The sequence below is a fragment of the Talpa europaea genome (genome assembly GCF_964194135.1).
Source record: "Talpa europaea genome assembly, chromosome: 10".
Lineage (NCBI taxonomy): Eukaryota > Metazoa > Chordata > Mammalia > Eulipotyphla > Talpidae > Talpa > Talpa europaea.
The window spans coordinates 67,320,363-67,464,541 of record NC_140077.1 but is presented as its reverse complement, the minus strand read 5'-3'; the positions used below and the strand labels follow the sequence as shown (position 1 = coordinate 67,464,541).

At 43.4% G+C, this 144,179-nt stretch overlaps 1 protein-coding gene and 1 pseudogene across 2 annotated transcripts; both read left to right on the top strand.

Annotated features, from left to right (window-relative positions):
* Positions 1 to 51,823: 51,823 nt before the first annotated feature.
* On the top strand, positions 51,824 to 135,786 carry KCNK2 (potassium two pore domain channel subfamily K member 2; the record flags this gene model as incomplete). Its single annotated transcript, XM_084245983.1, is given in 7 exon segments — positions 51,824 to 51,985; positions 51,989 to 51,994; positions 51,998 to 52,007; positions 96,757 to 96,917; positions 99,791 to 99,977; positions 111,885 to 112,024; positions 135,469 to 135,786. Coding segments are annotated over 7 exon segments (984 nt in total).
* On the top strand, positions 68,308 to 68,777 carry LOC311179089 (acyl carrier protein, mitochondrial-like; annotated as a pseudogene). Its single transcript has one exon. The product of its transcript is annotated as an acyl carrier protein, mitochondrial-like (transcript).
* Positions 135,787 to 144,179: the final 8,393 nt, after the last annotated feature.

Below are 144,179 nucleotides of genomic sequence, written 5' to 3'. Positions count from 1 at the left end.
TAGCTCAACATATGCAGATAACCTTGCTTAATTTGATAGACAGCATCTGAAATTCTGTCCTTGAGTTATTATGTGAAAGTCCTGGTCTTCAATCTTCATGTGGTTTGGTCCTTGAATAATTAAAATGTCATTGAACAGTTGTCCCTGGTGGTCTGTGTTTTCCCAGTAGATTTTTCTGGGATCTCACCTACAAATAAAGTTTTACCTTTTGCTGTCCCTCATCTTGCCACGTTAATAGACGTGAGGCTTTTGCAGAAGTGTTGGCCCCATGAGGTGGTCCCTGATGCTGTATCAGTCGATTTGAACGGATTACCCTGTTGAAAGACTCACCATTGGCAAAACACAGATATTCATTCTATTGTAAAAACAGCTTCACAACATAACAAGTGGAATTCTACAGCTTGTTGTGTAATGGATTACACATATTCATAGTTTACATAATCATAAACAAATATGGTATAGCAAGAACTGGTTACAATACAATAGAGTACTTAGCTCTTACGCTGTACTGATATTTCTCAATTCTAGGTCATAGTCAGGAAAAGAGAACCCAGCCTAATGGAATTATCCCCTGGGGTGACTAGAAATCTCTCTTAGCAAATGGTTTCGATTTGGGAAGTACAGTTTGCGAAATATAATAGCTCTACGTTTTATAGAGATGGCCCTTGGCATTAAAAGGAAAAAGCAGAATATATCTAAGAAAAATCCTTAAAGGATTAAGTATATACATATTCATGCATCTTAATTTTCAATGCTCTATCAGTTTAATGTTTTCCAGGTGTTGTGGATTTAAGGTCAAATTTGATCTTGGTGTATAAGAATATGAAACTTGGGGATACGGTGTTTTCTGAGGTAGCAATTGTTTTTGATGCTCATGTGTTCAACTTTAAAAGATCCTAGACAAATAATTGCAGACAGCACAGTTAGAAGAAAGCCAACTTCTGAATAAACAGATGGAGGTTTTGCTGAATTATTCCCATATTCATAGTCTCAGATCAGGTTTCACATCTTCTTAAATGTGCATTCTTTGAATACACAAAATGTTATGTCCTTTTGCACCTGCATCCCTATGTTTATAGCAGCACTATTTACAAAAGCTAAGCTATGGAAACAACCCAAATGCCCAAAAATAAATGACTGGATCAAGAAGATGTGGTACATATACACAATGGAATATTACTCAGCAATCAAAAAAAGATAAACACATGCAGTTTGCAGCAACATGGATGAAGCTAGAAGGGATCATGCTCAGCGAAATAAGTCAGAAAGAAAAAGAAAAATACCAGATGGTCTCACTCATAGCAGGAATTTAGAAAACCTAAATGAGGGACGAGGAAAAAGACTAATTAATACAAAATCAAAATCAAAATCAACAAGAAACTATAAACCAGAGACACACTGGGGGGAGAGAGGGGCAGGGAGAGGAAGGACTAGGGTCAAAATAAGAGGGGGGTGCAATTGTGGATGGAGCAATTGGACGGAGCTAGAAGGTATCATGCTCAGTGAAATAAGTCAGAAAGAAAAAGAAAAATATGGACGGAGCTAGAAGGGATCATGCTCAGCGAAATAAGTCAGAAAGAAAAAGAAAAATACCAGATGGTCTCACTTATAGCAGAAATTTAGAGAACCTAAATAAGGGACGAGGAAAAAGACTAATTAATACAAAGTAAAAATCAAAATCAACAAGCAACTATAAACCAGAGACACACTGGGGGGAGGGAGAGGTGGGGAGAGGAAGGACTAGGGTCAAAATAAGAGGGGGGTGCAATTGTATGGGGAATATAACCAAAATGAAAATGCATACATTGTGCAAAAATGAAAAATGATGTAAGAATTATATAAAATAAAATATTAATTAAAAATGTTATGTCCTTTTATGTTATGCAAAATTAAAAAAAATCAATAATGTAACAATTCTATATCTAAAGATGTTCTTGCTGCTACGGGTGATAAAATAAACTTGAGTCTTGACTTGCTTTTCTATCCAGGGGAAGATGAAAATTTGAGCAGAGAATAGGTCAATTTCAGTGGTAAGCTTGTGGCAAAAGAGAAAATAATATTTATATCTATAGTAATTTTTAGCAATTAGCTAATGTGATCGAGCCAAACTTGATTATAAAAAAGTCCCTTAGGGAGAGACTGGAAAAGTTTGAAAATCATTACGAACACAGTTTCTTGTTAGATTCGAGATGGAAAATTTTGGCTTCATCACAGGAAAATGCTGCTGAGTTCAACTTTCAGAAAAATTAATTATGATTCAGTGATCCCTTTGAAAAGGCTTTTCACAGAATATAGAACATTAGCACCAAGTCTCAGAGTTATAGTGAGTTTTGGATGATGCCAATAAAAATATGTCTCTTGGACACTTGTCATGTGACACTCGGCACTGTATTTTGCATTAATTTTGAAAAAATGCAGACATTTGACTGATGTGGATTTTCTAATTTAATTCTCAGAACAACTAAATGAAGCACTGTTGTCTTGAATGGAGAGATAAGATGTAGGCATAGCTTAGGAACGGAGGCCGACCCAGATCAAATCGCTTGCCCAGGAGGAACAAATCCAGCCAATGAGAGACCAAGTATTAAACCAGGAGCTGCTGCATTCAAAGCTTTCTGGTCCTGATCAGAATGTCACAGTTCAGTACCACGAAGCAATGATATGGTGGTTATTCCTTCTATTAAAGCATTAAAATGTATGTCCCTGGGAAATTTGCCAGACTCTTCTGAAAATTACTTTTTACACTTTGCAGTGGTAAAGCTTTTCCCCTGGCTTTCACCAAGGAATGCCACTGCCTGTACCTCGAAAACCTGACCTGGTCTCTGTGCAAGAATTAAACATCTTACTATAGATTTATTCTTTATCTGCATTGACAGGCCAGTATTCTCAAATAAAAATTGAGAGAATCCTCTACATTAAGTTTCTTCATTGAATTTTCCCAAGAATATTGATCATAAAGCCTGAATTTCTGGTGTAGTGTCAGTGAATATTCCAATCATTTTTCCCCACTTTATTCACTTGAAATAATTTTGACAAAGCTTCAGATATGCTATGGGACTTTGACAGCATCCTCCAAGACTGCAGAAATCTGTATGTATTTTTCCTTTCTGATAATGAAAAAAATGTGGAGTATAATCTTACTTCAATAGACTCATCACCACTAGTTGCATAAAGGATGATATTTTTTCTTTGTAAATTGTAAATTTAGTGTTGACGCTGTCATCATTTTAGCATTTAACCTGGAATCAAACAACAGATATTCTGAAGACTTTTCATTCAGACTCAGCCTTATTGAGAAGCTCCAGTTGTGGCATTTCATTCTTTTTTTTTTTTTTTTTTCTAACAAGCTCAGTGGTTAAAGGAGGGGCTTCATAAGAAATTTCCATAGACTTTGTAGTTTCTTGCCTATATTTCTAACACCAGCTGATCTTTCACAGTGCAAGCTCTGCTTTGCAACAAAGCATGGAATTACAACAGATCAAACAAAAATTCCTGCATAATCTTGGTTGTGAAAAAGGCTTGTTTGAGTTTTCATTAGAATTTTGTTACACCAAGTGGGTCACCAGTGTTTCAGACTCAGTGTCCACTGCATCTGCTTCTTTGCTGGTTGTGACTGACCACTGATGGCCTGAGCAATGGGCAGGCAGATTGCAATCCAGTGTCTCTGGTTCACACATCCCGAGCTTGGCCAAGCTGTTAGCCTGGAAGATGTCCCCCAAGTCTTGAGCACCCGTTTTTTATCAATAATTTGTATCAATAATTCATTCCTTTTTTATTGCCTTACAGTGACCCAGGGCATGGCATGACTATGTGTGTTTACCTTGAACTCATGCAGAGTCTGTGGTTGTTCCACAGTTTGGATAGTGTGACTAAAGTCACTATGACCCTAAGTCATAAGACAGATGACATAGTCTATGGACATAGAAGTCTATAGACACTATAGATTTTTGGCTCCTATCTGCTGCCAGAAAACACAGTTGCTGGGGTCCTCACTGGTGGCCTAGGGGTTAAATCTCAGTGCTATCATTCCTATAAACTGAGTCTATCCCCAACCAGGGAGCTGACCCACATGGTGTAGCAGACCTCTCCTATCTCCCCTCTGCTCCCCTCAGCAGTGTATTTCTGTGGATCTACCTGTTCTGCTCCCCACTCTGTCTCTGATGAATCCTCTCACCTCCTGCACTTCTGGCCTACACCCCAGTTTTGTTACACACACACACAGGAAAACAACTGCTGGGTCATAGGGTAGTGGCACATTTTGTTTTATAAGAAATGACCAGTCTTCCAGAGTACCTGTCATATTGTACACTCCCCCCACAATCTAGAAGTTTCCCCACATCCTTCCCAGTGCTTGATGTCAATAAGTTTGATTTTAGCTGCTAAGGCAGGTCTATAGCAATATGTCATTTTGTTAGTGTGTTTTTAATTTGCATTTTCCTACTTAGTTGACTCATGGGGGTTAATCAAATTTCCATGTGCTTATTTGCCATCTGTCCACTCTCTTCAGTGAAATGGCTTTTTTGTGTCTAATACCCATTTTCTTTATTTTAAAAAAAGATTTATTTATTTATGCATACAAGAGCTGGGATATGGGCCAGAGGTGTGGGGGGTGAGAGGATTCACCAGAGACAGAGCGGGGAGCAGAACAGACAGAGGGACCAAAAATACTGCTGAGGGGAGCAGTGGGCGAGACAGGAGAGGTCTGCTGCTCCATGTGGGTAGCTCCCTGGCCAGGGATTGAACTCATGCTGCGGACAGCTTCATATTTTGCATCTTTACCCCTTGCACCACCAGGGAGGCCCTAACCAGATTTTCTTTAATCGTAGCTTTGAAAAATCTTTATATATCTTGATAATGGCCATGAGTCCATGGCTGGATTTGTGGCTTACAAGTATTTTCTTCCACTCTGCAACTTGCCATTTCATCCTCTTACCTGGATCTTTCACAGAAAGATTAAATATTTTTAATTTTGATAGGGTCTCATTTATCAGTTTATTGACTGTACGTTTGAGGTCAAGTTGAAGGACCCTTTGTCCAAACTCTAATTCCAATGATTTTCTTTTAATTTTTCTTCTGAAAGTCATACAGTTTCACATTGAGATTCCTATTTTATTTTGAATTAATTTTGGAATAAAGTGTGAGATTGAGGTTCAATTTTTGGGCTCTGGGAGGTCCAATTGCTCTAGTAAAATTTAATTGCTTTTCTCCTCCTTCCATTAACTTGCTTTTGCACCTTTGTGAAAAATCAGTTGGGTTTATGTGTGTGAGTTTTTTCTGGGTCCCTGGTTCTGTTTGAGGCAATCTGTGTGTTGTCTCTCCATCAATACCACCCTCACTTAATTACCATGACTTCATAGTAGCCTTGATATCAGATAACAGAGTGATTCCTTGTACTGTATAGGCTTGTCCTTGGAGACAGTCTAAGCTGTGCTAGAACTTCACACATAAGCTTTAGAATAAGCTAGTATAGTCTGGAAACTTGCTGATGGTTTGGTAGAAATTGCATGAAGCCTGTAGCTCAATCTGAGAAGAACTGACATCTTTACTGGAATTGCCTCTTCCAATTCATGAACTTTCATTTTTAAGTTTTTTTAAATTTCTTTCACTAGTACTTTCAATTTCAATATACAGATATATACATAATTTACATGTAAATCTAATTTTTAAACTTTATTTGGAGCAAGTATACATGATAATATTGTAACTTCAGTTGAATTGACTTTCGTGCGTTTAGATGATTTTTTTAAAGATTTATTTATTTACACATATAAGAATTGGGGTGTAAGCCAGAGGTGTTGGGGTGAGAGTATGCACCTGAGGGAGTGGGGAGAAGAACAGGCAGATAAAGGGAGCAGCGGGAGAGGCAGGAGAGGTCTGCCTTGCCATGTGGGTTGCTCCCTGGCTGGCCGGGATCGAATTTGTGCTGCAGTGGCTGGCAAAAGCTTGATAGCACTGTCTGTAACTCCTGCACCACCAGGGAGGCCCGAGATTATTTAAAAAAAATTGTTCCTTGTTTAAACATGTCTTGTGGTATTATAACTATTCTTTAGTTGCTTTGTTCAACACATGTGTCTAGGAAACTTCATGTGTCTAGAACTTTCTCAGTGATGGGCATAGAACAATAAGAAGAGCAGATGATGTTCTTGGCACTTGTACTTACATTCCAGCATGGGGACAGGATGGGAAAGGGAGAGGGAAAGGGAGAGGGAAAGAAACATAAAATGAATGTATAATGTACCAAGTGGTGATAAGTGCCATTCTGAAAAATACTGCAGGTTAAAGGCAAAATCACTACTATATAACTTGTCTCTCAAACTGGGACACTTTCAAGGGTGAAAGATGACTCTGGCCAAATGGCCGTGATGCCAGGGCTGTGAACTGGGGCTTCCTCCACAGATAGGCTGTGCATTTGTCTTGAAATCATGGACCATGCTCACTGGGTCGGTGGCTGCTGCTGACGCCTCCTGGCAGTCCACAGGGAACACATCTGTAGTTGACCATTTCAGTTTGTGAGCTCGTCATGAGGGAGACAAGTGAGAAGCACATCACAGAGAAGTGTGGGCTGTCTCGGCAAAAGGGAGTTATGAGGGGGCTCATTATCAAATGTGAGCTTGAGTGAGGTGCTTTGGGGGAGTTTCAAGGAATTATGGTTCTGCTTTGGATTGGGTCCTATCAGAAGGTTCACACAATGCTATGATTGCCTTAGTAATCTTAATTTTCTTTTTTTAAAAAAAGATTTATTTATTTATGCATACAAGAACTGGGGCACAGGTCAGAGGTGCAGGACAGGGGGTGAGAGGATCCACCAGAGACAGAGTGGGGAACAGAATAGGCAGACTGACTGAAACACACTGCTGAGGGGAACAGGGATGAGACAAGAGAGGTCTGCTGTGCCATGTGGCTTGCTCTGTGGTAGGCCGGGGATTGAACTCATGCTGCAGAGGCTGCGGATAGCTTCAGAGTGCTGTGCTTAACCACTTATTCTACCAGGGAGGCCCAGTAATCTTAATTTTCTATGTAAATTGGAGGGAACAAAGTGGCATAAGGCCAAAGTGGACATGGGTAGAATCACCTTTCAATATTTATTTATTTATACAAGCACTGGGATACAGTCAGAAGCACGGAAGGATGAGAGAATTCACCAGAGCCAGAGCGGAGAGCTGAACAGGCAGACTGACAAAGTGCACTGCTGAGGGAAGCAGCAGGCAGCAGGAGAGGTCTGCGTGCCATATGGGCCCCTTGCCTGGTGTCTGGGGATCAAACCGCTGCTGCAGAGACTATGGACAGCTTTGCAACCCAGCGCTCAACCGCTGTGCCACTGGGGAGGCCCAGAATCACCTTTTAAGGTAGCAGGAGCAAAGACAGTGCTTGAGAGAGAACCTTGCTCTGTCTCTCTCATCTGCTAACACAGAGTGGTCTAGCTTTGTGTACAGCAGACTTGTCTAATGTTGGTGTTCCAGAAACTTTATATTCAAAAGAGAGTGCCTTTGCCTGCCAGTTTCAGCCAGCACAGCTCCGAGCCCACGGCAGACAAGGGTTGCTTTTTCCTTCCAGCATTTCATGTAAATTTGTCAAGACTTCTCACAGGAGAATAGTTGACCAGAAGCCTGAAGGATGTGATAATGAGCCCCGGGATGCACTAGGGGCACAGCGTTTCTGCATGGGGAACAGCAGGTGCTGGGACTCTGAAATGGACATGTGCCTGGTACGTTCGAGAACATGAGGGAGATTGTGTGTGGCTGGAGAGCTGAGATCCAGTGTTAGGAAATCAGGTTGGGGGCTGGTTGTGGTCCAGATCACCAGGGGCAGGGGGGAGGTGGTGGTTTGCAGGCATTTGGAGGGGATTTACCTATTGTTGAGATAGGAAATCTTAGGATTATTTTGGGTAGACTTAGTAAAAATGAAATCAAATCCTATTTCAAACTAAAGAATATGCTCACCTTCAAATAGAAAACACATGATTAGTTATGACATCCACTGATTTATTCACTCAACAAAAATTTTGTCAGTACCTGCTGAGGTCCAGATGTCCTAGGTGTGGGTGATTTGAACTGGCAACGGCACTGCGGGCAGTTTCTGGACAATTTCAACAGGCTTGTGTGGAGACATTTTGCACTGACAGGCAATTCACAGACACCAGCAGGTGTCAGAGAATTCAAGTCCATCTGACACCATCTACACCAGAGAGTGTGTCAGGTTTCACGGGGGAAGGGAGCCCCCCCACCATCCCCCACTGCAGCTGCCCACAAGCAAGCCCAGGGAGCCCCCACGGCTACTTGGGCTTCTGACCAGCTGGCTACGGGTGGGAGGTTCCCACATCCCTTCTCAGATTCCTGGTGCTAATGGTTAAACCCAGATTATTATCTGTGCTTCTGGCCAACTGGCTGTCGATCAGAGGTGCTCAGTCACTCACCTCAGGTTCAGTTAATTTGCTAGAGAGACTCACAGAACATGGGGACCCTGTTTACTCACTAGATCACTGATTTATCACGGATACAAATCAACAGCCAGATGGAGGGGATGCACAGGGCAGTTGGGGAGTGGACACTCCCCAAATTTCCATGTATTTGTGAACCCAGAAGCTCTCACCTCCTGGGCTTGTATGGAGGCTACATTGCACATGCACAATTGCTATTTGATTAAATCCTTGGCTATTGGCAATGGAACTCAAACTTCAGGCTTTCTCCCACCACCTGAAGTCAAAGGGCAGATTGAATATTCCCCCCACTCTTCAGGTTGGTTCCCTGGCAAACTTCTGCTTCTCAGGTGTCTTTCAGAAGTTACCTCATTAACATAACAAGACACACCTTTATCACTCACCACACTTAGAAATTCCTAGGAACTTTTTTTGGAAGCTGTAAGCTAGGAACTGTGGGTGAAGGCCAAATATATATGAGAGCTCTATTTTGGCACCAGAATGATCAAATATAGATATTTTCTATAAATCACAATATCACAAAGGACAAGGTGCTTCCTGTTACGGAGTTTATATTACAGTAGGTGAAACAAGCAAAAAAGAAGAGTAATGTGGATGTAACCCTGGGGCTGAAGCCAAAGGCTATTTTTTTTTTAAATTATTTTAAAAAGATTTATTTATTTATTTATACAAGCACTGGGTGCAGTCAGAATTGCAGGAGGGTGAGAGAATTCACGAGACAGAGCGGGGAGCAGAACAGGCAGATGGACGGACGTAGTACACTGCTGAGGGGAGCAGCGGGCGCGGCAGGAGAGGTCTGCGTGCCATGTGGGGCCCTCACCTGCAGCTGGGGATCGAACCGGTGCTGCAGAGGCTGTGGGCAGCTTTGCAGCCCAGCACTCAACCACTGCGCCACCAGGGGAGGCCCTGAAGCCAAAGGCTATTACAGGTGGCATCTCCTAGAAGGGGGACGCAGGTGAGGATGAATAACCCCAGGCAGAATATGGACAAAGGATGCTGGGGGTGAAGACTCTGACAGGGAAGAGAAGGGACTGCAGGGGCAGCCCCCCAGATGCAGTGTCTTGGGATTTTAGCATCTTGGGATTTCAGCATTTTGAATCTTCAACAATTGCAGGGCCATCCATTCCTGCTGTTGTAGGCCTCCGAAGAACATGGAGATGCTCCAGCAGCCAACCTCAGAGGAGAAAAGTTCAGAGGCTTTGCAGGTAGCTGAAAGACTGAAACTATTCCCATCGTTGCTGCGGGTACAGCCTGGCAGGGACGGAGAAGACCCGGAGCTGGGGCTTCGCTGAACTGCGTGTGAGTGAGGCTATTTGTTGGGTCACTTAGCCGCTGCAGCTGCTGTTTTGAGTGTTCTTGTCTGGTGTTGCGCTGGGGCATCTTGGTAGCTCTGGGAGCATCTTTTGTTGTGTCTTCTGCTGTCTCATGGGTTGGACCCTGGCCTACTGTCTGACTGCCGTGTGCCCCAGACCCCAGTGGTGGGAAGACGCCATTTTGGGAGCCTTTTGTTTAGAACTTCAAACACTGGACTCGGCTTCAGGTGAGGTAAACAGTCATTTGTGGCCTCAGTGACTCTTTGTTTTCCCTGCTTTGTTTTATAAATCCCATTATTGTTGTTCTCTGAGCCTGAGTAGTCTTGCAATTGTGCACAAAGGTGAAGAACTCAGTGGCCCATAAAATGTTTGGGCATGTCCTTGGCCAATTTTAGTGCCCCTTGCTGTCCTGTATCATAATTTCATATAGAGGTGGTAGATCTCAGTACAATGAAAATAATGTGGGGTGATGGCGTACAGTATTTGAGTGGGAGCGTGAAGAATTACTCATGTAGGATTGTCCAGGAAGAATTTGCTAAGAAATGATATTTGGGCAAAACCTTTGAATATTGCAAAAGAGTCAACATTTTAGGGAGAGTATGTGTAAAGGTCCTGAGATAGGAAAACCTCAGGCATTTTTGAGCTGATATAAAAGCCAGAGAAGTGTGAGAACCATGAATAAGTGGGGAGCATTGGGAGGTGACAATAGATCCCAGTGAAGAGAGAAGCCACTGGAAGTTTTTAAGAAATGATATAAAGCTTTCAAAAAGAGAAGTGATATTGAAACTGGAGAGTTGCCTTGGGCAGTGCAAGCAGCAGCAGTGCTGGGCATTTTACTGCCCACAACAGTGGCCCCACTGGGGGTCTGTCAGAGACTCCTGTGCACTCTGTCACTTACCTCTGCCAGCAGTGATGGTGGACAGCTCTGGTTCTCTGGATAGCACCCCAGGGCAGGCAGCCCCTGGCTCAGGGCTGCAGCGGGAAGCACGGGGTCCTCTGGGGCCAGCCACAGCACTGTGGTTCCTCCAGCTGCAGGCAGTGGAGAGGCCCATGGCTTTGGTGCCTGGAGCGTGGAGTGGACTGTCAGGTATGAGTTGTGAGCTGATTGGTAAATGGTCCAGTCAGACTGGTAGGCGAGGGGTTCTGGGAGAGGAGACAGGGCAGGGCAGGCATCAGCATGGGAAGGAGCTCGCTCACTGGACTCTCACAATTGCTGGATGAACTGACTCCTGTGCTCTGAGACTTGCTCGCTTGCTCAGACTCCCTGGACTCAATCTGTTAGGCTGGACACTTGCTCTCATACTGGATGCTCTCACACTCGTCCAGCAGCTGAGCTCTGAAGGAAGAGAAGTTGAAAAGCTTTGCAGAGACTCTAAAGAGCTTTGCAGAGGCCAGGGGCTGTGGCCTGCATCCAGCCTGCCTCTGAAATTGTCTGAAAGGAGCACCCAGCCCCAGGCCTGTTACCTCAAAGAGCTGTTGTTGTTGGTGTGGCCAACGACCCACAGAGAGCTGTAATGCAGGTGATTGGCAGTGTCCAGGCCAGCTCCAAGAGCTGTTCATTGTCCATGCACCTCCCGGTGCTCTGTTGTTTCTGGTCCAGTGTCCAGTGCTGTCCATCCCAACATTTAGATGGTGGCTTCTGCAGCATCATCTCAGTGGCCCCACCTGGGGAACCTCCAGCTGTGGTGAGTTGGACCTTGGCCTGCTGCTTGCCACGAGAGCTCCAGGCCCTCGTGGGCAGTACAGCACCATCTCAGATGAGCGGCCTTTTGTTTAGGACTTCTGGACACTGTGGACACTATGCAGAGTGAGACGGCCAGTTGCTTGTGGCCTTGAGAACTCCTTGTTTTACCTGTTCATTAAATAAACCCTATTGTTGTTTCCTGAACCTGTGTGGTCTCACAATTGTGCGCGCGGGTGAAGAGCCCGCAGTGACCGCCCTCTGCTGGGCACTGTCCTTGGGCACTGGAGCCCCATCGTCCTGTTTCAATATCATCTGAGTTTTTGAAAAGATCGCACTGACTATGGAGCACAGAATGGATGGTGGGAAGCTAAAGTAGTTGTGCAGGTAGGAGACGGAGATGTATATCTGGAGTGGCTGGTGGGTTTGTGGGAGATATGTAGATGCAGGGTAAATTTTCGAATGTTAGCTCTCAGGACTTGCTGTTGATTCCATCTTCTCTGCTGGGAGGGGTTTCCTCACTGTAGTGGCAGGAAGGGCACAGAGCAGGATCTCTGTGATCTGAGCAGACAGGGAAAGGAGAGTCCTGGAGCCCTCGGTGGCTTTTTCAGGCTTTCTTTTTTTTTTTTTTTTTCTCGACTGATAGTTTTTATTGATCTGACAATTCTTTTTTTTTTTTGACATTCTTAACTGCAGCTTTATTTTTTTTTAAATAATAAATTTTATTTTTATATTCCCCCATACAATTGCAAACGTCCCATTCTGACCCCAATCCTTCCCCTACGCCCCCCCCCCAAAAAAGTGTCTCTGGTTCATAGTTTTTTGTTGATTTTGATTTTCACTTTCTTATATTCATTTTCCTGGTCCCTTATTTAAGTTTTCTAGATTCCTGCTATGAGTGAGACCATCCGATATTTTTCTTTTTCTTTTTGGCTTATTTCGCTGAGCATGATCCCTTCCAGCGCCATCCATGTTGCTGCAAATTGCATGTGTTTATCTTTTTTGAATGCTGAGTAATATTCCATGGTATATATGTACCACATCTTCTTGATCCAGTCATCTATTTTTGGGCATTTGGGTTGTTTCCAAAGCTTCGCTATTGTAAACAGTGCTGCTATAAACACAGGGGTGCAGGTGCTCTTTGGAATTGATGTTTCTGTGTCCTTTGGGTAAATACGTAGGAGTGGAATTGCTGGATCATATGGAAGCTCTATGTTTAGTAGGTCCAGAAATCTCCACACAGCTCTCCATAGTGGTTGGACCAGTTTGCACTCCCACCAACAGTGCAGAAGAGTTCCTTTTTCTCCACACCCTCGCCAACATTTGTTGTTGCTAGTTTTTTTAATATGTGCCATTCTCACTGGTGTGAGATGGTATCTCATGGTAGTTTTGATTTGCATTTCCCTGATTACAAGTGATGTTGAACATTTTTTCATATGCCTGTTGGCCATTTGCATTTCCTCTTCAGAGAAGTTTCTTTTTAGCTCTTCTGCCCATTTTTTGACTGGATTATTTTCTTTGTTGTTGCTGAGTCTCATCAGCTCTTTGCAGATTTTTGTGATCAGTCCTTTATCATTAGTGTTGGGTGCAAAAATGTTCTCCCAGTTGGTGGGGTTTCTCTTTGTTTTTGTTATTGTCTCTTTTGCTGTGCAGAAGCTCTTTAATTTGATGTAGTCCCAGCTGTTTATCTTTGCCTTCACTATCACTGCTTTGGGTGATGTGTCTGTAAAGATGTCTTTGATGTGCAAATCCCGTAGTGTTTCGCCTATATTTCCTTCTATGTATTTTATGGTTTCAGGTCTTATGTCTAGTTCTTTAATCCATTTTGAGTTGATTTTTGTGTATGGTGTGAGGTAGTGGTCAAGCTTCATTCTTTTGCATGTAGCGACCCAGTTTTCCCAGCACCACTTATTGAACAAACTTTCTTTGCTCCAATGCATAGTCTTTGCTCCTTTGTCAAAGATTAGTTGACCATAAATCTGTGGGTTTATTTCTGGATTTTCTATTTGATTCCATTGGTCTGTATGTCTGTTCTTGTTCCAATATCATGCAGTTTTGATGATTATGGCTTTGTAGTATAGTTTGAAGTCTGGGAGTGTGATGCCTCCATTCCCTTCTTTGTTTTTCAGTAGAGCTTAGGCTATTCGGGGTTTTTGGTGATTCCATATGAATTTCATCAATAATTGTTCTATTTCTTTGAAGAATGCCATTGAGATTTTGATTGGAATAGCATTGAATCTGTATATTGCTTTTGGTAGGATGGCCATTTTAATAATGTTTATTCTTCCAATCCATGAGCAGGGGATGTCTTTCCATTTCTTTGTGTTTTCTTCTATTTCTTTTATAGTTTTCTTTGTATAGGTCCTTTACCTCTTTTGTTAGATTTATTCCCAAATATTTGATTTTTTTTTGTTTCAATAATAAAAGGGATGGTTTTTTTGATTTCTTCTTCTTCAGATTTATTGTGTATAGGAAGGCTACTGACTTTTGCGTGTTGATTTTGTATCCTGCCACTTTACTGAACTGATTGATGAGTTGAATTAGTTTTTCTGTGGAGATTTTGGGGTTCTCTATGTATATTATCATATCATCTGCAAATAGTGATAGTTTGACTTCTTCTTTTCCTATTTGAATTCCTTGGATGTCTTTCTCTTGTCTTATTGCTCTGGCTAGGACTTCCAGTATTATATTGAAAAGCAGTGGTGAGAGTGGACATCCTTGTCTTGTTCCAGATCTTAATGGAATTGCTTTCAGCTTTTCACCATTGAGAATGATACTGGCTGTTGGCTTGTCATAGATGGCCTTTATGATGTTGAGGTATGTTCCTTGTATCCCAAGAATTTCAAGGGCTTTTATCATGAATGGTTGTTGCACTTTGTCGAAAGCTTTCTCAGCATCTATTGATATTATCATATGGTTTTTATATTTCTTTTTGTTGATGTGTTGGATAACGTTGATTGATTTTCGGATGTTAAACCATCCTTGTGCCCCTGGAATGAATCCAACTTGGTCGTGGTGAATTATCTTATGGATACATTGTTGGATTCTGATAGCTAAAATTTTATTGAGGATTTTTGCATCAGTGTTCATTAGGGAGATTGGCCTATAGTTTTCCTTTTTTGTGTTGTCCTTATTCGGTTTTGGTATTAGTGTAATATTGGCTTCATAGAACGTGTTTGGTATTGTCCCTTCCTTCTCAATTTTTTGGAAGAGTTTGTGAAGGATAGGCACTAATTCGTCTCTGAATGTTTGGTAGAATTCATTTGTAAATCCATCAGGTCCTGGGCTTTTGTTTTTGGGGAGGTTTTTGATTACCATTTCAATTTCGCTAATTGTAATTGGTCTGTTTAGGTGTTCTATTTCTTCTTTATCTAGCTTTGGGTGATTGTAGAGTTGTAGGAATTTGTCCATCTCCTCTAGATTGTTGAACTTGTTTCCATATAACTGTTCATAGTAGTTACTGATTATTCTTTTGATTTCTGCTGTGTCCATTGTGATTTCTCCTCTTTCATTTATGATCCTGTGTATTTGTGCTTTCTCCCTTTTTTCCTTTGTGAGCCTGGCTAGGGGTTTGTCTATTTTATTTATTTTTTCAAAGAACCAGCTCTTGGTTTCATTGATCTTTTGGATTGTTTTTTCAGTTTCAATTTCATTTATTTCTGCTTTGGTTTTTATTATTTCTTTTCTTCTACTGGTTTTGGGTTTTTTTTGTTGTTCTTTTTCTAGATCTTTGAGCTTCGAGATTAGGTTGTTTCTTTGAGTTCTTTCTTGTTTTTTGATGTGAGCTTCTATTGCTATATATTTTCCTCTTATTACTGCTTTTGCTGCATCCCATACATTTAGGATATTGGTGTCCTCCTTGTCATTCAATTCAAAGAATTTTTTAATTTCTTCTTTGATCTCCTTGTTAGTCCAGTGGTCTTCCAGTAGTGTGGCTTTTAATCTCCATGAGGTAGGATAGTTCCTTGCCTTCTTTTTATGATTTATTTCTAGTTTGATGCCTTCATGGTCAGAAAAGATGGTTGGTATGATTTCAATCTTGGTGTATCTATTGATGTTTGTCTTGTGCCCCAGTATGTGATCGATCCTGGAGAATGATCCGTGTGTGCTTGAGAAAAATGTGTACTCCGTTTTTTTGGGTTTAGTGTTCTATAGATGTCTGTTAAGCCCAAATGCTCTAGGTCCTTATTTAGAGCTTTAGTTTCTTTACTTATTTTTTGTCTTGTTGATCTATCCATTGTTGATAGTGGTGTGTTGAAGTCTCCCACTACGTATGTGTTTTCTCTGATGTCTGTTTTCAGAGAGGACAACAGTTGTCTGATATATTTTGGTGCTCTTTCGTTTGGTGAGTATATGTTAATGAGTGCTATTTCTTCTTGAAGTATTGTCCCCTTAATCATAATGTAGTGACCATTGGGGTCTCTTTTTATTTTTTTGAGTTTGAAGTCTGTTTTATCTGATATAAGTATAGCTGTTCCTGCTTTCTTTTTTGGCCCATTTGCTTGTAGGATTGTTTTCCATCCTTTGACTTTGAGCCTATTTTTATCTTTTGTAGCTAAATGTGTTTCCTGGAGACAGCAAAAGGTTGGGTTTTGTTTCTTAATCCAGGCTGCAACTCTGTGTCTTTTTATTGAAGAGTTTAGTCTATGTACATTTAGAGTTAATATTGATATGTTAGCATCTGTATTTGCCATTATGTTTGTCTTTCCTTTGATTTTATTTATTTATTCTTTTAATAACTTTTTTTTTTTTTTTGGTCTTCTTTCGTTGTTATTCGTCCCTCTGAGGTTCTGGCTTTAGGATTCCTTGTAGTATTTTTTGGAGTGGGGGTTTAGTCGTAATGAAATTCCGGAGTTTCTCTTTGTCTGGGAAGGTCCATATTCTTTCTTCATGGAGGAAAGAGAGCTTTGCGGGATAGAGTATTCTTGGTTGGCATCTGTTTTCTTGGAGTCTGTTGACTATGTCCCTCCACTCTCTCCTTGCCCGTAGTGTTTCTTCAGAGAAGTCTGATGTCAGCCTGATTGGTTTTCCTTTGAATGTTATCTGTTCCTTCCCTCTTGTCAGCTTCATTATTTTTTCCTTGTCCTGGATTCTTGGGAGCTTTACTATTATGTGTCTTGCTGTGTTTTTCCTTTCATCGTGGAAGTTTGGTGTTCTTCTTTCTTCTTGTATATCAATTTTCAGCTCCTTCTTCGCATTTGGGAAGTTCTCTTCAATTATATCCATGAATATTTTCTCTGTTCCTACATCTCTCTCCTCTCCTTCTGGAATTCCTATAACTCATATATTTCCTTTCCTCATGGAGTCAGATAGTTCCCGAAGTCTTTCTTCATTCTTTTTCCTTCGTACTTCTCTTTCCTTTTCTGTTTTGGTTCTTTTTATTTCTGTGTCTTCAAGAGTACTTATTCGCTCTTCCATTTCACCTATTCTGCTTTCATTGCTTTTCCCAGAGTTCTTTAGTTCCTCCATTAATTCTTTGATCTCCTGCATTTCTTTTACTTCCCTCTTTAGGGACTCAATTTCCTTCTTCTGATCTATCACTTTTTTAATCATGGCAATTTTAAATTCTCTTTCTGGAAGGCTCAGAAGTTCTTCCAAGTTGCTGTCGTTGCAATCTGGGGAGTGGTTTTCTTTTTGTGGTGTGCTTCTTTCCCGAGGAGTGTTAGGTTGTGTGTGGTTCTTCTACTCCCTACTGTCTGTTTTCTAATTTGTCGTATGCGTTGGGACACTGTGTTGCTTGGACTGACTGGCATCTTGGGTGAACTTCTCTGCTCCCCTCTGGCTCTTCCAGGAGCCATCTCTGTCTTCTGGGGGAGCTTTCTCCTGGTTTTAGGCAGTTTTTACTGAAGAAATGTCCCTGTTCTAAAATGGCGAAGTGGGATGCAGTCCCTGCGCCTCCTGTTTCAGGCACACTCTTCTGCGCACCCGGTCTGCCCCGGACGTGGGTGCCTGCTCCCTCTGTGGGCTCAGACTGCTGGTCGGAAGGGGCCTGGCGTCGGCTAACTTCCCGGCTGGCCACTGGGTCCTCCAGAAGCCTTCTGCCCTTTTCAAGCAGTCTTAAGAAATTTCCTGTTCTATGGGGTGTTAGTGACTTTTTTTTCCTGGTCGCTAGGTGGCGCCAGAGATCTCTCCTATTGTCCTTGGGGGGCTGTTTTTCGCCTCCCCCCACCCCGTGGGACAGGGAACAGAGCGGGAATGGTAGGGTACACCTCAACAGCTTTGGGGTGCTGTGTCTGCCTTGTGCCCCACCGTCGTGGAGAACCCACGCCCCGAATTTTCGTGCCCCGGGTCTCAGTTCAAAGCCCTCAGTTCCAGGACACGGGCTGTAGCCCAGTTCAGTGGCGCGGGAATGGCGCCTTTTGCACCGCTCCCGTGCCTGGGCGCCTGGTTCCTGCTTACTCAGGGAGGGACCTTCACCTCAGTGAGGACCTCCGCGCGTCTCCCCGCAAGCCTAGGTCGCAGGCGCAGGGACCTGGGCAGCCACGATCCCGGTCTGCACTTGCTTTTCAAGTGCGCCCAGTGCGCCACTTTTCCGCGCAAGCTTACCGGCAGCCCGGGCTGTGTGCGCATCTCCCGGGGTCTTTGTTCTTCTCTAATGGCGCCCGGAGCCATTTGCTCACCCCCGCAGCGAATCCTGCAGGAAATCAGCTGACAATGTTTGAGGCTCTAGTGCGCGGGAGAACATGAGACTAGACTTTGCAAAATGGGTTGATGGAACAGTGAATGAACAAACAGACATGTTGGTGAGGTAATGTTAGTGAGAAGAATGTCTGCTCTAAATGGGTTCTGCAATCTGCCACATAAAGATAATACATATTCTTAATGCATAAGTATGTCAATAGAAAATAACTTTAATATAATTAGTATACAAAGGAGAAAATATAATTAAAACAGTTTCCAATTAAACACCCAAATTTACACATCTCCAGTCAAACAGGGTTGGCCCAAAGTAGGGCCACTGAGGCCTGAAAATTTGCCACAAGTCTAAGGCGCCTTCTGACCCATGGGAAAGGGGCAGAAGGGACTGGGCAATTCTGAAAGGGAAGTAGCAAAATCAAAATACAAGTCAACGTAACAGCTGCCCTGTCAGTTTCCCATGGGTCTCTCACCCTCCACTCTTTCAAGTGTCTCCTTCTGTGTCCCCCACATCCCTGGTGCAAATCCAAGGCCGAGAAGCAACTGTGGCTGCTTCTTCACAGGTCTCTCTGCTCCACATGCCTCCTCCAAGCCTTCTTCCTCCAGTCTTTTCTAGCTTCTCACAGCTCAGGTCCACCCTTCCTTGGGAGGGCCAGGGAGGCTGGAACCTCCCCTTTCTATGGAGGTTACAGAAAGAGAAAGTAGACAAGGCAAATAACAAGAGCCCGTAGGAGATGTTCCAATTACAAGGTGCTGGAAGTTTTTTGAGCAAAAAATTCACCTGACAGTGACATTTCCTTCCTGGAATGTAAATAATAAGTCTAAGTGGGAAATTCTAGAAAATGGGAAAATAAATGTTTTTCTCTCCCTCTTCTCCATTCTGTTTTGAGCTTATGAAGGTGGAATGAAAAGATTAGATATTTGTGCTCTAAGTATCTGAATGATGTATTTTGACTTCATGTCTTGTGACTTTTTGTTTTTATTATTTTTTAAAAGATTATGCATATAAGAACTGGGGTATGGCAAAACCGAACAAGGACAACACAAAAAAGGAAAACTACAGGCCAATCTCCCTAATGAACACTGATGCAAAAATCCTCAATAAAATTTTAGCTATCAGAATCCAACAATGTATCCATAAGATAATTCACCACGACCAAGTAGGATTCATTCCAGGGACACAAGGATGGTTTAACATCAGAAAATCAATCAACGTTATCCAACACATCAACAAAAAGAAATATAAAAACCATATGATAATATCAATAGATGCTGAGAAAGCTTTCGACAAAGTGCAACACCCATTCATGATAAAAGCCCTTGAAATTCTTGGGATACAAGGAACATACCTCAACATCATAAAGGCCATCTATGACAAGCCAACAGCCAGTATCATTCTCAATGGTGAAAAAGCTGAAAGCATTTCCATTAAGATCTGGAACAAGCCAAGGATGTCCACTCTCACCACTGCTTTTCAATATAATACTGGAAGTCCTAGCCAGAGCAATAAGACAAGAGAAAGACATCCAAGGAATCCAAATAGGAAAAGAAGAAGTCAAGCTATCACTATTTGCAGATGATATGATAATATACATAGAGAACCCCAAAAAACTCCACAGAAAAACTAATTCGACTCATCAATCAGTTCAGTAAAGTGGCAGGATACAAAATCAACACGCAAAAGTCAGTAGCCTTCCTATACACAAACAATAAATCTGAAGAAGAAGAAATCAAAAAAACCATCCCTTTTATTATTGAAACAAAAAAAATCAAATATTTGGGAATAAATCTAACAAAAGAGGTAAAGGACCTATACAAAGAAAACTATAAAACACTGTTAAAAGAAATAGAAGAAGACACAAAGAAATGGAAAGACATCCCCTGCTCATGGATTGGGAGTATAAACATTATTAAAATGGCCATCCTTCCAAAAGCAATATACAGATTCAATGCTATTCCAATCAAAATTTCAATGTCATTCTTCAAAGAAATAGAACAATTTTTGATGAAATTCATAGGGATTCACAAAAAAACCCGAATAGCCAAAGCTCTCCTGAAAAAAAAAAAGAAGGGAATGGAGGCATCACACTCCCAGACTTCAAACTATACTACAAAGCCATAATCATCAAATCTGCATGGTACTGGAACAAGAACAGACATACAGACCAATGGAATCGAATAGAAAATCCAGAAATAAACCCACAGATTTATGGTCAACTAATCTTTGACAAAGGAGCAAAGACTATGCATTGGAGCAAAGAAAGTTTGTTCAATAAGTGGTGCTGGGAAAACTGGGTCGCTACATGCAAAAGAATGAAGCTTGACCACTACCTCACACCATACACAAAAATCAACTCAAAATGGATTAAAGAACTAGACATAAGACCTGAAACCATAAAATACATAGAAGGAAATATAGGCGAAACACTACGGGATTTGCACATCAAAGACATCTTTACAGACACATCACCCAAAGCAGTGATAGTGAAGGCAAAGATAAACAGCTGGGACTACATCAAATTAAAGAGCTTCTGCACAGCAAAAGAGACAATAACAAAAACAAAGAGAAACCCCACCAACTGGGAGAACATTTTTGCACCCAACACTAATGATAAAGGACTGATCACAAAAATCTGCAAAGAGCTGATGAGACTCAGCAACAACAAAGAAAATAATCCAGTCAAAAAATGGGCAGAAGAGCTAAAAAGAAACTTCTCTGAAGAGGAAATGCAAATGGCCAACAGGCATATGAAAAAATGTTCAACATCACTTGTAATCAGGGAAATGCAAATCAAAACTACCATGAGATACCATCTTACACCAGTGAGAATGGCACATATTAAAAAAACTAGCAACAACAAATGTTGGCGAGGGTGTGGAGAAAAAGGAACTCTTCTGCACTGTTGGTGGGAGTGCAAACTGGTCCAACCACTGTGGAGAGCTGTGTGGAGATTTCTTGACCTACTAAACATAGAGCTTCCATATGATCCAGCAATTCCACTCCTAGGTATTTACCCAAAGGACACAGAAACATCAATTCCAAAGAGCACCTGCACCCCTATGTTTATAGCAGCACTGTTTACAATAGCTAAGCTTTGGAAACAACCCAAATGCCCAAAAATAGATGACTGGATCAAGAAGATGTGGTACATATATACCATGGAATATTACTCAGCATTCAAAAAAGATAAACACATGCAATTTGCAGCAACATGGATGGCGCTGGAAGGGATCATGCTTAGCGAAATAAGCCAGAAAGAAAAAGAAAAATACTGGATGGTCTCACTCATAGCAGGAATCTAGAAAACTTAAATAAGGGACCAGGAAAATGAATAACTATAAGAAAGTGAAAATCAAAATCAACAAAAAACTATGAACCAGAGACACTTTTAGGGGGGCGGGGGCGGGAGGGGAGGGATTGGGGTCAGAATGGGGGGGGGCTGCAATTGTATGGGGAATATAAAAATAAAATTTATTATTTAAAAAAACAGTATAAAAAAATAAACTTACTTAAACTTAAAAAAAAAAAAAAAAGAACTGGGGTATGGGCCAGAGGTATGGGGAGGGGGTGAGAGCATTCACCAGAAGCAGAGTGGGGAGCAGAACAGGCAGATCCACTGAAATCCAATGCTGTGGGGAGCAGCGGGGATATAGGTGAGATCTGCTGCACCATGTGGGTCAGCTCCCTGGTTGGGGATTGGACTTGTGCTGCAGTGGCTGTAGATTGATTTATAGTGCTGTGTCTTAACCTCTTGTGCCACTAGGGAGACCCATGTCTTGTGACCTTTGAAAGCTGACTTTTTGCAGTAAATAAACATGACCCTCCCCCTTAAATAAAGAATACGTAGATACCATAAGCTAAAGTCTGTGACTTTTGAGCTGCAATGAGAATTTTGGAGCTTTTGATATTTCTGTGAGTATGAATTAGATGATTGAGAAATCAATAGTGGCTGAGATTTCCCTTCATTCTGTTGTCTATGTCATGTGCCCTGCTGGAGAGGATACTAGATTGTTTGGAGATTGTTAAAGGGAGTTTTGAATCTTTCTCCAAGTTTAGAAAGGCTTATTATACACAGTTCCTTTTAAATGTTAGCTCAGACTGCTGAACACCCCAGGCCATTCTGGAAAAGTTCTGAGAGGTCTCAAAGGCGGCTTTGTTTCGGCCATCTCCACCTCAGGAACACGTAATTCATCACGAGGGTATCAAAGGTGGTATATTCTGTCCCTGTAACTTAGCTTCCCCCAGCAGGCACCAAATGCACATTGGAAATGACTGATTCTCTCATAGGTTGAATTGTGTGCACAGATACACACTCACACCCTCACACTCACACACCCTCACAATGTGTTCTGAGATTTGCTGCAGAGAAGTCTTGAGTTCTGTGTCAAGATTGCTGGTGAGTCTTTCTGTAAATGGCAAGAGATAATGCAAACAACAAAAAGACAGAGACAAGGAAACTATTACCTGATGGGGTCCATTTTTTGAATTCTACGAAAGGGCTTTCTGGCTGTTTTCCACACAAACTAATCAAGGCTTGTTGAGAAAGACTATTCTCAGAGCACATGTCCCTTAAACCATTTGACATTTTTCCCAGTATGTTCTTTCCATTAGGTTTGCTTTTACTTGTCTTTATCAAATACAATGACTCTTCTTGAAACTGCATCTTTAAATCACTGATGTAAATAGTGTATATAGAATTAAAACCCCATGGAAATTGGAGCAAACTGCTTATTTAAGCATATTATATGCATATCAAAACTTATCATGAAATCCAAACTACGAGTGTCCCGAAAGTTGACCATGTGTTAAGAAATATCTATGGTGCCTCATTTCTTTCTTTCTTTTTTAATTTAAAGATTTATTTATGTATACAAGAACTGGGGTGTAAACCAGAGGTGTAGGGTCAGGGGTGGGGTGAGAGGATTGATTTACCAGAGAGAGCGAAGAGCAGAACAGGCAGATACACTAAAATACACTGCTGATTGGGGGGCAATGGACGAGGCAGGAGAGGTCTGCTGTGTCATGTGGGTTTCTCCCTGGCCAGCGGGGGATTGAACTTGTGCTGCAGTGGCTGGTGATATCTTGACAGCGCTGTCCTTAACCCCTGTGCTACCAGGGAGTCCCCTGGTGCCTCATTTCTTAAAGCTCATGACTATTATCCTGAGTGCACAGCAGCAGAAGACTCAGGTTTTAGTAGCGTCTGGTGTCTCTGTACCTCCCCAGACACTACGTGTTCCGGATGCCTGCCCATTCCAGAGAGAATAAGATATATTGGTTCTGCAGTAAGATACCAGAAGCTCTGAAAAAGGACTCATATGTATGTTGCACGTCTCATTGGTTTTAAAAAAGACCCACTGTTCTCCAGAGCTTGGGCGGGGCAGCAGAGGAAGGGCCTGCTGGTCCAGTTACTGTTAGATTAGATTAGATTTGATTTGATTTGATTATGAGGAAGTAAAATAGGTCCCAGAATATCCTTCGGGGTTTCCTGTCTTTCTGTGAACCTCACTGTTTCCCCACTTGAGCAAAGAAAGGCAGGATTTCTAGCTTTTCTTTTCCCCAGACTCCCCTCTTCTCCACCCTCTGGTTGCATTTCTGTGCCCATGGGATGCAGGGTGACTGTCACTGCTTCCTTAGCCCATCTCAGGCACTCTTGTCACCTGGTCCACCATGGACATGTCTACCACCAGTTAATGTGTGTAGGGTAAATGGATTAATCAGGCTTTTTATGTCACTGGCCTCTATAGCTATCCCTTGCGGCCTTGAGCATGTTGTTGCAGAAAGCACTTGGGAGTGTGAGCTTGGGGCACATATGCCTGATTGTGGACACCTGGAGCATGGGTATGCACATGTGTAAGTGTGCATACCTGATCCTAGAGGCCAGGGCAGTAAGGGCAGCTTCTGGAGGACGGCTACGAGAGGACGAGTAACTACAGAAGAGGCAAGACCATGAGAGAGCCTAGAGAGAGGCCAGAGAGACCCTAGAGAAAGAGTAAAGATATGTGGGGGGCTGGGAGGCTCCTGCCTGCCTGCCTCCCAGCCCCCCTGCCCTGTCCGGGCCTGCCTCCTTGCATACCAGCCTCCTTGCATACTGCCCGGTGCACCTGTGTGCCTGGTTCCCGGAGAGCATTAAGGCCTGAAAAATCCACCGAGGCCTCCTGGACTCTCCTTATCCATCTTCCTGAATCCATAGTGAACCTGCCCTGTGCCTGCTTGCACAACAGTGCGGATCTAAATTTATTGTGCTAGAACATTCTGTAAGTTTCAGGTATGCATTAGACATCAATGCCTATATGGACCAATGCTAAGTGCATGTCTTCCAAAGAACAAAGCCTTTGCTTGGAATACTCTTCAACTTGATACTTATTGTGATAATATTGTGTGTGTGTTTGTGTGTGTGTATATAATCATTGTATTTTCATGTTAAATTTACACAGTGTTATCAATCACAGATCAATCTTGGGAAAAATAAATTCAGTAAGCTGACACAGTACAGTCCTTGAAGGATCTGTCTCTTGGTGGTATAGAAATTTACTGGATATTTCTCTTTCACAGACCCTGGCTTACAGTTGCAAATTATAAAACGTATACCTGAAGCCTGCAATCTTTTAAAAGTTAACTCATTGTGTTCACTTTCTTGATGTGTCATATTACCTGAAAGAGTGCTCATAAAAATACTGAAAAAAAAAAAACAAAAAACCAAACAACTCCACAGAAAGTTCAGAGTATAAGCATTATCTAGACTAGCTCGTTTCATAGCAACTATATTTATTACTAGTGTTTATCCAGTATTGACTGAACATGAAGCTCCAATATGTAACTTTCTGAAAGTTTCTTTAGAAAAAGAGAAACAGCTGGAGATGATAAATCCATAGTTATCTAAATGTTTTAACATAGAAGTCACTTGTGGAAAAGTAGGATGTCTTAAAAGTTCCTCTAACCTTGGACACTTGTTCACTATTTCAGAAACCATCAGAAGAACAGGAATGGCTAGTAATTATTTAAAATGATAAATTCAATGTTAGGTGTTGGCTGGTTTAATACTCACTAATAATGGTGATGACAATGATGAAAATGGTGGTGATTTGATAACGTGATGATAAAGGACACTGTTAACAGTTTAAGAACTATGAAAAATACACTCTACTAATGTTCCCATGAAAACAATGTTTTAATTTTAAAATAGTAAAAATAGATCTATCATATAGCCAACGATCGTCCTCTGATCTGTCCAAGAACAAACTCTCATTTTAGTGCGTTTCTACAGCCCTATGTCCATTGCAGCACTATTTACAATAGCCAATTTATGGGAACTACCTAAGTGCCCAAGGACATATGAAAGAAAGGATAAAGAAGATGTGGTGTAGAGACACAAATGAATACTACTCAGCTATAAAAAAGACGAAATCTTGTTATTTTCGACAATGCAATAGAACTAGAAGGGATTACTCTAAGCAAAATAATTCAGAAGGAGAAAGACACGTTTCCAGGATTATGTGGAGTATAGAGAAACACAGATACACTCTGGGTTCCAGTCAAAGCCATCTCTTCCCACTCCTTCTGTTGCCTCACACAGAGGTCTAGTAATTAAGCCGATGTGAGGAATCCAGATTCCACAGGAACCTGCTGGCCGGAGAGGCCCAAGGAGTTCTAAGCTCTCGGAGTGAGACTGGGAGCTGTGGGATTGCTGTGCCTCTTCACCAGTGATGCCTGTTTCCCTGTGATACTGAGCTTTAGATTGAGAAATCTGTCTTTTTGTTATGAGATCAATAGCCTTGTTTTCCTCGATTGCTCAGTTTTAGAATGGTGTTTTGGTTGGAGTCCCCCTTTGTCTGGGCTAGCAGTAAGAACACATGTGAGTAGGTGTGAGTAGGGGAGCAGCCTGTTTACAGCTCTTGAATCCTGAGCAAATCTGTATCCCCTTGGGTATCTGAACAGGAGACAGGAGTGTTACCTGGGGAAGGACAGGTGTCCATGGATCAAGGCTGGTTTGGCTCCTTTCAGGTTGTCGCTAGAGGACTCTGGGGTGTAAATGAAAATACACGAGAGTCTCTTAATTTCCACCAGGATAATGAACTTGCTTATTGCACAGTGGCCTCTGGACTCCAACACTGCAGGGTCTTTCAAAAGAAGAGGGACGTGAGTTTCCATGAAGTTGGGGTCTCTCTCCAGAGTTTCTTGGGAGTCCAGGAATCTGGACTCTAATTTGGAAGACCATGTCCCTTCCTTCAAGGGGTGAGAAAAGTTAAGAACGAGATTTCCAACTGAAGGCAGGGGAGGCTGCGTTGCTCAGTCTCCCATCAACTCCCCCAATAGAACTTCTGGTGTTAGAAAATGGACCCAGTGGTTTAATTAAAACCCAGTAAGTGGTAACTTATCTGGGACGAGTTGAGGGACTGAGTGCCACTTGGAGAGTTGCCGAGATTTTTATGATGATCTGGGCTCCTGCTTTTGCCTTCTTCAATCTTGGTACAAAGATAAAATCTTGCCCTGCCTCCCCCCATTAAAAGCAACCAGGCTTCCCTTTCTCCAAAGCCCTGCAGACACCCCCCCCCCCCGCCCCTTTACAATTTCATTCTCCTGTTCTAGCCGTTTGCCCTGGAGCCACACTGAAGATGGCCATTTCTTTCTGTTTCTCCAATGTGCCAAGTTTGTTGTTTTCCCACTTTAGGACCTCTTAAGTGGCTATTTCTTTTCTTTCTTATCTTCACCTGCCAGACTCTATCTTGTCACTCTGACTTTAGCCCCCAAGTCCCTCTCTGAGCAGCTTCAGATGGCTGTCAGGCAGGAGCCTTCCAATCTCCTAGATCCTGTTCAGTGGTTTTATTTCACATACATTACACTATTTTATATACTTTTCACTTTCTGGCTTCTGTTTTCCTGGTGTGTGTGTGTGTGTGTGTGTGTGTGTGTGTGTGTGTGTGTAGACACATGTGGATGTCTCCTGGGCCCCTTCAATTTCCACTTCAGGATAGCAGAGGCCTGTCCTGTTCACAACCTTCCCCCAGTGGCAGAGGCCTGTCCTCTTCACAACCTTCCTCTAGTGCCGAGCGCTGTGTCCCACATATAGTAGAAACTCAGTAATTCATTTATTAAATTAACTGACTGCATATAGACTGTGCCAGTATTTGGAATTCTTTACAAGTTATCAGCATTCCATTCAAGCCTTTCATTCAGAAAGCCTCCATCCCTCTCCTAATCTGATAAACTAATAATGAATAAAACTTTTTTTTTTGAACACCAGAAATTAAATTTTATTAAAGAGCTATAATACTTTATTTTTTTTAAATAATAAATTTTATTTTTATATTCCCCCATACAATTGCAAACGCCCCATTCTGACCCCAATCCTTCCCCTCCCGCCCCCCACCCCCCAAAAAGTGTCTCTGGTTCATAGTTTTTTGTTGATTTTGATTTTCACTTTCTTATATTCATTTTCCTGGTCCCTTATTTAAGTTTTCTAGATTCCTGCTATAAGTGAGACCATCCGGTATTTTTCTTTTTCTTTTTGGCTTATTTCGCTGAGCATGATCCCTTCCAGCGCCATCCATGTTGCTGCATATTGCATGTGTTTATCTTTTTTGAATGCTGAGTAATATTCCATGGTATATATGTACCACATCTTCTTGATCCAGTCATCTATTTTTGGGCATTTGGGTTGTTTCCAAAGCTTCGCTATTGTAAACAGTGCTGCTATAAACATAGGGGTGCAGGTGCTCTTTGGAATTGATGTTTCTGTGTCCTTTGGGTAAATACCTAGGAGTGGAATTGCTGGATCATATGGAAGCTCTATGTTTAGTAGGTCCAGAAATCTCCACACAGCTCTCCATAGTGGTTGGACCAGTTTGCACTCCCACCAACAGTGCAGAAGAGTTCCTTTTTCTCCACACCCTCGCCAACATTTGTTGTTGCTAGTTTTTTTTAATATGTGCCATTCTCACTGGTGTAAGATGGTATCTCATGGTAGTTTTGATTTGCATTTCCCTGATTACAAGTGATGTTGAACATTTTTTCATATGTCTGTTGGCCATTTGCATTTCCTCTTCAGAGAAGTTTCTTTTTAGCTCTTCTGCCCATTTTTTGACTGGATTATTTTCTTTGTTGTTGCTGAGTCTCATCAGCTCTTTGCAGATTTTGTGATCAGTCCTTTATCATTAGTGTTGGGTGCAAAAATGTTCTCCCAGTTGGTGGGGTTTCTCTTTGTTTTTGTTATTGTCTCTTTTGCTGTGCAGAAGCTCTTTAATTTGATGTAGTCCCAGCTGTTTATCTTTGCCTTCACTATCACTGCTTTGGGTGATGTGTCTGTAAAGATGTCTTTGATGTGCAAATCCCGTAGTGTTTCGCCTATATTTCCTTCTATGTATTTTATGGTTTCAGGTCTTATGTCTAGTTCTTTAATCCAATAATGAATAAAACTTGCTGAAGCACTAAAGTATCCTGAAAAACATTAGTATGGCTATATTTTTTTCTCACATACAAACACAAACATTTCCTCTAAGACAGCTCCAAGCTTCTACCTGCTTTGGGATGAAGTGGGGATTAGGTCTTTAGGGAAAGAAAAGAAAATCATTTACATTATGACTTTCAAATAGAATCTTGCAGCAAACCAGTGGATTTAAAAGCCAGAGACTGATGAAAGAGGAAGGATTTTCTAGGTACCCACAGCTCCCATTTAACAGTGAACCCAGATCACAGAAGCTTATACGTGGGCACTGACTGTGAGGGACAAGGAGGGTGGTAAATGAAGCTCACAGACTGCCAAGGGAAGGTGAGGCCAGGCCAGGCCAGGCCTTCTTTTCTGAACACGGCTTTGGTCTGAACATGGCTGCAGAGCGCACATCACCCCAGCACAGGGCACGCTGGGCTGCTCTTTTTTTTTGTGCTTAGCCTCTGTGTGTGGGGTGTGGGGTCTCCCACACACAGACAGAATGAAACCGGTGGCAGGCTCAAGGGGGTCCCGGCTCCAGCATAACCCGGCTCCAGCATAAACCTGCTCTAGCTCAGTCCCCGGGACACAGGATCTCAGGGGGCAGGAACTGGCAGAGACAGGGCAGGTGTGCAGGGCTAGCCCAAGGGCGCTTCGAGGAGGCAGCACGAGCAGGCAGAGCTGGGCTCCAGCTGAGTGGAGGAAAACACTCCAGGTGTGTGAACCAGATGTCAACCAGAGTTGATGCCTGCAGAAGGTTCTGGAAAAGACCGGTTTGTGATGCTTCAGGGGATCCAAGAAGTGGCACAACCTCCTTCCTTCCCAACCAAGAGATTATGTGAATCTTCCTGTGCCCTAAGTGCCATCTCTGTAAGGGGCGAGGAGTCTGAGGCAGCACATCTGTGTCTGTGACACCCAGGGCCTGGACTAAATTATGGGCTGGGGGGTCTTACACTGACTTGGGCTCAATATCTCCCTTTCCTGGCCCCTCTCTTCACCTCTGCTGCCCTCCCTCCTTTCCCCTCTCCTCCTTCCTTCCTTTTCTTTCACGCCATGTTGTAGGCAAGAGATTTGAGGAAGGTCAGTTTAGTTTTAGACAATAGTTTTAGACTTAAATATCAATCTACATTTTTCTCTGAGCATAGAGTAAGTTAATTGTGTAACCTATTTAATAATGTTGAGCTGAAAGTCATTCTTCGTTTTGATGCCTTCATGCTCACTGAACACAAAATACCTTCTCTGGAAAATATGAGACTAATAATACCAGCATAGAATCTGATTTCTTAAGTTTATCAGTATTTTGGTGAATATAAACATGTGGAATAAATTCAGAAAGACATTTAGCTATTGAAGCAAAATATTCAGCTTAAGAATTCAAGGTTATGCAACTGGAAGACTATGTATATGCATGTATGTATTTATGAAATAGATTTTCTGATTATAGAAGGCATGGAAATTAGGGTGATTTGGATCATGGACCAGATCTTAAAAGAAACAGACTTAGTACCAATTGTTAGCATTTTGTATATGCTGTTCTTTGTAATCGGGCATTATTACATGTTTGATGTCCAATACACTTCAAATATTCATTTAATTGTACTGAGAACATTTTCCATTGCATTAAAATATCTTCTAGAATAGTTTTTCCTGTGTGTGTGATATGTAATAATGTATACATTTTCTGATATTCGACCAAATTTCTAATGATGGGTAATAAACTTACCAAAACATTTTTTTTCTGCTACAAATCTGTTTACACCTAAAATTTTTTTTAACATAATAAATTTTATTTTTATATTCCCCCATACAATTGCAACCCCCCATTCTGACCCCAGTCCCTCCCCTCCCACCCCCCACCCCCAAAAAGTGTCTCTGGTTCACAGTTTTTTGTTGATTTTGATTTTCACTTTCATATAGTTATTCATTTTCCTGGTCCCTTATTTAAGTTTTCTAGATTCCTGCTATGAGTGAGACCATCTGGTATTTTTCTTTTTCTTTTTGGCTTATTTCGCTGAGCATGATCCCTTCCAGCGCCATCCATGTTGCTGCAAATTGCATGTGTTTATCTTTTTTTGAATGCTGAGTAATATTCCATGGTATATATGTACCACATCTTCTTGATCCAGTCATCTATTTTTGGGCATTTGGGTTGTTTCCAAAGCTTAGCTATTGTAAACAGTGCTGCTATAAACATAGGGGTGCAGGTGTTCTTTGGAATTGATGTTTCTGTGTCCTTTGGGTAAATACGTAGGAGTGGAATTGCTGGATCATATGGAAGCTCTATGTTTAGTAGGTCAAGAAATCTCCACACAGCTCTCCATAGTGGTTGGACCAGTTTGCACTCCCACCAACAGTGTAGAAGAGTTCCTTTTTCTCCACACCCTCGCCAACATTTGTTGTTGCTAGTTTTTTTAATATGTGCCATTCTCACTGGTGTGAGATGGTATCTCATGGTAGTTTTGATTTGCATTTCCCTGATTACAAGTGATGTTGAACATTTTTTCATATGTCTGTTGGCCATTTGCATTTCCTCTTCAGAGAAGTTTCTTTTTAGCTCTTCTGCCCATTTTTTGACTGGATTATTTTCTTTGTTGTTGCTGAGTCTCATCAGCTCTTTGCAGATTTTGTGATCAGTCCTTTATCATTAGTGTTGGGTGCAAAAATGTTCTCCCAGTTGGTGGGGTTTCTCTTTGTTTTTGTTATTGTCTCTTTTGCTGTGCAGAAGCTCTTTAATTTGATGTAGTCCCAGCTGTTTATCTTTGCCTTCACTATCACTGCTTTGGGTGATGTGTCTGTAAAGATGTCTTTGATGTGCAAATCCCGTAGTGTTTCGCCTATATTTCCTTCTATGTATTTTATGGTTTCAGGTCTTATGTCTAGTTCTTTAATCCATTTTGAGTTGATTTTTGTGTATGGTGTGAGGTAGTGGTCAAGCTTCATTCTTTTGCATGTAGCGACCCAGTTTTCCCAGCACCACTTATTGAACAAACTTTCTTTGCTCCAATGCATAGTCTTTGCTCCTTTGTCAAAGATTAGTTGACCATAAATCTGTGGGTTTATTTCTGGATTTTCTATTCGATTCCATTGGTCTGTATGTCTGTTCTTGTTCCAATATCATGCAGTTTTGATGATTATGGCTTTGTAGTATAGTTTGAAGTCTGGGAGTGTGATGCCTCCATTTCCTTCTTTTTTTTTCATACACCTAAAATTTTTAAATCAGTCAGTCAAAAGATGGTAACAGGTGAACTAGCTTACATGAGACTGAAATTTATACTATTTGTTTTTTGCATAGAAGAGCAGGGGTGTAGGCCAGAGGTGTGGGTGGGTGAGGGGATTCACAAGAGACAGAGTGGGGAGCAGAACAGGCGGATTCACTGAAATCCACTGCTTAGGGGAGCAGGGGGGAGACAGGAGAGGTCTGCTGTGCCCTGTGGGTTGCTCCCTGGTCGGGGGTGGAACTCAAGCCATAGCACTGATAGCCTGAAACTTACCCCCTAGGCCATCAGGGAAGCCCCTGAAATTTATAGTATTAATGGATTGACCTGCAAACAACATGCATTTTCTCAAAATGTTTAGAAGCATCTGCTTTAAGCTTCCATATAAAAACAATGAGATTTTACATACTTTAAATTATTTTGAAATTAGTCATAAATATGAGTCTCTCCAGTATTTATATAATTTGTTTTTCAAATCAAACTTCAATATGCCTTGTTAAAATCTTGGTTTTATTTTTGTTTTTAAATTCAGAAATATGACATCACATTTCCAATTTTAAAAATTAAGTGAAAAAATCTGCAAAAGCCACGTTTTTCATTGTATTATTGGTAGGGGATTTTTGTGATTCAAAAATCATTCATACAATTTAAAATAACCTTTATGAGAGTCTGGCAATCAAACAGTCTTATGGGTTGATAGTCAATTCAGCAGCGCTAACTCTTGGCCCTTCCTTCATATGATGTATTTTAAGAGTTAGTTTGGATAACTGAGTGGATTTAAACAGGAAGTGAGTTTCTTTTAACGTATTCCAGAAGTACTATTTTTCTCTAATAAAAAATAGCTATCTTTGTAATTAGCTTTAGCTACTGAAATCAAACCCAGAAGCCAGAGGCTCAGGCTGCTGCTGTGGGAACAGGTTAGTTAGGGAAAAGTCATGTGCTGGGTAAGGGTAAAAAAGGAGATTTGTGGTTTGTTTTTTTAAAAAACAGGAAATAATATTGAAGTTATAGGCTCTTTAATTAACCACTGACTTTGCACTCTAGAAATTATTAATACATTTAAGACAGTTTGCAGTACTTTTACAGTATTATAATAATACTAACAATCTTCAACTCAATATTGTGATTTTAATGGTAACATCTCCCTGTCTGCTCCAGCCAATGCCTGTGTCTCATTAACTACTGCACAGATCTCCGACAGAGTTAATTGTCTCAGCCTGTTCAAAGGCCAGAAATTACTTGCAGGGAATTAAAACACTGTGTTAGAAACCAAAAACACAGATAAGGGCGTAACTACAATTTCAAGGGAAGAGACAAGACCTGGGCAATAAACAGAGTAAGTACAGGTGGAGAAACACAGCCGTTGTTTTTTCAAGTGCCGCTTCAGGTCAGTGTAAACCTTTTGAGATATAAACCGAAAGTGGGATTAGCTCAGGAGCCATGAATCCAGTGCCCGGACTCAGCTAGCCACTATCGGGTATTTAGATGTTGGTGGCTACACTGGAAAGTGAATATGCTGGCAGAAAAAGGGACCCCCAGGACAAAGTACGACTAACAGAATCTACAGGAGCCCTAGGGCTGGATACACACGCTCTTTCTCCCAGTATTCCTGGTAACGGGCTGTGGAAGTGGGCCATGCTGAAGTTTAATAGACCGCTTGTGCAAACAGGATTGGAGAAGTGTTGCTTAAACTCTAGGCCTGCTTCTTAAAACCTATGGCCAATTTATTTTTATTTTTATTGTTATTATTTTTTTTAAAGATTTATTTATGCATACAAGAACCTGGGTACAGGCCAGAGGTGCAGGGGGTGAGAGGATTCACCAGAGACAGACTGGGGAGCAGAACAGGCAGATTGACTGAAATACACTGCTGAGGAGAGCAGCAGAGAGACAGGAGGGTCTGTTGCACCTTGTGGGTCAGCTCCCTGGCCAGCTGGGGATTGAACTCGTGCTGCAGATGCTGCAGATAGCTTCATAGTACTGTGCTTCACCCCTTGCGCCACCAGGGAGGCCCAACTTTGGCCAATTTAAAGCAAGTTTAGCTGACCCTAAATTCATGTGCTTGGCACTGCTCAAAATGTTAGGATACATAGAACCTGGCTTCAAAGGAGAGTAACACCCCAGAAAACCAAGGACTATAACAGTGGAAGAATTATAAAGGGATGAACTTGGTGCTGGAAGGAGGAGGCCGGTGAGGTTCCTGTGAGGGAAGCAGGGAACTTAGGTGGGGTTCTGAAGGATGAATGGAAGGGAATCAGATGAATCAGATGTCCTTTATGCAAAGGGACAGCAGCATTGAGGGGCTTGACCTGCTTGGGGGAACACAGAAGACAATGAAGGAGGCTGAGGAGACAGGCCATTGTAGAACCTCCTGTTTCTTGCCAGGAGCTGGAGTTCTATCCTGAAGGCTGTGGGGCACTGGAAGACATCTGATGGGGAGAAGAGACTATGCAGTGGAGATGAGACACTCATCCAGAAGAAGGACAGTGGGGAGACGGGTATGTCTCATTGCACCAGCCCAGTGCACCGTCCATGTGGCTGGTGCTGTGGGTTTTCGAGGCAACAGGCTCCAGCCCTTGACAGTTCTCTCCCCGCCTCTTCAAAGCCCGCTGCGCTGCTCATAACAATAAGGAATTTCCATTGAGCTCTTACCACATGGCAGACAATTCTTAGATTATGTAATTCTCTTAACAGCCCTCTGAGAAAAGCACTTTGTTACCTCCATTTTCCAGGGAAAAAGAGGACTAAGAGGGCATTACACAGTTAAGGGACAGAAACTCAATTCAGAGTCTATTTTTGTCAGACGTCTCTGCTCTCACCACTGTCTTCAAGAACACGACTTGTTGGGTAATTTCTCTCCTTTGCCCTGATTACTCTCCCCAGTTTTTAGTGTTTCCGAATTTCTGTGCTGGGCCTTCCTGGTGGCACAAGGGGTTAAGACGCAACCTATGAAGCTATCCACAGCCACTGCAGCATGAGTTCAATCCCTGGCCAGGGAGCAACCCACACGTTGCAGCAGAACTCTCCTGACTCACCCGCTGCTCTCCTCAGCAGTATATTTCTGTTGATCTGCTTGTTCTGTTCCCCACTCTGTCTCTGGTGAATCCTCTCACCCCCCACACTTCTGGCCTATACCCCAGTTCTTATATGCATAAATAAATCAATCTTTAAAAAAATAAAATTTCTGTGCTTATCTATTTCTTACAATTTGTATTTTGTTCTAACTTTGGGGTTACATTTTACCCCTCATGTTCCACTCACCTCCTTCCAGACCCCCATGCTGATACCCCATTTACTTCCCTTTCCCACCCCACTTCCTTGTCCCATTCCCACTGGTAACCAGTAAATATTTTCACCAAGTCCAAGATTTGTTCTTGCTTTATTTTGTCAGTGTGTGTTTTTTGGCTATTTGTGTCCCACAGATGAATGAAACCATCATTGATATCTTTCACTTTCTGACTTGTTTCATTTAACATAATCACCAAGGTCCATCCATTTTGTCCCAGAAGTCACTATTTCACCTTTGGAACAGGATGTGGTATTCCATTGAATGTCTATTCCTTGTTGCTGGCTTGTGAGGAATGGGAGCATTTCTCTAAACTACCTTAAAAACCAGGCAGACTCTTCTTTAATTTTATATTCATTTCTTCCCAATATGTTGGGGTTGGTGACTTTGTTGTGAATAGCTGCTAGACATTTGAACGAGTCTAACAAAATATGAGGGTCACCATAAACTTAACACACATGTTAACCAGGTGACAGGCCTCAGACTCAGATGCTCTGAAACAATGACATGAAAAATAGGTTGCTTTGGGAGGACAATGGAGGAGACACATGTGTGGGGCTCTGTCTGGTGGTCAGTTCCCTCATGGGGGGTCTTGGGGTGCAAGAGCAACCTGGGGGCAGGATGCAAAGTGGAAAAGAACACAAAGAAACAGTCACTAGGAAAAGTCTCTTTTTGCAATATTTAAAAAAAAAATTTTTAAAGATTTATTTATTTATTTATGCATACAAGAGCTGGGATGTAGGCCAGAGCTCGGCTATGGGGGGTGAGAGGATTCTCCAGAGACAGAGCAGGGAGCAGAACAGGCAGACTGACTGCTCTACTGCTGAGGGAGGAGTGGGGAGACAGGAGAGGTCTGCTGGGCCATATGGGTAGCTCCCTGGCCTGGGATCCAGCTCGTTCTGCAGTAGCTACCCATAGCTTCACAGTGCTGCATCTTAAACCCTTGTGCCACCAGTGACGCACCTCTTCGCAATATTTTCAAAGGATGAAAAGTGACATGTGGTGGGTGACATGACAGACAAAAACAGTTGTCCAACCCTCCCTCCCTCCTTCCTTCCTTCCTTTGTCTGTTTATCTACCTGGCTTATTATCTGGTGGTTGTTGATATTGTTTTATTGCTGCCATCTAAACTCTTTAGAGGCACATGTGCTCATGCAAAGAAAATTACAGAAATGAGACTCTACATTACCTTTTTTTTTTTTTAAAGATTTATTTTTATTTATTTATACAAGCACTGGGTACAGTCAGAAGTGCGGGAGGGTGAGAGAATTCCCCAGAGCCAAAGTGGGGAGCAGAGCAGGCAGAAGGACCTAAGTACACTGCTGAGGGGAGCAGCGGGTGGCAGGAGAGGTCTACACGCCATGTGGGACCCTCCTCCGGTGACCGGGGAGCAGCCGGGGATCGAACCGGTGCTACAGAGGCTGCGGGCAGCTTCGCAACCCAGCGCTCAACCGCTGCGCCACCGGGGAGGCCCTACATTACCTTTTCTACAAGAAAAGGTAAAATACTACCTTTTCTTGAAACAGATGAAATATCTTAATAATTAAGACATAAGGATATCAACTTTGTATTTTTAAAAGCTTTTGTGTTTGGGATCCCTGCCTCAGTTTTGTGTTTATAATATCAATCCAACCTAAGGCAAAAAATTAACAGTATTTCACATCATTCAGAAAACTTCAGGACTTGCCCCAGTCCCAGACACAGAGATTTTGGTGGCCTTGCCTTGATGAGGCTGCAGAATCCAGTGTCTAGAATGGAGTTTGCTGCCCTGGTGATTCCAGCAGGCCCAGACTTGCTCAGTTCCCGGGAGCTCCCTGCGCACACCGTGTGGCTCCACCGAGGGACACCAGGTGACACAGAGCCAAGGTCTCTGCAGGTGGCTGGACCCTGGGCCAGGGAAGAAGCAGACAGAACTGCTCAGGAGTCTGATTTTCCTCAACAACGAGGCCAAGCATCGTTGAGGCTGGGTTGTGCAGTAGTCAAGTGTCCAGCCTGAAATCCATCTCTGGTAATTATGTTGTTTTTACTTAAATTCCTTTGTGTGTTCAAATAGAGAAAGTCTGTCTCCCTCTCCCTGTCAGTGTCACCCCTGCCCACATATTTCTTGTGTTGTGGGTCATGCAGTGTTTTAAGTTCAGCTGTGTCCCATCAGACAGGTCAGATTATTTGATTTGGGGAATCTTTGCAAATGAAAGGTGATAAAGAATAACAAGCTGTAGATACTGCGACATACCACTTATTTCACATAGTTTGGAAAGCAGGGCGAGGCATTATATTATCAAAGTTTTGCTTTATCACACATTGAGATTTAGCTAAATACTTGTGAGTATTTTAAAAAATTAAATAAGCAGAACTTTGAAAATGGAGTAAGATTTTTAGAAGCGCTCCTAGTTGGAAAAGCCCTGAGATTAATCCTCTCCCAAAGCTTGGGGCTACCATCTCTGTGATGTTTCTGAAGTTTGGATTTTCATACCTGGGTATCTTTGTCTACACATCCCTGTGACCCAGAATTCACAGAGAAACTGGGTGCTCTTTCCAGTTTGAGCATCAACTGGATCTCAATGGATTGAGATATATGAAATATGTTTATTGGAACATTTATCATCTCAAAACCAAAGTTCTTTCCTTAGCAGTAATCAGCTGGCTGCTGATTGCAGGTAAATTATGACTCCTTAATGTTCAGTTTTCGCCTTAAATGGTTTAGGTGACCAGCAGCCACCTGATGAAGGGACTTTGTGTGCAAATACTTTCTGGAGATTGTGCATGCATGAAACAAATCTCTTTCTAAGCCCATGCTGACTTCATAAATAGCACACATCCTCCTCACTTGATTGCAAAATGCGAACTTGCGTTAACAAGTTGTGTCCTGAGTCGGACTGGCTGCTAACAAGTTGTATGTCTTTGAAAGTTAATGTACATGTCAGAGGCAAGGAAGGAAAGACATCTGTTCTGAAAGTTCATAAGAGAAATTTCCATCCCCTTTCCTTGTTGGGTCTATCAGCTGGGTGTGGACTCGGCGAGCACTGGGCTGCTTCTGGTAGATCTTTGTTATTTCCAACAGCTGGCTCTTAATTTCGGTTTTTGCTTTGAGGCATCAGGGACAGGGCTGGCCCCATTAAGTCTGCCAGGATGGGAAGGCAGAGATTTGGGAAAAGGTGTCATCCTGAGAAAGCCCTGCTTGTTTCAACACGGATGAATCATGACGACATACATTCTAAATGGGAAAAAAACAGTGGTAAGGAATTCACATAATCTGATATCATTTATGTACATTTTGAAGGTATATTATATTTTTATGGTTATCTATATACTTTGCAAAAACACACATTCATTGGTAAAAGGATGAACAACTCAAGCAGAGTGGTTATTTGGGGGAAGGAGAAAGCAGACAGAACTGCTCAGGAGTCTGACCCAATGGGGTGGGTCAGGGTGAAGTGAACTGTGGATGTATCTAGATTTTTTTCAAAAAGGAGAAGATAAATCTGAAGCAAATATAGCAAAATGTGGGTGCCTTTACACTCCAGGTGTATGTGCTCTGTTCTGTTCTTTGGGGATGCTTAATAATTAAAATTTACAAAATTTTAATAAGAGAGAAGTCACAGGAGGCTGATGATATACTTGAGTTCATTTCAGAAAGTCTTCATTGAGAATGAAAGGATGTAGGGAAACTGAGCAAGGGGTTGGGAGGGAAAAAAAAGACAAAAGTAGCAGGTGAACTATAGATCTGAGGCCTACCTGGGGGTGGGGGTGGGGAAAGAGGGGTCAAAAAAGGGGAGGGAAGAGCACAGGGGACCATGATGATGGTTCACGGGTGATGTGGTGAGAGTTTTATGGGGACTACACCTGGGGGGAGAAACAGACATTGTACAAAAATGAACAATGATGTAAATAATATATATATATATATAATAAAATAAAACATATAGAAGAGAGAACCTACTATGTATTAGGCAAAAAAGAGGTGATAGGGTCCAGAGCCTCGGATTCCACCAAGAGGAAAGAGAGTGTCATAAACGCCCCCTGAGTATGGGGCTCTTGACGGGGCGGGAGGTAAACGTTGCTAAGTAGAGTGATTGATCTGTGACAAGACTCCACCGGCAAAATGTTGAGGAAATCTAGTTCAGATGAGTGACAGAAATCATTGTGCCTTGAATTAAAAATAATTTACTTTCCTATTTAATACTTCACTGAATTGCTAAAGTCTCAGAACAGGTCCTCAAAATATAACCGACAAATGGAATGTATTGAAATAAATATTTATTATTTACTATATTTACAGACGGTTCCCTTCTCATCCCTTCCAAGCCTGCCTTTGCTTTAAATACTTTTATTGCGGTAACATGGGGTTATGGCATCATCTAAGCGGGGGGACTGTGTACTAACCTGGTTCTGTGCATAGCTCCGTGACCTCTGCCTGGAGCTCGGCTTCCTCCATCATCACACAGGCCACCTGCCCGGCCCCATCCCCTGTGGTCACTGACAAGCTGTTCTCTGTATCTTAGAGTTTATTTTTGTTTTGTTTTCTCTCTTTACAGTCCATACATTCGTGTGAAATCATGGGATACTTGTCTTTCTTCTGACTTATTTCACTTAGCACCATCCCCTCCCAGTTCCATCACGGGGTTGCAAACGGCAACATTTCTTGTAGGGCTGAGTAGTTTCCATTGCATCAAGGCACCAATCCTCCATTGTTGGGCTGTTCCTATACCTCGGCTATTGTAAATAATGCTGCCATGAATACAAGGGGCATAGATCTTTTGAGTTAGTGTTTTTCTTTTCTTCCTTCCAAGTCTGTCTTATGATTTTTTTTTTTCATGGAAACGTTGTCTCCTTACTAGATAATCAAATCTTAACAGAGATTGGATTTTCATAACCCAATCTGTAGAGCTTTTGGTCTAGTCCTATGTGAACAATAATGATGTTTCAATTTTTATTGAATGCTTGCCATATTTTATAATAAAATGGTACACTTAACCCCAAACTCCGTGTTGGGGCCGGACACAGCGGGAAGACAGCTAAAACCTACACTGCCTGAGACATGCAGATGCGGTGCATGAAGGGTTAGGGTCAGGTGGGCCGCAGATAAGCCTGTGACCTTAGTCCCTGCAGGTCGCATTGCTCACTGCCCCGAGGCTGGCAGGGTACCCTGGAATCTGAACCAAGCCCCATTGCTTCTCCTTCTTGAGAAAACATTAATGAAAAACATGACAGTTTTTTTCCACCTAACTATCATCCAAGGAGAAACCGGCACCAAAGTGTGAATTCCACTGTTGGGGCAGATAGAAAACCAGGAAAAGATAGTTTAATCTATTCACAGCCGTACTTGGTGGCGAAGATATTTTCATCAACAGTTGTTAAAAATAGAACAGTAAATATTTGACATCTCAGTTTTAATTAAAACAAGCACCATGTAGTACCAGGGTGACAGTGACAAGCTGGGACCCTGACACAACAGTAAAGAGGGGCCCCAAGAGTCACAACAGGAGATGCCCCATAGGAAGCCCCTTCCTGGCGCCCTCATGCTGTCACATGTCATTTGCCGGCATCCGTGGCCTTAGCTACCCACAGTCTGGGACGCAAAACTCAGACCCTAACCACAAACTTGTTGTGGAAGTTTTACCTGTACCTGAAACAACACTGATGGTGATAGAGGAAAGAAAATCAGTCCCCAGAAGCACGTGCAGCCACTATGGTTGCTATTTGCTAAGGTGACGGAAAGTGAAGTCTCGTTTCCAGATGGCAGCTGTCCACTGTAGGCCACGGGCAAAGGGGAAGCAGAGTGTGTGCCAGGCACAGAGTGTGGCAAGGTCACTCTGTGATGGCCCTGCAACAGCTTCCAGCAGAGCCTTGCAACCCCACCTGCTATGTCCAGTTGGGGCAGCACCAGTGTGTGTGGGAGAAGCTAGTATGTTCAGAAACTGGAACAAGCCAGTGGCTAAACCAGAGGAAACGGTGAGTCTTGGGAGGGGGAAGGGTTGGGGGTGTCCCTGGAGAGAAAGGAGGAGTATGCACTTGTGATGGGCCTTTGGGGAAGGGGCTTCTCCAGGGACCGTAGCTGCACCTGTCATGGCTGCTATGAGGACAGCATGAGAGTAACTGAAGTGATCTTGAGAGAGTGGGTGGCACGTGTCTCCATGAGTGTCACCTACTGTGGCTCCTGCTGGTCTGACAGTTATTACTTTCAGAACAAGGACATGAGGGCCCTGGGTGGCCCTTGGCATATAGGTCTCGATATGCAACGGATAAATGTATGTTATTTTATTTATTATTTTATTTTATTATTTTTCTTTTGTTTTGAAGAGAATTTTTTATTACTTTTAAAATTATTTTTTCTTACATTATTGTAGTCCCCATAGTTCTCCCCCCCAGTTCTCACCCATGAAACATTATCAGATTCCCATGTGTTCTTCCCTCCTGTTTTGCCTCTCCTGCTGCACCCTTCTTTGCTGTATGTCTCAGTCCTGTGATTGGCTTGTTAGTTTTGACTTTTTCTTGACCTTTTGTTTGGTTTCTCTATAATCCACATATAAGTGAGACCATCTGGTATTTATCTTTTTCCTTCTGACTAATTTCGGATAGCATGATCCCTTCCAGCTCTATCCCCATGTTGCCACAAATGGCATGAGTTTGTCTTTTTTGATTGCTGAGTAATATTCCATTGTGTACACCACAACTCTTTGGTCCATTAATCTATTTTGGGACATTTGGGTTGTTTCCATATCTTGGCTCTTCGATAAACATAGGAAAGCAGGTTTCCTTTTGAATTAGTGTTTTTGTGTTCTTGGGGTAGGTTCCTAGGAGTGGAATTACTGGGTCATATGGTAGATCCATTTTTAGTGTTCTGAGGAATCTCCACACAGCTTTCCACAGTGGCTGGACCACCTAACTGAATTTTATTTGTAAAGGATCCATCTCTATCCTGAGACCAGTGGGGAAGATTTGGCCCCGGGGACCAGTGATAGGGGTGTCTCGATTTGTAAAGTGTCCTGATCACTTTCTAGAATTTGGAGAAATCACACATCATCTTACATTTTGAAATTCCACAGAAAGCTGCTTCCTTCCATATTTTAGGGCTTGTCTTTTTTCTAGAATGAACATGCCCTGGGTGGGCATGGATTTTTAATCTTCTTTCTTCCTTAAATATAGCAGGCAGTCTGGGGCAAGCTCATCTATTCTTATTTAATCATAAACACAAAAAGGTAGAAGGAGAGCTAGATTCTATGTATGATGCAATTAAGATCTTCGGTCTTTGAACATATTAAAAATATCTTTAGGATATTCCAGTTATATTGCCATTTGCCTTTTTTATTGCCTTTAAGTCTTGTGACTGTGTTAGGAGAGATATTGAATTGATTTACTTTTCACACATGAAAAATTGATTTGTTCTTCACTGCTTTCAGAATATGTGGTCACAGGTGAAGGGAAAATGCTGGATGGGCAAATGTTCACAACAAACTTAAGGTTTAGATAAATACCGGATGTTATGAAAATTCATTAGGGTGATGAAAGCCATCAAGAAAAAATTAAAAATATACTAGTTCTCTCTGAATTCATGATTGATTTTAAATAAAAAGCATCCTATTTGATAAAATACTTTGCCTTATATTGGCAGACTTAAAAAAATTATCAAATGAATTCATTGTCAGTGGAGGATTTACCTGTGAGGCCAGTGACGGGCAATGCTGAGTCTGGACCCATAGCAGCTAAATGTTCATTTCCTGTTGATGGCTGATCTCCCCAGCTTTGAGAGGGGAAAGCGAATCAGAGCAGATTTCCTCTCTATAAACTAAGAAAATGCTAAAAATTCTGAACGTGTTCTATTGTAACAGAATACCTTTTTACAAGGATTTCTTTCCTTTACAATGCTCTTACTCGATAGCTTTTTCCCTGCTGGGCAAAAGCATATATGAATTTTAGTTTATTTTTAATAATTAACACACTTGTGCATACACTAAGGTATTTTGATATGCAAAATATGGGTGCTTTGACTTAGATGAAATTTCAAAGCTAAAAAGAGACCCCACGGGTCTGAGAACTACCATTAGGAAAATGAGATTCTTGTTTACATGAAGAAATTTCTCTTTTTTCTTTTTTTGTGTGCATATGCATTTACATAAAGTAAGCAAATATATAATGCCATTAAAAAAGATACTGCTGAGTGTGCTATATTTTAAGGTGACTTTTATGTGGATGAATTTTGCAAAACTTTACAGCAAAATGAATTGGAAATCCTCTTGGTAACTTGATGACTTACTGAACAGTCAGGGACATAGTTTTTCTAGCCTCTTACTTTTTTCATATTAACTCCATGATTACAAAGATTTGGTATATCTCCTTTGCTACCATTTTGCCCTAAGTGCTAGAAAAAAATGCCTTTCTGGTACACAGGAGTGGTTCCTTACTAAGCCTGCTCCTAGTTGAATATGTAAATGAATATATTGATGTCACTTACTTCATTTATAAATGAAAATCCTAAATTATTCATAAATAATAATTGCCTTTATTTATTTATTTTTTCTGCTTGCCACTCTGTCTGGTGAATTCTCTCACCCCCCACACTCTGGCCTGCACCCCAGCTCTTACATGCATAAATGAATAAAATAAATTTTTTAAAAATAGAATAGGTATGCTTCTATAGTCCCAAGCTATACAGTATTGTAAACCAAATGTTACCTTGATTAAAAAAAAAATCAATTTTTTAATCTATTCCTGGCTGAATAAACTCTACAATGCAGCCCATTTCTACTGGGCTCGTTTATTTTTTTATTTTATTTTTTTTAATAATTGCCTTTAATAAAACTAAATACTAGTTGAATGAGTGACTAATTTTAGTTATAAATAAAAATGCCCAATTATTGATAATCTTCCATTTATAAAAAATGAACTGCATACGAGTTGAAAAGTGACTGGATTTCATTTATGAGTAAAAAATTCAATTTATAAATGACAACTTATAAAGAATGAACTACATACTAGTGTGAATGAGTGAATATATTTCATTTATAAATAAAAATTTCAAAGTATGTATAAATAATACCATTAATAAGAAATAAACTAAGTACTAGTTGAATGGTGAATAACTATATTTATTTAGAGCAGGAGGGCAGGCAGGTGTGCTGCAAATGAACATAGCTACTGCACCGTTTGCTTTGAGGTTGAAAGTGGGCTGGGTGGGCTGTGACAGCCAGCCTCGCAGGCTGGGACCTTAGTCCTGTCTCCCCAGACTTTTCAATCGCAGACAGGGCCTCAGGACTGTGAGCGATGGCGCAGAATGGGCCCTACTCCTGCTTCTCACCCAGGTTCTCCCAGGGTGCTCGGTCCACTAGCCACACCAGCCCACCTGGCCCCCTTGTCCTGGCTGCTTGCAGGCCCCATCACGGGAACTCTGGGCTGCCCTGGCTCTCTGCGCCCCCAAGGCACTGCAGGCGACTCTGAGGCAGCGGCTCCAGCTTGAGGCCAAAGGTCTGGTCTGCGCTCAGTCCCTCTCATCCTTCAGCTCCCCTCAAGTCTCCAAGCTTCTTCCTGCCTGCGACTTTCTGCATGCCCTTCCTTCCTGCAAGGAAACCCTTCCCTCCCATCATGCTGCTGTCTCCACCTTTGCTTGGCTCCAGGGCTGGGTTTGAGAGTTGCTCCCCGGAAGGGCTTCCCTGACCAGCCTCAGCCTCTCACACTTCCCTGACTGTTTCTTTCGTCATGCACTTGCCAGAACTTAAATGTTATGTTTGTGGAGCACCTTCTTCGCTAGACAGCATCTTCATAAACACAGCTCCCGCTGTAGGGAGCGAGCTCTTCTTGGGCACCCAGTGTTTTTCGGCTACATATTTGAGGAATGTAACTTGGCCTTCCTCATCTGTGCAATTGTATTAGCTAAAAAATCAAATCAATACCAAGAGTCATTATGAGATGGAATTCGTTGGTGGCCTTGAGTGGTGAGGATGTTCCTGCTTCATGACATTAGGTCAGAACAGTAAAGGCCCTACAGAGATGGCCACCTATGTTGTCTCACTTTAATTCTTACCACATTGCTCATGAATTCAGCTCTGTTTTCTGGATGAGGAAAGTGATGGCCAGAGACAGAGTCCCTCAAACTCAGGCAGTTCAGAAGTGGCAGCACTAGGAGACCCACAGATGTCACTCTGGCCTCCGCAATTCCAAGCCTGATCCGAGTTCTGGGGAAAGCAGTGGCTGGCCTTTTAATTTTCAATGACATTTTGAGTATGCCAAGGTCAAAAGCAAAATAAACATGAAAGCCAAGTCCTTAGATTGATTGTGAGCTGCTAGTTGAACAGATGAAAGAAAGAAAGTCTACTTTGCCTTTCAACTCCCTTGCATGGGTTTGTGTCCCGAGTAATGCGGCATCACCTTGGACAGCATAAACAGCCATTTCCTCGTTTCTCTGGTTGTAATGATGTACAAATTGGGCTATTTCCTTTTTTCCCTTCCTTCAAACAAGATAAGTAGGTATGTGTTTGACATAAAAAGCCTCTTAAAGGCAAAGGAGTATTTAGTTGAGCAATTTGTGGGGGAGTCCCCTCGTTTGTGGGGGAGACCCATCCACTCCACTGCACAGGGAGAACTATGCAGTGCAGAGCAGGATAGAGTCATGGAGGGGACTGGCTTCCAGGTTCTTCCTAATCATCTGGAAGGCCGAGGCTGGGTTGTTGGAATGACTCCTTATAACGTTATGGTTTGAAATTTTTAAAAGTTATATTAAATATAAATGGCATATATGTGTACAAATGGGAGAATAATGCAGTGGGGAAGGTGGAGGATAACTACTACATGTGATGGACAGAAAACATCAAGAAATGGCCACCCAGCATTTGGGACTGACGGTGAATCTGGGATAGGGGGTGCCCGGCACTGGCATATTTCCACTGTGAGTCAATCACCATGTTACTGCAGGGTGTAGTTACTGCACCACACCGGGATAAGCACTGGCCAGTTTGACAGAGTGCTCACAAGGTGTGGTTAACTCTCCAAAGACCCAGAAGGAGCAAAAGGGAATCAACAAGTCCTTGAACAGAAGGAGAAAAGGTCAAAACCAAAATAGAATACTCAAGATATTGGGATCATTTCATCTGGAGAACAGAGACTCTGAGAGTGGTGGAAAAGCTACAGGTGAGAATTCCTCCCATTTCTTATAATGTGGAGTTTCTCTGGGAGCAAATGCCTGGAGGGAGAACAGGTGCAGGATGCCAGCAATGGTGCATGCTCAGTGTCACTCTGTGGGGATACTTTGGGGAGCTAAGAGGGATGCTTGTGTCCTCTCTGAGCTTACAGTCCAGTTTAAAGAAACACAGCACAAGGTGACAAGTGCAAAGACAGAAGCCCCAGTTTTTCTGGGAAGCAAACAGGCACATACCTGACTAGCTGAGATTCAAAAGAAACTTGTGGATATCTGAGAGATCTGCAGGATACAGGGCAGGATTTTATGTGTAGCTGGGCTAGGCTCTGGTGCCCAGTTCATTCATCAAATGCTGTCTAGAGTTGCTGTGAGGTGTACAGGTTTGTCAATGACAGCTTTTAAGGTAAGCTTATCCTGGATGTGATGGATCTCTTATAATCAACTGAAGGTCTTACTGAGGTTTCCCAGAAAAGAAAATTCAAAACAGAAGCATCAATTCTTGCCTGAGCTTCTAGCCTGCCAGAGCTCTCCTGGGGATTTCAGATGGACTTGCCAGTCCCCAAAATTGTGTGCACCAGTACTTTAAGATAAATTTGTTATATACTTCTGTCAGTCTGTCTCCTGTTGGTTCTGACCCTCTGGAAAGCCCCACTAAGACAGTGCCTTAGTCATGTAAAGTTGGGCAAGGACTGGGGAAGGTGGGTGTATGTGGAAGGTAACAGTCCCAGGAAGAGCCTGGAGTGAAGTGAGTAGCCAGATCAGGAAGCGTATAATAATGTGACCTAGAGTTTGGAAAGGTTTGAGGGGACTGAGAGGATCTGATTCACATTTTAAAAAGGACATCCGATTATATTATTATTGAGAGCAGAAGTCGAGAAAAACATGTTTCAATTCCAGCAGGAAGGAATTCCTAATAAGGAAGACTTTTTTTTTTTTTAAAGTAGAGGTGCGTGTGCTGAATCTATTCTGGAATTTTAAACATCATTTGGCATCTTTTCATCTCTGCTGGCCACAGTCTTGCCAAAGGTTTACAGGGTCATTTTTAAAATAAGGACCCTACCTCCTCGGGTCCCCAACTGTCCTGGGGAAGTTTTGTAATGGGAAAACACTCTATCAGGCAGAGTAACCTTTCTGGAAGATAAACTCTCAGGCATCAGTGGAGGTGAGGGTGGGAGGTCAGTGGTGATTCTGGCTGCTAAAATGGGAAGGAAGAGAAAGTTTACAAAGGGGCTGAAGTTCCCCTACAGCAAGTGCATGGGGTGAAGACTCACCTAAAGCAGCTGCGCCCCCACACTACTTGCATTCATTCCCTGCTCCACCAGTTCTGAACCTACCCTGGTGGCCATCTTAGCAGCCCTCACTGCAGTAGAGTCCAGGTGGGGTCTGGTACCTGCCCACCAGGATCTTGATGGGGAGCAGTAGGGGAGCGCCCAGTGCTTATGGAGGTCAAAGATCTCTCACCCCACTGACTGTACTTTGATCTTTCACCACCTCTGTCCCCAGCAAGGGGCCTCACCCTGAGAACATAACCACTGTGCCCTCTGCATCCTAGATGCCCTCACCCAGGCCATCCTATCTGGTCGAGAACATTCTTTGGATCAGAGCTCCCTGTCCAGGTTCAGCACCCTTGGAGATGGGGTGTGTGTGTGTGTGTGTGTGTGTGCACGCACGCGCTTGAGGCCACATGCCTTCCCCAGGCTCACACTGCAAACAGGTAGCCTCCTTATCACCACTCCCCACCTCCCCCCGCCCACCGCCCCCGCAGTGCCCGCGCCCATGGGGGCATTTGGCCTTGCCATGCTGAAGGGTGGGCAAGGAGGGCAGGATGTCCTCTTGCCGGAGTCCCATGCCCCAGAGCTGAGTCTCACACAGGCAGGAGATGGGGTGGAGCCCCGGGGGCCTGGCCCTGAGCACCAGGCACTGGGGAGGGGGCCGCATTAGTGGAAGGGTTGGTGGGCGCCTGAGGCGGCAGGTGAGCCAGGGCTGTACCCACAGGCAGGAGAGGGGCTTGGGAGCCCGCGGCACCCGCGCCGCCGCTGAGGGCTGGGTTATAAGGGGATGGGGGCAGAGAGGCGAGCCCCGGCGGGGGAGGGGGCGGTGGGGAGGGGCGGGCGTCGGAGGGAGGAGCGGGCAAGGGGCGAGAGGCTCGCCCCCGGCCAGGAGCGCGGGGCGGGGGGCGCGGGGCGCCCCTCCCCTCGGGGCGCGGAGGCCGGGCCGGGGACGTCGCACAAAGACATGCGGCGCGGGGCCGCGCGAGGCTCGCTCACGGCGACCGGGGCGCACGGCCGCCCCGCCGCCCCCGCCACCCCGCGCCGGGGCCGGGCCAGCGACGAGCCCGGGGCGGGGCGCGCGGCGGCTGCGGCGGCCGGCGCGGGAGCCGGGGGGCCCGCGCGCTCCGGGGGACCCGGGCCCGGCAGCGGGGCAGGCGCGCGCGGGGGCGGCGGCGCCTGAGCCCGACTTGGCCTCGCCTCGCCCTCGGCCCGGCCCGCCGGCGTCCCCTCCTTCCCGGCTCCGCGGCTCCTCGCGCTCCCACCCCCTCCCGCGGCCACCCGCTCGCGCTCCCCACCTGGTAAAACAAAGCCGGGGACGATGCCTGCCCGAGCCGCGCGCCGCGCGCAGCCCGGCTCCGAATGAGAAGTGAGTACAATGGCGCGGGGGTAGCCGCTCCCGCCGGCTTCTCCCAAACCCGCTTTGAATGCCGCGTGCCCCATGCTGCCGGCGCCGCGCGGGAGGTGAGCCGGGCCCGACCCGGCCCGGCCGGGCGGAGGCGCCCCTCGTGCCCCGCCGAGGGGCGGCGGCGGAACCCGGGCCCGAGGCAGCCCCCTCGGCTGCGCCCCCTGCCGCTCCCCGCCCGCTCCGCGGCGGCCTGGGGCCCTGGCCTCGGCCGGGCCGGGTGCTGGCCCCGGGGGAGTCCCGAGCGGGAAGGAGGGTGCGCCTGGGGGGTAGCCGCCCGGCGGGGCGTCCGGTGACCCCGGTCACACTTGTTGCCCGGTGCGCGGTGGGACAGGCGGTGGTGCTGAAAAGAGCTGCCCTCTCCTACCGCGAGGCGCCTTGGAGGCCGGGAGCGGAGCACACAGCCCTGGGGAGCCGGGCCCTATCCGAGGGATCGCGCGGGGCCGGGGGCCTCGAAGCGCGGTGGTACCGGTGCCCGGCGTGCATGGAAGGGGCGTTTTTGATTCCTCTTCCAAGGAGCCCCCCTTCCGGATCGGAGCCTTCGGCCAGTGCCAACGACGTGGAGCTGGAAGCCAGGGGTTCCCTTGTCAGGAGAGGGAAGGCAGTTGTTTTTATTTTGGTGTTTCCTCAGTTTCTGTCCATGCACTCTGCCAAATATTCAATACATGGAGATTTCTGATGATGAAAAAATAGGGCGATGACTGAAAGGAATGAAGCTCCATAGGAGCTGTTATATAGCTCTCTATTTCTGTGTGTCTATCGATCTGTCATCTGTGATCTGTCAATCTAGATGCAGATCTCTCTACCTGTGAATTCTCTCCAAAAATTTGTCTCCCTACTCCCAGAACACATAATGTCAGTGTCTTAATTTGGCATTGGGATTTGGGAGCTTCAAGATCAACAGTCTTGGGATTTCTCAGTCCTGCAGACCAGAATCCACTGATGGGAAAAATCAGAAATCTGAGAGCACAGGGAACTGGAGAGGAAAGGCTTGGCAAGCTCCCTTCAGAGAGATAATGTGGAGTGTCTATGTGAACTTTCTGTTATTTTTATTCCAAAGATGGAAAGATGACTTAATTGTCGCTTTTGTGACTTTTATTTTACACCCAGACTCATTAAGCAGCTTGGGGGGGGGGGGGTTGGCTAGACAGCAGATGATGGTGATTTTAGCTGTTATCAGCATTTTTATTTAAAAAAAAGGTCTTTTTAAAAAATAAAACATTAAACACTTGCCCAGTGCTAATGTTGAGTACAGTTGCCTTTATAAACAGGCACGTTAAAGTTGTGTACAGTCTGTGGCTGTTTGGAGCAGGTGGCTGCCTCAGGAGGGAAACATACCTCTGTGTAGCAGGTTGAACCCCAGAAAGTTGCTGGAACAGCTTCAGGGATATGGACTGTCTAGTTGGAGCCATTAGACCTCTGACTTCATGTCTTCAAAGTCAGAATCATCTAGAACTTTGCTGGGTGAGGAGCCCTCTGTGATCTGCCATCATTGGAAACATTTAGATCTGGAGCTTCAAACAGCTTGGTTGCAAAACTTTTTTAATGGGCAACTGATGATTTCTGTTGTGAGCTCAAGCTGTGGTCGTCTTGCATGGACTTGCAGCACGGTGCTGCTGCAGAGCATGTGAAAAATTAGCCACTACTCTTCATTCTCCTTTTATCCTCAATCCATTTCAGGTGCCTGTAGGCTACTGGGGTGGAAGTCCTTACAGATTCCATATAGAATTACCTACAGGTGTCTTTTGGATTATTACTTTGTGGCTTCCGCAAACCTGTATTACGCCCCCTAGTGTTATTGTGCTTATAGCTATGATAGTTGGAGAAGTAAATGGATAGTTCTAGTTGAGGGGCTGATGTTTTAGTCCCTTATTCAGTCCCCTTCTGTTAACCCTTTTGGCACCAGGATGCCACTGCAATCCAGAATTCTGTACTAGATGCCTCTTTTCCCTTCTGCAAGCAGAACTTCAGTATCTAGATTTCTTTTTAGGAATCCATTAATGATGTTTTTGAACCACTGAAATGAATAATGAATGGTTTGGGGTCACTTCAGAGTACATGGGATTCATAGGAGAACAAGTATATCCCCTCTTATGGAGTAATTACCTCAAGACGGTGCTTGCAGGGGCTAAGGTGTGAGAGAGGTTTTAATTTTTTTTTCTTGATAATGTTCACTGTTGAAATGGAAAACATGCTATTTCTTAGCAGCAATTAGGATGGCGCGAAAATGGGTTGCTATACTTTGTTTTTTTAAAATATGTCAGTACTTGAACAACAAGATAGACACCAGACTGAGTCATGAGTCCCCTCTGAAGTTGAGGGAGAGACGTGCTGGGGTTTCGGGTATTTCTTATTCACCTACCAGGGACTTGTAGTATCTTACTTTGAAAAACAATGCTGGGGTCCCCAGTGGACTTAGAATCACTTCCTTTATTATAATGAATTTTAAAGTAAAAAGAGACTGTTTGCTTGATCGCTTTAAGTTCTCGAGAACCATAGAATCCATGTGCTGTCTTCCTATTTAAATACCTGGTTTGGAGCTGGCACCTCCTACAGAGCTCACTGCATCTTGGTTGATCGGCCTAGTGGGCAGATGGATGCCTAGAACTGAGGTCATTGGGAAGAAGACCCCAGGCATTCTTTTTTTTTTTTTTTTTTTGTAAGTTTTTTGGCCGCCTCCTTGTTTCTTCCTCCCGTCTGGAAGCCTGATAGTGGCCGAGAGCTCAGACCCAGCCCCTTTTCTTGCACCTGTACATAATGAGGTTCTGGACGCCTGTGGTCGGAGCCCTCTCGCTTGGGTACCAGAGCTTCCTCCAGGAGGACAAGCAGACTCGCCTCCGCTGCTGCTGAGCAGCTGTCGCCTCACCCCCCTCACCTCCAGCCTCTTTCTCTGTCCTTGCCAGTGGCGGCACCTGATCTGCTGGATCCTAAATCTGCTGCTCAGAACTCCAAACCCAGGCTCTCTTTTTCCACGAAACCCACCGTGCTTGCTGCCCGAGTGGAGAGCGACACAGCCATTAATGTTATGAAATGGAAGACGGTCTCCACGATTTTCCTGGTGGTCGTGCTCTACCTGATCATTGGGGCCACTGTGTTCAAAGCCTTGGAGCAGCCGCACGAGATTTCCCAGAGGAGCACCATTGTGATCCAGAAGCAGACCTTTGTGGCCCAGCACGCCTGCGTCAACTCCACTGAGCTGGATGAGCTCATCCAGGTAAGGGATGCTTCCCTGCTTCCCCTCGGGAAAGAGTCAGCGTCAGGGCACAGCCGCTGGCACGATGTTGGGGGTGCCTACGGGGCCCTATTCCACTTTCCTTCTCTCCAGGGACTTCTGTCCAGAGTGTCGTTGCCTCCTGACCATGCGCCTCCCTCCTCCCTACATCTTCTTTCTCCTTTCCCTCCCCTCTTCCTTTGCTTCCTCTGCTTCTCTGCCTTTCTACAGTATTCTCTCTGCTTTTCTGCCCTTGTAGAGTTCTGTATTCTCTCTGCTTTCTTTGCCTTTGCTCTGTGTCAGAACTGCCACGGGACATGGGGCTCCTTGCCAGATCTTGGGGGGGCAGATGCCTGTGGGTGACTGAGACACTTTTCTGCGTCCAGCAATGCAGGAGGCAGGGGTCCTGGGGCCCCAGCGGGGCCCCTTCCAGGCTGGTGGCCTGCACGGCTGACTACTTAGTCCTGCCGGGGAGGCCGTGATAACTGCCTTTGTAGTTAAGGAGAAGTGATTAATCATTGCTTCTCTAAACCCCAACTAAAAGCAATTTGCTACGACACAGGAAAATGGAGTTTTTGAATAAGAACTAATTTAGTTTTAATTTACTCTGTCATAGCCAAACAATATCCTGTGGAAAAAGATCATTTTGTTTTAAAAGTCCCACCCCACAAGGACTGCAAAGTTTCAGTTTGACTCCTTGGAAAAGGCTGTATTTTTGTGGTAGATTTCATTGGCCTGAAACAATTTGTTGGTCAAACTAAGATTCTTGGTCAAGAAGAAGCCCTAGAATTTTCTCTCAAGGAGAGGTCTGGCTGGTGGTTGAAGACAGCTCAATTGTACACATTCATTTTCTTCTAGAGCCTGCCTTTCTTATCTGGTTTAGGTAAAATTGGATTGAAAATTGAGTCAGCCTCTGAGTGGGATTTCCTCATCTTATATTCACTTTTGCATCATTGAAATGAGGTGCAGTCGATTGAGGGAAGAAATTGTTATTGGTTTGAAGCCAGTTTCCTGTGCCCAGACCATTCCTCTCTTTCTCCTTGCCACGGATCCCCTCATTCTCCTCTGCCTTCTGGAGCCTTCTTTCTGTGCCATCTATACCCAGATTTCAGTCCAGTCTGAAGAACATCAGGCTAGCCTGGCACACTCACTTAGCTCCTCCCACACTGAGTCACTGCTGCACCTCACCTGTCTGGCTTGCTGTGGCAAGTCTCCTCATGTAGGAGCGCAGGCACCGGGGTGATGTCCAGGTCTGGCCCGGACCAGCAGACAAAGGCAAACAGCGCAATTGTGAATCGCCACAGTGCAGCTCAGGGAACGCTTATTCTGTGCTATAGTCTGCTGAGGGTGCAGTGCATCAAATAAATGAACTTTGCTTCATTAAAAAATACTTTACGCTTGAAGGTTCTGACTGGTCTCTGGACTCTCGGACCACAGACCTTGGTTTGTGTAAAGGCAGCATCTGCCAGCATCACCAGCACCATCAGCGGTGGGGGGCGTGCCCTGCCTGGCACATGCTGTTCTAGGCGATATTGATATTTTCAGTATTTTTTAAAAGATTTATTATTTATGCATACAAGAACTGGGGTACAGGCTGGAGGTGCAGGGTGAGAGGATTCATCAGAGACATAGTGGGGAACAGAACAGGAAGTCCACTGAAATCCACTGCTGAGGGGAGCAGCGGGGAGACAGGAAAGATCTACTGCGCCCTGTGGGTAGCCCTCTGGCTGGGTTGAACTCCTGCTGCAGAGGTTGTGGATAGCTTCACAGTGCTGTGCTGAACCCCTTGCAACACCATGGAGGCCTGATATTTTCAGTATTGACCATAAACGTGCTGATTTCTTTGTCCTCAGCGCCGCGCTGCCTGGTCCTTCATCCAATCTGTTCTTTAGCATTCTCTTTGCGCCACATCATCCTGAGAGGTGCTGGAATTCTTGGATGAGCCCCCACTTTCCTTGGGGTTTAGAAGGAGAGCTCAGGGAGTCTTGGAGGTAGCATGAGTAGGGATCACAACTGAACTTCGGGATCAGGTGGGGTGTGTTTTAGACTGTGGTTGGGCAGTTGTACTGGCATCGTTTGAACGAGTGGTCCAAGCCTCCAAGTCTTCCATGGTGCATCTGGAGCAAAGGACACCTATGAACTGGGCCACTGTGGAGAGGGATGGGGTGACCCCCCTCCTCCTTTTATTGGGCTGAGGCATCTGATTGAGGTGACTTTGCATTCGTGTCACCTGAAGTGAGGTGGTTGGTCTTGGGCCGGGAACATTGTAGAACAATGTGGGAGAAACCTGTGTGATTTGAAAATGCTCCAGCACTTCAGAGCCACCCAGACTGCTTCAGAACTGTGACAGTGATGTGGAGGTCATGCAGGTGCAGACATACTGTTGTGGCAGAGCCTTGATTTTGATACATTATTTTTGGCAAACACAGAGCTCAAGACATGCCCCAGTTTTCTTTTTTCTGTCCTGCATGGGCAAGCACTGTACTTTTATTGATATTCAGTACTGAGTGTGTATTTTGCTACTTATAAATCTCATGTATTTTGTGTTTTTCAGTACAGAAGTTGCCCATTATATCTCTTCCCTTTGTTATCCTGTAGTTTTTTTTTTTTAAAGATTTATTTATTTATGCATACAAGAGCTGGGATACAGGCCAGAGATGCGGGGAATGAGAGGATCCACCAGAGACAGGATGGGGAACAGAACAGGGAGACTGACTGAAATATACTGCTGAGGGGAGCAGCGGGGAAGACAGGAGAGGTCTGCCTCGCCATGTGGGTTTCTCCCTGGCCGGCCGGGGATCGAACTCTTGCTGCAGAGGCTGTGGATTGCTTCATAGTGCGGTGCTTAACTCGTTGCATCACCAGGGAGGCCCCATGTTACCCTGTAGTTTTAATCATTTTTTTTTCTCTTTGAATATAATTTCTTTTGATAAAAGAAGCCTTGATGATGGCATGGCTTCAGAGATTCAAGCAGAGCTGAAGCAGGAGGTGGGCAAATCAGCCAGTGACCACTTGCTAGAATCCTTCATCAGTCTCACAGAGAAGGATCGTCTGTGATTCTCCTAGATTTCTCCTAGATTCCCAAGTGTTTTGAGCATCTTGACTTCCAGCTCTCATGGAATCTTAGCGGGTGTGATGTCAGAGTGGAGAAATAGATGGAAACACTTCGCAGGCTCATGAACACCACTGACAGGAGCCAGAGTTTAACAGGCACCTACTATGGGCAAGGGCATCTTCTGACCCCTTGCACGTATTCTCTCATTTAATTCTCTTCAACACTCCCATAGGCAAGTGCCTTCTTACCCGCATTCATGTAGAAACTGAGGCAGAGGGAGTAACTTTCCAGAGGGCACAGGGTTGCTCCTGTTCCAGCCAGAGGACAGATGTCAGAGCTCTTGCTTTTGGCTCTGCAGTTCCTGCCTCTACAACTTAGTAGACCCCAGAGTCCCCAGTGAGCTCCCGGTCCTCGTGTGCATGGTGGATGGCATGGTGTCACCCACTCTGTTCTTGGTGCCTGTCATAGAGCTCAGCCTTCCATCTGTGTAGCCAGATGAGGGGCTGTGTCTCTGTGCCCCCTCCACAGTGCTTCTTCTCTGGGGGACCCACCTGGCGGTGTCTCTGGCAGCCTATGGTGACCCAGCAGAGGCAGGCTCGGCTCTGGTGTTCCTGGTCTTCACCCCATGCATTCCCATGTTTGCTGAATCAAATCTGGGATTAAAAAGATGGGGCACAATCTAGGATATCCACATCGATAACAGAGACCTCTTGGGAGATTTGATTTTAGTCTTCTCGTTTGAGCACCTCCCAACATGTAGGGAGAGGAGGTGTCCTGTCTGTTTTAGGGTGAAGAAGTGGTCACCTCTGCCCAGGGTCAGCTGGCAGCCTCGGGTCTGGGTCTTTGTGGCCTTCCTGCTGGGTTGGCTCCTCCATGCATGAATCTTGCTCTGCAGTATGGTTTTCCCTGCTTCTCTCACTGGTACGTGTGGAGCACCTGCAATGTGGTGTCCTTGGCACCAGGTCTGGAGCCAAACAAAACTATGGAAAAACACAGGCCAGGTATGAGGCCGCTGGTCCTCAGAGTCAGAGGAGGTTGTGCGGGAGCTGCGAGGGGGAGGGAGCTAACCACTGGGCGAGGGCTGGGAGGAAGTTGGGTTCCAAGATGGAGGGAAGGAGCCACAGACAGGACAGACAAAGGGGCATGGTGACCCCTGGGCCTGTGCCCCCCTAAGTGGGAAGAAGCGCCCTTGAAGTGCTGGATGCTAGGGACGCCGGAGCTGCATGCCTACCTGGAAGGCCAATGAAGCAGCTATTTAAAAGAACGTTATTTTATGCTCACTCTGGCATCATTTGTTCATTCCCAAGTGTTTCTCCAACTCCTACTGTGTGCGTTGTCCCCGATGCTGAAATTCAGTGGAGAGTAAAACATGAAAATTCTTGGCCTTGGTGAGCTTCCTTTTTTTTTTTTTTTTTTCTTTAGGATGGATTGTATGTGAGATATCGTCAGTCTCACCCGGGGAAATGAGCAGTGTTGGGGGACAACAGGAAATGCAGTTTGGTGTGGGTGATTCCCTACATGGACTCACTGGGGACAGATGAGCCATGAGGTCAATTTTATGTAAAGTGGCTTCCTAGGGAATAACTCCAGGGTAGGGACCGGCCCTCCAGGAGGCTAGTGATCCCACAGGTAGAGGCTGCAGTGAGCCACTGGGGAGGGGCTGGAGCCTTTTGAGTGGGGCAAGTTGAATGGAGGCGGTTGGTGCTCCCTGTGGCTCCCCAGGATAACTGGCAGCTGCGGTGAGAACAGACTGTGGCGCGGGGACAGTAGCAGAGGGACAGCCCTGCTGTGGCTGTTACAGTCCAGGTGCTGGCTGGCAGTGGGACACGGAGGGTTTGGGCTGGACAGAAGGAGGTGGCAGCGGGAATCGTGAGATATGGTTAGATTCTGAGTATGTTCTGGGGAGTCTCCCTGACACATGACAGTGCTGACAAGCAGGCACTGGGCTCCCCGGGCCCTCAGGCTGGGCTGACAGCAGCTCCTCCTCTGTGTGTCTCTTGCCTGTCCCCTCTGCTGGGCAGGCTGATTGGCCGAACAGCTCAGGCCAGTTCCAGGCCAGCAGCCTGTTTAGGTTGAGGTGCTAACAGCGGAGTTGCTGAGTAGGATGCCGGAAGGTGGGGTGGGAGGGCGCTGGAAGTAGGAGGTGGGGTCCGGTGGGGGCTGCAGTTGAGGATACACATTTAAACCCACATTAAAGAGAAAGAGGCATTTAAAGTCATGTTGTCAGATGATGTCGCCTGGGGAAAGACTCCATTAGGACCAGCAGAGATTCTAGTGCGATCCCAGGAGCCTTGTGCTGTATAGAGGTTGCTCAGGAATAGAAACCAGAATTCACCTGAATAAAGGATTTGTGAAGCAGATTTCAAGGCTGTTTCCCTTGTTTTAGAAATTGGACTCCCTAGGTTTTATTATTCTTTTCCTTAGGGGACCCTATACATGAACCATTGAAGAAATGTGTCTGCAAGCATGGGGGTGTGGGGTTTTGAGTAGGGGAGCCTATGTGGCTGTGGCTAAGCTGTGGCTGTCTCGATGGCCAGTGGGGTGGTGACAAGATGGGGAGCAGGTTTAGCACTGAGCATGAGAAAATGCACATATGATCCAGGCCCACTAGTCTGCTCCTTATGGTTGGGGGAGCCCCCAGGTTACAGTATGTATTTGGCCTCAGGTTAGTTTTAGAAGGGTGTAAAGGCAGGCCTCAGAGATAGTGCAGGTGATTCCAGACCACTGCAGTAGAGCAGCTGGAGCTTTGGTTCCCTGTGCGTATAAACGCTGTGCCTACGTTGTATGTAGTTTTTAAGTGTGCAAACAGTTCATGTCCCGAAAACCAGTGGACGGACCTCAGGTGTGACACAGGGACAGGAAGTGAGCATGGCCTTCTGTAAACGGCGTCCACTCCGCTGCTATTTCATTGAAATTGGCCAAGAATTTTGTAGGATTCTTTAAAGTAAAACAGATTTACCTGTCCTGGGAATCCTTCTCTTATTGGGTGTGGAGGAAACCCAGGTGTTGACCGCAAAGTGAGTAGAATGCATAGAACAAGAGTGAGGAAGGATGGGAAGCGACCTCTGAGAGTAGAGGGGCTGGCCATGTGCCATCTTTTTGGTCATTCTGCCCGCCCACTCCACAGCTCTGAACTCAAGTGTGTTGCTTATGGTCCTCCACCCCTCCCCTTATCATTGGTAAGATGTCCCCATGGATTCGGTGACATCCTGATCCTTGGTGAGGGGCGAGGTGCTGTCCTCTGTCTCTGTCAGCTGTTTCTCTGCCTTTCTCTTCATGAGCATTCATCCTGGGCTGGGTCAGAATTAATCTGGCCATCAAGACAGCCACAGCTTAACACACACATGGGCTCCCCTACTCAAAGCCCCACAACCCCATGCCTGGAGACACATTTCTTCAATGGTTCATGTTTCTGCCTTTGCCTCAGTGGAGGGACCCAGAGCTGCCAGCGTGCCCTCAGACCAGCCCCTGTGGGCGGCAGATCCTGCCTCAGGACATGACAGGAAACCGTGTGTGGCTCTAATTTACCTGAATGACTTGAATTGAACTACATTTCATCTTGTACCTGCTCTTGAGATGAATGTCTTATCTTCTACTCAGTATGATTTTTTTTTTCATTTGTTCTTTTAAAAAATTATATCCCTTCAGTTTGAAGCCGTTTGCCTAGTGAATTTGGCAAATGTGATTCCCTTGTGAAGAGGGGATGTTGTGTCTCTCACCCAAATCCCTTCCCACATTGAGAATTCATGCTCACTGAGCTCTTCGGGTTTCTGGAACCACTGGGGCTTTACTTTTCTGATCGTTTTTCAGCCTCTTCCTGAGCCCTGGCAGTGGCCCTCGATTGTCTGAGCTTTCCCTTTAGGGCCTGTTTTTTGCTCGGTTAAAACTTTGTTCAGAGAGCATGGCTGCCCTTCAGCCTGAGACCCGCTTTCTGGTTAATCAGCTCTTCTCTGTTCCTCTCACCATCTCTAGCCATGGCCCGTGTAAAGGTGCCCGCTGACCCTCCTGGCTCTCCCAGGCAGGCAAAACACTAAGTTGGAAAGGGGAGTCCCAGTTACTTCTCCCCAATCCACTGGTTTTCACTGGATGAGGAGGAGCCTCTACCTTCCTGGCTGTGTCTTCATCCAGGCTTGTGCGATTTTAAACATTGAATTGGTCATTTCGTAGTCAGACTGCAGAGTGGTACCCCACACCGGGATCTTCCCTTTTAGTCTTAAATGAAAACATTGCAGAATAAGACACCTAGACCTACACCTCTCCATTCAAATATGGATTCATTGTATTTTCGCTTAGAATGCATGTTTCATTATTTTATTGACTTTCTCCCACTTGTCCCATCCCCCACCACCCCTTAGCCTCAGGGCACCGGATCGTCCTGTATTTGTTTTTATCATTCTGCCTTGCTTTGTGACACCCCATTCTCTCAAACATCCTCATTTTGTTGAAGACAGCTGCATCCGTCTCGTGGCTGAAGGGTGCCCGAGAGTGTGGACAGACCATGTCTCCTCGGGCCGGTGGTCTCTTGATGGCATTTAGGCTGCTTCATGTTTCGCCTGTGCTGCTGGCAACTCTATGAACATTTGGGTTTTGCATCCATGTTTCATGCTTTTTGCATAGATGCCTGAGAGGGGGATTGATGAGTCATATGGGTGTTTCTATTCTTAGTGTTTTAAGTAGACCTAGATCACTTTCTGTAATGGCTGCACCCCTGTCCGGCTCCTCTTTCTCCACAGCCTCTCCAGCACTTGTTGTTGGGGTATTTTTCAGTAGGTGCGTTGTCTAGCTACATTTTTTAAAGCGTTAAGACCTTTGTTTTCAGGTTTCTAACCAACACACCCGTGTTTACCAACATACCCATGTTACAAGGAATCCATGTTTATCAATCTTCAGTAGATAACCTTCTTCCAATTATCTTCATCTTGTGAGTTATCTTTCTCGTGTCCCCTCTAATAGCCATTTGGTGAAATGAGCTTGCTTTATGGAGACCTGCTTGCTTTTCTTCTATGATTAGCTAGACTTGCATATATATATATATATATACCTCTCTTTAGAAATATTCTTTATGTGAATTCACTCTGTTTCACTGTTAGTTTTTCTTAGAAAACCCCAGTTTGTTTAGAACTGATTGTTCCATGTAAATGGGAGAGCTCTAACTAGTGTATCCTCAGTGTATAATAATGTTGAGTAAAAGTGCCCATTTTGGCAGACTGCTGGTAAGCTTCTAGAAGGTTACCAAAGCTTCTAGAAGGATGGTGTGCTGTCTGGTGATGAGACAGTGCGTTGGGAGATGAGATAGCAGGGAAGGTTGGGCTGTGAGAAGGGAGAATGTCACATGCCGTCACCCAGCCCCTTGACACTTGACCAACCAAAGAGCATAGTTATTGAATTTTCCATTTCTAGGGTCTCAGCACCACTTCTTAGATATTGTAAAGTTCCCTTTCTGAAGTTATGCATCCATTTTTCTTTTGTGAAAACTCACTTGGGGTCTCATCAGAAACTCCTAATTGCCAAAAAGGATGTGTTCCTTTGGGAAGTAAAGACTTCTTCTTTCCTATCACAGCTGTTCATGGACCATAAAGGGTGTCTGAAGACACTCGATTTCGTGACAGACGCAGTAATACCGATGCTCTTCTCTTTGGACTTGAGCTTGCAGCCCAGTGTGGCGGGGACTGGAGAGGAGTACCTGAGATTCTGGGGTGAACAGGCTGCCTGTGTTTGTTTAGACATTTTGGTGTTAAACCAGTGGTAGGGAATCTCACTTCCCCACATTTGTGGAGGTGCTCAGGGTGGCTCTGTGGTTACCTAGAGTCCTGTGCCCTGGCTCGGATGCTGGGTGGGTCAGGATTTGCTAATGGAGTCCAAGCAAGGCAGGTCCAAATGGTCTAGAAGGATCCACCAGTAGGTGGATGCAGAGTAGCTTGTGTTTTGTCTGGCAATAAAGGGCAGGTTTTATTTTCATTAGGATAGCCCTGGGGGTGCTCAGAAGTCACATTCTCTAATGGATGGTATTTCACTCATGCAGCCTTATCTTAGGTTCTCAGGACTTAGTGTTTCTGGAGCCAGGGAGCCCCTGTGGATATGGAGGGGGCTTGCTAGCCTTGGCATTAAAGCTTGCTTTGATGATTCTGCTTCTTTTGATAAAATGAGCAATTGCAGAGCTGGCTATGAGGAAGTTAAAGGTTGGGGGTGTGATTTTGCTGTTGCTGATGCTCTGGGGTGCTGTTTCCCAGCCCCTGTCAGGTGAGGCAGGTGCTGCTTTTTCTAACCCATAGACACGTCATCAAATGTCCAAGAACAGTGAACAAAGTCACATTTAATCATGGGTCAAAATAACTGATCCTGGGGAGAAAACTGACTCACAAAAATGATTTTGTGAGTCTGAATTTTTTGAACCTTTGCACTCACACTTACTGTCCTGTAATCTCTTTCTGAATCCTCATCCAGAGACACTTTGCATTTGTCCTGATCGAGTATTAGCTTTTGTGGAGAAGGCAAGACAGTTGGTATCAAGATCTGCTCATCTCCGGCAAGAAGTAGTGACAGTGCTCGCCATCGACTTATTCATTCTGTCCGCATGTTACATTATGGAAAGATTTTCTAAGCATGGAGAAATCAACACAAACAGCTCAACCAATGATTCGATTCCTGCTCTCAGGCAGCTCCTACTCCAGTGGGATGGGAGGGACTTTAAACAAAAACGAATGCCTGAACAGGATAATTTCAGGAAGTTAGATGTCTGAGGACTGCCCAGGGCCTAATGAGCTGGAATGATGGGGCGGGGCTGGTTAGAAGGGTGTTTGCGCAGACAGTTTTCCTTGAGAAGTGAGGCAAGAGTTTGAGAGATGACGGTTGAATGAGCGAGAGTCAGTCCTGGAAAGTCCTTGGGGGCAGCGTCCTGGGAAGAGAAGGCCGCAAATGCAGGGGAGAGCGTCCTCCGAGTGTTTTGAAACCCACGCAGACATCAGTGTGCTGGGCCCTCTCTGTGAGGAGAGGGAAACAGCCTGGAGCCTGAGAGGCCTTGAAGAGTGGTCTAGACTTTGCATACAATGGGAAGAGAACAGTTCTAGAGAGAATTTATTAGAAAATTATTGAAACAGACAATTACATCACAGTTGTCCTAGGCAAATAATATGGTGATTTGTTAGGAGGAGTAGATGGGACAAAATTGGGAAGGTTACAGGGAGAAATTTTACGTGGATGTTGCAGTGGGGATGGTGATGGGCTGGGCTGGCAGGAGGGGGGACAGTCTTTCAGGAAAGGGTGCTGAAAGGATGCAGGTAGTGTGTGTGCTTCTGGGAGGGACGGGGAGCGGGGAGGGGCTGGTGAGGATTCTGAAGTTGGTATCATGTGTTCAAGTCAGTGTGTCTGAGATTCTTGGAGAAGAAGGCAGTGCTAGTGCGCGTGGATGAGCACTGGGGGAATCCTGTTGCCTGGGCTCTGTGCAGGGCAAGCCCTGTACTTCATTTTTATCTTCTCAAAATAAATCCTAATATCTGTTTTAGGATAAATGAGATATATTTCACCCACTTAAAAATCATTTTTTATTTAAAACCTTCCTTGTGATTGGTCCTTCCAGCTCATGTGCTACCATAAATAATGGTGTGATTACTCATTCCTTAATAAATGTGGGTTTTCTTTTTCTCTGTCTGGTTAACAGGTTCTGAAGTTTCACATCAATTTTCACACTTGATTTGCACATGCCTAAAACTTGATTTCATGAAGGCAGTTTTAAATAATTTAGTTTAATTAAAATTGTAAATAATGCCATTTTGCAATAATGGCATTATTCCTGAGGCTTATTTTTCTTGGATAGTTATACTGTGCTATTATGCAAAAAGTGTTTTTTGAGAGGACAGGAACTCCTGCTTAATTCTCCATTACTCACTACCTCCCAGCCTTATTATTCCTTGATTCATAACACGCTTGTGTGTTTGTGCCCTTGTATTACACTCTGTGATTATTTCCTGATGCATGATTAAATTACCAGATGCCATTCTTGATAGAGAACTAATAAGATTCCCTACTTGTGGGAGAAGAAAAATAAAATAAGTTATTCTTATATATAAACCAAACTGTGTTGTGTCTTTGTACCTAAAAGACAATTCAAAAAACGAGCAAAAGGGAAATTATCAGAAAGGCAGGTGATAAAAAGAAAAGGTCAGCAAAAACTTGGTCATAATGTATCTTGATTAATTGCATATAACATTGTGAGGCATGAACGCTGACTTTGGAACTTGGAATTTGTAGCAGAGATTGCCTCACTAAACTCTCATTTCAGAACTAGAAGAAACAGTTCAAATCATTTACCTAAGAATAATCCACTAGTTAGTAATGGAACAGTGGACTTACCACAGCCTCCCCAACTCTACCCTCTGAAAACTAAGCCCTAAATTTTCCCATTTCCCTTATTTTTCTGTCTTCTGAATATCGGCATCTTTCTAGGATCAGATCTAGCTATGCTAACGCTTCTTATTTTGTTGCAGTAAGTGATCCAGATGTTTCATTCTTGCTGAGGGAGCTGCAGTATGCATCCTTTCTCTGCCCTATATAGATGTGACTCTGTTTCACGAGTGTCATCTCAGTTTTCTTGCTGCCTCCTATGCTGGATGAATGAACAGAAACCTCAGAATTTTAGGATTAGGGGGGATCTTCAGAATCTGTAGGAAAACATAAGTGTGTGGTGTCTCTTTGAAGTCTCTTACCACGAAAATTGTCAGATGAAATTACAAATGGATTTCTAAAAAGGAGTCCACAAGTTCAAGTGTCATATGATTCTAAATGCATTCATAAAGGGACATGAGGCTTTAAAATGTTACAAATGATTTATCTAGTGGATGAGCAAAAATTTGATGAATACTTACCCATTAAGTGACTCTTGGGTGCCTACTATGACACCCAATAGTAGTATCTACTACTGGCAATGCTCGAGCCCCCCCGAAAGAGCCAGAATGTTGGATGCAAGCCCCACTTTTCTCTTTTCCTCTAGGGTGGAATCACTGTGCTGCCTCCTCGGCTCTGTCCTCTGGAGCAGAAGCAGGCTGCCCAGCTCTCTCTGTACTTAATGACCCCAGGCATCAGGAGTATGCTGGACTCTGTTAATGTTCAGAGGCAGGCGAGATGGAAACCAATTCCAAATCCAGAGCATTAGATGCCCACACCATCTTTTTCTCCCCCCAAGGAAAGGCTGGGCTTTTTTTCCTGATCAGGCCATACAGAACTGAGGGGAGGCCCACAGAAGATGAGTGTCATGGATCCTCCTAACAGCCTCGCTGGTTTTCTTCTCACTTGGGGCAAATATTACTGGTTCCTAGATTTCCAACTGAGGGTCAGTCCGTTGTTGAATCAGCAACATCTTCCACTGTTTTGCTGATGTCGTTCTGTTTAAGACGTCAGGTTTTAAAACTATGAGCAACTCAAGGCTCTGATAGTTACAGAAATGAGAAAAAAGTTAATAGATATATAAGGTAATTCTTAGTGTTTTGCAAAAAATAATATAGGTTGCCTGGGCTAATTAAATGTGCAGATCAGGGAATTCAGATAATTCAGCAGAGATCGGAAAGATAATACATAGTGAGCTGTGTGCAGACATGTAAATAACCAGGGCAGGCATTCCAGGTGGAGAGAAGGTGAGAATAAAGGTTCAGAGGCAGGCACATTCCTGGCAGAGAGGCCAATGCCTGGAAGGGGTGATGAAGAGGGTAATTTGTGTTGAAGAAAAAGGCAAGAGAGGCAACAGGGACCGGATCCCACAGGGTCTCGTAGATGGGTGCATGGACCCTAGGCACCCCTTAGACCAGCAAGTGGGACCTTGGATTTCACTGGGAGTGAGTTGCAGGACCATGGATGGACTTTGAGCAGTCCAAGGACACAATCCACCTTAGAGCTTGGAGGGGTGTGGCGGTCCCCAAGGAGAAACAGATGTAATTGAGTGAAGTGGGGAGTCCATCGGGAGATGGTGGTGGTCTGGTTGGGGAGAGAGCAGAGGAGTGATAGCATGTGGTCAGGTTGGGGTATGTTGAAGGCAAGGCCAATGTGACTTGATGGGAGGTGGATGAAAAAGAAGTGAAGAGGCCTCCCTGGTAGTGCAAGGAGTTAAGTCACAGCACTATGAAGCTATCCGCAGCCACTGCAGCACGAGTTTGATCCCCGGCCAAGGTGGAAATCCACATGGTGCAGCAGACCTCTCCCGTCTCCTTCCTGCTCCCCTCAGCAGTGGATTTCAGTGGACCTGCCTGTTCTGTTCCCGACTCTGTCTCTTGTGAATCCTCTCACTTCCCCACACCTCTGGCCTGCACCTCAGTTCTTGTATGCATAAATAAATAAATCTTTAAAAAAAAAGAAGTTAAGGATGGTTCATGGGCTTTAGGCCTGAAAAGCTGTAAAAACAAGGTTGCCAGCTACTGAGCTAGGACAGACAGGTGGAGCAGGTGTCAGGAAGGAGCTCTGGGGGATGATATTGGAATTGCCTTCCAGACAGACAGGGTTGGACTCAAGTGAAGACTGTGTTGGGAAGTTAACGGCCTGTCAGTGATGTTTAAAGTCTTCAGTATAAATGAAATGGCCTGTGCATGTGGATGAGTGAAGAGAGGAGTGAAGAAGGGATGAGAAGGCAGTCAGGGAGACTGGGGGCACACTAAAGTGTGGTGTTCTGGGAACTGAGCGGAGCCCCCTTGCAGCTGGAGAGGAGCCACCATCGGCCACCAAGTCCTGCTCTGTGATCTGGAGCAGGCAGCCTGTGCTCTGTTCTGTCAGCTCACGGCCAGGCTTTATAGGTACTCGGAATCAGTGAGCTCAGAGTGTGGCTCCAGTAGTTCTTGGTGGTGAGCACTATGGCTGACACCGAGGCTATGCTGGACACAGACATGCAAGACCAGGCAGAAGATTCTTTGGGATACATTTTACACATATGGGTAAGATAAACAAGATGTTGCCCCAACTTCAAACTCAGGAATTTTTTTTTTCAATATACTTTTCATGTAGAAGAACTGGGGTGTAGGCCAGAGGTGCGGGGAGTGAGAGGATTCACCAGAGATAGAGTTGGGAGCAGAACAGGCAGATCCACTGAAATACACTGCTGAGGGGAGCAGCAGTGGGCAAGACAGGAAAGGTCTGCTGCACCATGTGGATCACCTCCCTGGCTGGGGATCAAACTCAGGCCAGAGCATTGGTAGCTTGAGATTGAATCCCTAGGCCACTGGGGAGGCCCACAGGAATTGATTCTTGAATAAAACGTGTTATTAGATATTTTTATTGTTTGGAACTTCCAAAGTGTTTTCATACAGAGGTAGCATTACAAAGGTTAACTGTGAAATGCTAGGCAAACAAAGATAATGCAGCCAAGCTATAACCAAGACACTGGTTTGCCAGGTTATTTTATTATTGTTTTTACTTATTTTGAAGGTGTGACCCACGTAGCCTCTTCGTGCCCCAGCTTTTGTCGAAGGTAAATAATAATAAGCCTCTGACTCCTCGGGGATGCCCTGAGGATAGTGGTCAAGGGTTGGTTTATGAGATGCTGAGGCACCGTGCAGCTGTTTTGAAAGAGTTACCTCGGGGGAGAGAGCTGTGTGGGGGACATGGATGCAGAGCAGGTGATGAAATAGGAACAGTGAGTGAGGCTCAAGTAGGTCGTTGCTCCCTGCTGCCTGTGTCGGTGCTCCCTGCTGCCTGCATCGGTGCTCCCTGCTGCCTGCATCAGTGCTCCCTGCTGTCCACACTCCCCTCTGCAGCGCTGGAGAGGTCCCCATGGCTTCCTGAGACTTGCCTATCTGCGACTCTGCCCGGCTTGGCATCCCTGCATCTTCCACCAGCACAAGCACAGTCTTGGTTTGAGTGGATTTTGGGGCAGATGTGAAGACCATCATGGGGTTTCACCCAGCTCGGTACCTCACCAGCCTTTAGACCCTCCTCCACTAATGGGGGACTGTGGGCTCATGTCCTGGGTCTCTAGGTGGCAAAGACCCTCCTGTCTCTTGCTTGTCCCGCGACTTTGGGGGCATCTTCCCTTTCGCAGGCCGCTGTGTTCTGTGCCACTTGCACCTGGGATGGGTGTTCTTGCATAAATGAGGATGAGCAATAGAACAATGTGAGTGACTAATGTCAGAGGCATGAGGAGAGGTGTCAGCTTTGCTTTCAGAGTCTCTGGCATGGAGTGGCACTCTCAAGTCAGCCAGAGAGGTGTTGAATGACAGCTACTGGACAGGTATCAAAGGTAGTGAGGTTGTTTCAGTTGGCTTGAAAAGGTTTAAGAAATTCTGTCCTATTCCAGATTATTTGTATTTGGGCAAAAATAAATTTGAACATGTTAATAATTGATTCATGATTATATTTGTGCAAGAAAAAAAAAGTTCCTTTTTTCAACAAAATGAATTTCAACCAACCCAGTGTCTGTGCTGACTGGCGAGTGTGTGAAAGGGAGTGTCCCTGGGGGTGGGGAGTGGGGCGGGGTGGAGGAGCGCCAGGGAGCAGAGGCAGGATTAGTGTGAATCATTACATTTGGAGAAGTTATTCATATATTATTTATGCTGTCTTGATTTTGTGACTTTGAGCCAAGACTATAAACATGTTAAGCAGTTTTGCAAGACTTCCTGTTCTCTGTTACCAAGTCCCACTGAACTGACTCTACAGTGTATTAAGAACTTATACCTGCAGCCTGAGAGCACAGGAGTTCCTTGTGGGCTTATCAATGGTCATTAGTCAAGTTTGTTGAAGGGAGAAATACCTAGAATTTCCCAGGGCATGAAACAGCTGTCCATCAGAATGTTATTGGAATGTTTTAATGTCGTGATATTTCCCCTTTATTGGGGACTAATTTGGTTTGTGACCAGTTTGGTTTAGTCAAATACAAATTGGGTTAACCGGCCACTTTGCTGGCTGTTTGTGTGTGTCCAGAACCTGAGATGATATATTCAGAAAGGACTGGGAAAAAATTCATTTGCTTTAAAAACCTATAATAAAAAATAAAGCCTTTCTGTTGAGACTTGAATAATTTCAATAACTCTTTCCCCTGTGATTACTTTTACATAGGTATAAAATACTTTTTTTTTTGTTTAAACTTGTACTTGTTATGGAAATATAGGCTTAACTGTACTGGGAAATCAAATGAAAGAGATCAGTGACATTTTTTTAGGCAAAGTCAATAGAATCTCCAAATTTGAGAGTCTATGGCTATATATATTAACAGAGTAAAACTTTCTTTGTTCCATTTTGGGTTATTTTTTTCTCATCAATTTAGAACTCTGGGTAGCCATGGCGGCTCGTGTCCTTTGCGCCTGTGTCCGCCAACTGCCTGCGGCCTTCGTGCCGCTGCCTCGTGTCCCCACGCTGGCCGCTGCCCTGCCCCTCAGCACCACCTGTGCCCTGTCAGGGCCCGGACGAGGCCTGGGGCTCTGCAGCCCACTTCGGTGCTCATGCAGGTTGTGAGCAGAGCTACACAGCTGTGCCGCCAGTACAGCAACGCCCCTCCTCTGACGTTAGAGGGAATCAAGGACCGTGTTCTGTATGTCTTGAAGCTCTACGACAAAATTGACCCAGAAAAGCTCTCGGTAAATTCCCATTTTATGAAAGACCTGGGCTTAGACAGTTTGGACCACGTGGAAATTATCATGGCGATGGAGAACGAATTTGGGTTTGAAATTACTGATATAGATGCCGAAAAGTTAATGTGTCCACAAGAAATCGTAGATTACATTGCAGATAAAAAGGATGTATATGAATAAGATAGCAGACCCCCTTTCTCCACTGAGAGAAGATTCAGAAGATGCTGGCAAGTGTCTGCAAGTGAGAACACATTTGGCATCATCGCTGACTTTGACAGAGTAATTCTGTTTTGACTTGTATTTAAATTGTCTAAGTGTTTTTTCCCTTTGAAAATAAATCTATAAAACCAAAAAAAAAAAAAAAATTTAGAACTCTGGGCCTTAAAAATTGCATGAATTTGTGTGGGTGAGAGTGGTAACCCTGAAGCAAAATGGTATAAAAATACTGCCTTTGAAGCTGTCTCTCCTTCATCCCGCTCTCCTGCCTACTCAAGTCTTCTTTAAGGACAACCTCTTTTAAAAGAACTTCCTAGGTAGAGTGACTGTTAATTGTATTAAGTTCCAGTCTTGTTCTTCTAGAACTCTCTTTGCTATCTAAACACCCTTTGTCTTTTTCCTGCCACTTGAGCTCTTGTTTCTTTCTGACTTCTCATTCTGTTTCTCTCCCCATACTTTTATTAATCTATGGTCCCCCACTTAAGCTGAGATGAGTTGGGAGGGGGCAAAAGCTAGGTTAATAATAGACTATGAATACATCACACCGTGATGTAGAATTTAGAAAAACTCAGAGGAGAACCCACAGGTGGGGACGCTTGGGTTTGTAGATTGACTTCACGGGGGCTTTTTCTGACTCCTTCAGGGTCCCAGAGACTTGAAGGGTTGACTGTGACTCTCCCTTCCACATCACCCCGTCATTTCACACCAGGTTCAAAAAATTACAGAACTCTGTTGTTTCAGGTTCGGTTGTTACCTAACATACAATCTCCATAACAACTTTGTAAATGCACACTTGAACTTGGGTACTGTGAAACAAATCCCTTCAGTGATAGAGGCGTAGTTATGTTCTCTGGGGCTCCTCTGAGACGTTGATGACTAAGAGGTGAGATAGTGATGGGGTGAGAGATTGAGACAAAGCATTGATGACTTGAAAATAGCTCAGGACATGCTTATGCTCTTTGAAAACATATTTCATGACTATAACTATTAACGAAACCAAAAATTGAATACACACATGTTGAAAAAAAAAGAAACAAAAAACAACTTTAGGGTCTGTAACTGATTAAAAATTTTTAAAATTCTTATATTTCAAAATGTCCAATAATACGTGTATTACTTTTGTAATTACAAAATGTTCCAAGTGGACAGAATGGGTGGCAGTGACCCCAGTAGGCAGCCGAGTGCCTTTGGCTCCCATCCCAGGGATGGAGACACCTGCATTCACGGTTGTTTCCTCCTTTGAATACTCAGCTTTTGTTTCTACTAATAGGAAATAAATCCACACTTTGAAAGGAGCAAGAAAAAGCTGTATACTTTGTTAGTCTGTGCAGAAATAACTTTGACTGTGATGGCATAACCCCTAAATAGAAGGGAAGACTGGGGGGAGGGGTTTTTATCAGAGGAGCTCTCGAAGGTCTCCTGTGGGGAGGTGACCCCCCGCAAGAACCCCAGCTCTTCCACATTACAAAAACTAAGTTTCTTGCCTTTATAAAGGATGCTTCTTTATAAGAAGTTTCTAATTAATGTGTGGTTCAACTTAGGTCATGCATTACTTAGAAACGCATTCAAGGACTTTGAAAGACTTTTTATGAAGCAGTGAAAGATATTTTCATTCAAGTTGTTTCCAACAAAAAACATCAGATTAAAAATATTACTTTTGCTCAATTAAAAGATAGATTCTGGGGAAACCTAAAATGATTTAGTCATTTGTGTTCTGCATAAAATATGCAAATGTACTACTTTTTCTTTGTCCTCCATGTGAAATCAGAAATATATTTTTTAAAAAAGAAAAAAATTATTGATGCTAGATTTAGAAAATATAAGCTTTATCAATATTTTTAACAGTTAATTTAATTGTGTAAAGCAATTTGGGGATTTCTTTTTCTCTTTTGATTCATGTAGATGCCCCTATATTTTTAATAAAGAAACACGAAACAAGTGTCATTTCCATGTAACTTATCGATTCTGAAAAATCATTATTATAGTGTGTCAAAGTTCATTTATAAAACTGGAGGTTAGAATGTATATTACTGTTGAAAACTTGATATCTGAATATACAAATTTACTGTACAAAATGTAATCATCTTAAATGTTAGATAGTATCCCTTGATTTCTCAGATATTTGCAAAAGTTGGAGGCAGCTTGCAACTTCCAATAAGGATTCACCGGTCAATCTGTGTTTCCTTAGAATCTCCTTCTCAACCTTATAGGATTTAACTAGACCAGCAAGTACACATCCTTCATGGTAGAGCTGTAAGCAAGACCATTCAAGATTCACTATTAACACTTTCCTACTTATGGGAATTAGCTTTAATGCTGCAGTCATAAATATCAAACTGCAGTGCAGTTTAGCTTGTTATTACACACTGTTTATGAAATTTAAGTGCCATTCTTTTGAATGTTGATGATAACATTGCCATTTGGTAGTTAAAAAGTGTTTGGATATTGGCAATATTATATGATTCAGTCCAGTAATATCGTTAGCTGAGAGCTACTCTTATAGAGCAATCTGCTAATACGGTTTCCTTTTCTAGATGTTGTTTGCTCCTTGGCAGACTGTTACCAGTCCCAGGTGGTGCTCCATCAGGGAACTGCCCCACACGAAGCCATGGTTTGCTTTAGCTACCAGAAAACCATGTAAAGATGAGTGGAGAAGATGAATGGTACAAAGGATGAGCCATGCAAGTTGACAATGAGTCCTGATAATGCTACCTCATTTGATAAGCATTATGGCCCAAGAAATAGCCCCAGTGATTAAGACTGGCTGTAGAGGGGAAGCTTCTTGAGCAGATGGAGTCTGTAAATAGCATTCCAGACAAAGGTGGCTAATAAAGGGTTAAAAAAACACACTTAGGGGCCCTCCACGCTTCTGACTGTACCCTGTGCTTGTATAAATAAAATAAAATAAATCTTTAAAAAAAAACACACTTAGGAAATTGATAATCAAATGTGGCTCCCTGGCTCAACATGCTAGGTGAGGTGACTGGGCTCCCCTGTGCCGTGTGACTCCCCAGCTTACAGGAGCAGGGGCCATTTTGGATGCTCTCTGGATTCGTTAGCAGGACTTGCAAAGCTGTTCACATCATCGGCGTTGGGTCATCCTTGTGTTGCCCTGGAGCTGGAGTGTTGAGAATGATGTCCTGCCTCCTTTGACAACAGCTCTCAACTATGACTTCACACTGCTGGTGGATGGAGACGATGGCACACAAGCCCTAATGATGCCCAACACTGAAGCTTTTCACTACGTTCTTTGGAAATGAAAGCGTCATTTGTTACTTTGTTTTCCTTGTTATGCATTTTTCAAATCTTTCAGAATAACCTTGCTTACATGGTTGAAGTGGTCATGGCAGTGCTGATTCCTTCCCTAAAGATGGGCCTCCTTTCAGGATGAAGCCCCATCAGGAAATACTGGACATTAAGGCATAAAATTGTATCATATAGAATCTGGCAAATGAATATTTAGGTTACTTTTTGAGGAACTGTGTAACAATTCATATATCTGTATAGATAACACTGGATTTAGCCATTGCACCAATTTAGTGGAAATCATGTCCCTTTTCAAAGGAGAAAAAGATGAGAGCAATCTGGAATATCTGATTAAAAGAAGTTCTCACTGACCCACTTATGCACACATCACTGTGTAACCAGCAAGGCCAATGTCTTGTGCCTGCTATTAGGATTCTTGTATAGTGTAGTTTTCAAATTATTTATGTGACTCTGCTTGTAGGACTATAGGTATGAAAGATAGTTTAATGAAGTCCCGAATATGACATTAACAGAGGAGGAATTTGGGGAAAGCATTCAGGACATTATGTTTTATTTTGATGAACATGAGCATCTGAGTAGAGGAAAAAAGAGAGAAATGAAAACTGGTGTCACTGTATTTTGAGATATGCAGTACAACCTACTTTGAAAACAAGACACTCTTCAGGCCTTCCTGGAGGCTACTTCATTTGCAATATCTTCCCTTCAATGTAAAAATAGCTCATCCAGTACCTTATGGAAAAGTTATTCCTAGTCATGGGACTTGACTCCCAGGAACATTTTCATGGCTGTTAGTGATTGCCGTGGGTTCCAAGGCCGTGAAGTCTTGTGGGATTACAAGTGAGTGTGTCTTATCAGTGTTTGGTGTTAAAGCTGAATATAGTTCCAGAACACCAGATGACATTGAGACATCTACTTCTTACAATTCACGAATTAACAAATTCACAGTAGGACTGTGTGACCTTTCATTCTAAAGCCATCGTTGTCATGGAAACTAAGATTTTTCATACTTACTTTCCTGAGTAATTAGTTTTATCATCTCTAAGAGTATAAGCCTCTGAGAGCTCTGTTTCTTAAGTTTAAGCCCATTCTCTGGACTTGCAGCCTGTACTTAGCATCCTTTCCTTAATGCCTGTTCTGTATTTGTCTATAAACTGAAGAGCAAAATTGAGTGTGAACCAAACCAATGGAGTCTTTTACTAGTTCTCTTGTAGATTTTATATTTGGAAGGCCTTCATTAATCAACACTTTATTAGGATGAAATTATATATTAGGATGACATGCGTAGGAATGTCATATTTCCTTTACCTTAACCTAAGCAGTTCAATATGTTCATAGGTTTTCAACGTGACTTTATTGTCCACAATAAAGGAGGCCTTGGGGGCCTCTCTTGTGGCCAAGGGGTTAAGTCTTAGCGCTATCACCTCTAGGGTCTGAGTTTGATCCCATCTAGGGAGCTGACCCACATGGTGCAGCAGACCTCTCCTGTCTTCCCAGTGCTCCCCTCAGCAGTGTATTTCAGTCGCTCTGCCTGTTCTGCTCCCCACTCTGTCTCTGTTGAATCCTCTAAGTCCCCACACCTCTGGCCTACACCCCAGTTTTTCTACACATAAATAAATGAATAAATAATTTTTAAAAATTGCCTTGAGTTGAAAGTGAACTTTAATTATTGATGAAGAAATAGCTACCGTTGTCACAGAACATGGCATGTACAAAAGAGATTTCATCAGGATTTTGTTAAGTGTTCTGATGGCCTGAATTGATGTTGAAATTGCTGGTCTATATCAGTGCACTGGCAAGGGCATCCAATTTCCTGTGGATGTTGAGCAAGAGACCTTGTACAAAAATACAAAATACATTTATAAGGCTATTCCAGAAAAAGAACCTCATGGTAGACTCATTCTTAAAGTGATTTGACATAAACATAGTCCCATCTCAGGCCTCTGTTGCAATAATCACAGCTCTGTGATAACTATTTACAACCCACACATTGCCAGACATTACCGTTTCTGATTATAAGTCTGCGTTTGCTTCTTTTGCATTTAAATAATTTGTGGACCTTATCCAAGTGTTAGGGTAGCATCATACCTTATCATTGGAAAGGAAAAGAAGAGTCTAAAATGTTGGTGCTGGCCATGGAGGCTATAATAAGTCAGTTTTGGGAAAAATTAGCTTACCTGTAGTCAATGAAATAATATTATTGAATGGGGTGCAGTGTAATCACATGCCGTATCTTTTCTCATCTGTAGCTATACCCCTTGTATTTTCAGTTATCTTGTTTCCCCATTGCCTAGGGCCATAAACACTTGATAAATATGTTTTTGAATGAATGTGTTGCAGAAATATCTGTGAAATATAAAAAAAAAATTGATGTCCCTCCCAACCCCCAATCCCTTGATCTTTACTGAAGTGTTAGTTTTTCTTGGGCGCTAGAAAGCTAGAAATCACCAAGCCCATACTCACAACACTCATGTATACATACCTGATATGTTTATTATTTTCTTAAAATATTATTGAAAGATATTTTTAGCTGCTTTTTTTGTTTTCATCTGTTCTTTCCATTAGCTTGCTCTCAAAATTATTTAATCAAATCACACTTTCTTGCCAGCTGTCTATATATTTAATCATCAAACACTGAAGCCTTAAGGATTTTATGTGACAAAACCCAAAGATATCTTTTCTCATAATTTTTATTTAAAATTGCTCTAGAAATACTGGCCAATGCAATAAAAGATGAAAAGTAATAAAATGTAGCTATTGAAAATTGCAGAGATAAAATGCCATTACTTGTCAGCTATAAGCTTGCTTACTATGATTTTCCAGACAGAGAACAAAGTGAAGCAAAACAACAGAAATAATTAGGGCTCCGGACAGAGCAATGGTCATCAAGATGTGGTTCCAGAGCTTTTAATGGCCACTTTCCCAGTCCATCCTGAGATGTTCTTGCCTTTTCATTCTCATTTCCTCACGAGTCTGCAGTGGGGCTTTCTAGAGTTCATGAGATGCACTAGCTCACCCTGCAAATTGAATGCAGAAGCTTATGTTTGGATCTGTTTTCTATTGAGTCAGACATTGAAGAAATTTATAAAATTATAACATGGTGCCTCTCTTTTCATGAAGCAATTGTTTTGGAAAACATTGATATTTCATAAAAGTGGGTTACTTATATTGCTATATAATAGGCTTATTGTTATTGTTGCATAAGTTAATTAAAACATTTGAAAATTAGATGTTCAAACTGATACAGTAAATATTAGTCATTATAACTCACATACACTAAAACTCTTGATGTCTTCAATAATTTTGAGACTGTAAAATGGTTTTGTGATGAAAACATTTTAGAATTGCTATTGCAGAGAAGATCACACAATACAGCAGCTGCAACCAGGTGTAATTTAAGAAGGAAATAGGTAAAATACCTAAGAATAGCGTTATAGACCTATGGGAAGTATGTAGAAATTCTCTATCTCAGGCTATTTAAAGAGAGTCAATAAGTGAAACTTCATTCTATGTTCTATGATGAGAAACTCACTATTATAATAGTGATCTTTTTTCTTAATTTTGAGATTTCACATATTCCAAACAACTGGAAGTATGTTAAACCTGTACAATTTCAATAAAATTTAACTAAATGGTTCTAATATTTATGAAAACATAGTTGGTTAGTAGCTGCAGGAAACATGCTTTTTTAGATTTATTTTATTTATTTATGCATACAAGAACTGGGGTGCAGGCCAGAGGTGCAGGGGGTAAAAGGATTCACCAGAGACAGAGTGGGGAACAGAACAGGCAGACTTGCTCCCCCTGCTGAGGGGAGCAGTGGGGAGACAGGAGAGGTCTGCTGTGCCATGTGGGTTTCTCCCTGGCCCTGGATCTAACTCGTGCTGCAGTGGCTGCAGATAGCTTTGTAATGCTGAGACTTAATTCCTTGCACCACCAGGGAGACCCCTGCAGAGAACATGTTTTAAATGTCTTTCCTGATATTAAAAATATATATATATATTAAAAAAAATAAAGATAAATAGAATCAGTTATCTCAAAACCAACTTCGCTGTGTACTGTGCAGATATGTGTATTTATGTGCATTTACTATATGGTAAAGGAAGCATCAGTGTTAAACCTCACTCACACAAAATGGACACATAAATAAGTATCAATTCAATCAAGATAATATGTCATTAATATCAGAGGTAAAAATATTGCTGGACATTTGTAAATTGTTGGGTGGGGGAGTTGTAAATTCTAATAGTCGACTTGGATAACTATTAGCTGCTATAAATCAAGTGTCTTAAAAATGTTCATAATCTTTAAATGTGGCATATTTATTTCTGGCAATCTCTCCTAAAGAAACATCCAGAAAAAAAATAGTTTTACACAACCACGCTCTCAACAGCACTTTTCAGAATAGACACATTTTGGAATAGTGTATATATGTCTATATATTCAGCAATAATTAAGTGACTGTGATCTTGACAAGGGAAGTCTGCATCTGGAATAATACTAAGAAAAATTAGAGAATACATGTTATATATTTCATAAATCCAACTATGTGAAAAGTACCAGGTATATCTTAATACCCCAATGGTGGTATCGCTGATTTCTGAAATTAGGAATAATTTTTGTTGTCCTCTATGCTTTCTTTATTTTCCTAATGTGTCTTAAATGTTTATAAAATGGTTATAATTCAACAGACTTACACACCAGTCTTCAATTTTAATTTATAGTTTAAGACAGAGCAAGTGGATGAGATTTTGTCTTGTATTTCAGCTCCTGACTACCTGCTAGTTTCTAGTTCTTTGGCAACTGCTACATTTTCACAGTTATCATCCATTTGCCAGTAAACTACATCACCTTAAACACATCAGGTTACCTGTCCTGATTTTAACTCCTTGCCTAACAAATGAGTTCTTTCCAAGTTTAAAACCTGGAAACTAAGCAATAAATATTTCTTTTTTAAAAGATTTATTTATTCATACATACAAGAACCGGGTTACAGGCCAGATGTGCGGGCGGGGGGGGGGGGGTTGAGAGGATTCACCAGAGACAGAGCGGGAAACAGAACGGGCAGACTGGCTGAAATACACTGTTGAGGGGAGCAGCGGGCGAGACAGGAGAGGTCTGCTGCACCATGTGGGTAGCTCTCTGGCTGGCCCCATCAAACCTGCACCACAGAGGCTGCGGACAGCTTCACAGCACTGTTCTCAACCGCCTGTGTCACCAGGGAGGCTCACGATAAATATTCTAAAACTTTACAACAGAAGCATCTACAATCTGCATGTCTCTCCTTTACTGTACAGTTTCTCCCAACATATTCTCTTCTGTTTTGTGCTCCTGGCTCTCCCCTCCCCAACATCTGGTGATTGCTGGAGGGATGACACTGTCACGTGTCTGCCACTTACCTCCAACCAAGGTAGCACCCATACTAGTGTCCCTGTGGGAATTTGTCAGGTGATGGTCATCTACAGGCCTCTGCTGATCTCACTGTTAGAAGATGTATGAGAATCTGTCGGGATCCTGAGTATCTAGAGATACGTGGACAGACTTAAGCTTGTGAATTGCTGTCATGTCCTCACCCAATCTACTTTGTGGGATGTTCCTGATATGTGTGCCCTGGCGTGGATGCATGTGCTTATGCTTGTTTTTTTGATAAAGCTATTATGTATTATTATATGGATTGTAGTTTGCAGTCTGATAGTTTAACTCTTGTGATACTAAAGAATATTGCATGTTTCATTATTAATTCAGATAAGTTTTAAAATAATGTGATGAGTGATATATGAGCATGTTGGTACAAGCTTCATGTAGAGCCAGTCACGATATAAAATATAATTATCTTATAATTTAACTGTCATTAAATTTTTTAGTATAAAGTTTTAAGCTATGTTACATATTTTAAATGGAATTTAAATGATTCTCTTTGTCTAACTAGTCATCTGGGGTGGGATATGTGCTGTTTGATGCATCTATGTGATTCATGTTAACTGATAAATTTCTTTTTAAACTTGCAGCAAATAGTGGCAGCAATAAATGCAGGGATTATACCTTTAGGAAACACCTCCAATCAAATCAGTCACTGGGATTTGGGAAGTTCCTTCTTCTTTGCTGGCACTGTTATTACAACTATAGGTAGGAGACAACTTATTTTGTTTTTTATTTTGGTACAGTTTGTAAGCTAAAAATCATTTGTCTGAGTTTTTTGCAGTTGGTCAAAATGTTCTACATAAGGTAGAGAAGTAGATTTTAGTAAATTGATTTGAAAAGAGTATGTAAAGATTTGAGCAAAGAAATGATGGAAATGAAGAGTTACTGCTTTAGAATCTGAGTTAAGTTTAAAACACACATGAGGGTGGAAAGCAGTGCAGGCCAATCAGCTGATATTGGGTAGAAATGTCAAGAAATGGCTTGAAATGATGATGGGGGGACAGAAAGTCTTAAATTTTCCTGCATCTTTGATTCGCTCATGTAGGAAGAAAGGGTTGAAGTAAGTAAGTAAGGGTTTGATATTCTTTTTTGAAGTTCTTATGTGACATCACCTTTTTCAGTTTGTGAATTTTAACTGCACGCATCTGGGTCGCTCCCGTGCCCCTGTGCTTGCCTGTTACAATGGCTGCAGGGCATGCTTTGTTTACATTATGTTTTCTAAGCCCAAATGTATAAAACAAAAGCAGCACTGGGCCTCCCCTGGTGGCGCAGCGGTTGAGCACTGGGCTGCGAAGCTGCCCTCAGCCTCTGCAGTGCCAGTTCGATCCCCGGCCGCTGGCAAGGGTTTCACATGGCGCACAGACCTCTCCTGCTGTGCCCTCTGCTCCCCTGAGCAGTGTATTTCGTCGGTCTGCCTGTTCTGTTCCCTGCTCTGGCTCTGGTGAATTCTCTCACCCTCCTGTGCTTCTGACTGTACCCAGTGCTTGCATACATAAATAAATAAATAAATAAATAAATCTTTTTAAAAAAATTAAAAAAAAAAGCAGCACTGAAATAAGAGGATTACACAAACGACAAACACGCAGGCCGCACGGCTTTGCCTTTGAATTGTGGTGCTTGTCATGTCACCAGGGATTCCCCAGGCATGTCCTGGCTTGGCTCCAGCGTGACTGCAGAGGCATGATGGGTGTGTGAAGATGTGTGCTCTGCCCCATGAAATCCAGAGAATGTGCACACAGACCACGGAGTGGACACTGTGGGGTGGGGAGGGGATTCCAAGTGGGAGGAGACAGGGATGCATGAGGGAATGTCCCCTTCACATCTGCTCATGATGTGATGGCTTCTCATGGGCCTGCTGGTTAGGGTGTGGCTGAGGGGCGCCCAGGGACCCCCAAACTCGCACATTCGAAAAGGGTTCGGTCATCTGTGCACAAAAAGACAAAGCAGGCTCTCGGTGCGAAAGAGCCGTGATAGGATGAGTCTGCACGGAGGGAGAAGAAAAGGAAGGAGGATGGTTTCCCCATAGGACATTTGAAGTCACCTGTCCCCTCCAGGGCAAATGCCCAAACAGGGTCGACCCAAGGTGGGCCACTGAGGCCCAAAAGCCTGCCACAAGTTGAAGACACCTTCTGGTGGAGAACCATCAGAAAGGGGTTCTGAAGCAGGTCTCTGAAAGGTGGTACAAAAGGAGCAGCCACATGAGCTGACAGCCCCGTCTCACCCTGTGACTCTGCCAAGTGTCTCTGCATGTCTCTCCTCTATGGCCTCCGCCAGTTCCCCACCGCAGCAGGCCCAGGTTGCAAGTTGGCCATGGGCCTTCTCTGTGCTCCCCCAGAGCCCACTTGCCCTCCAGGTCCCACAGCTTCCCCTGGCCGCGCCGCTCTGCCCCAGTTCTCAGAAGCTGCCGTCCTCGGGGCCAGGACCATGGCACCCACCCTACCAATGGAGATGTCTCTGTGACGTGCTCTCTGGTTTTTGGGTGTGAATCAAGACACTGAAAGTTTTAATTCTGTTCTTTAATGTCCTTGATAAATTATGACACTGTATAAAGTCTTCAAATCAGTCCTGTTTTCCAAAGCCCTGAATGGAGAGCGTGGACAATTTATGGGTGAACTCTCACTTCAGATTTTCCTTTGAAAAGAATTTATAGGCCTGTCTTGGTGTGAGTCCACCCTTAGGCGTCTTTGTGCCTAATCACTGGCCGTGTTGGCTCCTGCTTTTGTGAGGAGGTCAAAGCGCAGTTCTGCTCTGACATTTCTACCAGCTGGGTCAGCAGTTGTGTCACTGTGGAAATCTGGAAGAAGGGTGACCTTGATTTCTAACCATAATAACAGGTTAAAAATGGTGCTTAGCCCTCTTGGCCATTTCTACTATGGAAATAACTGCTTTTTGTGTAAACTACTTAGAGCCTGGAAGGGGAAAAAGGCTCATAAGTGGAGTGAGGAATGGTTTGTTCCTGCCCAATAAAAACTCAGAAGCCCAAGCTCTAGCCATTATGACCACCACAGAATTATTCTGCAAGAGACATGGTCATTATGCAGAATTACTGTTGCATCATGTGTTTATAAACAGTCTCATTTTTTGAATCCCCAAATTCAGTAACTTTTGCAGACATATACTTCAATGCATGAAAAAATAAACTATTATTACCAGCCTTACCCCAAATGACAGCCATGAAGCCCAGAAGCTGATGATTCAGGCTGCTAAGGTGTTGCCTGATGGTCACATCTCCCGCTGCTCTGTCTCCAGCTTTCCTCTCAATTGGAGCAGGTGACTCTAGATCACATTTATTCCTGCCCTTTTACTCCTAGGTTAAGGCCATCTCCTGTGACCTTGCACTAGCGCATGGTCTAGGCAGGATAAAAAATTCTACCTCTTTCATGAGGAACCATTGGAATCCAAATCATTATTTAATAAAATTCAAAGGATCATTATTAACATTATTTGTGATAATAGCTGCGTGAGTTAGAAGTGGGGTTTAACGGGAATAGAAATTGTAACCCCTAGCACTAGCTGTGTTGCTTTAGTCATTTAAAAATAGAACTTGAGACAGTTTGAGAATTAATTGCCGTAGCTTTTATAGGGTGCCTGGTACAGACAGTGCTTCCTTCTGGGAGTTGCGCTGGCTGCGCTGTCCCAGGTGGCTAGTCAGCTACTTCTCTGTGGAAGAAGCCAGAGTGACCCTTGCTTTTCACTGGAAACGTGCCCACGGGCAGCTCAGTGATACAAAACAGAATATTAAAATCAAAGGCCTCGTTTTAGAGTTTATCTTCATATGTCTACACACTCTTCCCAAAATCACACCTTCCAAACTCCATTCCACAGCTGCCCAGACTCAGATCCCCGCTTGTTTTTATTTTTTTTAATTTTTCTTCTCTTCCTTGAACCCATATTCTCTCTTTCTTTAAAATGTTTATTTATTTGTGCAAACAAGAGCTGGGGTACAGGCCAGAGGTGCAGGGGGTGAGAGGATTCACCAGAGACAGAGTGGGGAGCAGAACACACAGATCTACTGATACACACTGCTGAGGATAGCAGCAGAGAGACAGGAGAGGTCTGCTGAGCCATGTGGGTCAGCTCCCTCGCTGGGGATCGAACTCAGGCCACAATCACTCAGTGGTGATTGTGCTGAGACTTAACCCCTAGGCCACTATGGAAGCCCCATTCCTGCCTTTTCTCACATCTTTCCTCCCATCCACCTGCCCACACTGTTTGTTGTGCCTTGAATGAAGGTCGGTCATGTCCTGTTGCACCATTCAGTCCCCCATGTGGAGGTCCAAGCCACCATCCTGTAACGTATGGAGCGTCTCTCAGAACTCCTGAGTCTCCCACTCAGAGCAAAATCTGTATGCTGGCCTCTGCCTTTCCTAGTCAGAAGCCAGTTCCGTGAGGTTAGGTGCTTTTGTCTGTCTGAGTCTCCTCTCAATCTTATCCCCAATGCCAGACACATAGTGGGCACTTTATGCTTGCTTTTGGAATTAAAAGCAAGGAGACCTTCTCAGTGACTATGCTTTATTGGCAATTGCAAAACATTCCATCCTGATGAGGCTAAATTCTGAACTCCTTCAACATATTTTCTTACCAGCTTTTTTTGGTTTCTTTATTCATTTATTTATTCGAAAAAATAATAAACCACCCTCACTCTGCTACTGTCAAAAGAAGAAAGATAAATTTCTAGACTATCTGCCACAGGTACATCAGTCAGGGAGGCCTTTTTCAGCCTACCAAGCCAGTGCTGTTCCTGGAACTGCCTAGGAGTGTCCACTGGGGTGGGCACATGAATAAGGAAGCAGCAAGGAATGCTTCATGTTCCTCGTAAATGTTATCTTTATTAAGACTGTCAAGAGATTGAGGAATTTTCTAGGAATTAAGGAAGAAAGGATTGTAGGCAGTGGGAGTTCCTGTGGGGCAGACCAGGGCCAAAGGCAGCAGGGTTCCCGCCACAGCTGGGGAGGCACAGGGGAGAGCACAGTCCCTGCATGTAAGCTGACCTGGGAGAGTCGGTTAGCACACATGGAATAACTGACGAATAAGAGGAAAAAGTCCTGTATCATCGGTGTATGTGGAACCATGGGTTAAGTGCCATAAGAGCTGAGAACAAGGAAAGAACATGTGGGCTGGAACTGGAAAGAAAGGCTTAATTAAAGAATTTGGATTTGAACTATGCTTTTTAGAACATATTTGGTTTAGATTGATGGAGGGGAAAAAGTTCCCCTTTTGTGACATGAGTGAACTTATTTTTTTTAATATTTTATTTTATATAATTCTTACATCATTTTTCATTTTTGCAAAATGTATGCTTTTTCAATTTGGTTATATTCCTCATACAATTGCATCCCCCCTTATTTTGACCCTAGTCCTTCCTCTCCCCGCTCCTCCCCCCCACCCCCCCGTAGTGTGTATAGTTGCTTGTTGATTTTGATTTTTACTTTGTATTGATTAGTCTTTTTCCTGGTCCCTTATTTAGGTTTTCTAAATTCCTGCTATGAGTGAGACCATCCGGTATTTTTCTTTTTCTTTCTGGCTTATTTTGCTGAGCATGATCCCTTCCAGCTCCATCCATGTTGCTGCAAATTGCATGAGTTTATGTTTTTTGAATGCTGAGTAATATTCCACGGTGTATATGTACCACATCTTCTTGATCCAGTCATTTATTTTTGGACATTTGGGTTGCTTCCATAGTTTAGCTATTGTAAATACTGCTGCTATAAACATGCGGTTGCAGGTGCCCTTTGGAATTAATGTTTCTGTGTCCTTTGGGTAAATACCTAGGAGTGGAATTGCTGGATCATATGGAAGCTCTATGTTTAGTAGCTCCAGAAATCTCCACACAGCTCTCCATAGTTGTTGGACCAGTTTGCACTCCCACCAGCAGTGCAGGAGAGTTCCTTTTTCTCCACATCCTCGCCAACATTTGTTGTTGCTAGTTTGTTTAATATGTGCCATTCTTACTGGTGTAAGATGGTATCTCATAGTAGTTTTGATTTGCATTTCCCTGATTACAAGTGATGGTGAATGTTTTTTCATATGCCTCTTAGCCGTTTGCATTTCCTCTTTGGAGAAGTTTCTTTTTAGCTCTTCTGCCCATTTTTTGACTGGATTATTTTGAAGATGAAGAAGTCTCTGAGTAGACAGGGATTGTTTAAAAGAGCAGTGGGAAGTGCCAATGACTGATTCAGAAGGGAAGATTTCAGTTGAATGTGATCTGATATTTGAGAATTTTGTCCCTACTGTAAGTAAGATAGAACATCAGTTTTTTGGCAAGCAGAGTGACAGGTTAAGAGGGACATTCGAAGATGCCTTTGTCAGAAAAGGGGTACGTGGAGAATGGCCGTGGAGGCAGCAGTGAGACTCCCACTTCAGTGACCCATGGGAGGGAAGCTGTGTCTTGGCTGGTGTGACTGGAGCTGGTGTTGAAAGGAAATGCAGGAGACAACATGCTGGGATAATTAGATGCAAGAATCAGCAGGCCTTGGTGGAAAGAGAGAAGCCCAAATGTCAGATGTTGACATGAAATGCGTATTCAGGCAGCAGACTAGTAGTTCACAGAGAGGGCTAATCAATCTGTGAAAGGGAGTAAAATCATGGCCAACACTTTATTCCTTGTGTTACATCAGGCAGGCCCACGTTTGTAGTGTCCCCCTTTGATTTTTGTGTATTTGTTGGCTCTGACAGACCAGGAATACAGGTGGGGGAGCTACCGCCTTGGCGCTCATAGGGGTCGGGGAGACCAGCCATCAGCCAGGCGGCGCATTAAACCAAATGGCAGGCACTGGTTTAAAGGACGTCTGTGTGGGATAGCAGAGCAGAGACAGGGGCCATGCAGGGAGTGGGGGGTGTTCTAAAGAAACTGGATTCCAGAACTCTCTGAGCAGGTGACAGCTGAAACCTGAAGAATGAGAAGAAGTGAGGTGTTCAGGCCGAGGGCACAGCCATGGCCGCCATCCTGAGAGGGAGGGGGTGTTGGCTTGTTCCAGGCTTGCAGAGGAGGCCCGTGTCTCAGCCGGAGGAGGGGGTATGGTTGGCAGAAAAGCTGGAGAGGGTGTGTAGAACTTGTAGGTCATGGCAACATTCTTAATTCAGAGGGAAGCCTTTGAAAGATTTAAGAGGAGGTGCCTCCCTGGTGGCGCAAGGGGTTAAGAGGCAGCACTATGAGGCTATCTGCAGCCACTGAAGCACAAGTTCAATCCCTGGCTAGGGAGCTGACTCACAGGGTGCAGCAGACCTCTCCTGTCTCCTGGCTGCTCCCCTCAGCAGTGGATTTCAGTAGATCTGCCTGTTCCGCTCCCCACTTGGTCTCTGGTGAATCCTCTCACCCCCTGCATCTCTGGCCTGCGCCCCAGCTCTTGTATTGCATAAATAAATAAATCCTTAAAAAAAAAGTTTTAAGCAGAAGAAAAAGATGGTGCCAAAAGCAAGGAAGCTCCTGCCCCTTCCAAAGTCAAGGTGAAGCCAAAGCTAAACCTTTGAAGGCCAAGAAAGCAGTTCTGAAAGATTTCCAAGGCCACAAAAAAGAAAAGAAGATGCCAAATCCCCTGGAAAGAGCCCTCAGGAGGAACAGCCTGACCAGCAGGCCATAGCCCCTGACTGCTGATCCAGCCAGGAAGAAGAGAGAATATCTCCTGGAACATTCCTTAGACTGTCCTCTGGGTGTTCTTTAGGACACCCCCCACTCCCTGAGTGGCCCTGTCTCTGCTCTGTTCTCCCACACGGACGTCCTTTAGACCAATGCCTGCCATCTTTGTTTAATGTGCCGCCTGGCTGATGGCTTTTCTCCTCAACACCTGTGAGCACCAAGGTGGGAGCTCCCCCACCCGTATTCCTGGCCTGTCAGAGCCAACAAACACACCTGCTCATGGGGACGTCACGGTCACCGAGTACCATGCTAACAGCTGTGAAGAATCCATGACACTGAGGGTCAAGGTCAGTCCTGCTGAGACCCAGTGGGAGGAGAAGGCGAGTGTCCCATCGGCTTCTGACTGGGACTCTCCAGAAGTTGCCGACAACACTGGGACCCTCTAGACTGACATCAGCTAATAATTCTAAATATATTGTTTTCCGCCATAGCATAAAAAAGGTTTAAGCAGAAGAGAAGCCTGCTATGATGCAGGCCACCTGGAGGGCCAAAGGTGAGCAGACAGACCAGTGAGAAGGTGATCATGTGAACCCATATACGAGATGTGGGCTGGAACTAAGAACTGAGGATTAACGTTGAATGTTAATCATGACACACGAGAGAGGATGAACTGAAGTGGAGGTAGTGGGAGGGTGAAAGGTGGCGAGCAGGAGAATGAAGAACCAAGTTTACTTTCTTAGATATGTCCTTACCTCTAAGAATAATGTTGTGGGGGCATGCTTCAAAATTTAAGTTATTTTAAAACCGATAAGAAGTCAGACAAATTCTAGGAAATGCTAAGGGTAAAAACGATGTCCTGGGCAACCATATTCTATTTTGAGGTCAACTTTTAAGATTAGAATGAAAGGTAAGATGATTTAATTACCTGAAGCCACTAGAATATAATACAATTTCCTTGGTAGAAATAAATTGGAATGTTGGGGCCGGGATTTGCTTGCACTTATCACTCAATCATCATGATGTCTGAGGCAAGGCCGATAAGCAGTCTGTGCTACAGCAATTTTGAGGTCCCAGAGCATGGCGTTAAGTCGTACGGAAAACATTCCTAGGAGTAAGGTTTCTCATAGTGACAAAAGACTCCTGTGTTTTACCATGAGTCTAGAGATGGAATTCAGCTGTGTCGTTTCTATGTTTAGTTTTTCTCTGCTGTGAACCAGCCACTGGGATTTTCATTGATGGCCTTTTTCTGTGGTGGAATTGCTGATGTGGTAACTGAAGGGGGCAGGCGCCTGCTGCAAGCCCCCGCTGATCCAGTTAGCATCGCAGGTGATTGATTAGAGATGCTTCATCGATGGAAATGCTTAAATGATTAGGAATGCTTTCTTGATTAGAAATGCTTAGGAAATAAAGAAAAGGGCTAGAGTCATTTTGACATGAAGCCTCAGGCTTAAAGAAGAGGTCAGCCAGCAGATGGAGGCTGTGTGGACCGCAGAGCCTCCTGCAGGCCTCTAGCACGGAGTCCAGAGTCTCTCTGTTGGATGTGATAGAAACTGGAACTTCAAGGGTGAGGGGGAAATTGTGTTTTTTTGTTGATTTGGTGATCTCATGAAAATATTATCTGAACTTGGAACTGAATAGGCTTGAAGAGGTGATGTGGAATTTGACAGGCGCATCTCCTGGGAGCTGTCGGCAGCCGTGGGGCTGGGTGTGGCGTTCTTGACCAGTGCCCTGTCCCCCAGCCTTGGCCTGACTTGGAGAGTCTATATTGGATTTTGGAAACCCATTTTGAAGGAAAGCTAAGGTTCTTTCAGGCAACTTGAAAGGCAAAATAATCTTATAGGGTGACTTTCAACTCTGATTCTATCATTTCACTGCCTTTTTTTTTTTTTTTTTTCCTATGTCACTTTCTTAAAGGAAGGATGATTTTTCTAAAAGAGGTAATTCTGGTATTGTGTGGCTGAAATGTCAGAAGGTGAAATTAAGAAATTACTTTGGGTTTTTGATTCTCTTCCTCTTCCCATCCATTTAAATTTATAAAAAGGAGCCTATCTCAGAATGTTAACATCGCTGCTCGTTTCTTCAAAATTTTCACACATATGTCTGTTTATTTTCTAAGATAAAATGCACTTCTTAGGGAAAAAAGCTTATGGAAGGCTTATGTTTGTACAATGAGAAATACATACACGGCAGAATTTTTGCATAAATGATGTTGTAGGCACCAAAGCAGTAAGGAGATCTTCTCATTACCCACGTAGCCACTGCAGTTGTGGGGGGATCCTTTCAGAACATCTAGAACTCAAGAGTCCTGTGCTGTGTAGAAGGGAGTTTGGTTGCCCCGGGGATGAGCTCTGCCTGCAAGTGAGGCAGCTTTTATCTTTCTTGGTAGTAGGAGGACACAGGCGGGGGTAGCGTGGATTTCACAGGTGCTGAAGTCCAGAGGGAGGAGGCTGGCCGCGGGGTGGACATATCTTCAAATCCGGAATTGCTTGTATTTTGAAATAAATACGCTTCCATACCTTTCTGCATACTTCTGGAAAGTTTGCAGTGACAGGTTTTTGATCTTCTGAAAACACTTGTGAAATTACCCCAAAATTGAAAGCAGGAAAGTGTCATGAAGTTCATGCCCTTAATACACATACTCTGTTCTCTTCTCCCTTCCCACCTGCTGACATGTTAGCCTATTTGGCACAGACTAGACTTTACAGAGCATCGGTCTGATTGATCACCAGAAATGCAAGTTTTCTGTGAATGTGTTTAACACTAGGTGAGATGATTATCAGAAAAATCCTTTTTTGTGACCATTTCAAGTATTTCTTTTTATAGGGAAGGGATGTAATAAGACTTGTCTGGACCTGTCCACTTTCAAGCTTCCAGCTCAGAATGATGCTGCCAATTTGTTTGCTTCCTGATCCCTTTCCTTGTCCTGAGTGATTTTAGCCTTACTCCTGGGAAATTGGCCTTGTTCTTTACATGGTACCGGAAGTGTAGCCTGATATTTGTGAAAGATGTCCTTGTGTTGAGTGAGGCTTGTGTGTCAGTGTGGTGGTCGTGATAAAGAGGTGAAAAGGGGTGAAAAGACAAGGAAGTCATCTTGTGACATATATCTTAAATCCAGAAGCTTGAATATATCACATCTGCAAGGATCGTAGATGTTAGCAGGTTAAATATCCTTGAAAATCCATGATTGTGATATCAACTATTTCAACATACACAATAAAATTACTATAAAATATGGTCATAACTATTTTCTTACAGTGATTTTCCTGTGTACATGTCTGCATTTTTCTATCTTTATATTAATCACATTACTATATATGAGAAAAGACCAATCTATATGCACACTTGGATAGTCACAATCATGATTTTAAAAAATAAGCACAGCAAATGACTCAGTTTACTGGTCAAATAAGAAAACGATTCCTTGACACTTGCACAGAAGGAAAGGCAGGCCTTGCTCAGGGCCTGCGTGTCCCTGTGTTGGGTTGCTGCAGTGGGTGTTATGATTGGGAGAAGATGAGGCTCCACTCCCAAATTCAAGGCAGAGAGGGTTGTGGAGCCAGGAACAGAGGGGGTAGAAAGTGGCTGAGAGGGAGCGTTAAGAGTAAAGGGGCTTTGGGCTCAGATGACCCAGTCCAGTACTTGAGGCTGAACCTTCAGAGGGATCAGAAATCACCTGGACAGTTGAGGAGGAGAGGGATCCCGATCAGAGCCCAGGAGTGCAGGTCTGGAGGATGGGGGTTCTGACTAAACTGACTTAGCAGGATTCTTGTTAGAACTGGACTCTATGAGGAAGGACACAGGAGCCCAAGGGGTAGTCAGAAAGAGAGTTCAGAAGAACCTGACTAAAGTTTGGTCAAGAAGAAAATTTTTACCAATATACAGTATGGTTTTATTTCTTGCTTTTATCGTTTATGGTTTGATATGCCAAGTATGATCAGGAACATAACATCAGATTACACTGAAGTTCCTATAGGACAATTCTCTTTAAAGTGTGATGTTCAGAAAGTGCTTTGTCATAGAAGTGAAGATTCCAGACTTACTTATAAGCTCTCCAAATATGTAGGGAACTTGAAGCTATTACGATCTCTTGCTGAGAAATAGTTCTCCATTTCCTTGATGCCCTTGAATCACTTTCCTCCCCTTTTGGGTTGAGAGAAGACTCAGATCAGCAGGCACTTAAATAACACATGAACTTGCAGCGATTTACATCAATGTCATTTTATGACACCTGGGACAGACCCCTCTTTACTAACTTGAGCTTCAGATGATATAGTCGATCTGCGTGTGGTAGTCATATTGCATTAAGAAAGCCCTCTGTGAGCGCTTAGGACCCACAACAGTCAGGCACTCTCACTGGGTACCTCAGGACAGGACTCCACTGCTGTTTCTGTTCTCCAGGGCCATCTGCACCTCTGTTCTCTGTACTATGCAGGCAGAGCTCGAGGCCCATTCAACGAGCTCACCCTGCCTCTCCCTGCTCCCTCCCGCCTCCAAGCCCCCTTATCAAGCACCTACTTATAGGGGGGAATGCAGGCCCAGTGTATTTTTAAAAGTGGCATATATATAGGTAGATTTTTCAATAATATTTTGGCAAAATTCCTTTGCTGGGGAATTCTGTCAACTTTTCATGGCCGTTGGGGGTTATAGAAGTGTATCCTTAGCAAAAGTTGTTTGGTAGAAGCTCATTCAACAAGCACCATGAATCCAGTGTGTACCTTCCTGTGGGCCTGCAACCTGGCCTGGCCACCTAGGATTTCCCTTTGTAGGGGGCGAGGGAGCCATCTTGTGAAACACTGTTTGAACTGCAGGCCAAGGGCTTGACCAAGAGGAAATTTGGTGATGTTAATGTCAAACCAGCTCTGACTTGCACAGTGAAATCTATGGCCTGATCTTGGTGTGTCTGTGGTTCCGTCCCGGGTGTGAGTCCACACTTGGGTGCAGATCTGAGACAAGCTGGGTTTGATGAAGAGCTTCTGTGTCCTGGAGCCCAAAGTCTTGCTCTAAGCAATTGATATGATGGTTTCAACCTCAGCCTATTAACAGTGAGTAGCTGTTTCACCTGGGATCCTCCACATTAATAGGCCTCTCTTTCCACATTCAGGAAGTAGGAATAATTAGTTGTACTTAAAACTCACAGGGTTGTGAAAGTCTAAATTAATCTAGGAGAGGATTAGCACTGGATCTGACAAGTAGCCACAGAGAAGTGTTGCATAAATGATAATGTTGGCCAGTTTTATTATGGCTGGGAAAGAAAATAGTGAAGCGTCATTGCCGTCGCCAGTCTGCTGAAGTCCCACTTCTTATGTAGTGGACCAGGCTGAGCTCCAGGACTCAGTGCTGGTGGGGATTGCTCCCTGTTTCCATTTTTGTTTTCTGAAAGCCACCCTCCCTGCACTGTGCCGCCCATCTACCTCTGCCAGGGGGCTGTAAATCAGAACTGTTCCTGCAGATATTTAAAATATAGACACATGGTCCTGTTCTCTCCCTGGGGAAGACCAGTAGTTCTGGGGTAGTTTTTTAGAAGTTTTCTGTATGATTGTGCTGGGCACCCTTTTGGTTTAAAACCAGTGATTGAGAAGAGCAATGGCCAACTTTGAGGGTAAAAGTTCTGAAATGAGTACATCTTTTTGTTTGAGAAAAAGAGCTGGGGTGCAGGCCAGAGGTGGGTAGTAGGGGGTAGGAGGATTTACCAGAGACATTGGGGAGCAGAACAGTCAGATCTGCTGAAATCCACTGCTGAGGGGAGCAGCGGGGAAACAGTAGAGGTCTGCTGTGCCCTGTGGGTTGCTCCCTGGCCAGGGATCAAACTCAGGCTATAGAGGTGATAGTGCTGAGACTCAATCCCTGGGCCACCATGGAGGTCCCATGAGTATATCTTTTCATGAAGATACTGTTTGTCTCTTAATGAACATCATGTTCTTCTGGGGCCATATTCCTTCTTCAGCATTTGGTTGGGCTACTTGCTATCTGGAAAAGCTGTGACTTTGACTGTCTTTTTAAAAGACTAGATGGAGTTATCATTTCACTTTGATTTCTGGAAGACTTGTTCTTCCTCTTAGGTTGAGCATCATCTGAATATGTGTTCTTCTTTCTTACCCAACCTTTGCCTTTTACTCTAATGCCCCACAACATTTGTGTCCTTCTGTGTCTAAATGAATTCAAATTTTTTTTATTAAAATAATATTTTAATTGCTAGTTTCAGGGATGAATTTTTTTCCTCTTCCCTGTCTTTTATTGAGGTAGCATTAACTCGCAAAACTGTATGTGATCCAGAGAGACAGGTTCATACCTCCTCAAAGGCATGTGCACACACCATGCTCCCCACCAAGCCCTTCCCCTCACCACCTCCACCGCAGTTAGGGGTGAATTTTCATTTATTTATTTATTTATTTATTTATTTTTTAATGCTTTGGATTTTTTTTTAAAGATTTATTTTTATTTATTTATACAAGCACTGGGTACAGTCAGAAGTGCGGGAGGGTGAAAAAATTCACCAGAGCCAGAGCGGGGAGCAGAGCAGGCAGAAGGACTGAAGTACACTGCTGAGGGGAGCAGCGGGCGGCAGGAGAGGTCTGTGCGCCATTGTGGACCCTCCTCCGGGGAGGAGGGTGGCCGGGAGCAACCAGGAATCGAACTGGCACTGCAGAGGCTGCGGGCAGCTTTGCAACCCAGTGCTCAACCGCTGTGCCACCGGGGAGGCCCAGGGGTGAATTTTTAAATACACTTTGTACAGATCAAGAACTTTGCTTTTCGGGCCTCCCTGGTGGCACAAGGGGTTAAGACGCAGCCTATGAAGCTATCTGCAGCCACTGAAGCATGAGTTCGATCCCCGGCCAGGGTGGAGACCCACATGGCACAGCAGACCTCTCCTGTCTCCCCGCTGCTCCCCTCAGCACTGGATTTCAGTGGACCCGCCTGTTCTGTTCCCCACTCTGTCTCTGATGAATCCTCTCAACCCCCCACACCTCTGGCCTGTACCCCAGTTCTTGTATGCATAAATAAATAAATTTTAAAAAAAAACCTTTGTTTTTCTTGTCACTCCTGAATAAATGTGAAAGTGGTACAAAAATATTAGTACAGTAGAACTATTTAGAGCTGAGTGTGTCTATTTAATTAAATATGAAATATTAATAAAAACTCATAGATAGTTATTTCCAATTCACCCTGTTTTTGTGAACATTGCTGTGGACAAAGCTACATGATATGTGTAAAGGAAGGAAGAAGGAGTAAAATAGAGTCTACTTTCCCAAGAAGTCTATCAAGAAGTGGGACAGGAGCATGTTGAAATGATCCATAATCTCTTTTGAGGAAAGAGAAAATGCTGTGGCTATTGAAAAAGGCAAGACTGGCAGAAAGGGTGGGGTGCGCCGTGTGATGGAAGTGGTGCGCGAGGAGAGCAGTAGGGCAGAGAGGATCTCAGTCCATGAGATCTGGTGGATGACTGGCCAGTATCAAGGAACCAGAGGCATAGGGATAAAACATGCACAGAATCCAGAAAGTCTAGTTTGCTTTTGTCAGTGAGTGTTCCTTCCAAGAAAGCGATGAGGTGACAAGAAGTGGTGATTTGTATGCAAAGATCTTGGCACATGTCATGGTTTTAAAGCTACCGAGTCTCGAGATGGAAGCTGAACTTCAGAGAGTGAGCCATTGTGAGATGGGCTTGTGTGCAAAGAGATTATGTCAGGCTGCTTTGCTTCCTGAAGCAGTGGCCATGGGGCTGTTAAGAAACAGGGGAACCTCAACACTTAGGGTGGGGAGCTGCCAGAGTGGATGGAGAGAGCTACGAAGAGTGGTAGATGATAGCTGCGAGTTTCATTTTTTATTAATTTTTTATATTGAAGTTCTGTTGGTTTCCGACACTAAATAGATTAGAGATACAGGATCACAGCTCTCCAGGTGTATCTTCCCACCAAAACACCACCAAAACACCCACTCTCTTCCACCATATTGTTTAGATGCCCAATGGAAATGCTTTAGGGCTGGAGTGATACTAAGATTTCTTCTTCATTCCTTTTTTCCCCATCCTTTTATATTTTTAGAGCTCTTTGTTGCATAATTTTAATTAAAAAATTATTGTTTTTAATTTCTGGATATCTTGTGTGCCGCTTTCCAAATAGAACACATACTTCCCATGAACTTGTTTTCGTTGGGAGTATGTTCTGCTCTGGGTGTTGACAGTGCTTGTTACTTAGCATTTGATTTATTCATGGGCTTTTTGTTTGGAGGCTTAGGTTGAGTAGAATGATTGATATTCACCTTTTTTCTCTCTTTTTACTCTTCACTCTTTGTTTATCCAGCCATTGTAGAAAGTCTTAACATGGTATGTTGACAGTTTTGTTCCCGGGTAGAGTTGTGTCAAGACTCTTCTTGGGTCTGTCCTGTGGTCACTGTGTAAAGGTGACAGGTTGAGAGTAGTTATGACCTTGGTCTCTTCAGCCTGGTTGGTTTGCTCTTGTATTTCAGAGATAGAAGTAAACATGGAACACCAATTTTCCAGCTTGGCTTTTTAAGTGCACAGTTTTAATGGGGATGTTTCTCACACACAAATATTCCCACCCTTGGCTTTTGCTGGAGTGTATCTTGTCCACTCCTGAACCTTCATTAATGTTTATAGAAAAGTTGGTCAATAGCAAAATTAGTTGATTTTATTAATCTGGAATTTTTTGAAGCAATATCCTGAGTCCTCAGTATCTAACACAGTGATTAGCATAGTGTCTATCGAGTAATTTTTCACTGACCAGAATGAAATCATCCTGGCTGCTATAGGGACATTTGCTTTTTCTTGTTTGTATATAGCTTAGCACTCTATGATCTAGAATTGATGAGAGAGAGAATAGTAAGCATGTTTTTTCTTATCTAAATGTTCTCTTCATGGGTTTTGGTAATAGTATAGACTTTTAGGTCTCGTTAAGTGCTTCTAGCTCCTTGTAAAATAATTTAACAAGAAGGCAAGACCGACAGCATCTGGACAAGGCTTTATTAGACTTAAGCTAGAGCAGGAGGAGGAAGTACTGAGCAGTGTTTCCAGACCGGCTCTTGGAAAAGGCTTTTCACGGAACTTGCCTGCAGGCTGAGGATGGGTGACACCGGCAGTGAGTCTGGGGCTCGGCCTTGCAGGGTCCCCACGGTGGGTCCACGCTTCCTCATCCATCATTTGCCTCGTTAGCATCTTACATCTCTACCCAGGGTTGTGTGTTTTAGCATGTTAATGAGACCTCAGTCCTGTCGGTCAGGGTTTTGACCATCTGCACATGTCGGCCTTCTGCCATCCCCCTCTTGGAGATGGTGAGACTATTTGTAGTTAGGCAATAGCCCTTTATCAGGATATCTGGCGCTTTTTGTCCGAGGTGGTACTACGGTGGCCAGGATGTGGTTGTTAATTGGTCTGGTAAGGTACAGCAAATGGGATGTTAAAACAAGATGGTATTCAGCTCCTGCCAGCTGTGTTTTAGTCTGTCCAGGCAAGATGCTGGCCGCCCCTCTCCTGCTGCTCGTGATTTAATCCACCTGGGCTACCTGGTCCAGCTGCTTAGAATTTTGGTCAGAATTTCTTGTAGATGCTTTTAATTCTGGAAGGGTCTCTTTAAATGCAGTTTCAGCCTGCTGCTGCCTTTATCATCAATGCTGTCAATACATGTAACAAACTGCTGTGTTGTGGGCCACCCGTAGCATCTCCAGTCTGGAGTGTGTGTGCTTCAGCCATGAGTCCACACAGGTCTGCAATTATCCAAAAAAGGTTGCTCATTACTTATGTCATTTTTCAATGGAAGTGAACTTTTCTGTGCAACTTGGCCACTTAATGGGTGTAAGGTAAATGAGGCTTTTTCTGCCACTGGCCTCTGAGGCTATCACCTGCGGCCTGGATCATGTTAATACAGAAGGTGCTTGGGTGTGGCTCACTTGGCCTGATTGTGGACACCTGAAGCATGGGTGTGTGCATGTGTAAGTGTGCACACCTGATCCCAGAGGTGGGATAAACACTGTGGCAATGGTGGCAGTGAGAGGATGAGCTGTGTGACACAGAAGAGGTGAAACCAGGAGACGACATGTGAAAGAGAATGCCAGAGAGAGCCCAGAAGAAGAGCAAGGATTTGTGGGGCCTGGGAGGCTTGGTTGCCTGCCGACCTCCTGGTCTCCTGGCCTCCAGGTCCCTCTGCCTGGCCTTCCTTGCCCTTCCTGCTGTTCTCTACGATAGGCTTTCTGGAAATATCACAAGTTGACTTGACCAGTAATGTATTGGAGGTTTATCAGTTTGTAGTTATCAATAATTGAAAGTTCCCAGTGCTAGGTATCTTCTTAAGTAATAACCAAGATTTAAACAGCCAAGGCAGGGCTAAGGGAGGTTAGCTCAAGTCTCAATGCAAATGTGCAGGATTCAGACCAGCTTTTGTGAAATGATGAAGAGGCGTCTGGGAGGACAGTTAACAGGCATTCAGACCTTTCCTCCATGCTGCTTGGCAGGACCAGTGTAACACGTGTGACCTTTGCACAGTTTCTACTCCCCTTTTGACAGGTAGCATAATTAGACTTTGTCCTTCATTTCCTCATGACTGTGCTCTCGGAATTACGGAATGTGTAGAGTCTAATAAATTTCCCTAAGCACCTTTTCTTAGTTGTTGCAACTCAACAAAGTTGTTAATAATCATAGTGTACCCCCTAAACAGACTTGAGCACCTTCCCACAGCCCAATATCTGGTGAGTGATAACGCACCTGCTGACCTCGTGGGGGTTGAGTCCTGACTGATATCTCTCGATCAGCTAATTTTAGACTTCAAAGTAAATGCTTGGAAAAACCCTGATGTGTGCATAATTTATTATAAGATTTGTGTAAGATTGTCAGTATATAACATCTTAAAAGACATTTGTAAATCCACACATCTAATTTCTGTCTGATTTTAAGTATGAATTATATATGTATGAATTTACATGATAAATGGTTTGAATTGTGAAAATTAATAAACAGAAACTTCATTTAATTGAATCCTGGGGGGACTGCAATAGAGTCCTCTCCCTCCCCCTCAGCAGCACTGAGCAGGCTTCTCTGAACCCACAGGAGGAGCCTCCTGCACAGGAGGAGCCTGCTTTGCTACCCTGGGGAGGGTAGAGGTAGCGGGGAGGCTGCTCCCTGCCTAGCTGCGCCCAGCAAGTGGGAGCGGCCCTGCTGGCAAATGCAATGCCTTGGTCCTTGTCCTTGACCTTGCCCTTGACCTTGTCCTCATCCTCCTGACTCCACTCCCTTTGGTGGTGGCCCCCTTCTCAACTATCGCCAAGAAACTTTCTGGCTCCTGGGAAGCACATGTGCACTTGGAAAACACTGACACGTTCCAAATCGCTCTTTGTTGTTTCTGAATAAACACGTTTTACCATGAAATACTGGCTGCCTGTTTGTCGGAGGTCAGCATCATCAGCACAACTGAACCTCAGGTCACCATGGAGCTGACAGAAAATGTGAACCTGTAGGACAGTTCCCTGGCGAGCTTGACACGGGAGCATTAGCTCTGCTTTGTAGATTGTTGAAATATTTGCTTATTGGAGTATTTTATGTTAGATTATAGTAAGAATTTATATTATACAAGGGATTTGTAACCAGTTGAGATCAATGATTGATAATAGTTGGGAATTTTTGAATTAACCTTGAAGTCACTTGTTCTAATTATTGGACTTCCTTTTTTTTATATTTAGGATTTGGAAATATCTCACCTCGCACTGAAGGGGGGAAAATATTCTGTATCATCTATGCCTTACTGGGGATCCCTCTCTTTGGTTTTTTGTTGGCTGGAGTTGGGGACCAACTAGGGACCATATTTGGAAAAGGAATCGCCAAAGTGGAAGATACGTTTATTGTAAGTATGATCGTGTTTTTTTTTTTTTTTTAAATTATATGACTTTTCTGTCACCTCAGGTCCAGTTAGACATTCAGTCTTTAGGGTTTTCCTCACAATTTGTATGTACCTCTGTTAGCATGTAATTCACTGAATCAAATCTTTTTATGCTCATAAAGGAACGAGAAAACCCAAAAGATAAGCAGAAATGATACAGAAATCTGACAGGTTTGCATTCTAGATCCAGGGTCCTGGCCATGTTCTCTTGCTTTGAATTCCCATTTTATCATCTGTGTAATGTGAATAATGGTACTGGCCATGCACATGACTTTGATGGAGATAAAGCTTAATGTCGGTATCAAATGACTGGCAATATATGTTCATTTAAAAATTTTATTTGGTGCCCTTGATTCTTGCCAGTGGCATAAACTTATATAACCCCTTTGTGGAGGAGACAGTAATGTAATGATTATAATGAAGGTTATTATCTAACTTAACTCTGTCATGCCATTGATAGACATTTATCTAAGGGATGTCATTCAGTAGAACCAAGAATTATATTCTTGGGTGGAGGAAAAAGACAAATACTGGATGATATTGCTTATATGTGGAATGTATACAAGCAAAACAAAGGGTCAGACAGAATCAAACCAGTAATTAATCCTAGAACTCTGATTGTGGAATTGAGGCTACTGGAGGGAGAAGGTGTGGAGTGTGGTATGGAGGGCGTGTGCCCAGAGAACCAGAGTGGACTCTGGGGGCTTTGGTGGTGAGTGGGGTGGGTGACATACATTTGAAGAGTTGGGATCTTATACCTCTGAATCGTGTAGTGTTGTCAACTGGTGTTGTCTCGATAAAAAAGTTTTTGGAGGAATTTTAAGTAAAAATAGTAATAAGAAAATTATGGAAGAAGAAAATGGTTGTATTTGGGTGGAATTATAAATGATATGATACTGTGACCAATACATTTTATTTATTAATAATTTTTTTATTTTTTCCACAAAAAATTCAACAAGATATTTTTAACACTATTGAGGAAATAAAGCTATTGGGTATTGTTTTTCACTTTCAATGGTAATTCCAGTTTTTAGCATTAGTTATGTTTCCTATTTCAGTTCTAAGTTAGTGATCAAATATTTTCACTGTTATAGTAAGTCATGGTTATTCCAGAATAGGAGTTTTATCCATTTTTGGTATTATACTTATATCGCTTTTTAAGTGTCCTGTTCTATTATTTATTTATTTAAAATACTTATTTGAGGAAGAACTGGGGTATAGGCCAGGGGTACAGGGGTGAGAAGATTCACCAGAGACAGAGTGGGGAGCAGAACAGGCGGATCTACTGAAATCCACTGCTGAAGGGAGCAGCAGGGATACAGGAGAGGTTGGCTGCGCCATGTGGGTCAGCTCCCTAGTCAGGGATTGAACTCAGGCACTTATAGTGCAGTGATAGTGCTGAGACTCAACCCCTAGGCCACCATGGAGGCCCAAGTGTCCTGTTTTTATATTAATCCAGAGGGCAGCCTAGTGGTCTGACCTTGGTCATGCTGCATCGCTCATCCACTCATGCAGCACAGCCTTGGAAGCCTGCTGAGTGCCGGGGAATGTTTTTTGTGCTGATTCTACAATAGCGCGTGTAACAGAGTCCCCTGGGTGATGCCTCTCCAGGGTCATGATTTAATGTTCAGTGCTCAGCGCTGCTTAGAGAACTAACAAGCACGGATTCATGTTACTCTTACATAGGTGAAAAGCATGGTGGACTAGAGAAACTTCATTTTGTCTTTCCCACTCTCTGGTTCAGAGCTCTGTAGCTCTAGGAATATGTCAAGCTCCAAAATGCCCTGACTTTGATGGGTGGGATATGACTGATAATGTTCACAGTCAGAGATTATATGGTGGCCAGCCTGAAATGGACGGCTGGAGATAAACACCTGGACATGTCTACGTCACTTACTCCGGACTCTGCGAAGGTTCCTGGATGGAGGAAAATATGGGCCGTGATACCCCTTAGACACGGGGGTGCTGAAACCACAGAGAGTGCTGAGCCCTGTGTCTCTACCTTCCTTCCTATCTTTTCACACCCATGATAGAAGTTAGTTTATAAATTAGGCACAGTAAGAAATGAACAATAACTACTGATAAAATAGAGCTTTCATAACAATACACTGTAACGGAAGTCATGAGGTGGTCTCTCTTTCTCTGCAAATACCATTGTTATACGTGATATTTCAGACTGAGGTTGACCTCCGATAACTGAAGCCACTGTGTGAAGACTCATCCCTGCTTCATACCCTGTTTGCTGCATTGATTGCACCCTCTAGGGTCAGAGAACAGAGAGCTCACCCTATCCCACTGGATCAGCTGTGCACTCCCTAAGTGTGACAGTCGGTCAGTGACAGGGAAGTGGATGGGTGTGCGAGGAAGAGTCTCCATGAACTTAATAATTTTATCATTTATCCATAGCAAATACTTATCTCATGGCTCAGCTTTCTTACTTCCATGCATTTCTGGAGTGTGTTTGTACCGCAGTCAGCTGTGTGCCTGTAGAACTGAGATATTTGGAAAGTAGTTCAGGTAGACAAAGAGTGATGTCACCTGAGCTCACAGTCTCAGAAGAGCTGTGACTCCCCTGTGGAGGTCCCTGTACGTGTTGTAAGCTGTGTAAGGGGAGAGCAACGACATTATTAGTACTGGTTGCCTAGAACTGTTTAAGCTTTAGCCAGTTTTTGTAAGCAAGTGAAGATGACGTCAGGAGGGAATGAAATACTACTGTCAGATGCTAATTTGCTGACAGCGGTGTGTAGATTAGCTTTGCAGCGTGCAGATAACCAGAATCAATCTCTCTCTCTCTCTCTCTCTCTCTCTCTCTCTCTCTCTCTCTCTCTCTCTCTCAGAAGTGGAATGTTAGTCAGACCAAGATCCGCATCATCTCCACCATCATGTTCACCCTGTTTGGCTGTGTGCTCTTCGTGGCCCTACCTGCCGTCATATTCAGGCACATTGAGGGCTGGAGCGCCCTGGATGCCATCTACTTCGTGGTGATCACCTTGACCACCATCGGATTTGGCGACTACGTTGCAGGTGAGTCCTTCGCACGCCTGGCTGCCCCTGACCCATGTCCATAGTTAGACTTTCCGCTAGGATTCCCAGTGCAAACTGCTGTCTGTGTGCATGGCCTCGGTTAACATGGCAATGAGCCGCACACTGGGATGCTTCAGGCAAAAGAATTTCATCCCCTCACAGAAGTTCAGGGTCCGGGGGAACCTGGGGGCTCATGGGCATGGCCTCTATGAACCTTGGGCTGGGGGGTCCTTCCTTCTTCCCGCTCTCTTGAAGCCCACCAGTCCTGGCCTCCTGGGGTACCATGGCGCCTTCCATCCCTGCTTGGTCCTCACATGGTCTTGTCCTGGCCCAGATTTTCCTCTGATGGTCTCAGTGGATTCAAAGCCCGCCTACCTGTGGCCTGAGTTCACCTGCCCTGAGTCTATCTGTGTGGGGGGGTCTATTTGCAAGCAGGGCCCCATATGAGGTGCTGGAGGTCGGGCTTCAACACACCTTTTTGGGGAGACACAGTTTAGCCCATAACAGAGGCAAAAAAGTGATTCCTTGACAGTGGGGTAAGCAGAAGGGCACAGCTGATCATTTGCTCTCACTCTGGAGGAAAGTTAAATGGCTGCTTCAGAATTTTGTCGCCTCCCCATGATTCTGAAATGAAATACCTTCTCCCTCTCTTTCCCCCACCCACCCCAGGGGCACAAGATTCAAGTTTAACTTCTCAGGGCTCTTTATTTAAGTCTTTTCATGGGTGAGTTTTAAAAACACCTGTGCACTCAGAAGATGGTTTCTGAGATAATCATTTCATTTAATTTTCTATTCTCCGAGTAGTATTTTTGACCTTAGTTAAAGTGTCCACATTTTTTAATCATTATTTAATTTCTTTTCTGTGTGTAACCTCCCTTGCTTTATTGTTCTATCTCTTGGATTTTACGTTCCTGACATCTCAGCTTTCTTTCCTAGTTCTACCATGCAATTATCATTATTTCCTAATTATAACTCTAAATGAATTATAATGGTGGCAAAAATTAGTGCTCAGGCTGTGTCAGGGATGGTTTTCACTACTTCCCCAAAAGATAAATACTTTCTTTTAAACCCAGTGTGGAAAAAAAAAAATTAAGTAATTAAAAAATTTACTTGGAAGCATTAGAAAAACATGTTAAATATTATAGTAGGAAAATGCTATTAAGCTAACCTACTGGCCTTGTTTCATGTTTGGAGAGTTTTATGCTTTCTCCCTGTCTACTGTTACTTCTTGACCCAAACTTCTTACTTAAGTATTCTCATAAAAGAAACTGCATTGTACAGCTTTATAAAATCTCAGAGAAGACTGGTAATGCATCTGCTTCTACTCATTTGTTAATTATGGTCTAACCTGACAAAACCCTTCTTTCTGGGGAGTCAGATCCTTGAAGATGATGGGGTTTGCATGAGCGATGTTTTTTTTGGGTCAGAAATACTGTGCATACATCTCTCTGCTGGATAGAGACCCAGCGAAAGGAGAATGTACCCCTTTGATGGGATTAATTAGCAACATGCACAGAGAAGACTCCCAGACATTTGAGTTCCATATGAGAAGACTGGCTTGTGTCCTGAAACCCCCAACTTCCTAGCTTTTTTGTCTTTGGATGAAGTGAAAGTGCATAAAGATAGGAGGCAGTGAGGCCCAGTCGTGATGAGGTATGACATGCATGGTGCGTCCATGACCAGCTCTTGTGCCACTTTATAGATGGAATTTGTGAGTCTCACCTTAACTGTAGAGTATGTGGGCACAAGGTCACAAATCTTTTATTCTCAGGTGCCAAGTCTTGTATTGCATGTGTTAACTTGTCTTTTATTTTAAATTTACTTTCGGGGTCATAATTGACAAAATTACAAGTTATTTAAGTGTCTTGACATACCTGTACATTCTGAGACGATCCTGCACCTGGTAAATTAACACAACCAGAGCCTCACTGATTAATTTGTTTATTAATTTATTGGTGAGAACACTTAAGTTTCACTGTCTCAGCGAATGTCAGTGTTAGAACCCAGCCCATGTGTAAATAATTGACAGGCACTGTCTGTGTGGCAAGTGACTTTCAAAGTCTGAGACTTAAAAAAAGACAGAAATTATAAATAAAAAAATGAGGGTGGAATCCTAAAATAATGTTGTATTTGTGACCACAGTCTAAATAGCCTTAGACTAAAAGAACAAATATTTGTACTTCATGGTTTGGTAGAAGATGAGAAAAAACATTTTTTTAACCTGTCTTGAAGAGATCAACCCCCTGAAACTGGTGCCATGGCATAGAGTCCAGTTCCCAGGGATGTGGGGACCCTGAGTCAGGAGCCCAGGCATAGCTTTGTAGGGACAGATAGTCTCATAAACATCTTCATTATTACCAGGATGATATTGTATTGTTCCCCTCTTTAAAGCCATTGTTTTATTTATGTGCAGAGGTAATAATAAAAATGGCAGAGATTTATCTTGCTAATAATTAGCAAAAGGAGGGCCTCCCTGGTGGCCTAGGGGTGGCCTAGTCTCAGCACGATCGCCGGCCAGGTTGCTACCCACATGGCGCAGCAGACCTCTCCTGTCTCCCCCCTGCTCCCCTCAGCAGTGTACTTCGGTCACTCTGCCTGTTCTATTCCCCACTCTGTCTCTGGTGAATCCTCTCACCCCCCTGCACCCCGGTTGCATAAATAAATAGTCTTTTAAAAAATAATTAGCAAAAGGATGTAAGATAATTAAAGTGACAGACACGGAAAAAGATAAGTTGGTGAAGAGCCAGGCGGGCATTGGGCCTGCATCCCCCGCTGTGGTTCTGTGGCTATTTTGGTCCTGCTGGAGCTGTGGCCATGGCTGGGGCAGCATCAGGCCAGGTCCTGTGCCAGGGAGAAATTCTGGAACGAGAATGTTCATGAGGGCGCGGACCTGGTGAAAACCGAGTAGGAAGTGCCTGTTCTTTCCAAGAGATTTTGGGAAAACAAAAATTGGGAGGTTTTTTTTTTTGAGGGATTTTGGAAAAGAACTTGGGTCCTGTGACCATCAGAGAATTGAGCCCTGAGCTTAATGGTGCCTTCCCAGGTGGGGCAGTTCTCATCTGGGGTCCTTCCTCTTCCTACATTGCCGCTGCTGGTGACATTCTTACTTCATTTTGGTATTTTTTGCTGGGAAACCAAGAGGCGTTGGTCAGACTTAAACCTCTTGTCTGCCCATCTGGCCGCAGCTGTCAGGGGTGAGAAGGGCCTGGCTGAGGCCCTCCTGGAGTTGCAGGGGGCACACTGGCCAGTGAGTGTTCTGCCCAGTGGGGTGCTCTTAAAGGACAGGAAATGAGTGTTGGAAAGTGATTTCTGAACAGTTAGGGTGTGGGGGGTGCCCGGGTGCCATTGTTGGGAGTATCTCACGTGGCTGAGAGGCATTTCTGTGCAGGATTCTGAAATAGGGCGCTCCCCTCCCCCAATAAGCAGGACAGGCCATGCAGGTAGATGTTTTGCCTGGGCAAAAAAACACGACAACTACTATGTCTATGTATTTTTAAATCTTGTTCCCTATTTTTTAATATGTCATAATGCTCATGGCAGCTCAGCATGACAGAGTTCTGATGCATAAATAAATGTATGTTTAAACTTAAATGCACAAAATGAACATCTTTCTTCTGGTGGCAATATTGAGTTGAAAGCATGTGGAGATCGCTGATGCAGACAGATGTGCCCAGTCTGCACACTTCTTGGTGGGTGGGGCCAAATGTGGGGATTCCAGATTTAGTCATTTTTCTGCAGGATGAGATCCCAGGTCAATTTTAATTTGGTGTTAATGCAGGGGAGGTGTTTCAGCGCCTGGCTGCTCCTTCTGGGGGCCCTTTTTGTCCCTTCACCAGCGTCCAATGTCCTGGAGATAAAAAGGATCTGGACACGCAGCAGGTTCCGGTTACTCACAAACAGTCGGGTGTAGCTGAGTTGGGTGTAGCTGAGAGTTGGCATGCGAGGTTGCCTTCCTGTGAAAGGTGAGAAGGAGAAATGAAATTATTTAGCAAAGTGTCTTCTCCCTGGTTTTAGCAGTACCTTTAATATATTAGCAGTGCCTACTAATAATTGTCCATTTGTAGAGGTAAGTTTAAAGTTAATGACAAAATTATATTTGCGAATTCACTGTTGATCTCTCTTTTCAGTTTCTTGTCATTTCATTTTTGATTTGGCAAGTAGTCAGGGTGCTAGCCTCACATACTGAGAATTAAATCAGCCCTTCATGATTGAAATCTAGGAAGTAACATTAATTCTATGGAAGGGCATGAAAGATTGAATATACATTTCAGGCTTTTTACAACTTGTCTTCTAGATCTGTGATAAAAAAAAAAAGTCATTGATTCATCAACATTGGAGGAAAGCCAAATAAATACCTAATTTTCGTCTGAAGAGGGGTGATGCTATACCCCTATATCATGTACAGTGTTGGAAATCAATGTTGTTTCAATGAATAAAAGATGAAGTCAGAAGCCCTGGAATAACTTCGTATCAGTAGTTAAAGCAGATTAGTAAAGCAACTAAAGCTAAACAAATATGAATGTTTGTTAGCTGAAATTTTTTTCCATAGTTAAAATATATTAATTTTAACTAAGCAACTAAAGCTAAAATATTTGCTTGTTATAAGAAATAAACTTAATAAAACTAAAATTCAAATGAAATAAAACTTCCTTTCAAAGCTAGTGTTTCCTCGAATATTTACCAGTAGGGTTACAGAGTGACCACACCATTGAAACCCACATTTCCACAACCTGTTTAGAAGCTGCCCAAAAAGTTCTTAAAAGCACTGCATTTTATAAAACAGGTTAGTTCACAGAGATCATGTGAGTGAGTGCAAGCCAGAGGCAAATCTATTTGCATGGGCAGTTCCTTACATTACCACTTTTTTTTTGCATAGAAGAACTGGGGTACAGGCTAGCGGTGTGGGGGTAGGAGGTGAGAGGATTCACCAGAGACAGAGTGGGGAACAGAACAGGTGGATCCACTGAAATACACTTCTGAGGGGAGCAGCAGGGAGACAGGAGAGGTCTGCTGCAGCATGTGGGTCAGCTCCCTGGCTGGGGATCGAACTCAGGCCATATTGGTAATAGCACTGAGATGTAACCCTAGGCCCCCAGGGAGGCCCTACACTACCACTTCTAATAAAACCCCAGAACTTTAGCCCACAATGTGGATGTCCTAGGAAATCCTTGTGGTTGATATTATAAAAACACATTTCCCATCTGAACATGCATTTATTTAGCCATCCAAATACATTTTCTTGGAATTTTGATCAGTGAATTCTATTTCACTAATGGCAATGTTGCCTTTGGCTCACATGTGACTGAGAGAGCTTCCTGGCTCATCAGGTCTTGCACTTGGTGCCTTATCCTCCTCTGTCTGGCAAATATAATTTGGAGCTTTCCCAGGTCAAATTCTTCTGGTGCATTTACCTTTGCCAAATTTTTAAAACTTTTCACAGTTGTGTCATCATTTGCCATCGCATATTTTGACTTGGGAAGAAAATGTATTCTATTATATTAAGAATTTCCCTGGAATGATGTTTTTGAAGTCATTATCGGAAATACAGTTTTTAGCAACCAAACTATTGCTTTCCCTTATAACTGAAAGCATGACTCATTCAGCAGAAGGGCTCAGAGCTTGTTTAATGGAAGGGGATTTTATCATGAAAACATATAAATCTGTTTGAAAACTATGGTAGTTTTTTTCTCGAAACAGCATGTTCCAGTAAGATCCTCTAGAAAACAGACCTTAATGTTGCCTTAAAGTTTTATAACCATGTCAGCCATTAAAATTGCTATTATTGAGGGCCTCCCATGGTGGCGCAGCGCGGTTGAGCGCTGGGTTGCGAGGGTGCCCGCAGCCTCTGTAGCTCCAGTTCGATCCCCGGCCACCAGCGAGGGTCCCACACAAAAAAAATTAAAATAAAATAAAATTGCTATTATTGAGCTGATCATTGAGTAAAAATTGGCCAGGAATTCAGCAGGTAACAAGGCAAGTCCTTGAGAATGCGGCCCACTGAGGAGCTGTCCCTGCTAATCCCACAGCAAAAATGACTCAGAAAAATTGGTCTGAAAGGATCTCTGGTGATGTGCCCGCCAGCCAGAAGCATATGTTCATCATCCATTTGCCTGCTCATTTACTTGGCAAGCACATACTTTATGGCATGATGCTTAGCTCTTAGGTATAATAATTGCACTAGAGCTTGGCCCTTTGGGACAGAATGTTTGAAATCCAGGAGCAACAATTAAACTAGGTTGGGAACCTTATTCTCTTCCTGGTAGTATTTTGACATGGGAAAATGTCTGACCAGCCCTTGATTCAGCCAGTGACTCAGAGAACTCACAAGAGAACTGATAGCTGTCTGCATGATTGATCAAACGGGATTTCACCCAAATGACCAGCAATCCTAGCTGGACAAACCAAGCTATTCAGCACTTCAATTCAGAATAGATAAGAGGAAGTATTGTAGAAAAGCAAAATAAGGAAATTGCTCAGTAATTGAGCATTATTGTTTAATGAGGTAGGCAGTAAATTGTACCAAGTTTGGTGAAAAAAAAGGACTCCGAATTGTTCAATATGAAGACTTAAAAGTAATTTTCTAGGCATGGCAGTTGGTGAGCACTTCTGTGCACCTGCTGTTGAGTTTTCTCCTGCAGAGTGTGAGTGAGTAAGACCATGTGTTCATCTTCCTTCATGATTAGAAAACTGCTCTTGTTCTAGTGGTAGATTTACTAATGTTAGACCCTGCACCTAAAGGAAAGGAAACAAACTTCTTGATAGCTGAAATTGAAAACCTCAAAATACAGATTCAATCACAGAGAGGGTTTCAGTTATTTATTTTTTTTTTTTGGTCTTGAGTTTTTCTGACTCAATAGCATGGACGTTTATTTTAGTAAATGAGCCATTGTTTAATACTGAAGTCATATATCCATGTGTACAAAAGAAAATATAATTTATGTTATTGAAAAAGTGTTTGAGAGGCTTTCCACTTGGTTAAATCATTTTAGTATAAAAAAATTCATAGAAGCAGAAAAAATTCTCCCATCTTCCTGTTAAGGTAGGATCACTTTCATTAATAAAAATGAAGTTAACCATACCGAAATAATTGTAATCAATATTTGACATCCAAGCTTAAACCCTTACAGACTTGTATAAAGAGAAAACCCTCATTTTCCTTAGAATAAAGTTGTGCCTTTTTCTCCACATCCTTGCCAACCTTTGTTGTTTCCTGTTTGTTTGTTTATTTGTTTTACTATGTGCCATTCTCACTGGTATAAGGTGATATCTTATTGTGGTTTTATGTGGTCTATATACACAATGGAATATTACTCAGCAATGAAAAAAGATAAACTCATGCTATTCTCAGCAACAGGGATGGAGTTGGAAGGGATTATGCTCAGTGAAATAAGTCAGAAAGAAAAAGAAAAGTATCGGATGGTATCACTTATAGGAGGAATATAGGGGAACCAAATAAGGGATCAGGGGAAAAATAATTATAATAAATTAAAAAACAAAGTAATAGGCAACTATAAATCTGCAGGAGAACACTGTGTAAGGGAGTGGAAGGGATAGGGATCAAAACAGAGGAGGGAAGAGTACAAGGGACTGTGGTGATGGTCATGGGTGAATTGGTGATGGGAATTTTGCGGGGACTACACCTGAGAAGAGAAAGCATGCATTGCATGAAAAGGAAGAATGATGTAAAATATATAAAAAATAATAAAGTCCTGCCTCTCAGTCTAGGGAACCACGGGCGGCTTGGTGTTGACACTTAGTTCAGAATGGCCACTGAGTCTCTAAGTCCAGGCATAGCCTCACTGTCCTTTATAAACACTGTGTGATTCAGAAATTCCATAGGGAAGGAGACGCGTCCTGAGGAGGGGTGTTGCAAGCTCAAGCTCTGGTGCTGGGATCGGGGGCCAGGGGAGTGTGTGAAGGCCCAGCTGGGCCAGGAGGCCCCATCCATTACAACTGACTTCACGCACGTGGCTTCTAGGTAAGAACTTGAGACACCCGCGTGACCTCGCTGAGTGTGCCACACAGGGTGGACAGAAAAGGCCAGGGCATAAGTGGTGGGAAGGGCAGTAGTTGTGGTCATGGCAACAAGCCCGCAATGGAGGCAGTGCCTGTGTGCTGGTCAGCCCTCGCTTGTGGGGTCAGCCAGGCTAGGGGCCTGCGGGACTGAGTCCTTCCACATGTTCAGGGGCATCTTGCACATGATTTCTGGAGTCCACGCAGGTCTGTCTCTTATGAGTTCTGTACAGAATGTGAGGTTTACTATAGTTGAATTATCTACTCACTGATCAGAGTAACTGGAGCTTTAGCTGAAGCTCTGGACAGATGGGCTAGCAGTGATAGCCTAAGTGATGGAAACATGTGCAGTGGGGCTCAGTTACCCTCAACACCTGCCCCCCAGGCTGCAGGACACAGCAACTTCATCTAACAGTCAGTATATCAGTTGAAAGGAGCAGAGGACCTGGATTAGCAGGACTCCACAGGCCAGAATAAAAGAACCTTCCAGAAGGTACCTGCTATGGCCTTCGGGGCTGTCCTGTCTCCCACTCCTGTCACCGATTCTTTAGCACCAATTCTTAAGCCTGGATTCTGGTAGCAAATGTTCAGGAGCCCCACATGGGGAGAGAACTGCATCTCCTGAACTAAGTCATTAGTAGGTGAATCCACCAGGCTGGGCCAGGTTCTGGCTGATTTCCTCGTCCAAATGCCTGGGCGAAGTCCAGAGAGAGATGGCACCAGTGGAAAGAGGCCATCACATCTGTTAGAGTCAGAGAGGCTGGTTCTAACTACTTGGAAAAGTTTATGGGATTCTAAACCTTTGTACCTCCACCCCTCTTTGCTATTTTTATTACCATCTGTCTGTTCTGTGATGACTAGCCAGAAAGTTCTTAAAACAGAAAAGACTTGTCTGTATATTTTCAGTGGCGACAACAACAACAAAAAAAAACAGCAGTGAGGTGAGCCTCCCTGCCCGGGGTGAGGAGCCCAGGGCACCTGTGGCACCCAGGCCTCCACTCTGTGGAAACAGAAGCAGCAATGACCAAGAGAATCCAGCCATGCCACACGTAGTCTTCCAACCTGTGGAAACTGGAATAACACATTCATCTTGTTTTAAATTGTTAACTTTGTGGCAATTTGTTACACAGCAAATAAACACTAATACACTGGATTTCAAAGACTTAGTACAAAAACAAAGAAGCGGCAGCAATGAGGGGTTGTAGCTGGCCATGGGGGCATGTAGGGAGCAAATCCAGGAGAAAGAAATGGCCCGTGGTTTTCAGTAATGACAGTCCCGCGCTCAACACTCCTGAAGGTAGCAGCGCTAAAATGGATGCTGGTATCTGTCAAGAAATTGATGAAAGTATTTGCTGACTTAGGGGCCTCCCTGGTGGCTTAGGGGTTAAGTCTCAGCACTATCACCTATCACCGCTATGGCCTGAGTTCGAGCTGACCCACATGGTGCAGCAGACCTCTCCTGTCTCCCTGATGCTCCCCTCGGCAGCATGTTTCAGTGGATCCACATGTTCTGCTCCCCACTCTGTCTCTGATGAATCCTGTCACCCTCTGCACCTCTGCCCTACACCCTAGTTCTTGTATGCATAAATAAATAAAAATAAATCTTAACAAAATAATTTTGCTGATTTCAAAATAAAAACTCCATTTAGCAAGCTTTCTTAGCATGACTCTATTTTAATTTGAATAAGCTTTCTGAATCAAGTGAATTGAATAGTGGAAATTAATTTATAAACCTTAGGTTCAGATATGAATAGCGTTGGGGAGTTGTTCCATAATATCCCTATATGCCCCAGCATCTCACTGGATGGCTGACATTTCATATTAAGAGTAGCAATTAGGAATAGGAAAACATTTTCCTTCCTGGGCTTGGAATCCACTGAAACCTGTGGGATGAAGATTTTACCCAAATATAGACCTTTTAATGATTAAGCTAATTTGCTCTTTTCAAACTGTGACATCCTGTTTGTAAAAAAGAAGACTTATAAAAAGTCATGTTGAGCATGAACTAACTTCTAAAATCAACATCTTGGTGAACTTATGTGTTAAGTGAGTCACAACTATTTGGATGAAGATTTTCTGGTTTTGAAAGAGAAAGTGCTTGGAAAGATGTCATTTTGATTTCATTGAAATGGAAACTTTTGAAAAATGGAATTCACCAGTGAGCCTGTCACATACCAATTTTCCACACACTTTTTTCACGTAGCTTCTGTGAACCTGTGGCGTTGTCTCCCCTTGTGCCAAGTAGTAACCATCATGGGATGCATTTGGTCCCCATAATCCTTCCCAGAAATGACATTTTAAAAAATGCTGCCCAAGAAAATAATTTTACAATCTCCTGAAGGTCATATTATTTTACTTTGTAAACTATGTTATTAAAATTATTATTTGTCCCTAAAGAAAACTGAACTTCTGTCTACTCACATTATTGGCAATCTCTCTTGGCCTTTTTAATATTTGTGGTTTTTAAAAACAACTTTCTCAAGTGTTTTAGTTGTATTATTATTTCAAAAAAGATTTTTATTTATGTATTTAAGAGGTGGGATGTAGGCCAGAGCTCGGCTATGGGGGGTAGGGGGTGGGGTGAGGGGATTCACCAGAGACAGAGTGGGGAGCAGAACAGGCAGACTGACTGAAATCCACTGCTGAGGGGAGCAGCGGGGAGACAGGAGAGGTCTGCTGTGCCATTTGGGTCACCTCCCTGGCCAGAATAGAGCTCAGGCTGCAGTGGCTGGCAATAGCTTGATAGTGCTGAGACTTTAACCCTTGTACCACAAGGGAGGCCCTAATTGTATTCTGTTTTATTGGGATAACTTTGGTTGACAACACTGGGTATCCTTTAGGGGTGCAAGTTCATTGCTCTTCAGATGTGTGTTACCACATCTCATCTACCACCCAAGCTCACATTATCCTCCTCCAGGCTCCTTTAATATTTGAAAATACCTAATTTATATAGAGTAATGCTATATTCAAAATTTTGTATTTGGTTCCTGAAGCATACTTGTTAGTTGTTAGCTGTTTCCTGAATGTCTGGGTTGAATTGTGAATTGAGTGCACCCAGAGCCCCTGCTGATGCACCCTGGTCCTGGTGCTGTTGACCCTGTTCCCCACTCCTGCTTGGCCTGTGCAACGTGGGATCTGGATCTGGATCACAATTGCATGCATCTGCTGTCAACCACGGTCTGAGAATACCCCACACAGTAAGCTATTTGGAGAGAGAGGCCATTCTCATAACCTCGTTACAGTATATTGTTATAACTGTTCTGTTTTATTCTGGTTATTGGTGTCCACCTTTTACTGGGCTTCCTTTCTAAGTTACCTTTATCACTGGTGTGCACGCATGGGAAGAGACATAGCAAATCTAAGATGCCTGCTGTCCACACCTTTCAGGCATTCATGGGGGTCTTGCAACCTAACCCCTGAGTGGGGGGCCCCTATACTTTTTTTGTTGTCACTATTTTCTCCCCTGTGTTACCTGCTCAGGCACAGGTATCACCTTCCCAAGTGGGGGTCTCTGTTTGTCTAGAGCCTTCCTTTATTTGACAAAAAAACTGAATACCCATCTCTGCCTCTGCTGACACAGTAGCAGGAATGGGAAACCATAGAATATGCGTACTATATATTCTATAGTGCTATGCTTCTCGAGACATGATAATAATCCACAGAATAGAAATAGGGAGCAAGGAAAACATTGTAACCTGGAGAAGCAGTGGAAGGTCTCGTTAGGAAGAATGGACTTAACCTGGTCCTCGAGGGACAGTTAAGGACTACCTGAGTGAGGACATAGCATTGGATTGCCTACAAGATGACTGTCCTGCCAGCCAAATCTCGGTCAGCCATTTTGTTGTCCATATCATTTACTTTATGAACACAAGGTGTTTTGTACTTCTCTCTCAGGTGGCTCAGATATCGAGTACCTGGACTTCTACAAGCCTGTCGTGTGGTTTTGGATCCTGGTGGGCCTGGCGTACTTTGCTGCCGTCCTGAGCATGATCGGGGATTGGCTCCGCGTCATATCCAAGAAGACAAAGGAAGAGGTGAGAAGGCCGATTGCGCAGAGAACTAGTAGTTAATTCAGTGAAGGTTTCTTAAATCTTTTAATTTACATTTTAACTTTTTAAAATGTGAAATATTGTGTTGGGTGTGAATCTACACAATGGCAGATGGGCAGACGTGAGTTCTAGTCACTAAGTTAACAAATACCTACTTAGCACCTCGAGCCATTTAGGTACTGAGGCTGATTTGAAACAAAAAGAGGTAATTTAAAATATTTTCTTCATTAATTCTTTTTCTTTGCTCTTTTGTTTTATTCTTTTCCTCGAGGACACAATTAAATTTTATTCCATAAAGAAAAATACAATGGAAAAAGGGTTTGTGTCAAGATGTCAGTAGCAAGAAACAATGTATTACATAATATTGCAATATTTTAACCACATCCAATTTTTCTTCTTCCTCTGTAAATAGTGTGAGCACACATGTATATACACATACACACACACACACCAGCTCTGTGTATATTGTGGCCATTTTCTCCATGTGTAGATTTCAGCTATTTGAAGAGATACTCTCTTATGTCTTTAGCATACCTAGACATATAGAAGGAACATTAGAAATTTGACCCTTGAATTTTGGAGAAATTTGGAACTTAAGTCATGATTTTTGACATGTTATAGTTTGGATATTTTATTGAACTTTCATAGTCACAGTTCCAGAAGTCCTGTCAGTCTGAGAGTGACACAGTAGAGCTCTATTATGAATTCTCCATTTTTTCTTTCTGGGTCTTAGCCAACTACTGGAAATTTCGAGAATGAATATAAAACTTCCAACTGTAGTACTACGGCTTTCCTCATTACCCTCCATTTCATTATCTGGTGTTCACAGGCCAACAAGCATCAATGTCAAAATCTTTGATTGATGCAGTGACATGGATTCTTTAAACATAGGCCCAAAGGAAATAAGAGTAAGATAGGAAATGATAAATTAGTTTCTTTTTACAAGCATTTCCCTCATTTTCTTTGAAGCCCATCAAATCATATCATTAATTCCTACAGTGCTGTGGTAACTAGCAAGAATATGAGTTACCCAGCATTTCCTTCACACAGATCCTATTTCTCAACTGGAAATCCACACATTCAATTTGTACACATTAATCTATGTCTTAGTTGCACATTGAAACCTATATCTTTCCTATTTTAAACAAATCATCAAGACAATATTCTTGACGTTCTAGTTTAAATCATGTGAAAGAAAGGGAGAAAACTAGAAAACAAGAGGTGGGTAGGAGAAATATTAGTTGGTGTGGGAGATTTTGGTGTTTTAACTTCAGTGTACTTTTCAGAATCTTGGGATGCTAGGAGAACAAGAGGAGACTGTAACTTGGAAATATTTTGGAAATATAGCTAAAAAGAAAACCACTGAACCATCTAGCCATAAACTGGCTTTCAAACATACACAAATATTTATTTCTTAAAATAGAGTTGAACAGAAGATACTTTCTGTAAATAGAGAGTTGGGGAAAGTATTGTTTTGTGAAATATGGACACACATAATCTAAACACACTGTATACGTCATGCATGTACAAGCCTGTGAACCACATCAAGAAATTGGAAATCCACAGGGCCTCCCTGGTGGCAAAAGAGGTTAAGTCTCAGCACTGTGAAGCTATCTGCAGCCACTGCAGCTCTAGTTTGATCCCCGACCAGGGAGCTGACCCACAGGGTACAGCAGACCTCTCTTGTCTCCCTGCTGCTCCCCTCAGCAGTGCATTTCAGTAGATCTGCCTGTTCTGCCCCCCACTCTGTCTCTGGTGAATCACCTCTCACACCTCTGACCTGCACCTCATTTCTTATATGCATAAATAATTAAATCTTTGTAAAAAACCCAATAAAACTTTATTTAAAAAAATAAATGTCTACAGCCATGCAAAAGGGGTCATTAGATAATTTTGGTTTTAACATAACTCAGTAAGATGTACAAGTAGATAAAGCGCAGCTAAGAACATTGTCATCTCACCATATCAGCCCCCCTCTGTTTCTAAACCATTTCAGATAATGCAACTTTTTAGAACTTCCTAAGTGTTGAGAAACAACAAGGTTATTTTTCTTTTTCTACATTGTGATGACTTAAATTGGTATATATTTGGAATATATGAATATATTTGGAATATGTAGCCTAAATCTAACTTGAAATCCTCTCCCTTAAAAAATGTAGCTCATAAGGAATTTTTATAAAAAATACAAAATCATTTGTAGAATCAAATTTCCAAGTGATAATACTGCAAACCTGCTTTCCCCAAATGAAGGTTTAGGCTAATAATAAGTATCAGTATTATTTCTGTATTATTATTATTATTTTGTATTATTTCTTAAACCATTCATTTTATTTTACTTTTAAAAAATTTAAAACCATTTAAACCATATTGGTAGAGTATAAACATAGAGATTAACCATATATGAGCTTATTTCTTTTTTTTAATGTTAAGGTATATTCTGTTTCCATTGGAGGCTAATTTGAATGAAAATATTTTATTTGAAAGGAAGGAAAATTAGTTTTTGATACACATGCTAAAATAAAACATTTTGGTATAGCTAATCCACCTGAAATACTTGAAGAGGAAATGGTTCGTTGGAACAACCCTGCCTTATTTCAAATGTCACATGTAATTACAGTTGATCTTCATTTCTTAAGGAAAATTATACCGACCTCTATCATTTTTCCATGGAATATATATTTTATACATATGAGTTTCTGTTACCATGTCGAGGAAGCACTTGTGGCAGGATGCCTGGGGACTGTGTCTGACGTACGTTTGGCCCCAGCTTTCAAAGGGACCTGGGAATATGAGGGGCCTTCGTTTTCTTCTGCTTGTTGTCATCTCACCACATGAGCCTTGTAGGGGGCTGTGCGGGAGGTCTCCTGGGGACTTTACTCAAGGTGGTGATACCTCTTTTTGGGGACAGATCAGGGACTTGGCAGCTCTTTATCGTGGCCACTGATAGGCAATGAAAGAGCAGATGAAGCGTGGGAGCCGGAAAGCTTATCATTCTAACTCAGGGAAAAGGGCTTTTCATGTGAAAGACTTTTCATGACATTTGAAATAGGTTACACTTTATCTGGAAACTGTAGGGAACTATTGAAGTATTTTAAGTAAGTGGAGTGAATAATCTTGTGAATAGTGAGAAGACTGATTAGAAACAAAGATGGGGGCCTCCCTGGTGGCCTAGGGGTTAAGTCTCAGTGTTATCACCACCATGGCCTGAGTTCAATCCCCGGCCGGGGAGCTACCCCCATGGTGCAGCAGACCTCTCCTGTCTCCCTGCTGTTCCCCTCAGCAGTGTATTTTAGTGGATGCACCCTGTCTTTGGTGAATCTTCTCCATCCTGTACCACTCAGACACACCTCAGTTCTACTACCCCCCTCCCCCCCCCAAAAAAAAAAGAAAAAAAGAAAGCAAAAGAAAAAAATATGGATGGGAAGGGAAGCAAAGCTCCCATGGGTTGAGGGAGAGTGCTGCAGAACATGGACCGTCCAGGATGAAGGGTTGAGGCTGGCAGTGGGTAGTGGGTTCAAAATAATTTTGGTGATAGGAGGACTAGGATTTGCTAACTCATTAGCACTGGGCAGTAAAGAGAAAGTGAGGGTGACAGCCACGATTATAGCTTGGATGTAATAATTATGGCAGAACCCAGGAAAATGCAGCGCTCTGATAGAGCAATGAGAACGCCACTGTAGCGTTGTGACCAAGGGACATTCAGGTCACTGATTCAAGTGTGGACACTGGATGTGTAAGCCTTGAGGGTGTGAAGGATGGGAACTAGGGATAGTTTGGGGTTGTAACCACTACATCATGACAGTGAAGGTCACTTACTGAAGAAGTGTAAAGTATGTTAACAATAGAGCGAAAGTGGAACCTGGAGTAGGACTTTCATGTAAGGGGATGGTGTAGAGACTAGAAGACAAAAAATGAAATAATGTGGCCAAATCAATTGATTCGTGGCAGAATCTGCTGGAAGGGTAAAGGAGTTTGGTGGTTAAAGTGATGGATCAGATTGAATAGAGAGGGGGAAGGAAAGGCATGCCAGACACGATAGCGTGCGTTAACAAGGTGATAGAATAAGGCTACTAGAACAGAGGTTGTGCTGCAATGGTAGAAAAACTACAAATACTGTCCTGGGGATTGTGTGATGCAGGACAGGTAACCTAAGATAGTTCTTGGACACATCAAGCGCAGCCCCCAAGTGCAGCCAGCTCAGTGTCAGGTAGGGAATTGAGAGCCCTCAGTGCACAAGTGGTGCTGGGAGACAGCGCCCCCTGGGGTTGAGAAGTGTGCCCGCATGGCCCTGGGCACAGCCACACCTCAGGGGGCGGGGGCGCAGAGTTGAACTGTGGGATTGGTGTCAGAGTGCAGGAGAGGGACATGCTGGAGGTGGTCAGTGTCAGAGTCATCCCTAAATAATTCATTTATGCATTTATTAAATAATCTCCTGAGGATTATATGGTGAGTGCAGTTGGTTCCAGATGTGGTAGTTCTAGGCAGATCTCTTCACTGGAGTGTGCCAGACATGGTGTATTTCCTTACTGATTTTTATAATTTTTGCTTTTTGTTGTTGTTGTTATAGAGATACAAAAAGGAGTTTGGATAAGAAGGTACTTAGACCTTTATTAATTCTTAACATAGCCTGCTTTTACTATTTTTTGTCCTCTCTTCCTTTCTTCGCTTCAGGTAGCATATAAGTTATTGCTTTGATTTCAAACACATTTTTGAGGGGGGGCATTGCTATTTAGTTCAAAATTTTCTCTTTTTTAATTACAGCAACATTGACTTACAACACTGTGTGATTTAGGGCACAGACCATGCCCACCACCATGGCAGCCAGTTAGGATTTTTCCCCTGTAAGATACTAGCTGTAAGTGGCTGGAGTTGGGTACAGTGTGCTGTGGCCACAGACTTCTCAGGTTTATATTTTAATGCATGTAACCGTTCCTTGGCCAACGAGTAAGAAAGAAATAAAGCAGAATCAGGCAGTATAGCTACATACTATTAGAACTCAAGCATGTTAGGGGACCTGCTCTCCTGTCCCCTAGGACTCTGCTGTGGGGAAAATTCAGAGCATTCAGATTGATCTCATCTGCTGGTCTCTATCTGGTTCTACCTAGTTGTGCCAAGGAGAAGTTTCCTTCTGTGTCCAGTTCCAACCTCAGGCCAGCAAGTCATTACCTATCTAAATAAGCAGTTGGAAAGGAGAATAAAAGTTAGAGAACAAATAATGATATAAGACCTAAAGCTTGCTTTCTGGCAACAGTAACTGTACGTGTCTAAACTATAAATGAATTTTATGACCAGTCACTTCTGTAGAACCAACACCGCAAATGACATCTCCACAGTTTTCTGTTGCAAACTGTGCATCTTTCTATATTAATATTCCTTAAGCCTACCCAGATTACTATTAATTCTTTTCTTGAATTTGATCCATTGATTTTCTGGTGTCCTGCTGTCTAAACAAATTAGAATCCATTTGTATTTTTCCTGTCATTCATTAAGAGAGAGTATAGCTCAGTTGTTATCCTCCAAAATGAAAACATGGGGTTGATTCCTTTTTTTTATTTTTTAGATTTGATTTGAATCCTCAGTGTTCATAAATTATAACTTCTTTTTGTTTCAAGTAGTTCACAGAATGTCATCTGGTAATGAAAATTCAGAGTAATTTTTTCCTACTCACTTATTCATAATAGGAAAATAAGTTAATAGTGTTTGCCTCAAAGCACTTTGTAAGTAATTTTATTTTCTTTAGCTAAAGAGCATATTAAGGGGACTTAATGCCTCAAGATTTAAAATTCTCTCTCGACTGCGGACTTGTGTTGGGGGCAGTGGTCACCGTGAACATCCCCTTCAAATGCCCCTAGGACTTCCTTCAGCATCTCGAGCTTGCTGTATTCACATCAACGTCAGTCACGTTTTACAAAAAATCAAACCTGCATGTGTTCAAAGATGGATCAACAAACTGGGTTTGTGTTTAGTGGCATGTCGCAATGTCTCTAGCAGGATGTTTGCGGTTGTTTGGTTGAAGCTATGAGTGGGAAGGAGGTGCCATTTGAAACTGAATCGCATCATTTCATCGCCTGCAGCAGCAGAGTACACTAAAGTGTTCATGTCTGTGGGTGCTCCTGGTCATGGGAGGGCTTGAGTTCTACCTGTCAGTAGTGTGCGTGTGTTGCCTGCATGGGTGCACACACATGCAGTCTCCTGGACCCAAACAAGAGCAATGGCCTGTTCTTCCTCTGGTGAAAGTGTGTCTTCCGTGCTGTCACGCCGCCTGTTTCCAGACTCAGGTCAGAATCGTTCTCCTCTGTGGATGGGGGGCTGTGTGGATGCTTCTGCCAGTGAGCTGGGGGCAGATCTGGTGTGAGCAGAATGGGGAGGAGGTTCTGTGACCTGGGAGCTTCCTTGGCTCTGGCACTGTGATAGTGGCGATGATGGTGCTGAGTCAGCCTGGGTCCCTGCATCGCCACACCCACACGGAGTGTTGTAAGCATTTAGCACCAGTGAGAAATTAGCCTATGTTGCCTTAAGCCACTAAAATTAAGGGGCCGTTTGTTCTAGATTTAATCTCTCTTCTCCTACTAACCTAGAAAGACACATAAACACAAATGTTCTAATTCAAGGATAGAATTAAAATAATAATCACTTGAGAGATTTAAACTTTACGAACCATGCCATTCATCTGCCTGGTGAATTTTATTAGTTTCCAAATGCTAATGGGCTTAGCTTTAGTCTCTGCATTACTAAGATATTGTATTTTTGGCATGTATTTTATTTCATACTCGCTAATGATTTCCTTAACATCAAAGAATCAAGTTAAGAGTTGAAATAAAATAAGTCAACCTGCACTTTATGGAAACTGTAGATGGGCTTTAAACTGTACAGAGGCCAGGTTTTCATGTTCCTGTAAAAAGGCAGTCTCTGCTCTCATTCAAAATTGTACTCATTCAGAATGTACTCATTCAGAATTGGGTCAAGGATATTGATTATGTTTTATGTATAAACTTTATGTATAAAGTTTATGTATAAACTTTCCAGAAGAAAAAATCATTAACTAATACTGTTTATAACATCAAAGTAACCATAGATATGAGAGATCATATATTATTTTTGAAGTTTATCAGGTTGAACCAGATGAAATTGTCCACATTGGACTACTTTTGACCTTAACAGTCACATTTTTTTACCTTAACAATCATAATTTCATCTGGTTCAAACTAATATTGTATAGAACTGCATTTACAAATTAGATTCTATAAATATGATTTTAGTATTACAATCTGTACATTGATTATGGCATACATTAGGCAGAATCACTTTTTGGCTAGACAAGTCAGGTGCTATTTCTTTATTCATGACTTGGCTAAACTTTCTAAATTCTGTTTTGATTATGTGTAGGCTGTGAATGGAGGCTCTCATCTCAACTCAAAACAGACCAGTTTGTTGACACCCACGAAGACACTCACCAACCTGTCCCTCTTGCACTGGCCACTTGCATGTCCCCATCCCAGCTCCGGGTTTCTTCACGCTGCTTCTCCTGGCATGGAAACTCTTTCTGGAGCCAGGAAACCAACTTTACTCCAATCACGGATATCCAGTCCCAGTCTGTTCCCCATAAAACAGCCAACACAAGGCTGAAAATGTTACATTTTTATCTAAGGCTTGAGGGTAGCTTAGAAAAACTTCGTACTGGGTCATCAGACTTCATGGCCCCTGGGTCCAGTGTCTGGCCTCCTGTCGGCCATCTTGCTTCTCAGCCTCTTGCAGGAGTCTGCTGATCACACCAGACGAAGGCGCTTCCCCGTGGAGACAACTTCCCCATGGAGACAGCCATTCAGGTTATTACACGGGATTGTAGAGTCTTAGTTTGAAGCCTCCGCATCGGGTCGCTACCTGAGGTCAGGATCTTTCTCAGCAGTCAGTGGGACCAGATGTCCGTGTCTGTGATTAAAGACAGACACGCTTCCCACACTAGTTACTTTCCTTATGGAGGGCATCCGCCTCCAGAATATTGGATGGTTATGGTCCCTAAAATATCTGGAGGCTTTTGAGTTTAGATTTAGAAAGAAAAAATAAACAAGAAATGTCACTTCTTAGAGTTGTCTGTCCCCCTCCACCTGACCCTTCTGGCCATCTGGCCTTGCTGGATGAAGCTTCTCTTTATCCAGCCCTTAGCTGTCTTTTCAGCAAAATGTACTGTCTGAAATAAGACTCTGAAGCTGGATAGAAAGTCAAACATATTGGGAAATCTTATAGTACAAAGACATTTATTTCCATATTGGAGACTATGTGTATAAATATGATGATGTTTTTCATGAAATTTCTCACAAATGCTAAAGCTTGGAATGTGTCAGTGGTCATTTCAATTTCCTGGTGCCTATTTGTGAAAATGGGGTAAGGAATAGATATGTATATAATATATATAATATATAATATAATTTATACATATACTATATATGATAATATATAATCTATTATATTTTATAATATATAATACACACACACACACTTTTTTTTTGAGAGGCCACTGTCAGATGTATTCCAAATACAACTGTAATGACTACTATTTTGTATTCTGCACACATTTCTGGATGAACAATGAAGCCTGTAAAGACATATGTAAGTAGGGCCGGGTGAAAATTGCTGTTCTGATTTGAAGACATGCGGATTGGAGCATGATAAGTGTGAGCTGCCCAAGGCAGTACAGTCTAGTTTGCATGTAGGACAGACAAGGACTGCCTTGGGGTGCTGTTTCTGACGGACAGTCGGGGTCTGTCCTGCCCCCCACAGGAGGATCATCACACAGGTGGCTTCGTCCACAACTAATCGGCTTGTTCTTCAAGTTTTGGTTGCCATGGGGTGCCAGCCCCTTTCCTGGGTATTGGGAATGCAGATATAAAAACATCATAGATTTGCCCTCTGGGAGAAGCTCTGGCAAGCAGGGCTGTCTGGGCCTGTGCTCGGCATCCCACACAGTTTCTGCGGGAGAGACATGCAGAAGGCTCTGTGTGTGTCACAGGCACGGAATGAAATTATTAAACCTGACTGGGCACTGACTTCTTGCTTCCTCCCCTATCTTGTGTTCAGTCTCACGGCATTGACCCCAAAATGTCCTGGTCCTGCAGCACTGGTGAGAAAGTGCCTCCTGGTTCCAGCCTCCTCTCACCAGAAGGTGACCTTCTGGCCACCTGTAGCGTCACCTGGAATATCCAGTAAACTCTGAACTGGTCTTCCTGCTTTCTCCCTGCCTGCATACAAAATCTATTCTCAGCCAAGAAGCCAAAATAATCCTTTAAGACAGGTCATAGTATATCATTTCTCTTCTTGAAAACTGCTGATGGTTCCTTTCTCATCTCAAAGTAAAAGTTAATGTCTGTGAAACAGCATCTAAGGTCTACATACAAACTGGATTCTAGGCCACGGCCGGCTTCTCCACTGACTGGTCCCTTCCCCCTTGCTCGCTCTGCTTTAGCCTCCCGAGCCCCCGTGTCCCTCCCCACCAGGCAGGCCCCTGCCCCAGTGCCTTTGCTCGTCCTGTTCCCTCCAGCAGGAATGCTTTAATCCCCTCTCCTGACTGCTCCTTTCCCAACATCTTCAAAGTCTTTTTTATTAATTTCTATTTTAAATAGTGGAAACAACTTGCCCTCCCAGAATCAATTTTAGGGGAGAGAATTCTTTCCTGGCAAGATACACTTACCAAAATTGTAAATATTATAGCTTTTTACATTTTCTTTTTAAAAAAATTATTTATTTATGCATATAAGAACTGGGGTACAGACCAGAGGTGTGCGGGGGTGAGAGGATGGACCAGAGACAGAGCGAGGAGCAGAACAGGCGGATCTACTGAAATCCACTGCTGAGGGGAGCAGTGGGGAGACAGGAGAGGTCTGCTACGCCCTGTGGGTCAGCTCCCTGGCCAGACATGGAACTCAGGGCACCGTGGTTGGCCATAGCTTGATAGCGCTGAGACTTTATCCCCTGCACCACCAGGGAGGCCCCACCTTTTTTCATTTTCAACTTAAAACACTCCTTGGTAGTACAAGCACTGCAGCTCCCATCTTTCCTGTCTCGACCACATACTGAAGAGGAGAGTATTCCCGCATAGTTGAATTTAATATAAGAATTTGTACAGTGATTTTAAAAAGATCTTTGGCCTCAGTGAGCTTTCTTCTTTCACACATTGAAAATGATGCTGAGGCGAGAAGGTTGTGGGGGCACGGGTCATGGTCCTCCTGTCCTGGGCTGCCAGGAGCCTTGGCAGACCCCTGCCCTCAGCGCTCTTGATTCTTCTTGCCCTGCTCCATGATTTCATCACATCTACCAACTTCTAACATTCTGTGTCATTTATGCATTTGTTATGTTTCTCCCTTTCTGCCCGTGTCTCTTCCTAGGGGGTGGTGTTTGCTATTTCTCTTCCTAGTGGGAAAGAATGTTTGCTCTTTTACTTTAGCCAAGCCAGGCAAAGCAGTCTTTGTATATAATAGGGTCTTATTAAATTCTTGTTAAGATGAACGAGTAAGAACTTGTGGTGATAAAATGATTCAGAATTCAAAGGAAGGGGTAAACTCAGAATTAAGAAAAATTTGGATAGATTTTAAAAGGGTGTTTTTTTAATACATATTTTCAGTATTAGCATATTTTGTACTTCATTGAAAAAAGAGCAGAGGGTTGGTTTTTCCTTGCTGTCAAAGCAGAGATAAGGTTTTAATTTTGCTCATTTTTTAATGTTTTCAATGGAACCAAATGTACTTATTTTGGTGGTTTTTTATTCATTATCTCATTGCTTATAGATACAAATTTTAATTAATAATTAAGGAATGATTAATTTTATAATGAAATAGCTTAATATACAAACTGTTTAGAATTTCCAATAGGCCAAAAATTATTCGTGTTTCAGTAAAAATTTTAAAAATTACTGCAAGATAGAGGACAAGGTTTGATACTCTTAAGCTAGAAACTAGATCAAAAGTTAGTCTGAAACTGCAGCAGGGTGACAAAGGAAAATTTCATTTTTAATCCATTGTGATGATTTCTTGGCAATTGTAATATTTCTGTTGTTGGTTTTCTTTTGTTTGAGAATGATTGGTCCTTATTACTCCCCACTACAGCTTCAGTCTCCCTTCCCCCATGTGAAATCCTGCTTATAGCAGTTTGTAGTTTAAACACTAGGAATATTTTCCGGAAGGTTTTTAATACTTTTAAATTGTCTAAGCCATGTAAAATGGAAAATTTACTGATTGAAAGGTGAATGAAATGTATGAGTGAGTGAAGAACATGCAGGCAGGAAGGGGGACTGGTCTCTAAGTGCCCAGTTTCTGAAGGACCATGTGCAGTTTAATAGATCAGTATGGAATTCTAAAAGAGGAATCAGTGTTTTTCCAGGCTCTCCAATTAGAAAATATAATTACCTCTAATGCATAATGCTAAATAATCTTCTGCTTGCTTTTTTTTTCAATTAAAAATCCTTGCTCAAAAATGCTAGTTTCAAAACAATTGTTCATTGCAAATAGCACAGGTTTTCTTCTCCCATTGGAACTTAGGAGGAATGTTCTTTTTTGGAAATGGTCTTTGTGAGGATCAGGTTTATCACTGAGTAATTTGAATACACAGCTGGGGAGAGAAGTACTACCCTCAACAGTTTTACATACCAACAGATGCTTGGAGCACTGATTACTTATGCACTTGCACACTGACTTGGATTATATTTTTGTGCTGCATGAATGGTTACATGTAAGATAAAGTTGATGCTGACCTAACCAGGTCCCTAACTCGGTTGAATCTGGTCAAAAGCCAGACTCTGATCCGAGAGATTGTTTCCACAAAGAAGGGTGTGATTAGCCATTGTGCCGCATGGGGAGGGTGGCAAGCAGTGCTCCAGAATAAACCTCTTCTCTGAGTGTCCACTGCAGGAGGATTATACAGGAGAGAAAAAAGTGTGAGGATGGACAGGCATGGAAAGTTTCTTCATTCTCAGGTCCAGGAGTTGCTGGGGCATCTACGGGTTGTTGACCACAGGGCTACTGATGGTATTTCTGGAATAGGTCCTCGTTTCTGTGTTACCAATTAAAATGACCCCCCGGGGTGTGCATCAGGCACTGATGTTATCAGCATCTTCAGAAGGAACAGAAACATCTCCTTAAGCATCAGCCACCCCATGGCCATCATGGCCCAATGACTTCAGAGTAGGAGCCACGTCATTATTCTTGATTTAGGTCCAAACTCAAAGTCATTACGCTTTGTGTAGTGTAAGAGGAAAATGCTTGGATATGCTTAATGCTTGATTGAACAGAAGTGATCCTGACTCTGAGACAGCAGGAGTCTAATGTCTGTCAAAAAGGAAAACGTCTCATAAGGTCTCACATCTAAGGCAGAAGGGTTGTTACCCTACACTGACCCTTGAGAAAGCCCAGGTGCTTCATGCAGTCTTTCATGTGGTGGAGACTGTCATTAATGGTTTTTTGAAGGAGGTCTAACAAAACATGATGGAGTTAGAATTTTATTCTTATTTCATTTTTTTATTACGATAACATTGGTTTGTAACACACACCTCTTCAGGTGTTACTACCACACCACCCCAGTCAAGGTCCCCCTCCTCCACCACAGTCCATCATGCCCCCCCTCCTTTCTTCTCTGCCTTTTCTCTCCCTCTCTGGTAGCCTCAGTTTTACAGTCAGATTTCTGACTGTTGTTTTGGTTTGGTTTTGACTGATGCTTTGTTTTTGTTTCTTTATATTTCACACATAAGTGACACCACGTAGCATCTGTTTCTCCCATTTTGCTTAGCATTATCTCCGTCCACGTTGTCACAAATGGCAAAAGTTATTCTTGTTTTTTATTGTTGAGTAGTATTCAAATGTGCATTATATCTATTTACTTCACATCTTAATGCACTCATCTGTCCTTGGGCACTTAGATTGTTTCTATAACTTGGCTACTGTGAAAAATACTGCAATGAACATTTTATTTTAAATAAATAGATTCAACCTTTTGAAAAAGTTCTCCCAATTTTACAAATGTCACAAGGTATGGAATTATTAGAAATGATGGTTATTGTTAAATAGTAATAGGTTAAAGCCAAAATTCATAGGACAGTACTTCTACCTTAAAAATAAACAGAGGAAGCATTAGAAATGTAAATTTGAAGTTGCCTATAAAACCCCTACCTTTCTAATAAACTGTGGGGTCTTACAGTCAAAAGTGTAGGTTCTAAAGTTATGTTAACTGGAATAAAGTTCAGTGATAGTTAAACAGTTTACTAGATAATCAGAGCAACTCAAAATTCTCCCTATTCCCAAGGCCTCTTACCAGCCTCCTTGTCTTCTTTTCCTCCAGGTGAAAACACTGTTTGCTCGTGCATTTATTTAATTATGGAAGGTGGAAAATACCAGGGAAAGAGTAAAAAAGAGGGAATTAACCAATTGGTCAGTTTAAAAATATAGCTTGAGGGCCTCCCTGATGGTGCAAAGGGTTAAGATGCAACCTATGAAGCTATCCACAACCTCTGCAGCACAAGTTTGATCCCCAGCCAGGGAGCTACCCACATAGTGCAGCAGACCTTTCCTGATTTGCCCACTGCTCCCCTCAGCAGTGTATTTCAGTCAATCTGTCTGTTCTGCTCCCCACTCTTCTCTGGTGAATCCTCTCATCCCCCACGCCTCTGACCTGTACCCCAGTTCTTGTATGCATAAATAAATAAATCTTTAAAAAAATAAAAATCTAGCTTGAAAATCTCCTTAAACTACTAAATTGTCCAACAGGAGACAAGGCACGTATACAACTGTTTTGGGGGGCAAAATATACAGCTAATTGAGAGCCTCAGTAAATACTCCATGGCCTATGTCACACTCACCCTGGCAGTGGGTTCTGGTGAGTGACAATGAGCGGGGTTCACTTAGCTGAGTGTCAAATCGAAACCAGCAAGTCGCCCTGGAAAGGAACCTGGGGAGGCTTCACCATTGCTTCTCCCCCACCTCTTCTTACCCTCCTGATGATTCCATGCCCACTTAGCACTTGATATACTACAGGCTTCATAAAGCACCCAGACCAAGGTATAATAGAAACCCATTATAACTCATCTCTCTGTTCAGGGGATACAAAGCCAAAGTAGCTCAAATCGTGTTCTCTAAAGCACAAGGTTATGTCACAGTGCTGTGCATGAGAGTTGGCTTGCCTGGGAGGAACCATGCAAAGAAGGGGACCCATACTTTTCCCTCTCTCCATAGACTTCTTTACCTTTAGGTCCTGTGAGTGGATGTTCTGGGCAGCCTGGCTGCGTCCAACAAGGGGGAGTGTGTGACCCCTGACACTTGTGCAAGGCATATTGTGGCCCAGCTCTGGCTTTCCTTGCATGATGGAAGTTTCCCAGGCCTCATCCTTACATTGAGAGGCATTTTACCCTAAATTCTAACTCATAAGCCATGGATGGACAAAACTAGGGAGGGGGGCTGGTGGCTTTTAGTCAGTTGGGGCAAATCTCTGCCCTCTTTTGGGGTCACAGGCTAGCTTGGCTGAGTCAGTGGCAAGCCAGCAACTTGTTGTAATGCTGCACATGTGCACCACCAGCCTTGTCTCGTGGAACCAGCTGGCAGAGCTCCGGGCTTGGAAAGGGCTGCCATGACCGTTTATGGGGGTCTGTTCCCCAGTGGAAACTCCCTTTACACCCAGGGCTCCCGGGTGAGTTCTGAAACATCACAACATGTTTTGATTTTGTTAAGTATGGTAGGAAATACTTTGGAGCAAGTGTTTTTAAATCATCAGTCTACCCCTTGATTCAGTTATTTCAACTTGGTGTGTTTGCACAGCAACCCACCTTTAATAATTTAAGCAGATGATTCTCCTACCATTACTGTCCCTCATCATAGTTTTCACATCATACCCACAAGCAACAAGCAATACCTCTACTTATTCTAATTCATATAAGACTGTGTAAGATTTTTTAAAAAGCACATCAGGTGATTTATATTGTCTTATGAATGAGAGTCCCCTGTATACAGTTTTATGGATGAACTCCATAAAACGGATGGTTTGCTTAATTTTTTTTAGATTTTATTTTAGCATAGAAGAATTGGGGTGTAAGCCAGAAGTGGGGGGTTAAGAGGATTCCCCAGAGACAGAGTAGAGAGCAGAACAGGCGGATCCACTGAAATGCACTGCTAAAGTGAGCAGCAGGGAGACAGGAGAGCTCTGCTGCACCATGTGGGTCAGCTCCCTGGCTGGATATCGAACTCAGGCAGTAGTGATGATAGCACTGAGACTTAACTCCTAGGCCTCTAGAGAGTCCCCCAAAATGGATAGTTTAAATAACCACAATGCCTGGCTGGTAGGGAGAATGTCCAGGTTGCTCAGCGACATGGGGACTGCAGTAACAACAAAAATGGAGTTTTGTTTATTTCACAGTGAGTGGCTTTGCAATCCCACCTCACTGCATTGCACACTCTGCTGTGTCTAGAAGAAAGATATTATTTCAGATCTTGGTATTAGAATTATTACTTTTTGACACTGTATTAAAACTATTGCTCTTAATCTTTACACAGTTATGTTAATATGTGTGGTATTAAGAAGTAGAGGAATCATGTACTAAAAAAAAAGTTTAGATTAAAGAGACCTTATGAATATTGCATATACTTTCCTGAAAACCGGAGAAAAACATCATGTACCTTCTGTTAAGATAATGCCTTGCTTAGTAATCCTTTTAGTTTAGTTTAGTTTTTTTTTTTTTTTTTTGTGAACCTGGTCGGCAAAGAGAATAATTTGAATAGTTCTTTTTAACAGTACAGTTCAACAGTACAATAAGATGTCAATACTTCAGAAAATGAATTAATGATAATTGCCAGGAACAATTGTCTATGCAACCTCTGAAATTAGAATGCAAAGTAGGTTGAGTTATTTTTACAGATTTAACCAGAGTAGTTCTTTCATCTTTGCTACCTGCTTTTAATATTTCACTTTTTTTTCAAGTTATTAGGTATATAAGCATCTGTGAACCAAGAAAAGTAAATTAAATTCCCATAGTCAAAAGGGAAAGGGAAAAAAGCATTGGTTGAAGATGAGGTAAACCTCTTTATTTTTATTTCTTGTAAAGAAAATCACTTCATGGCCATTAAATGCTCAGCTTCTCTTCAGAGAAAGGTTTCTTTATCCATGACACTCTGTCTCCATCAAAAACAGTGATTGCCTCTGCACATACATTTTTTTTTTAAAGACAAACTGAAATTCCTTTACGTTATTCTCCAGTACTTGAGTTAGCTGCTCGTCATTGGAAAAGCCTTACAAAACCATACAGTGTTTCGGATGGGAATTTCTCATCCAGTTATGGATCCCCTGGAAGGGACTGGATAACCATTAAGAAGTGATTATCATCCATCATTGATTGCAGATGACCTGAAGAAAAAAAGTCAAGTCAATCAGAATAGAAAATGTAGATCCCATAGCATAAGAGCTGTAGGGGGAATGTGACCAGCCGAAGTCATCCGGCTGTGGAATCCTGGCCTTGGACATGCAGTGAATCTGGGAGGGGAGGGAGTCAGGGGAAGTGATTTGGAGGAAGGGGTGTTAAGGGAAAGAAAATTTGAATTGCTTTCTTACCCCAGAGGACCAGCAGAATGATTACTGCCAGATTTCCAAATTACACCCCAAATTTTACTCATTGCAAAACAAATGGGACAATGCATCTTTGGAAATTGTTGATTTTGAATATTAGCAGTGTTTGATTAATATTCATCTATTAATGACCCGAAGTCAAACTCTACAAAAAATATAGAATTTCAAAGCTAATGGGCAGTCATGATGCTCTGGAGCAGAGACACTGGTTTTCCGATTTAGCAAAATATATGAAAGGTGAGAACATTTAGCAGGACTGAGCTGTGGGTGGCTCAGAAGAGCCAGCAAGAGAATTAGGATAAATAAATCATGGTGGCTAGAATGATTCTAAAGTTGAGGTGCTTCACAGACTTATACTGGAAAAGTAGACAGCAGGTTGCAATGAGATAATGCTCCACCTCCTGTGACTGTTGAATTTTCTAGAAACAGGACTCATGGGAGAGCATGGTTCAAGGTTGCAGAGCCCCAGGCACCCTCAGTGGTGGTGCTGCCAGGGACCCCAGGTGGCCGGGAGCCTGTGCCTTTTGCTTGGTGGAGAGGACGCCTCTGGTGACACTCGCCTGGAATCTAGTTTCTTATCAAAGGTCAGGCTGGCATTGGGGCTTCTTGCCTCAGAAAGAGATCAGAGGGGAAAAAAGCACAAGTGTACTTGTCCTCACACATGGCCTTTACGCTCTTGGGAAAACATGTCACTGGCATTTTGCAGAATTGTTTAGAAGAAATTTTTTTTAAAGATTATTTATGCATACAAGAGGTGGAGTACAGGCCAGAGGTGCAGGGTTTGAGAGGATTCACCAGAGACAGGGTGGGGAACAGAACAGGCAGATTGGCTGAAATACACTGCTGAGGGGAGCAGCGGGTGAGACAGGAGAGGTCTGCTGCACCATGTGGGTTTCTCTCTGGCCGGCCAGGAGTGAACTTGTGCTGCAGAGGCTGTGGATTGCTTCATAGTGTTGTGCTTAACCCCTTGCACCACCAGGGAGGCCCATGTTTAGAAGAAATTAATCTTGAAATGCAGTTGATGAAAACTGTGGGGTACAAAGGAAATCATCCTGGACCCCTCTGGTTTCTCATTGGGCTGCGTGAGCAATCAGAATGGCATCAGATAGGTGAATGAGCAAAAGGCAGCTTTATAACCTCTTTGTACGTGTAGCAAGAACAGAGTGGCTCAGCTTTCCCCCGGCCCTCCCACCACTGTCTCTGTGCTGGCACCTGTGGCCTTTCATTCCTTGGGATGCCCGGGCCAAGAGCCGTGGGTGCAGGGCATGCGCACCCTCCCTTACGGATGGCTGGGCCTAGAAGCCAGAGAGTATGGGCGTGCATGTAAATACGGACACCTGAGCCAAGGAGTGGGCCTGAAAGGGGTTCGTTGGCCCCCGGCACTCACAGTGTCTTGACTCTGGGGCTGGGGGCTCAGCTGCTGCCTCCCGGCCTGCTGGTCTGCCTGTGCCAGTCCCATGATCCAGCATTAAAGGCACATAGAGATACCAAAGGCTCCAAAATTCTCTCTTCATCTGCATGAATCAACTATGTACCTGCCTGGCCTGGCATGGCTGCACAACAGTATGAGATAAGTTAACATGGTTGTAAATGCTAAAGAATAATGAAGTGGACTGGAGATATCTATTTTGCTTTTAGGGACGTGGGTTGTCAAGGGCAGAGAGGAAGAAAGTTCATGTGACAGACATGTAGGGGGTAAGCTCATCCTTGTTCTGAGAGTAAAGATGAGCTTTGTAGAGAGGTCTCTGATGATAAACTGAACCTAACTATAGCCCCCAGATTCTACATTCTTCTAGGTCCCAAAACGGGGAGCAGTGACTCTTCTCCAATTAGGAAAAGGGCAGAAACTTAGGACTTGATTTCTTCTGTTAGGGAAGGCAGAGGACATAGGCAAGGAAGGAAGCTTCTCCTGCCTCCAGAGCCGCTTCAGCTGACCTCCAGTTTACAAATGTAGAGGACACGTTTGGGAAAAGAGCCATCTTCTCTGGGGATGTGGAGAAAATCCTACTGGCCCTTTTGGGGGAGTCATATAACCAAGCACTTATAAACTACAACTTAGTTATTTTTCAAGCTGAGCACACTGAAAATTCTGTTTAGGTTGTGTTACATTTTCTGTTACTAAGAAATGACTACCACATTGAAGATCAGCCCGGGGCAGAGACTGATAGGAGGAAGATCCTTAAACACAAGAAAATCAGAGGAGGGAAGCATTCCTCCTCACCCACAGGGTTGTCGTAAAGTGTCGGGAATTTAAAGTATAATGAATATACTTTCCTAAACAAGGTGGAGTTATGATTCAGAAATAGACTCACACACGTTTTCTGTTTTCTTTACAACATAAAATATGAAAGACTCCTTCAAGGTATTTTTGTACTTTGACATCTAGATAGGAAGCCCTTCCTTGTGGGGTTCCTCAGGGTTGGAGTCTGCACAGGTGGTAATAAAATGTCAGTGAAAGGACATTTATAAGGAGAAAACTGCTTCTAACATTCTGCTGGGCAAGTGTCCTTGTCTTCTGACCCAGTGTTTCCACTTCTGGCAATTCTTGGGCATATTGGCAAAGATAGGTCTGGGGGTATTCACTGAGGTGTTATTTTTAGTAGCAAAAAAAAAAAATCCTTGTGAATGGTCACCCCTAGAGGCGCCTCGTGGCCATCTTGCTGTGGAGGAGATGCCAGGGGCCTGGCTGGGAGTCAGGGTGGGGGCCACTGACAGGAAGGATGGAAAGGGCCTCTCTGCATGGCCTCAGGACTAGGAAGGCTGATCTGGCCAAGTGTGTGCCAGAGTCCACAATCTCCAGCTTTTGTGTTTCTCAGAAACAGACCCAGATAAACAGCAGTTAATTCCTGTAAGGATGATAGGAGTACAGTAAAAGATTTTGAAGTGAAGGTAGGTGACATCAGATGAATGTGTGCATGATTCTGAATGGATGTGGGAGAGTTGATCCGCCTGAGCCAGCTTCCTGGTGCCCTCAGAGTCTCCACCCTGGGTGTGTGTACATACCACACACTCACACCTCACACACACGTCACACACATTCACACACCACACACACCCACACGTACACACTCACACGGTCATATACCCATATTCACACATTCACTATATACACATCACACACACCTCACACTGCACACACACACATACCACACACGCCTCACATGCCCACATGTACACACTCACAGTCACAGACTTATACTCACACACTATATATATATCACACACCTCACACACACACCACACATGCCTCATATACCCACATGTACACACTCAATCATACACTCATTCTCACACACTCACTATATACACATTCACACTCACCTCATATGCCTTGCACACCCCTCACACAGCCATACACTTATACTCACTCACTATGTGCACACTCACAAACACACATACTCACACATTCACAACCTCATAGTCACACATTCTCACACACACACTCACAGATCTGTCCAAATCCAGGGACATGTCAGATTAACGTAGATGTCGATCTCTAACCCCCTTTTATCATTCAGGCCTGCAGTATTTTAGTGACTGTTTTAGTGCCTCCGGCTGCTGTGACAAGATTGAACAGGCCGGGTGATGGCTGATGAAGAGCAAACGGGCAATCCTCTCTCTCTCTTAGTTCTGGAGAGAGAGAGAGTCAGACCCATGGCCCCAGCACTGTGGGGTGCGGGCCCATGTCCTGGTCCATTGTCTGATCCTCCTCCTTGCTTCCCGTGGTGGAGGGGAAGGGGCAGAAACTCCTGGTCCTTTCTAGAAGGATTCCAATCTCATCCATTCCTCTCTACCTCTTAGCTTGATCACCCCCTTTGGATTTTAACATATAAATCTGGGAAAGAAACAAACATTCAGGCCATAGCAGAGACTATTAATTATATTTCCCATATCAAAGGTGAAGCAGAAATCAACAAAGATTATAGGAAAATTCAGTACATCCAGAGCTGCAGTATTTCTTTGCCAGGGAAGAAAGAAACTTTTGTTCTCTAAGAAATGAACTCAGTGGATCTCTCAACTGAAAGCAGAGTGCTAGAGAGAAGAAAATGGGTGATGCTGCTTGTGAGATGATTCTAGAACATTCTTGATGATTAAATTCTGGTTGGGTAAGAGGAGGATTATAAATCAAGCATCCTATGGGTTGAGCCGTTGCTCTCTTTAGGTTATGAGAGCGCAGACAGGACTCCACAGAGGAGGAGGAAACATAAGCATGTGCTTAGAAAAAAAATTGGCAGTTTTTGTTGCTTTAACCCTCCAGAGAGAAGTATGAGGTGGCATGTAGGTAGGTCCTGCAGCAGGGAGACAGGCATCCTGCAGGTATCGGCAGCTGAGGAACAGGCAGCTCAGACAGGTGGAGACATCTCCTTACCTACCATCATCCACAGAGAAACTGTTGGTGGGACTCACCCTTGTCTGTATGGGCCTCCGGGTGGATTTGCCAGTTCACACCACGTGGCTGTCCCCCCAAAAGGAGCGTACATTTTTTTTTTTACATTCCAAAATTGAATGTTTATTGTGGTAACTGATATGCAGAATATTTTTAAAAGAATTTTCCAAAATCATTTACAGAAACCATCTTGAGGAAATATTAAAAGCCAAAATAAGATTAATTTTAGATGCTTAATTCTAGAACTCTAGTGCTCCAGAACCAGGGTCTTACCTCAGGGACTCCAGACTTCTAAAGGTTCTCAATTGTAGTATGTCTTGAACTGTTTACTGCATAACTAAAAAGCTTGATAAAGCCATGGCTTACCTTTTGTAATGTAGAGAATAATTTAAATCCTACATTCAGTTGGATCCCTTCTATTTGGGATATGATTCAACCAGAAACTCTGATTGGCATTGATGGATTTTATTAATAATGAGTGAAAATAATAAACTCATTATTGTTTAATAAATGCAATTTAAATGTAGATAAAGATTTTCATAATGAGAGGTTTAAAGGGAAAGTAATGAAAAAGACTGGGAAATGCTCCAGGTAGACTATAGATAACTTTATTCAAAATGATGGAATCTACCTATAAAATTACTTTCTTTATATTTATCTCTATGATAAGACAGCCTAAAACACCTTGTGTGCCCAGTTTACTTTTCACAAATGAGAACACTTAGTCTGTGAATCTATTATTAAAGGAAAAAAAAAAAACATGGTTGAAAACCCCTCAAATATGAACAGCTAGTTCCTCTATAGAGAAAATGAAAAAGGACAAGAAAAAGGAGAGGAAGAAGAGGAAAGAAAAAAGCAACTTTCTGTTGTTTGTCTGGAATGATTTTTATTTGTCCCTACCATACATGGATTTTGTTCTTCTTAATTATGAGGTATTCACTTAAAGTCCACGTCCTCTGAGAGACCGTCTGTGACCAACCTAGCTAAGGTCACCTGTCCACCCCTTTACTTCTCATATATCTTTCTTTACTTCATGGCTCTGATCACAGCCTGCAATTATTTGGATTATTTATTTTCTTATTTGTGTATTATGATTTTCCCCACTAGAATGTAAGCCCTGTGAGGAACACGCTGTTTGTCTTATTCCTCAATACCTAACACTTACTGGGCCCCCAATTTATTGAATGAGTAAATAAACGAGAACCAACCTCTCTATTTGGAGGTCTCCTGTTAATCTGTTAGACTCTTCATTTATGGGTCATCTCGACAAGAGCCGAAAGGAGCGTACTTTACAGCTGTTCAGTGACTGATGAGGCAGGCGCTCAGCTCTTCCCCACCCATGCTGTAAAGCCAGGCTCTTGGCCTGGAGGGTGCAGCCAAGCAGCTCAGCCAGGAGGTGCTGAGCTCACATGCAGCCTCTTTCCCTCTGTCTTGCTGCTTCTATTGCCTTTTCTGCAGCAGAGCGCTTCTTAGTTAGAATACAAAAAAAAAAACAAAACACAATGTTTTAAAATGGTCTGTGTTGCCTTTTTATAGCAGCCCTCATGCCAATAACAGAATTCATGGGTGAACCTCAAACACCAGGCCAGGGGACGTGAGTCAGGCAAAAAAGATGAATAGAGTGTGATTCTACTGACATGAAGTCTCTAAAACAGGCCAGTGCAGAGACAGCAAGTAGATGCGAGGTTACCAGAGGCTAGGAGTGGGGGGGGGGGAGTAGGAAGTGGGGACTTGAATTTTTATGCAGTGATGAAAAAATTGTAGAAATGGATGATGGTGGGGCTCGCACAGCTCTGTCTGTGTACTTAAGGCCATTGGATTATACTTGAAAATGGTTAAAATGCAAGTTTTATGTTACACGTATGTCTATATATAACACACCACACTAAAAAACACATAAGTTAGGAAAGATTCATGCACAAAATATCGGCACGTCTGGTGCCTCTGACACAATCTGGTTCCAGAGTTTCGTTGAGAGGTTAATCTTCCAGCTGAGTGTGCAAAGTGGACTCTTGGCCTGCACACCAGCTGAGGCCAGTGCCCAGTGCTTGAGTAATCAGAGGGCTGTGCCCCTCTCTTTTTTTTTTAAGATTTATTTATTTATGCATACAAGAGCTGGGGTACAGGTCAGAGGTGCAGGGAGGTGAGAGGATTCACCAGAGACAGAGTGGGGAGCAGAACAGGCAGATCCACTGAAATCCACTGCTGAGGGGAGCAGCAGGAGACAGAAGAGGTCTGCTGCTCCATGTGGGTAGCTTCCTGGCCAGGTATCGAACTCATGTTGCAGAGGCTGTGGATACCTTCTTAGTGCTGCGTCTTAACCCCTTGCGCCTCCAGGGAGGTCCCTATGCCCCTCTCTTTAAAACACTCTGATGGGAAACTCCATCATTTGAAGGTATTTGAAGGGAAACTCCACTGTTGCCGACTGTCCTGTTGGTGTCTTTGTCTGCTCCAGGTAGGGGAGTTCCGGGCCCACGCTGCCGAGTGGACGGCCAACGTCACTGCCGAGTTCAAGGAGACCAGGAGGCGGTTGAGCGTGGAGATCTACGACAAGTTCCAGCGGGCCACCTCCATCAAGCGCAAGCTGTCGGCCGAGCTGGCCGGGAACCACAACCAGGAGCTGACCCCTTGCCGGCGGACCCTGTCTGTGAACCACCTGGCCAGTGAGAGGGAAGTGCTGCCCCCCCTGCTGAAGGCTGAGAGCATCTATCTGAATGGACTCACGCCCCCCTGTGCGGGCGAGGAGATCGCTGTGATTGAGAACATGAAGTAGGCATCTCTCGCAGGAGCCTTAGGCATAGCCAGAGGTGAGGACGTCTCTGCTCGTTAAGGCTGTTGCTGGTAGCGTTTCTTAAATTGTGCGTGAACTGCAAAGGAGGGGGATAGATACACCCATCCTGGTCACCTGCCATCAAGAGGATTTGGATTCTGAGCCAGCACTGTCTGTCTGATGATACTTTCTTTGACACATGGAGTGAACACCCAGGCCTGATGCCCTTCTGTGCCCAGACTGTCCACCTCCTCTTCTCCTGATGTGCCATATGCCTCAGAACGAGTCCTGTGTGTTTCTGGTAATCACGTAGCTTCGAGGGGTCAGCCCTTTACTATTCGGGGTGTACCTAACTGAGCCTAGAAACGGACCGTTGTTGGATGACAACAATTTTTATGTAAATGGCGAGAAATTCTTATGCAGTCTTTTACCTAAGAAATTTTCTGTCAGTGCCTTATCTTAGGAAGAAACAGAACCCCCCTAGCTAATGTGTGGTCTCTCTTTCCCCACCCCACCCCCAGGCTCACCTCCCTGTCCTTTACCCAGAGCTCAGCTGGAATCCCAAACCATGTGGAAAGAGTGTAAAATGACTGAGTGAGGAAGCCTGAGGAAGGGGCAGATGCCAACTTAGATGGACATTGAGGCAACCCTCAGAGACCCTAGCGGTCAAGGCACTGCAGAGAAATGGGGTACAAAGGTGGCCCCTCCGAATATTTATTGGACTCCGCTGCCCATGGTACATTAGTACCAGGCCAGCAAACATTGGCCCCTCCCAGACGGCCCCTGTGTTCCTAGCAGTATTTGGAATTATCCTTTATGGATAACTATACATTGGTAAATGTAGAAGAAGAGTATCTATGCACTTATGTAAGTAATCTGCAGGGAAGCTGTCCTGCGGTCTCCGGGAGTGATTAGATGGTGTGGATCGCCATCTGGGCAGAGAAGAACGTGCTACAAGCACTTGCCAACGAGTGCACTGCCAGCATCTACTTTCTGATGTACGAAAGTCATGTAATTTTCTTTTGGGGGTGACTGTGCCTGGGGAGGCAGATGATGCTGCAATTGGGAGGGGTGTGGTCCCAGCCTCTGGGGCTCACACCTCTGGCACACAGCATGAGAATGGAATTCTGGGCAGGGGTCACTGTGATTTTGCACATGGGAAAACCTAGATTGCAGACATCACCTCTGATGTTCAAGAAAAGGCTCTACACCACAATTGAAATCTCGAGAACCTTTCCTTCTTAGATAGAAGTGCTGATAACCCTTTCTAGTTTAATTTTATAGCCTGTAATTCTTGGGATGTTTTCAAGACTCAGAAGAATTCAGTAAAGGTACCCAGTAGCTTGCTCCGCTGTCCTTTATTTTCATATTACTTCTGCTGTACATTGTATATATAATTTTTAAAATGCAGAAAGAAAATGATTTCCCTAAATATAATTACAAAACTTATTTCTTTTACTCTTGGGGGGTAGGATTTTCTGAATAAGTGGCATTCAGTTGAGGGTTGGAAAAAAAACAACCCAGGATCTTAAAAAATACAAAAAACTAACAGATGCTTATTTTCCAAAATTTAAGCTAGAAGTATAAATATTCAGTTAACTTGTTGAAGGTACTTTTATAAACTTAAAAGAATCTGAACCAAAATCTTAGGAAGTCAGGCTCTCATAGAAAGGAAGCTACATCCATTTCTTCAGTGACTGTTCTGAAAGTTGCCATGGTGGGTTACACCATGTATAAACTGTGAATTGTATTGATAAATAAAGTTTGTAATTAAAGCTGTATTTTCTGAGTCTCCTGCTTGTACTGAGAACCTGGTTGTGGCTGGCTGACAGCCCCATGATGGCACTTCCTATGCTGAGTTGCTTTTGGCTCCTTCATTCACAACATTCAAGAAATGGATTTGAGGTGTTATCACTGCCCTTGATAAATACCCTGGAATGTTCTTCGTGGCTGTTCATCCAAAAAAAGTATTCTGAATTTCTTTTTTTTTTTAAAAGATTTATTTATTTATACAAGCACTGGGTACAGTCAGAAGCGTGGGAGGGTGAGAGAATTCACTAGAATCAGAGAGGGGATCAGAACAGACAGACCAACGAAATACATTGCTGAGGGGAGCAGTGGGCACGGCAGGGGAAGTCTGTGCACCATGTGGGACACTTGCTGGTGGCCGGGGATCTAACCGGTGCTCTAACCAGCGCTGCAGAGGCTGTGGGCAGCTTCGCAGCCCAGCGCTCAACCGCTACGCTACCGGGGAGGCCCAGCATTCTGAATTTCAATTTTGAAATATGGTATTTGAAATAGCTTTTACATTCAAGATCATTTCTATGAAATGGGGATACATTCATGTCTTATGTTTTCATGCTTGTCCCTGTTTTGACTTTGAAGTTGGGATGCCTAGAACAGGCCCTGGAATGTTTTTTGTAAGAAAAAAACACCTCTCGGCAAAATTGAGACCTAAAGAATATGGTTGTAACTATCTTCTAGGCCTCATACCTCAAATATTTGGCCTCCATAAGTTGTCATTCTCTTTTATCAATTTATTCATTCCTAAACAACTTGATTCTTAATACATATCCTCAGACTGATCCCAGGCATCATTCTTAGGACTGGAGAAAGTCTAAGAAAGTATATCACTTTATTTTTATTTTCTTAATTTTTATTAACTTCTTGTAGAGAGAACACTGATAAAGATTTTGATGTAAGTCTAGAGCTGTTTTGTGAGTTTCTTTTATTACTGGACCAGTTTAAGAGTGAATAGTCTTATCCTGAAGGGTATTGGAAGAAAAAAATAAAAGTCCTAGAACCAGCAAGAATCGGGGATTCAGATCCAGATTCTAAGACATGGATTTTAACTGCCCCTCTCCCCACCCACATACACCCTGAGGACTTGTAAGTATAAAAGTGACTGGGACTTGCAATTTTTTACATAAATCTGTACACTTTGCTAGAGTCCATGCCCACACACTTTTCCAATAACATTCTTGCTGTGCAGGACAGAGTGAAAGTTCTGAGACAAAGAGGGGAGTCAGTGACTCGTCTTGTCCTGCGATAACAGGCCTGCGTTTCTCCCTCCAATTCTAAGGACCCTGTGTCATAGGGAAAGCCAAGTCCCACTTCACTGGGCGTAGAAATTCAGAATTATTTGATTTGGGGGCTGGCAGTCCAGAGACCAAAGGAAAGTTCAGATGGAATAAAATAAAAACCCAAATGTGTAACTTTTGAAGACTTGAGATAGCTCTTTATGCCTAAAGACTGGAGGTCTAAATCAGCATTTTGTTTTCCTTTTTTGGAAACATTTGTGCTATGCTAGTAAATTTATCATTTATTTGTCGTTTGCATCCCTTATTAAATTTGCTTTTATATAAAGTAAAAGATGTCTCTATTGGCTCATAACTTCATTAAAATTAATATATTTTCTTTAACATGAATTTACTCAAACGTCCTTTCCTGGTCAAACTTAACGGGCCTCCCTGGTGGCCTAGGGGTTAAGTCTCAGGCTATCACCTCTATGGCTTGAGTTCCATCCCCTGCCAGGGAGCTACCCACATGGTGCAGCAGACCTCTCCTGTCTCCCCGCTGCTCCCCTCAGCAGTGGATTTCACTGGATCTGCCTGTTCTGCTCCCCACTCTGTTTCTGGGGAATCTCTGCACCCCCTATACTCTGGCCTACACCCCAGTTCTTTTATACAAAAGTAAAGTAAAAAAAACTGAACTCACTTGGCTCATGCTCACGTGTCTACTCAAGATGGTGTGGATTAACACTTGCTTTGGGAAGGGAGGCTGAAGAGTTATCTCGACAGGAAAGAGCTTCATAAGCTCAGGTGTTTCTTTCATCAAGTTATTAAATTTCACCAGCTGCTTCCCCACACCCGTCTACTACACCTTCCTACAAGGCAGGAATTTGTTTCAGTGACCAGTGACCAGGAGTTCACAATCATTTGTTTGGCTTGACACCATTTACTCACTAAAATCTAGCTTTCACCCATTCTAATAGTCACAAAACCACTTGCTACTTTCCAAATATTAGCATTATACAGTATTTTTTACTGTTATACTATATGCAACTCTGTTATACAACCACTTTTCTCATTTATTTCCTGTCACTGCTTTCCAAGTATTTCTACATGGACCAGAAACTCACTTCCTTTCTCTGATCTTTCTCTTCTGCCCTCTTAGACTTTGATTTCTCCCTGAGCTCCAGTGCCATCTTGTTAACTCCTTTTGGGTAGATCCATGCCCCTTATCACCTTCCCCCAGTGCTGGCCCCTCTTGGTGTCACTTATTTCAATCAATGGTACCACCATCCATCTGGCTGGGCAAAGCTCCTACAATTCCATACCCACCTAAACCCAAGTCCTCCTGACTAGGATTCTGAATATATCTTGACTCTATATGTGGCTGCTACCTTCATCCAAACCACTGTCATCTCTCTTGCGTTTGCATCATTCTCATGCTCATGCTTGATGGCGGGTGGCGTTTTCAATATGCAAACCTGATCGCAATAGGCTCCAGTTTGAATCCATGGATCATCTTTGTTATTTTAGAAGACCAGAATCCTTCAAATGGCCCTCAGAGCCTTCCTTGGTCCAGCTTTGCACTGCTTACAGACCCACATGTATCCCCTCTACCTCTCTGTATCCCAGCACCATCAGTGTTATCTCTCGATGCTGGTGTTGCTCTGTTTGCTCCCTTTTCTGTTTGATGTTTTTCACCTAACAGACTCCTATTCATCCTTCAGAAAACCCAGCTCAGGTATCATTTTCTCTGATAGGACTTCCCTGACACAAACCCAGCTATCTTTATAATATGCTCTCTAAAATCACCTTCCCTTCCGTGGTTAAGCATTCTTCACTATTACTGGATTATTACCTCTCTTTATTTAGACTAAATTGTAATTCATTTGTTTCAGTTTCCTACTATATTCTCTAGTTCCTAGCAAAGTGCTTGTAGTAGGTGCTCACAACAATAAACACGATGAACAAATGAAAAACAGGGATTAAACTGTTGTGACCATAATGTGCGTAAGATTTTCTCAGCTCCACAAACATTTCTTTCCTTTCCCTGGATTAATAGCAAACAGATACTAGCTATTTCTCCTATTTACTGGTGATCTGGTGAGTAGTTACTCATCACATAGGGAAAAAAATCAAATCCAATTCTTCAAATAGACTTTCCATTTACTTGTCATTATGCACATTTACTCCTTATAAGCAAGGATTGTGTTATTTTCATTTCCAAATTTTGGCTCACAGAAGATAAAATCAAAGCTTTCCAGTTGTAATTTAATCTTGAAAATTTGTTAAGAAATTAGAAAATATTTGCTGACATTAGTAAATGGCTGCCTGTTATTAGCTGCAAGCCAAATACACATCACCCCTGCCAAATAAAATTCAGCTTTTTCATGCTTAAACAAATTTATAAGCAGTCTGGGAAGAAATCCATTATTTGGCACATTTTGAACTATATCCAATAGAGAATATTAGTCATTTACATGATATAATTTTGAAATTAACTCTTAGAATAAACATTGGTTTTCATTCAATCAAAGCCTGGCTTCTGTATTCTATCCATTTCCATACTATACAATTATCAGAGGAGATGCTGTGGATGGTTTTTATTATCTTTAAAAATAAAATTAGACTTTACATGTATTGACATTAGGCAGGATGTTTCTGTATCTTTATTAAAGTTTTAAATGAGTGTCAGTAAGTAACAATACCTGGCCCAGATACAAATTCTAGGGTCGCTCCAGTATTTCAGAGGGGGCATGAGACACTCCAGTTGCTTTTGGGACATCTGACCCCTCTTACCCCACAGGCTGGTGGTGCCTACAGAGTTAACTCCTGCTCCAGGAAATTAGATTTTTAGAAATCACCAGTCAAGTGTGCCAGCCCCTTGATGAGTGCATGATCTGCACAGACTCTGCTCAGATTGCCACATCGACTTTTCAAGTGTCTTTAATGCGCCGACCACCAGAAAGACAAAGCCAAATGCAAAATCCTTTCTTGAGCATGGGAGCAGCAGGAGAGGCCTGGCAGCAGCGCAGAGGGTGGGACAGGGCTCTGCCAGAAGCCCTGTACAGAATCTGGGAGACTGAGGAGGGAGGAAAGGAGAGGGAAGGGCTGGCAGGTGGGGAAAAGTGCCTCAACGGAGGCCCCAAGGAGAAGATCTCAGGTAGAGGTGCCACGAGCCCTAGACCATGCTCCCTTCAGAGAGCAGCCATGGGGCCGCCTGGGGTGGCTGTGGGCAGTGGCCCCCAGCCAGGCCTGCTGGACAAGCCCTTGCAGTCACCATGCCTTCACCTGCGAGGAGGGTCCCACCTAGGCTCTTGGCCTGAAGATAGATGTAGAATTTGGCCGTGGAAAGTCCTTTCCAACTTTAAAGTTGGGGGTGATATGATTAGAGCTGCACTTTCATTTATTTTTGAAAATAGCAAGTACTTTATCAAGTATTAATTTCAAACTTTAACAAGGTGAAAAGAAATCTAGTTTATGTGATAATTTGTACATAGATAGCCTTAAGACAATGACAGTCTTGTGAAACAAAAATGATCAAATACTGGATGAATCAATCCAGTTTCTGTTTCCATAGCTATGCTGCCTCCTCCTTTTCTCCGCATCTTCTGCACTTCTAGAAGTGTCACTGAGGTGTGGTGTGGAGGAGGGGAGAGTGGATGTCTGTAGCTGGAGGTCAGAGGACCCCTCTGTGGTCCCTGAGGGAGGGATCGGCTCTGATCCAGGGGAGTGCAGGGATTAGGAACTTGGAGCCAGGGTGAGGAGGAGATAGTTTGAGGTGGGGGACTGAGGCTTGGGATGTAGGAATCCCTGAAGTGGAAACCATCAATGCACAGTCAGGTCACACAAAGAGGCTGGGGCCAGGGGGTGCCAGGTTGAGTGATGGACAGGGAAGCCCCGCTCTCCCCAGGCCGTACATCCCAGTGGGGAGCAGAAGCTGTCCTAGTCAATCCTGCCAGATAAAACACCCCTTTTTAAATGCTAACCCAGTTTGCAGGGATGTATGTAAAAAACCCTCTCATATGAATTAAATCAAGCTTAGAAGATTCTCTCCCAAATTATGGTGAATAGAAATGCTTCCAGACAGTGCCAGCTGTCTCCCAGGGGTAAAACTGCCACAAGTTGAAAAGCACTGAACTGAATGATTGTATCTGCTGTCGTGGGGATGCACCCAGTATGTTAGCCACGAGGGCGTTACATACCCCGCCAGGGAAAGAAGTAGGTGAACAGCTGAACACACTCAGATGAGACTTACAAAATGGGAAATGCTTTAGAAAATTGAAACAGGACTCAAGGGTATATTAGCCACCTGAGGACAGTGTCCAGTCAGTGCAGGACAGGTCATAAGTGCAAGACCACTCAGGCTCAGGGAATATTTTGTTGTTGTTTGTTTGTTTGTTTCTTTAAAGAAAAAACCAGGGAAACAGTTCCCAAGGCTGCAAGTGGCCGGCTCTCTCACCCCAGGTAGTGTCCAGTTTCTGGAAGTCCTAAACAAAAGGCCGCTCATCTGAGATGGCGCCGTCCCACCAACAAGGGCTTGGAGCTCGTGGCAAACAGCAAGCCAGGGTCCAACTCACCTTGGCTGGAGATGCCCCCAGGTGGGGCCGCTGAAATGACACCACAGCAGCCACTTTCTGATGGTCAGGATGGACAGCACTGGACGCTGGACCAGACAGCAATGGAGGCAGCAGCACTGGGAGGTAACAAATGACCAACAGACATCCTAGGTGACCTGGACACAGTGCTGGTCACCTATGCACAGGGCCGGGCAGCACTGGCCAGGAGGGGGGTCAGCAGTCACCTGTGTTATAGCTTTGTGGGGTGTTGGCCACACCAATAACAGCAGCTCTTTGAGGCAGCAGGCCTGGGACCAGGTGCTTCTTTCAGGCGATGTCAGAGGCAGGCTGGAGGCAGGTCAGAGGCAGGCTGCGGACCCCGGCCTCTGCAGAGCTCTTTGGCTTCTCTGTGAAGCTTTTCAGCTTCTCTTCTATCCTTGGAGCTTGGCTGCTGGATGCGTCTGATAGCACCCAGACTGAGTAAATGTCCAGACCAGAGCACCCCTAGCAAGTCCAAGCAGGCGCACGAGTCCAAGTGTGCACCTCAGAAAGTTCAATAATCCAACCCTGCGAGTGTCCAGTAAGTGAGCAGCACACACGACCCAGGCTGACTCCTGCCCTGCTTTATCTCCTCTTTGAGGGACCCACCCACAGCCTGATTGGACGGTTTCAGTCCTTGACTGACTGTACCATTTACCAGCAGCTCATAGTGCACCTGACGGTCCACTCCAGTTCCAGACACCAAATTCACAGGTTTCTGTACTGCCTGCAGCTTGGGGAGCCACAGTGCTGGAGCTGATCCCATGGGATCCAAGTGGCTGCATGC